This window comes from Dromiciops gliroides, chromosome 3 (assembly GCF_019393635.1).
Source record: "Dromiciops gliroides isolate mDroGli1 chromosome 3, mDroGli1.pri, whole genome shotgun sequence".
NCBI lineage: Eukaryota > Metazoa > Chordata > Mammalia > Microbiotheria > Microbiotheriidae > Dromiciops > Dromiciops gliroides.
The window spans coordinates 72377084-72521262 of record NC_057863.1 but is presented as its reverse complement, the minus strand read 5'-3'; the positions used below and the strand labels follow the sequence as shown (position 1 = coordinate 72521262).

General features: G+C 40.4%; 1 protein-coding gene and 1 pseudogene across 1 annotated transcript; one reads left to right on the top strand and one right to left on the bottom strand.

Annotated features, from left to right (window-relative positions):
• Positions 1–56508: 56508 nt before the first annotated feature.
• On the bottom strand, positions 56509–137975 carry MREG (melanoregulin). Its single transcript, XM_043995276.1, has 5 exons — positions 137261–137975; positions 109065–109224; positions 63373–63463; positions 60670–60833; positions 56509–58286 (listed from the first exon to the last, which is right to left on the bottom strand). The coding sequence occupies exons 1-5, from the start codon at positions 137353–137355 to the stop codon at positions 58152–58154; spliced, it is 645 nt and encodes a 214-aa protein (XP_043851211.1). The 5' UTR covers positions 137356–137975; the 3' UTR covers positions 56509–58151.
• Positions 72832–74186, top strand: LOC122749098 (annotated as a pseudogene).
• Positions 137976–144179: the final 6204 nt, after the last annotated feature.

Genomic DNA, 144179 nt, shown 5'->3' with positions numbered 1-144179 from the left:
TTGCCTCTCTCTATCCTCCAACATGGAAACGAAAGTATCTATTAAAATGGCAAAATGCAAAGAAAGAGGCCAACTTTTACTCCCACCTCCTCCACAGATTCATGACATGACAATGAACAAGTCCCAAGAGCTCTCTCCCTATGACTCTCTCTGCTTTTAAAGTGGAGTGAAGAAAAGCTCCTACCTAGCAGCCTAAATGCCCTTGGTGCCAAAAAAGACTCATCATGTTCTTTACCAGGAAGGTATTGTCTGGGACTTAGACATGCCTTTCCTCCTGGTCCTTTATAGTTAGACATAATCTTTTTACTGAAACAAGAGTCTGATCTTTTTATCATCATCCCCATCCTGAAGTATCACTTATTCAGGGCCCAGGAAAGTCAGCAATGTAACTAAATACTGTGCTTCTAAAAGAGGGGATAAAACTATGCTTGGTGAGTAGAAAACAAATTCTTCTTAATGGAGTCATTTTGTAGACTCAGAGCCCTCAGAAGCTTTGAGCATTAAAGTTAATTAGCAGCTATAGACATTTAACAATGAGCAATCAGAATACCCCCCCAAAAAGTACTGGCCTTTAAAAATATTTATTGTAATTGTACCCATTATGCAAAGTTACCCAAGAAAGAGCCTGGCAACATCTGGAATTCAAATACATCTGCCCCAGGTGAACAAACAAGACTGCCAGAAAGCCATTGGAGAAGACAGAAATGTTTCTTATTGGGCTGTGTGGTATTTTTATGAATGGCCTATTAGGGGAAGAGTCTTTGCTTAGACATTCCCTCTCACTATCTACAGTTCTCTTTAACAGAAAAGAGGATGGGACTAGACTGAGCCATCCTCTCCCAAGTGGCCACATCTGTTTTTGGTGAACCATTCCCTATGAACTCAGACAGACGGCAAATATTTGACAAGGCAGGAGATGAAGCAGGTGCAGTATTTGGAGAATCAGGTAGCTCTCTTCTGAGTCATGGGCAGGATAGTCAGGTCAGTGATTTCCCAGCTCAATAAATGCTTTTGATCCTTATACAAGTAGGAAGCTTGTTTTGTTTTGTTTTGTTTTACACTCTTCTATCTCCTCTGATACCCCTCAACACACACACACACACACACACACACACACACACACACACACACACAAACTATTTATACATCAGAGGTCCATAACCTCCACAGACCACACCATTGTAAATAGAGAAAAAGCCAACCAGGTGGGGTTCACAGAAACCAGACTACAGCTTGAGAAGGCTGACAGAGTTGGATAATTCTGGGGTTGTGGTTGGTGGCTTTGCTTCCAGTAGTTTGAGGGCTATAGTGCCTAGCGTCTGACCAGCAGCTTCTTTATATAATCTCAGATTTACAAAATGCTCAGAGCTGGAAGTGAAAACTTGACTTGGTCTGCTTTATAAATCTTAGCTTATAAGTAAGTTCATTGGGTTAAGTTTTTAAGTCACAAGTATGGCTATCCTCCAAAAAAAAAATGGTGGCAATGCTTATGGAGTTCCCAGTTGATAAGGGACATGAAACTCATAGACAAATAATTATAATACAAGACAGAATAGGATCATTGTCATAGTGGAGGCATAAGCAAAGGACCACAGGAATACAGAAAAAAAAGATCACATTTGGGGGAAAGGGGCAGTTAAGAAAGGCTTCATCTAATAGATGGCATTTGAATGGGTCCTTTGAAACATGAGTAAGATCATGCCAGGTAGGTGGGGATCATGGGGGAGGGCATTCTGGCTGGGGGAACAGAAGAGTCAAAGATGTAAATGTGAGAAAGTGATACTTATCTTCTCCTGGGTGTCTAGCATTTGTTTTTCTGCTCAGTAGGTATTTGTTTTATGTCAGTCTTATGTGAGCACCTTCAGGACAGACACTGTTTCTGCCTCTCTTTTTATCTCCAGTGTTTAGCACAGTGTCTTGTATATAGTAAGTATGACACCACTAAGTGGATAAAGCATTGGACTTGGAGTCAAGAAAACCTGAGTTCAAATACTGGCTCGAAGCACTAGATAGATGGATCTTTAGTTTTGAGGACAATTAATTACTGCCCATGAGCATAAGCTTGGTTTTTCTTCCTGAAAAGGAAACAGATCATTGCCACATCTTTAGCTGAAATGGAAAGAAAGCACCATAAGTCAGCAGGGAAGAGTGTCAAAATATCAAAAGAACTGGATCTGAATTCCATCTCTGACACATGCTAGCCAGGTGACAACAGACAAGTCACTTGATCTCTCTAAGCCTCAGTTTGTTCATATATTCAATGGGAATAATATCTGTAGCAGGAGCTAGGTGATATAGTAGATAGAGCCCAGGACTTGGAGTTAGGGAGTCCAGAATGTGAATCCAGCCTCAGTCACTTACTAGCTGTGTGACCCTGGGTAAATCACATAATGTCCCTTATTCTCAGTTTTTTCATCTATAAAATGGGGATAATCATAAATAATCACAGGGTTCTTACAAAAATCGGTTGAGTTAACATATGTAAAGTGCTTTGCAAACTTTAAGCACTATATATATGCTAGCTAGTATTAATACCTCCCAGTGTTGTTGGGAGGATCAAATGCCGTAAAGTAGGTAGTATTGTTCAGTCATTTCAGGCTTGTCTGACTCTTTGTGACCCCATTTGGGCTTTTCTTGGCAAAGAAACTGAAGTGCTTTGCCATTCCTTCTCCAGCTCATTTTATAGATGAGGAAATTGAGATAAATAGGGTTAAGTGACTTTTCCAGGGTCCACAGCCAGAAAGTAAGTGTCTGAGGCCACATTCGAACTCAGAAAGATGAGTCTTCCCAACTCCAGACCTAGCACTCTGTTAAGAGCTAAAATTCTAGCTAGTTTGTCTAAAATATCTAATGAGTGGTCACCAATAAATTATAAGCTTTAGCAAGAGTTAGACTTTTAAGCATTTATTAAGGAGAATAAGAATTTGGTAAAGAGAGAAAGAAAGGCCTACATTCATCTATCTATTAAAGGGAGAGCGCATTTCTAGTTACACTCTCCGCCAGAGTCCACAGGAAAGACCTCAGTCAGAGCGCCAGGCTCCCTCTTCTTCCTCCTACCAGCAAACATCACTTCCTGACGCCAAAGAAAAGACGCATGGTCTTGCCCTCAAAGACCTTCACCTCATGGGCGGAGCTCTTCTACAGTAAGTCTCCAGCAGGTGGTGTCATTCCAATCGTTACAACTCTATCCAATGTGCACTTAGCTTCCCCCAAAAAAGATGCAAAGTGATTTATAAAATCTCAAAGTGTACATATATACATATATGTGGGTATCAGCTGTTACATGGACATATGCATTTTAATTTATATTCTGTAGGATAGAAATATAGACTACAACTGGGATTTCACTGATATAGGGAAGCCCCAGAGGAGAAAGTCCCTCTGCCAATGTAGGCTGATACTTCTCTTAGCCTTAGAAAGTTGCATAGAGCCCTGGGAGGCTAAGATAATCAGAGAAACTAATGCAATCAAGGTCAAATAGTCTATATGTATCAGAGGCAAGACTTGAATTCAGGTCTTTCTGTCTCCAAGACCATCTCTCCATCCACTACTCCTCACTGCTTCTTCTATACAATAACATACATAGCTCACACACCATGGATGGACCCATCATGTCTGACCCAGAATGTAATACACAATTATGACCATTGTGGGGCATACATAGACAAACAGAACTGAGTAAGCTCTAGCATTCCATACCTAGTTGGGGGAAAGAAATAAGAAGGAGTCTTCCATCTTGAGTGAGTGGGTCAAGTAGAGAAAGGCAATGAGCATTGCCTTGAATGTCCTTGAATCTTTTTCATCTTTTCCATCAGGATGGGATGCTAAAAATCAAAAATGACTAGGAGGGGTCCAGTCCCAACACATGCATCCTACGAGAAGACTGTTGGGCAGTCAGTCAAGAAAGTATTTGTTAAACCCCTATTGTATATCCCAGACCTTGTACCAAGTTCTGGGAATACAAAGAAAGACAAAAACAGTCCTAGCTCTCAAGGAGCTGACAGTCTATTAGTAGAGACAACACATAAACAATCACATATAGACAAGATGTGGACAGGATTAATTGGATGATGAATGCATTCAAGCATTTGTTTATTCATTTATTCATTGAGAGAGAGAGACAGAGAGAGAAAGAGGGAAAGAGAGACAGAAACAGAGCAAGTCAGAGAGTTAGTCCCTCTATTATCTCATGTGTACAAGAGCAAAATAAATAAGACAGAGTCCTTGTTTTCAAAGAGCTCATAGTCAAAAACAGGAGATGGAACATGATTACAAATATCTCTAAAAATAAGACAGAAAAAGGCAAACACTAAAAGAGAGATACCAACGATGTACTGGGGAAACACACAACTTGTTTCTAATTGAGGGGCCTAGGGAAGGGTTCATTAAGGAGGAAACATTTGAATGGCCTTAAAGGATGACTAGGATTTTGATAGAGACAGTAGAGAAGAACATTTTGGGGGAGTAAAAGAAGGAACCATTTGCATGAGAGTGTCAGGGAGGGAAAGTGTCAGGAATGGTCAGGAACTAGCGTGATATCTAATTTGACTGGAGTATAGAGTGAGAGCAGGCCAACAGTGGGAGACATGGATGAAAAGGCAATAGGGGGAAAGCTTATAAATATTGAGCCCAGGAGTTCTGGCACAATGGATAGAGCACTGGGCTTGGAATCAAGACTCAAATCCATCCTCATACACTTATGAGCTGTGTGACCCTGGGCAAGTCACTTAACCCTGTTTGCCTCAGTTTCCTTATCTGTAAAATGAACAGGAGGGGCAGCTAGATGTCGCAGTAGATAGAGCACTGGCCTTGGAATCAGGAGTACCTGAGTTCAAATCTGGCCTCAGACACTTAACACTTACTACCTGTGTGACCCTGGGCAAGTCACTTAACCCCAATTGCCTCACTAAAAAAAAAAAAAAAATGAACAGGAGAAGGAAATAGCAAACCACTCCAGCATCTCTTCCAAGAAGATCCCAAATGAGGTCATGAAGAGTTGAATATGACTGAACAACAACAACAAAAAAAAAACATAGATAAAGAAGGAACAACTTTGCGTTTGTGACTTGAGGGACTGTCCCCACCAAATACAGTCTGGGGGTCCAAGCAAATGAATAGAATACGAGGGATCAACAGCACCCAATTTGATTTACTAGTTCCTATGCAGTCTATTTTCACTTCATTTGCTTTCTAGGGACAGATAATTTTTGACTCAATTTTTATGCTGATTGAATTGTGTTTGCCTATTTGTTGGGATTCATTTGCAAGCAAAATGCCTTTCATCTTGTTTATTTTCAATAAATTTATATTGGGCAACCGGGTCTGGCCCTGGATGAAATGCAAAGCAATCAAAGTTTGTTTTGGGGTCCCGCCTCTTTCTTTTCCGTGCCCTCCCCCTCTCCTTCTAGCACCTGTCTTTCTTCACTGCTTCTCACTCCAGAAGCCTTTTATCCTTGCCCTAAATACTTCTCTCATGAAAATAAAAACATTTAGATAATTGCTTTATCTATTATTTCCTTTTGGAATATTTGCATTTTAAAATTAAAAAAAAAACCAAAGGGGAGAATAGTGGAATTTCAGGCATTGTGACAGTCTGGTGGGGAATTCTTTTCACTCTGTATGGCCACGTAAAGGTGGTGTGATATAATGGAGAGAGCACCAGACAGGTAGTCAGAAGCAAGAATCCTGGCTTATCAGCTGTGTAACTATCGACAAGCTACTAGAGCTCTCCATGGCTCAATTTTCTCATCAGTAAAGTGGGTGTCATAATATTCATAATATCAGCTTCACAGGGTTATTGGAAAGAAAGCCTGAGGCTTGGTAGCACTGTATTAATATGAGTCATTCTTATTCCAGAGCCTCTTAAATCAGTTGGTGTAGGTGGCTATCTCCTCTGCCTACACATAGGGACAAATCTATCCTTAGTCTCACTCGGTGTCTATCTCAAACATGGGTGCTTAGCACTAAGTCATCCCATGAGCAATGGGCAGACTGCATTCATTCATCCCACAGTTATTTACAGAATGCCTCCCACTGACTCAATGAGCTAATGGAGAGGCTTTCTCTGTTTCTTTAATCTCTCTGCTGTAGGTGCCCAGCAGTTGTCAAACAATTGCTATTACAATAGTCAGTGGTAGCACCAATCTGAACTAACCAGTCTGAAAAGATTTTGAAGGTATAGATCTGGGATTCTTAACCTGGGGTCCCCTATATCCAAAGGATATAAGGGTAGATTTCTGGGGTTCCTTGAATTTGGATAGGGAAAAAATGTATCTTTATTTTCACTAACATCTAGTTTATATTGGATAATTCCTTTAATTATTAATCAAAACACATTATTCTGACAAGGGGTCCATAGGCTTCACCAGACCGCCAGAGAGATTCATAACAACAACAAAAAGGTTAAGAATCCCTGATGTAGGGGGAAGCTAGGTGGTGCAGTGGATAAAGCACTGGGCCTTGATTCAGGAGGACCTGAGATCAAATTGCCCCACAAAAAAATGAAATAAAATAAATAATCCCTGACATAGACATTGTTGAATTAAAACCTCACCATTCATTGTTCATTTGTCACAGAAGTTCCAGAGCACAGATTGGGGTGGGGGTATGGGGGAGGGGTGATTAAAGTCTTATCTTGATCACTACCTGCCCATACCTAATAGCTCAAGTTGATTCTTGGTGGGGAGAAGAACCCACGGAGCAACCAGTTCTGCTTATCGAGTTACATGTTCAATGCCCTGACCCACGACTGTGGCCGATCCTAAGACTTCATGGAAATCACCTCATCTTAGAGAGAGGTTGATGACCCCCTCCCATGCCGAGAGCTGGGAGAAGAGTGTTAACATAAGTCATGAGCCTATTACCACCTCTGCTCCATGGAGATAAATCAAACGTGGTTCTGGTTAATTAAAATTGAATGGCTTGGAACCAGGAGCAAATCTAGCCCACGGGGCAGGTGCAGCTCATTGCTGGGGAAAAAATAATTGGTTCAGAGCATAGGACAAGACCTGACCTCTCCTCCCTTCAGCCCCCATCAGATCATGCCTTCGTCCACCACCAACTGTGAAGAATCCTAAATGATTGACAAAGTGAAGCATTCAAAGCATCAGCATTTTTATTTTCATACGTTCTGAGAAGAAAGTAGGTTTCTCAGGAGGAAAACATATACAGCCTGGCAATTTGAGCTTCCTTCCAATCTGAAACATGGAAAGACATACATCCTATTCACCATGGATGGACACCAATGACACGTAAGCCCTGGAGCCAGTGTTTTCTCTTGACCAGTGCCCAGCACCTGGGGTTATCTTCTGTACATTGAGTATCTATGGAGCCAAGTGAAGTGTACATATCATCAACAAACTGTCCTTTGAAAGGCTGTCTGCACTGTCCTCTGGAAGGCTGCTTGCTCAAGACTGGGGCAACTCCCAGTTTATTTCAAATGACTCCTTGTTTGCACGAAGCCCAGAGGCCCCCTGAACAAATTTGTTTAAACCCTCAAGCTCTGTTCCAAAGTTGCAAGGCAAAGGGATTTATGAGAAGTGGTGTCTGGAGACAAGAGGAAAATATTGAGTAATTAGAGCAGCAGCTTTAAGAAGCTGGCTATGTTCTCTGGCTAGACATCCGCCTTCACACAGGGCAGACAGCTGGATCATGTCACACAACCACAGCATGCCCTCAAGTCACAGAAACATCACCCCAGACCCTGGGAGCCCCGAGAGACAACGTGCTGACTGCATCTCTTCCAGCAAAGACCCATTGTTTCCCTGTCAGTGATGTCAGCCTGATGTGGAACCCAAGGTGAGGCAGGGCCTGTTTTATGGAGAGAAGTTGAAAATTGAACATCCCACCTAGGGCAAGAATCCCCACTACAGTGTCCCTGACAAGTGGACAACCAGCCTCTCCTTGAGTACTCTCAGGGATCATATCCACAATCGTCAGGCATACTTGATTTGTTTTTATTGACCCCTTTGGTTTTCTCATTTTTTACCATTGTAATCATTTCCCAGTTCCCTATGCCAATGAAATCTCAGGCCTGGGCCCTATGCCTGCCAGGGAACAAGCACTGTACCTGGGGCCAAGGATTCCAAGACAAAACAATCTCTTAATTTCTAAGAGAGTATAAATTTGATCTAGGGTCACACAGCTAACTGTGTCTGTGCCAGGATTCAAACTCAGCTCTTCCTGACTCCAGGTCCAGCACCCTCATCCACCTTGCTGGCCAAATAAGCAAGGTAATTTCTGGTTGTGAGAAAGCACTAGCAATTTTAAAAGGGCCCATGCAGAAGATAGCATTAAGTTGAGCTACAAAGGAAGCTAGGGGTTTTAGGAAGATCTTTTCTTTTCTTTTCTTTTTTGATGAGGCAATTGGGGTTAAGTGACTTGCCTAGGGTCACACAGCTAGTAAGTGTTAAGTGTCTGAGGTCGGAATTGAACTCAGGTCCTCCTGACTCTATCCACTGCACCACCTAGCTGCCCTGAGAATCTTTTCTTCTAGGAGAAAGCAAATCTCTTTGAAGGGAGGAAGCAGGAGATGAAATGATATGAACTAGAGACAAGGGAACCAGGCTGGCTGGAGAACAGAGCATGTGAAGGATATAAGCCTAGGAAAGTAAGAAGAAACCCAGATTGTGATGGACTTGAATCACCAGCAGAGCTTGCATTTTTTCTTAAAGACAAGAGGGAGCCACTGCAACTTTTTTTTTAATATGAGACTAACATAATCGACCTATGTTTTAGCAATGTTGAGTTGGCTGCTGTGTGAAGGAGAGACTGAAATAGGGAGAAAATTGGGACAGGGGGACAAATTAGGATGCCATTGCCATAGTCAGTGGTACCACCACCTTTCTCCCCTCTACCCCTTGACTTAGAAAACCACAAATTAACATTATCTATGTTGTATTGTGTTTGTATTTTGTTAAACATTTCCCACTTGCATTTTGACCTGGTTTGGGCAGTACTTGGGAATTTGGCCCCTATTTTGATACCTTTAGGTTGTAAGAAAATAATTATTAATAATGAATTTGGGGGGGACCCAGAGATCAGTTTCAGCCCTTTCTCCTCCTCCCCCCTCCTCCACTCCAGAAAGTCCAGTTCTTGTGGAACTTCAGCAAATCTTGTCTGGGACAAACCCAAGGGAACAAAAGAAAGAAATGGAGACTGGTTATTTTTCCTAGCTCAGTCAACTGATGGGATCAAACCACACCTGGATACCGGAATTTGCCTTTGCCCTTCTTTTGCATACTCTTGCCTTATGTCATGGGTAGAGTTCATTTTCATTTAAACCACCTCAAGTCATTTCAACCAATGGAACTGAATGATGCTAAGCAATTAGCTTTGATCAGTGTATCCTCTAACAAAAGAGGATAAAACCCTTGACCATTGGAGGATCCCTCTCTCTTGGATCAGAATGCTTTTTCTTGGTGCTTGCTCTTCCTTTTAGGGTTATGTAGGTATGAAGGCCTGAGACTATGAAAAGTTTGGGAGACGTACAGTCAATACTTTCCTGATATCCAATATTAATTAATAATAAATGCTTACCACCCAAACTGGTGTAATGGTAATTAATATATAAATAGCAATCAATTAACTTATAAAATACAGTAATAGCAATCATTTTTAAAAACACAAGGTCTAGATGAGAAGCGATTTTGTGCACTATGGTAATTGCAATAGTAGAGACAAGGGGATAGATGTGAAAGATTGTGGAGGCAGAACCAACAAAAATGATCAACTAATTGAATTTGAGGATCCGGTGAGAATGTAGAATAGAGGGAATTTCCAAGGTTTCACACTTTGGTGAATAGATGGATGATAGCACCCTTGACAGAATTAGGAAAATAAGGAAGGGGAGAGGAGAGATAATAAAGTACATTTTAACCTTGTTGAGTTTGGACATCCAGTTAGAGCTTTACAATAGGGAGTTGTTGATAGAGGACCACTGTTCAGAAGAGACTTGGGTTGATGTATAGATCTGAATGACATCTGCATAGATGGCAACTGAGTCTTCGAGAGCTAATGAGATCACCAAGAGACAGAGAGAATAGGAGAAGACTCAAGACAAAACCCGGAGGCACAATCTTGCCCCTGTGCTGAATGGGGGAATGAACACTAAGATTGGAAAGGGAAAAGATGACGTTAGGCAGGCTATTACCCAGCTACAAATCTTAAAGATCTGGGTGGTTTTTTCCTTAGGTATTTTATATTTGCATACCTTTGGTGCATCTAGATTTATGTAAAGAGCAGCTTTAGGGGAGCAAAATTAGTAAACCATCTCATTATCAGTAAACAAGAGATCTAGGCATCAGTGGGTGAAATCTCAGGTAAGGAAATTAAATGCAGCCTTTCTCGCCTGACTGCTTTGTTAGAATCAAAGCCTTTCAGAGACCAGGGAGGTCAAGATTGCAGTAAGTCTATTAAAAAAAAAAAAGTGTGTGTGTGTGTGTGTGTGTGTGTGTGTGTGTGTGTGTGTGTGTTGTGGGGCGTGGGGGTGGGAGTGGGGGCTGGAATATTACAACAGATGAGCTATTCATTTGTTCTATTTTCATTTGGGTAACAAGAGTTGGGGAATGAACAAATAGACCAATCTTGGCCTCTATCTCACACAAGGCACCTGTCTGGTTTCTAAGCAGGATTACCTAGTTTAAGGCATTCCTCCTTCTGTCTGCTTTTTATAGCCGTGGTGTCTGGTTCTTTGATTCCATACTTCCCCTCATTTCAGCTTCCCCCCAGCACAAGCTCTTTACTTCTATTTCGCCTTCCTAACCACACACACCAGTCCTTGAGCTTCCTGGCAAATCTGGCCCCCACCCTTCTACATCTGAAATTCTACTGATAAAAATCAGAAAAGATTCCCCCACCATGATAATATTGGGGTACAGATTGATGTAGTTACTCTACTACTACTTCGAAGAGGCTCCCATGCTCCTTTCTTGTGACTGAGGAGCACAACTAAATCAGTAAAAGACATCTCTGATGAAGGTTAGAGGATTAATGAATAGAAAAACTAAAGAAAATAGTTCTCTGGACCTGAAATGTGTCATTGTATAGTTAGATGAAAGGACACCTCAGCCTGAAAGGGGTTAAATGACTTACCAAGGGTAATACAGTTAATAAGTCAGTGTGGGGGGATTTGAACTCATCTTCCTGACTCTAGTTCCCTTGTTCTATCCATTGTGCCACCTTACTTTAAACATGTTCTAATCAGAAGAAGGGCACTAGAGTAGTGAGTGAACCACCTTCTCCATCACTACTGAGATCAACCCTTCTTCTTGATCCATCTTTGTCCCTTTAATCTTCCTGATATATTTAGTTCCTCTAATAGTGAATGTATGTTTAAAGCAAGGAAACAAAGCCAAGGTTTTCACATGACAGCTAGGTCCTGGATTGGTACAAATGATGAATCCCATGAAGTGTTTGCATGTATCTGAATTCTTATTATTTGAACTTATATTTACATAAAATGTGGTCACTGGTTTCAGACCAATGGAAACATGCGATGTGAATTTGAATACAACCATTATTTTTTATTTCCTTTAATTGGGACCTGACTATACATTAGATTAGGCTGCCTTAATCTTCCCAAGTTCATTAACTTCTCAGATCAAGCATATACATATCCTCATTTTCCTTTGTCAGTACCTGCTTACCAGTGACAAAATTGGTTCCCTCTCCTAGAGAAATCTGCTTAGTTCATTTGTTCTGCCACCAGACAACTTCCTTTGTATAATATTCAGAATTGAAAGTCCCAGCCAAAAGCCCATAAAACATTCCCCACCCCCACCCCAAATACTTTACACGTTGCTGCAGGGAACATCTGCTTTTCTCAGCCACCTGAGTTGACGACTTTCCCTTGGAGCTGGGCTAAGGTGCAGGTGTCAAGTGAGGACCCAGACAGTTCCTTCCCACCACACCTCGGGAGAAGTCTGGCTTTATAGCCCATTTCCCCTGCAAGAGGTTACAGTGATATGAGGTCAAACAAGAGCAAGGAAACTATTGCAGCTGTGACTCATTATAACCAATCAAAGGCCATTATTTTAAAAAAAAAAAGGAAAGATTGCATTTTTGCTTTTGTTAATTGAGTCTGTGGCCAAAACCATATGGAAAGAAGAAAGTTAGTCTTAACCTGGATAAGCAAGGAGCTCCCCATTACATTTGCTTCAAAATAATTCAATTCTTCCAAATGCTAAGTGCTTGCACTTAGTCAGGAGCCCTGGGTTGGTGAATTTGGACAAGTCCCTGGGCTGCTCTGGGTCATAGTCTTTTTCTCTTTTAAGTTCCAGACATAGAATAGATGTCAGTGAATTTGTCCTATTTATGAAGTATTTGGAGAGTCTTGTAAGCAAGGGGATAGAATCATCCCATAGAGGAAGCTTAGTGATCCTTTTATTTTACAGATGAAGAATTGGAGGGCCAGGGAAAGAGAAAGAGAGTTACTTGCCTAAGACTATTGGTGGTGGTGGTGGTGGTGGTAATGGTAATAGTTGAGGTGGTAGTAATTACAGCAGCAATAACAGATAATAATTCATGTTGGTATAGCACTTTAAAACTTGCGAAAGGGTTTACATATTTGATGCTCACACAACCCTGTGGGGTAAGTGCTATTTTATAAGTCAGGAAACTGAGACTCAAATAGGTTAAGTTACTTCCCCAGGGCTCCTTAACCGGTAATGTCTGAGGCTGGATTTGTTCCTGCGTCTTTAAGTCCAGGACTTAGAGCTGGGATTCAAATCCAGTCCCCAAACCCAGTTCTCTTTTCTACTGTACAATGCTGCTTTTTATCTGTATTTATAAATAATCTGTAAGTATGAAGTCTACCCATTATATCAGAGATGATGCTACATGGTTTAGAAACAGTGCCTTGCACACAGTAGGCATTCAATAAATGTTCATTGAAATACTTATAGAAATTAAAGGGTCCATCTAACCTTTGCAAGCTGTTAAGCATCTAAGGGTACAGTTAGCAAATGGATTTTCTTGGCCACGAATCTGTCTTCACTTTTCACTTCTCATCCTTCCCAGTAACTAAAAGCCTCCATCTGATAGCTGATCTTTTCTAAATAGCAACAAAACCAATAAAGGATACATACACACCCAGACATGGCTGGTGGGAGGTGGGGGGAGGGGACTTGTGCACTTTCTCAATGGCGCCTAACCTCCCAAGGCTTCTGTCTGTCCTTTTTGTCAACAGTAAGACCGAAAGATTTAGCAAAGGAAGGACCTTAGAGGTCACCTGAATTGAAACCTGGAAAGAGGAAACCCTTTTATCTCTGAGATATAAAGGAACCTTTGGGGGCCCAAGTCTGCTCCCAGAAATGACCCAAGATGAGTTACAGCTGCTCTCCAACAAGGCTGCATAGAGGCATTCAATGAACGAAATAGTGCTTTTCCCCAGTTGCTTTGTCTAACTATAATACAGGGGGTTTGCAAGGCTCCCTAATGCCTCGGGGAACAGCCGTGCAAATGGAAAATGGATCAAGGAAACAAGCTTGACTTTCTTTCCTGAAATGGCGTTTGCACACAGGGTGCTGTCTGGCCCTCTGACTCACTTTTTTATTCCTGGTCAACCTGTCATTTTCCAGGGCTACCTTGACTGTGTGTCCAACAAGCAGAGGGGCAACTTCAAGACCCAAACAGACCTGGGAGATCCTAAATACCTGTATTCATCTGACTCCCTGGGCTTTTCCTTTCAAACATTCCCTTCTCGCACAGTTTGTACCAGACTGGCCAACAGATTAAAGAAAAAACCACAAGGCTCAATTTTATATAGCCCCACCCACGTGTACCAGTGCCACCCTCTTTCCTTCCCAATTACCCTTTGGTCCGATTTTTCACCCCAGTATTACTGTGCTTAGAGAACCCCCTCTAGCCTTCTGTTATCAATCAAGTGTCCCAAATTTTAAAAGGAGGAGGAGGAGGAAGAGGAGGAGGAGCATGAGCAGCAGGAGCAGGAGCAGGGTTAGGAAGAGAAATGAAGTGCAGGTTTTCTTCAATTTATGTCAGGTAGCATTTGTGTTTGGTCCACCCAGTTTTTTGTTTTTGTTTTTTTAGCCTTGAGCCCACAGGTGCACACTGACTTTCACTGCAGTTAGATATGCCCCCCCAAAAAAAAATTTCATTCAATAAATATTTATCAAGTCCCTACTTCCTGTATGCAGAGGACTGTGCTTGGCTCTTGAGGAGATGAAACACTGTCCCCTACCTACTGTACAACCTAGTGAGGATAATAGATATGTTTATACACATTTTATTTAAGAAGAAACTGAGGCAGAGAAGTAAAGTTCCCACAGCAAGGGAAAGAGGCAAGATTCTTCTCATTTAAGATTCACTGTTGTTTTTACTCCACCACATTGCTTCTCTACATTCAGACATAGTTTATTTTTTGTTTGTTTTCCTCCAAGTCTTTGGAATAATATCTTATGAAATATTTTTCCAAGTTTCTCTCTTGAATTTTGATTTTTTTTAAAGTTAATGCATGAACTATGTGATGATGTATTCTATCCGAGGTCATAGATTTAAACCTGGAAGGGACTGTATGAGTCCAACCTCCTCATTTTACTGAAGAGGAAACTAAGGTATAGAGAAATTGAGTCCTTGTGAAAGTCATTAAAAGAAAGAAAGGAAAATACATTCAAGTAGAGTTCCATAAAATCACTTCAGTTGTAATGAATGTAATAATAATAAATACTCACTTTGTATAGCCTTCTCTAAACCCTCTTAATTCCAGTGCTTTCCCCCTTTTAATTATTTCCTACTTACCCTATATATAGCTTGCTTTGTATATATTTGTTTGCTTGCTTTCTCCCCCATTAGATTATAAATTCCTTGAGGTCAGGGATTGTCTTTTGCCTCTTTTTGTATCCTTAGCACTTAGCACAGAGCCTGGAACATACTAGATGCTGAATAAATGTTTATTAATTTAAATTGAAATGAATATAGCAACAGCCACCTTATTTGCATGTCATACAGAGCTGAGAACCATGTAGGTTTAATCCCCCAGGCTCAGAAAAGCTAAAGGAAGAAGGAAATTGAGAATTGGGAACTCTGAGTAAAAGAATAGGAGTGAACTCAAAAGATTTTCTCAGATAAACCATAAATTTCAGGCCAGTTTTGTTAGAACTAAGTGTTTAAGGGGATTAGTTGACGATAAATCCAAAAAGTTGGAGCCTGGATGAGAAGGGGAAGTAATTGAAGTAGCAAATGGTAGTGGGAATTGGGTGAACCACACTGACTCCATCTTCTGACTCAATTCTGGATCTAATTCAGTTCTCTTTCTATTGAAATATGTGAATTTTGAGGGGGGAATCTTTATTGTGTTGTTCGATCCTAGCCCTGAGTGGCTGGGAAGTTGGACAGAGTCTACTTGTTGCTTAGAGACCCTTAACTAAGGATGTAGTTTATGCTGACCTTGTCATTTGGTCAGATCCAAAGATCAATGCAAGGAGTTTTCTCACAAGTATGTTCAGGAAACCCATAAGTCTTATCTGAAAAGGGCACCCTAGTAGTCAATCAGTTACTGTTTCCATGTTCCTTTGATTGAATACAGACACTTGTGGGAAGGGGGACACCTTTTTCTGATTTCAGGGAATTGCATCTGTTCAATCTCCCACTCTCACCTTGGAAAGTGCCTAATCTTCCTCTAATTAGAAATCAGATTACCTAATTTTGTATCCTGGTTAATTGTTTTCTTCTAATTAATTGGTCTTATTTGATTAATTGTTTTTAATGTATAAAAATCGGTCTCCCCTGTTTTCAGGATCCAGTGCCAAAGCTAAAGAGCCCTGGTCCTGATTTATTATGCAACTGGCATGCATTGCTTAATAAATCGATATACCCAGATGCACAAACCTTTGTTTCCTCAGTCATTTCATATTTCACCCACCACAAAGGACTATGTGAAGGATCTTATATTTTAATCTAGAGGCAAGGGGGCTTCTCAAAAAGCTTCTCAAACAGAGGATTGACAAGATTAGACCAATTCTTTGGGAATATCAGCTTGACACTCTTTGGAGGATGAAATGGAAATGGGAAAACCTGGAAGCAAAGATCAATTGCAAAGTTATTGCAATCCTCTAGACAAGCTGAGATAATGACCTGAACTAGGGTAGGAGCTATGTGAGAGGAGAAAAGGGAACAGAGATGAGAGAGGTAAAACCAACAATATTTGGCAACTGATTGTACATGATGGGGAAGGGAGAATGAAGAATGGAGAATGATCCCTAGGTTGTCAACCTATTTGAATGAAAGGATGGTGTTTTTCACCACAGAAACAGGGAATCTAGAAAGAAGGTTGGGTTTAAGAGGAAAGACAATGGGTTCCATTTCAGATATATTGAGTTTGAAATATGTTCATCAGATACTTTGGTGATACAAGACTAGAGTTTAGGCTGTAGATTTGAGAGTCATGTCCATATAGATGATAACTGAACTAATGGTGATTGATAAACCAAAAGAAAGAGGAAAGAAAAAGAGTTCTACATTGTACACAGTATCAACAATATTGTGTGATGATTAACTGTGAAAGACTTAATTCTTCTCAGTAATACAATGATCCAAGATAATTCCAAAGGATTCATGAGGGAAGATGCTCTCCACATCCAGAAAAAAAGAACTGTGGAATCTAGATTCAGATGGAACCATGCTATTTCTACTTGTTTTTGTTTTTGTTTTTTCTTTTTTGAGGTTTTTCCCTTTTGTTCTGATTCTTCTTTCACAGCATGACTAATGCAGAAATTGTTTAATGTGATTGTACATATATAACCTATATCAAATTGCTTGCTCTCTTGGGGAGGGGGGAGGGAAAAGAAGGAGGGAGAAAAATTTGGAACTAGAAATCTTATAAAAACAAATGTTATGGGGCAGCTAGGTGGTGCAGTGGATAAAGTACCAGCCCTGGATTCAGGAGGACCTGAGTTCAAATTCAGCCTCAGACACTTGACTCTTACCAGCTGTGTGATCCTGGGCAAGTCACTTAACCCCAATTGCCTCACCAAAAAAACAAACAAAAAACAAACCAAAAGAATGAAAAAATAAATGTTGAAAACTATCTCTACATGTAACTAGAAAATTATAAAATACTTTTATGATTAAAAAAAGAAAGAAAAAGGGTTCTAATTCAGAGTCCCATGGTATATACTAATGTATATTGAGACATTGATGATGCACTCACAAAGGGTGCTAAGAAGAAGCAATCAGGTAAGCCTCAGAAGAGCCATGAAAAGGCATGGAAAAGAGAAGTAGCTAGGAGCACAAAGTGTTCAACAGGGTCAGACACCGGAGAGAGGTCAAAAAAGTAGAACTAAGAAAGGGCCATTGGATTTGGCTCACAAATGAATGAGTCTCCTTCTCTGCCATTGAACATGAGAACTCCTTCCCAGAACAAACCACACCCAGGAAAACACCAGACAAGGTGATGAAGCCCTCTGTCATCTAAAACTAAAATTAATTTTTGCAAAGTTTCCAAAATTGGTTAATGCTGCATAAAGTCCCAGTGTGGGATTTTTTTTTTATTGGGTAGGGTCATATTCATAAAGGAGCACTTTCTCAAGTTGGTAGCCAACCTTGCCAAAAACCTGTTTAAATATATATCTAGCTAAAAGTAAAAAATAAACTGTGATTCAGCATGCGTGACAGTATGCCAAATTATCTTTTTATCTGTGTGCCATTTGCCCATTTCTGCTTGAAGTCCAGAGTTCATACATGGGATCATTATCTCATTTTCACTGAGAACCTTTACATGATTTTTGACTACCAAGTAAGGAGATTGTTTCCACCATCCACATAGGGAGCCTCATTGCTTTATAGTTACACTGCTTACATGATGAGCCTTAAGATATTTGCTCTAGGGCTGGAAAGGACTTCAGAAACCATTTAGTCCAATCCCCATATTTTACATCTGAGGAAACCGAGGCCCAGGGAGGTCAAGTGACTTGGGAATTGGAGCTGAAAGAGATGTAAAAGGTCATTTGGTCCAGGGGTTGTTAATCTGAGACATGTGGACTTAAAAAATATTTTGATAAATACATATAAATATAATTTTTTTCCTTTGTAATTCTATGTTTTTTATTTTATATATTTAAAAATATTATTTTCGGAAGAGGTCCTTAGATTTCAACAGACTAAACAAAAAAAATCCCAAATGGGGACCTTATGTAGCATTAACGAATATTGGAAATTTGCAAAAAATAATTTTAGTTTCAAGGATGACAGGGCTTCATTGCTCTATCTGCAGTTTTCCTGGGATGGAGGGGGTCCTTCTGGGATAGAGTTAGGAAAGGGGATGAAGGGGCAGCTTGTTAGGTCCATGGCACAGATGATATAAAGAACCCCTGATCTAATGTTTTACATAATCTTACATGTATAACCCATATCTGATTGCTTACCACCTCAGAGAGGGGGAGGGAGGGAAGGAGGGTTAAAAAATGGAACCTAAAATTATAAATAAAAATGTTCATTACTAAAAATAAAATAATTTTTTAAGAAAAGAACCCCTGATCTAGTCCAATGGTTCCATCTTACAAAAGAGAAAACCAAGGGACATCCACAGGTTTAATGATTTGCCCCAGGATCATGCAGACCCAAAAGGAAAAAAGTTGCTACTACACAAGACTCAGTTTCCCACTGCTATGGTTTCTTTGTTACAAAGCCTTGGTTTTACAATAAAGATTGAGAGTTTCTCTAGCCAGCCCCTTGTGTTCTGTAGGCCTCAGATGTCATGGATCAATTGCCAGCAGCTATGGGTCAAGTGAACTTAGCAAACATTCTTCCCAATTTTCAGGGGCTCCCAAAACCTCTTGATGGAATTTTCAGTGCTGCATAACATCAGATCCTTTCTCTTCCAGCTCATCCCAGCCTTTCTCCACAGAACCTCCCCGGGGAGCCCACTGAGTTGGCACGTTCCCAGTAGCCAACCCCACACCTCAGAAAAGAAGGTAAAATTCCAGGAAAGGAGATTCCCATGGCTGTCTAAAAAGCACCAGAAACCCAGCTGTGCACAGACATTCGGAGACTTCCAGCAGCTCTGGTCCTCTTTACAACTGTCAGCAGGAAGATGATTTTGCAATGGCCTCCACTGTTGAAGAGAAATAAATTTTTAATACTAACAGCAGCAGAAAGATACTCTAGCCTTTTCCAACCTATGATCCTGGGAGGTTCCAGCCCTCGTGCTCTATCAGTTCAAGCAAAAAGGAGCCAGTTCCAATACCTAAGGGAGCTAGGTGGTCTTTAATCTCTTTTTTTTTTTTGTGAGGCAATTGGGGTTAAGTGACTTGCCCAGGGTCACACAGCTAGTAAGTGTTAAGTGTCTGAGGCCAAATTTGAACTCAGGTACTCCTGACTCCAGGGCCGGTGCTCTATCCACTGTGCCACCTAGCTGCCCCCTGTCCTTAATCTCTTTTACAAAGCTGCAAAAGATCCCAGTACCAAACAGTGAAGGGCAGGACTATTGCCAGGTAAACCAGAAACAAATAGCCCAGACGACCTGAGTTCCCCTGTCAGTTTCTCTCTCCTACTTACTATTCCTTCCTTCACACCTTTCTCATTGGCATACTCATTCTGAATAATTTCCAAAAACTATAACTTGTTCTTTCAACAAGAAACATTTCTTACACTCCTACTATGTGCTAGATGCTGAGGGAGCCATGAATTTTTAAAAAATCACAGAATCAAAGATTCTCAGGGTTAGAAAAGACCTTAGACACTTTCTAATTCAATTTATACCTGTATAGGAATCCTTCCCCTCAAAGTCTTAATTCTCCTGAAGAATAAAAAGCTAGGAGAGGGGCAGCTAGGTGGCACAGTGGATAAAGTAGCAGCCCTGGATTCAGGAGGACATGAGTTCAAATCTGGCCTCAGAAACTTGACACTTACCAGCTGCGTGACCCTGGGAAAGTCACTTAACCCTCACTGCCCCTCAAAACAAAACAAAAGCTAGGAGAGATAAGCAAGGCATGGACACAAATGACCATAATAGGAATTTAAATACGATTAAATTATACCGTGGACTACATACATGCTGGAATACTTACAGCAGCAAATTTTTGTTATAGGAAAGAACTAGGGGGTATTCCTAGCATTCCTGCTTTGTGATACTCTGAGCTATATAACTCCTTTATCCCAATTAAAGACCTTATTTTCTCCAAAAAAAAAAAGGAAAGAACTAGAAACAAAGTCTATGTCTATCAATTGGGGAACAGCTAAAGAAATGGTGATATGTGAATGAAATACTGCTGCTGTGCTATAAGAATTGATGAATATGATGAACACAGAACCATGGGAAGATTAAAGTGAATAAATGATTCAGAGTGATATAAACAGAACCAGGAAAGCAATTTACATGACTATAGCAATGAAAATTGAAAGAGCAAAAACATTTGAATGCTATCAAATGACTAAGCTTGGTCCAGAAAAAAGGAAGCAAGAAGACATTTCATCTTATATGCACAGGTTTGGGGTCTTGTGTGTATGAAATATTATATCAGACTCTTTCTAAGGTTGGTCACTTTAGCGCATTTATTTTTCCTTTCTTCCCTGTTCTTTGTTATAAAGGACAACTTTCTGGGAAAAGGGGAAAGGGAAGGATACATTGAAAAATATAGGTTATAAAAAAAAAAGATGGCTGCCTGAATGGGAAGCAGAATTCATAACTGCCACAGACTTACTCCTGGAGTTCACACCAGACTAAATAATGATAAAAAAAAAATTCAATGAGAAGCTATAGTAGTGACTTCTTCCACCCCAGAACTTCATAAGAAGTCCCCCAGGAGGCCTGTCAGTTCCAGCACAAGGTTCTTTCAATGCAACCAGAGACTTGGGGGTAATTTAAGACAGCAAGACAGGAGGCCTCCTCTCAAGAAACCCTAGGGTAGGAACATTGAAAGCCCTGGGGAGTAGAAGTAGGCAACAGCAGTGATCAGACTAGGATTCTTTGGTCCCTACCTCTCTGTTCTGAAATGTGATCAAGAAAGTGGGTCCTGAAAATCCAACACTTTGAATAGCAAAAACCTAAGGGAGAGTTTGAGATCAGCACAGGAACCCAGAGGATCCAAGATAAGATCAAACAGGACCATCTACCTACCCCCAAAGTGTATAAGAAGACAGAGCCTCAATCTAGCAAAAAGTCCCAGTTAAGGAACTAAAGCTAGAAAGATGAGTAAATTAAAAAAAAAATACCAACCTATATGAAAAATCATTGGAAATCTAAAGATCCCCCAAAGCAGAGAGATTCCAAGGGGGGAAATGGTTTTTCCACAAAGACTACATGAATACCTAGACTAAGTGGGGGGGGGGGAATGAAATAAAAGCACTGGAAGAAAGAATTAGAAGAAAAAGAAATTGCATTAATAGAGAAAATGATAAAATGTATACAAGTAAGACTCTGAAAACTACAATAGATCAAACAGAAATCAATAACTCCATGAGGTAGCAAGAAGTATTAGAACAAAATCAAAAGACTGGGAAAAAAAAGAGAAGAAAATATAAGATGTCTGATTTTAAAAATAAATGAAACCTGGGGCAGCTAAGTGGTACAGTGGATAGAGCACGGGCCCTGGAGTCAGGAGTACCTGAGTTCAAATCCAGCCTCAGACACTTAACACTTACTAGCTGTGTGACCCTGGGCAAGTCACTTAACCCCAATTGCCTCACTAAAAAAACAAAATAAATAAATAAAACCTAACACTAAGGTAGCACCAGTAAGAAAGAAAGAAAAATAGATAGTTTTGAAAAATATTGGGAAGGTGGAATAAACAGATCTTGACAATGGAATGAATGTAGGAAACAAGTGAAAAGGAAGTGACAAAAATAACTTGTTTGATCCTAGCTAATTAGGGAAATGGTGCTGCCATTGATAGGAATAAGCAAGCTATTCAGAGGTATATGTTGGGATAAGAGAAGGATGCTAAATTGCTTTGGACAAAATTAGTTTAACAGCATGGTGATGTATCCCATCCATGTGGAGATGTCCAGCACACAATTACAGGTGTGGGTTTAGAGAAAGCAATCAGACTTCTGGGGGCAGAGCCAAGATGGCGGAGAGAAGCTAGGAACTCTCCTGAGCTTTCCCATATTTCCCTCAAAAACAACATTAAATCAAGCCTCTAAACAGATTCTGAAACTACCAGAACCTACAAAAAGAGAGGCAACATCCTGCTATGTGAAATAATTTAGAAGACTTCAGAAAAGGTCTATCTCACCTGGGGTAAAAGGGGAGGGCGACTCAGTGTCCCAGCTGGCAGATCACCTCAGCAAAGCTCAGCTCAGTGTGGCTCAGGACCACTCATCTCAGCTGGCAGCTCTCTTCAGCAAAGCTCGGCTCAGTGGGCAGCTCAACATTCTTGCAACTCGACACAGCTGAGAGTGGGGCAGCTGAGAGTGGGGCAGCTGAGAGCAGTAAGAAGCTTGCAACCCTGAACCCTGTGCCCCAGGAGCAGACTTCAACTTGATAAGTTTAAAAATAGCCTACAACATGAGCAAGAAACAAAAAAGGACCCTTACCATTGACAACTTCTATGGTGAAAGGGAAGACCAAAATTCAAACACAGATGAGTTAGTCAAAACACCCACAAGTGAAGACTCAAGAGGGAAGATGATCTTGTCTCAGGACCAAAAAGCCCTCTTTGAAGAGTTCAAAAAGGTTTTTAAAAAACAAATAAGAGTGGTAGAAGAAAAAATGAGTTACACTTCAAAAAGAAGCACAAAAAATGACTGAGGAAAACAATTCCTTAGAAAATACCATTGGCCAAATGAGAGAAAAAATTAGCCAAACAGAAAAAGAAGTGCAAAAGAGAAAGCAGTCGAGGCTAGAGGTACAGAATCAGAAGTCATCCACCAAACAACAACTGAATCTGTGGGAGTAGAAGAGATTGCCAAGGACCAAAGTCTAGCAAAAGAAGAGAAGAGGGAAGGCAAAAATCTTGGATAAAACTTGCATTTGGAAGCTGAAAGAAGGTTCTTTAAAAAACAGCAAAAGGATACTAAGAACTCATCAGAGAAATATGATGGGAAATATAATGGATGCAGAAGGAGGAATTGAGATATTAATGATCAATGATGCCAAACGATACACAGAGGACAAGGAAAATGTAGACATTGGAAAAGCCATTGGATTTGGCAGTTAAGACACCATTGATGGGGCAGCTAGGTGGCGCAGTGGCTAGAGCACCAGCCCTGGAGTCAGGAGGACCTGAGTTCAAATCTGGTCTCAGACACTTAACAATTACTAGCTGTGTGACCCTGGGCAAGTCACTTAACCCCAATTGCCTCACTAAAAAAAAAAAAAAAGAAAAGAAATCATTGATGACCTTGGAGAGAGTAGTTTCAGGAGGGTGGGTTAAGCACTTTAAAGTACTTATGTAGAATTGGGTCATATGTTATATAAGTATGCTTTACCTTGATATTAGACTTTAAGCTACCTTGGGGCATGGAGTATTGTTTCATCTAAATTTTGCATGTCTCCTAGCACCTTGCATTGTTGCTGAATTGAAGTTTGGTGTTGAAATGGCACAGAAATACTATAGGAATCAAATGATCATAAGATTTAGGGTTGAAAGCGTCACTGGTGATCATCTGGCCCAATGTCATTTTTATGAATGATCTGGATGGTATAACCTTGGAGGATCCATCAAGGAAAGTTATTGGGTTTTGTTTTTTTTATTTCCAAGACAGGGGAGATCTGAAAATATTTGAAAGTGGAAGAGGAGTTAGTTAAGAGTGGGAGATAAAAGATGTGGGAGAGAAGATAATAGATGGAGGGAGATTCTGGTGACCAGAAAAGGGGACAAGACCAAAGACACAAGTCAGAGGGATGTAACGATTGGAGTGATGCCACCTGCTGGAGAGTTACTTTAGGAAATCTCCGCCATGAGGAGAAGGCATCAGAGGGCAAGCCATGCGGCTTTTCTTTGGAAGTGACGTTTGCTCATGGGTACTATCTATCAAAGCTACCAGCCCATTCGCTTGGAGCTGTGTGTGCATGTGGATGGGATGTTCCCAGTTTCATAGGAGGCTTGTGGGAGGAAGAAGGGGCAAGGCTAGCTCTCTTGCTCTCTTTTGTCAGGACTCTCGTGGAGAGTAGAGCAGAAATGCGGGCTTCCTGAGAGAGATAGCTGAATCTAGGCCTCTTTCTCTCTCTCTTCACCAAATTCTTATTCTCCTTAAAAAATGCTTAAAAGTCTAACTCTTGCTAAAGCTTATAATTTATTGGTGACCACTCATTAGATATTTTAGACAGACTAGCTAGAATTTTTGCAACCTTACAGGAAGAAGGTTAATCTTGTCCAGAAGGAAAGTCAACATGTCCTCTGATATATAGAAGGTAGAAAGGGGAGGTTAGGTGAAGACATGGGTTTTAAAGTATAAAAGAAAGAAATGGAAGGAATTCATACAGAAAATGACTTCATTCCTCTTAGTTAAGTAGAAACCAAGAACTTTTTTTAAGAAGTCTCCTGAATCAAAAAATTTAAAAAAGAAGTCTCTGAATCTACAAATTCTTCAACTATAGTAGTCACTCATTGTATTTCATTCAGCTTGCTACAACGAAGCCATATTTACCTTCTACAACCTTGTTCCCTCAATGTGAGGAAAACTACTTGAGTTCACTGGGATTACTGGCTTCACATACTCATTCATTCAGAAATAATCCTTTTTGTTTTGTTTTGTGCATAACATACACAGAAAAGGCTTGGACTGATTCTGGTTTGCTTTTCCATGGAATAATACCTTATGAATCATTCCATTTTTCAAAACAATGTTCTTTATCCTTGATTAGATGAATACTGTCTCAGTATCATTGATGGGCAAAGTGAGATAATTTGTGTCCAACATGGAAAATAGCTAGGTTATTTATTTTGTTGAGTCGAGAATAAACCTTTGGGAGTTGGCTTCCATTAGTTCAGCAACAAACTGTTGTTTGTTAATGACATTTCAACTGATTTCTCCTGAGATGTTGTTCTTGTTAGCTTTACAATAAAATGCAGCTGAAAAATAATTCTCCAATTTTAGTTGACTTAAAAAAAAAAACTTTTAGCAAAAAGAAAAGAAAAAAAAGAAGAAAGAAATCCCTCAAATGACTTCTCAGTATACCACAGAAATATTTTCTCTTGATGTTTACTCAGAGGGGAAATTATGTCTGTAGTTCATTTTCATACTTTCAAACTGCCCATAAGAGTAAAGATCTAAGGGAATCCCAAAATGTCACATACCCTGAAAATCATTACACTTAGTTATAACCACAAATTCTGTTTGGCTTTCAGAATTCTTGTTGTAATTTCACTTCTTTAATAGTCATAAAAAATGGGGCAAGTGTTTGACTCATAGAATGTTAGAGCTAAGAGGTATCCTGGGTTCATTTCATCCAAGTCCCCCATTTTAGAAATGAGGAAACTGAGATCCAGAGAGGAGAGGTGACCTTCCTGAGGTCACGCATTGAACTACTGACAAAGATTGGGTCAGAACTGGCATCATTCAATGATTCTCCTTTCCACCTCTGTTCTAGACAAAAATATGTTTCGCTTTCCTTTCTCCCCCTACTCAATCATATAGCTCCAGTTTTTCAACAGAGGCAACATGGTACAGTGAGAAGAATATTGGGTTTGAAGCTAGAGAACTGGGATTCAAATCCTGGCTCTGCCACTTATTTATCTGTATGACCTTAGGCAAATCACAACCCCTCTCAGACTGAATTTCCTCATCTGTAAAATGAGGGTGTTAAACTAGATGAGCTTTAAGATCCCTTTCAGCTTTAAATATGCCAACAAAACTATCAACTTACATCAAATGGATGAATACAAAAATATAAAATACCCAGTCTGACAGGAGAAGATATAGATAACTTAAATAAACCCACTTTCAGAAAAGGAAATCGAACAAGCCATTAATGAATTCCCAAAGAAAAAACTCCTGGATCAGATGTATTTATCACTAAATAACATCAAGCAGTCAAATTATAAATTATTCCAATAGTATGCAAGCTGCTTGCAAAAATAGGAAAATAAGAGATCCTATCAAACTCTTATTGTTGTATAAATATGGTCTTGATACCAACAGTAGGGAGAAACAAAGCAGAGGACCAAAAAAATCAGACCAATATCCCCAATAAATATCATCATAAAAATATTAAATGAAATATTAGAAAAGAGGCTGCTATAACATATTAAAAAGATTATACACTAAGACCAGGCTAGATTTAGGCTGGTTAGTTCAATGTCAGAAAAATTATAAACATAATATACTATATTAATAAAAATAATAAAAACCAAATTATTATTTTAGTAGATATAATAGAAAAAAAATTTTGACAAAGCTCAATATCGATCTGTTTAAAAATACTAGAAAACACAGGAATAAAATGTATCTTTTTTGATATGGTCAGTAGCCCCTACAACATACAGATACAACATTATATTTAGTGGAGAAAGGTAAGAGGAAATGCAAGGATGTCCAATACCATTGATATAGTACCAGAAATGACGTAGTACCAGAAGTGATAGCTATGTAGTAAAATGAGAAAAATAAATTTACAGAACAAATGGAACCAAAGAGGAAACAATACAATTGCTTTATATAGATGACATTATGGTCTTAGAAAACCCTAAAGAGTTAACTAAAAATTGATTGAAACAATAATCCAACAAAGTCTCAAGATCTAAAACAAACCCACATACATCATTAGTGTTTCTTCATATTACCAACAAAACCCTGAAAGAAGAGTTAGAGAGAGAAATTAAACTCAAAATATCTATACAAGGGAGAAAATATTTAGGAATCTACTTACAAAGACACTCATAAGAACCATATGAACATAACTACAAAAACTATTTACAGAAATAAAAACACACATGAATAGTTAGAGAACTAGGAATTGCTCATGAGCAAATAAATTCAATATATCAAAGATAGCAATGCTGGTGGTATTAATTTACTTATTCAATGCTATACCAATCAAACAACCAAAGGATTGCTTTATAGAGTTTGAAAAATAATCATGTTTCATCTGGAAAAACAAAAGGTTGATAATGCCAAGGGAAGTAATGAAAAAAATGTAAAGGAAAGGGTCCTGGCAGTACCAAATTTCAACCTACCCTTTAAAGCAGTAATCATCAAAATTATTTGGTACTGACTAACAAATAGAAAAGTTGATCAGTGGAACAGAATATATGAACATCTTAGAATAATGTTCAGTATACCCAAAGATTCCAAATACTGAGGCAAAGACTCGCTATTTGACAAAATATTCTGGAAAAATGGAGAGCAGTCTGACAAAAATTAGGTAGAGACCAACATCTAACACTCTAACCAAGATAAGCTCCAAGTAGGTACATAACTTACATATAAAAGGCAAATAGGGTTAAGTGACTCACCCAGAGTCATACAGCTAGTAAGTTCCTGAGGCCAGATTTGAATTCAGATCTTCCTGACTCCAGGCTCAGTGCTCTATCCATTCAGCCACCTGACTCTTAATTGGAATATTAGAATCACAAGAGATGGAAGGGATAGTTGTTGTTTTTTTTAAACACATAACATTTAAACACTTTTTGCATCCTCAGGAATATAATTTAAATTGTCTTCCCATAATGGAGATAGTATGTGATGCCCCACCAAAAAAAAAAAAAAAAGCAGCATTTTGGTGTAAGGGTAAAAACACTAGATTTGCTAGTAACTCTTCAGTCATTTCCTCCATTGTATGGCCAGTCACCTTCTTACCCTAGGGTCCCTCCACTTTCCTGAAGAATCATTAACTCTCCTGGACCACTACATCAGGGAAAACCCAAGCCATGCTTCATTTGAGGCTCTCCAACCACTTCCTCCAGAGTCTTGATATCTGTCTTAACAGTCCCCTCCTTCTACTCTTCTGGAGCCTTGAATCAATCAACTCTGCCATTGTTGCTGAATGGAGAGGATCAATCTCCTATAGCCTCACTCCCGATCTCTATAACTTTCCCCTATTCACCATACTTGTAACTTTCTGAACCAGTGCTTTTCTCTGGACACCATCGCCCTGTGTATGTTGGCACTCTCATTAAAATGAAAGCTCAAGGGGGCGGCTAGGATAAAGGGGGCGCAGTGGATAAAGCACCGGCCCTGGATTCAGGAGTACCTGAGTTCAAATCTGGCCTCAGACACTTGACACTTACCAGCTGTGTGACCCTGGGCAAGTCACTTAATCCCCATTGCCCCACAAAAAAAAAAACAAAAAAACCAAAATGAAAGCTCAAAAAAGAAAAAATGAAAGCTCTGTGAGCCCAGGAACCGGCTTTGCTTTTGCTTGTATATACACATATAGATGTATATGTATATATATGCATATGTAGATTTACTGTTGAATATTAAAATATAGTTTTTGTATCTGCCTGTCTCCTATGAACAGATCAGAGAAATAATGTTTAATCACTCCTGCAAAATTAATAAACAGATCAGAGAAATTATAATACCTTATAATATCTCCTACTAACTAGATCAGAGAACATGATACCTGTCCTCGTATGAAACAGATCAGAGACAGACAGAAAAAACATAATATCAATTTAATATTTTGTCCCAAGAAGAAAGATAACACAACATGATCATGGGGAGACTTCCCTTTTAAGAGAGAAGCTCATGGGACTCCCCATTTCTGAGGGTATATATGGTTTTAGTCCACTGATTACAGGGCATTGTCAGTTTCAATAGTATGATACAGAAATCAACCCAGAAGCAAAAAGCAGTTTAACAATTTCAGTTATAAAAAGTATGGAGGGAATAAAGAAGCATCATGATAAGACTACAGGATTCCAAAAAAGGGTTTGGCAAGGATGAGGATGACCAGATGTTACCATAAGATAGGGACTTACTATCCTGAGGGAAAAGAAGTCACTAGGTAGGGTCTTTACCTGCTAGCTATCTGGGTTCTGGTTTGGAATTCAGTTGAAGGACATTTTGCTCCTATTAATCCAGGGTTTCATAAAAACATACTTTTATATAATAAGGTATCTCCATCAAATCCAGGTGATCTATAAATTCATTTAACAATACACATACATACATATATACTGGGGGAGGGGTTCAGGAAGGACTAGCACCTCTGGTATGGAGGCTTGCTGAGCCCTTTTTAGGGCTGCTCACCCCCTTGTGGTGTCCACCTATTACCCAACTCTCACTTGTGGCTCCAAGAAGCTGTAGCATGTACAGTGGCCCAGTAAAACCATCTCAGCAGACTGTCTAAACCAGGTTGAGGATATTCAACAGGCCTCAAACTGGTTGGTGAATTCGGGTTATATCTACATGAAGCATGTGAAAACTTCCCCCAACAGAATGGACAAATGAGAACAATTTGTTCCAACGACCATTAAGGAAGCTGAAGCAGGTGTTGGGGAGCACTTGGAACTTGGTCAGATATGGAAGATGCCAAGATCATCCACTGTATCCCAGGCTATCACCAGTTTTGTCTTGCTACTGGACTTTTATAACTGGAAAAAAGAGTGAGGCATATGACTTTGTGCAACTCTGCATCACTTAAATCCAATTCATGTGCAAATCAAGACATCAAGTCAAGATATCACCCATATCCTGACATTTAGATGTCATTGGTCTTCTTCGAAAATGAAGGAACAACAACTAGAGAAAGAGAGAGAGAAAGAGAGAGAGAGATAGATAGAGATATATGTGGACATGGATGTGTATGTGTACATGCATATCCATATGCATATACATGTCCATGTACATGTGAATGTGCATGTACATGTACATATATGTATACACTGCATATGTGTGCCTGTGTGTGCATATATATGGTCCATGTATACCATATATATATGTACATACACCATATATATATAATACAACTATATGTGTGTATTAGCTTTGGAGTTCTAAGTCATATAAATGGTCATTTCATTCATTTGTAACCTAAAGCTAATAATAACAACCATAGTACCTGCCTCAGAGAAAAGGCCAGATGAATAATATCTGAATAGTGTAGGGGATTGGGGAAGGGGGTATTCTGAGGACACGCTGCTCTGAATTAAGATCCTGTTGTGTTGAGCAATCCTCAGAAGAGGTTATGGGGAAGAGAAGCCCAGAAGAAGAAGAGAAGGAGCCAAGCAGGCAGGTAGCACAAGAGGTAGTAAAATGGAGATGGCAGAGAATAACTTCATTACGGGGAGAAAGTGTAGCCCCTGGATTCTGGCACTTTGAGACAAAGCCCCATTCATCCCACTCTAGTTTTGTCAGTCAACAGTCAGGGGGAAAAAGCATTAATCAAATGCTTATATGTGCCTAGGCACTAGGCTAAGTTCTGAGAATACCAAAAAAAAAAAAAAAAAAAAAGACAGTCCCTGCCCTTAGGAAGCTTACATTCTAATAAGGAAGACAACACATAGATGAAAGAGGGATGGGGGCAGGGAGAGGGCAGAGAGGGAGAGGTTCAGATAAGGGTAATGATGGAGAAATCCTGGATACAGCCTGCTGAGAAATGAAGAAATGGCAGTAAAGTACAGTGAAAAGGACATTGACTCTGGGAGATAGAAGACCTGAGTTCAAATCCTTTCTCCATAGTGGAGGAGCTGTCCAATCAGAGAGAGGGATTCCAGGGATGCACGGGCTTCTAAGGTATAAACTCCAAGACTAAAGTGTTCTTCCACTATGGAGAAATTTCTGGTGCATGGTAGAAAAGCCCAGAGAGCACTAATGTGCTCTCAGATAATAGCAAATGTTTATAAGGTGGCTCCCTAGAAAAAGCTTTCTAGCCTGTAGCCATGTCACAAAGCTAACAGCTTCACAGAGTGAAGATGATGAACATGATGGTGATGGTGGTGGTGGTGATGATAATACAATGATAATAACTAGATAAATATTCTTTACATATCACTTTAAGTTTGCATAACACCTTATAAATCTTGTCTCATTTGATCCTCACAACAACCCTTTGAAATAGGTGCTATTATTATCCCCATTTGGCAGATAAGAAAATTAAGGCTGAGAGGAGGTGGTTTATTTGCCCAAGGTTACACAGCTGGTAAGTGTATGAGGCAGGATTCCAGCTTGGGTCTTCCTGACTCCCAGTCCACTGTGCCACCTTATTCAAACCTGCAGACGCTGGCCTCACCAGCACCAAACAACCTCCCAGGCAGCCTACAACAGAACTATCTATTTCTGGGCATAAAGAGGCTAGCATAAAGGGGACAGGTCAGAGATATAGAGATGGAAGAGACCCCAAAGCCATCTAATCTAACCCCTCATTTTACAGATGAGCACACTAAAACTAAGATGAAGTGATTTGTCCAGGGTCCTCATGTAGGCAGTAAACAAAACAGAGAGGATTTGAACTCAGGTCTTCTATCTCCCAGAATCAATGTCCTTTTCACTGTACTTTACTGCAAGGACATACAGTTTTCAAGGGAATGAACTTAACACAGAATTATAAAAAATAAAAAAATCGAAATTAGGAGATAAAACAGAGCTAGATATTTGATTTAGGGGATTGTCTTTTGAGACAGTATAGCTTGGAGGAGTTCAGAATAAGTCACATGAAAAATCCACTCTTCCTCCCCCTGCCACCAAGAGATTTTGAGGCCCTGATTCTTCAAAGACAATTTTTCAAGTGCATTTCCCTGTTTGTTCTTTCTTTCCAATTGCTCCCACTTCCCTCAGCCTTTCAACTTTATATTTCATTACAGTACAAACAACACTACATGTTTCCTGCTCCTTCCCTCAGGCTAAGTGGACTTATTCATGCTCGAGGTTTAAAGAGGAAGATCAGCAGGAAGGGCTAAAAAGGAGAGGAAGAAGTAAACACAAATTAGCAGGCCAAAGAGCCAGAGCCAGCCTCCCCACTGCCAGCCCCTTCCCTCCCAAGAAGACTTTGAGATCTCCTCCCAAAGGCCAGAGCTCTTGTGGGGCCCCTCTCCAAAGCTGCCTTCTCTTCAGGACTCAGGTCAGAGCTACATCCACTCACACTGAGACAGTCTTCATATATAGAAAACTGTGGCTTAAGGTCTCCCTTGCATCATCCCTTCTGGACCGATGTCCAGCTCCAAACATTTGTCCTGTGTCTTCTTTCCACTCTGGGCTGCACTCCTGCCTCTCCAGAATCTTCTCCACCATGCCACAAGCTTCTTACCTAGAAATTCATTCCATCCCTTTGGTCCCTTCCTCTAATGAGTTGCTTGCTTCCTTCCAAAACCTCCCTTTCAAGGAAGGGTCTAATAAATGTTTCCTGCCTTAACTAGATTCCCATATTCCCATAGGCCAAAAAGAAGGGACCAAATATCAAGCCTTATCCCCAGCTATGGTTGGACCTTACACTAGTAGAAATTTCTATGAGGTGCAAGAAGAGTCTAGAGCTGCTGCTTGAAATCTTGGGAGGGAACTTTATCTAATCTAACTCCCCCATTTTACAGATGAAGAAATAGAGGTCAAGGGAGATTACATGATTTGCCCAAGAACATACAAGTGTCAGAAGCAGGCTTTGAACCGTTGTCCACTAACTCTTCAGCCAGGGCTTGTACTATGTATGATGTCTCAATTCTCTGCTGCTGCCTTCTGGACACAAAGGAGATAGCAAAGCTATAGAGATGGAAGAGACCTCCAAGACCATCGAATCGAAGCCCTCATTTTACAGATGAGGATGTTGAAACTGAAATGATTCCTCTGCTTCCTCTCACATTTCTATAGCACGTTACATTTTACAAAGGATTTCCCCGCCCCAATAATCCCATGACGTGGAATTCTGAATAAGAGGTAGCATGGAATAAATGAATAGAGGGTTGGCCTTGGAGTCAGGAAGACCTGGTGAGCTTGGATCCTACCTCAGACTTACACTGGTTATGTGGACACCCCACCACCACCACCACCAAGTCATTTAGCCCCAGTCAAATCTCTAAGACCATAAATTACAGACAAGTTGTCCATCTGTCTTCATGGAGGGACAAGAGGGAGGTAGGAGTGGAGTTCCCCACACTGATGAAGTCAACAAGCATTGATAAAGTCACCAGTGAGATAAAAAAAAAAAAAGAAAAGAACAAACAACACTTCCAGCCATTCTGTCCTTCCCATTTTGTATCTATCTTGTGAAAAGAGAAGAGACTTAAACTGACCAGAGGGACTCCTTTTGTGGTTTCCACAGAGATGGACAAGTCCTCATCTTTCCTCTCTTTACCCATACTTTCCATGATCCCCATAGGACTGACTGTATAGGCCAGCTGTTCTTGAACAGACCTTTAGGAAACACTGGAGTATGCCTGGAGAGGAAGTGAAAAGCATGTTCATGTCTGGCCTCAATTGCCTCATCTGGAAAATGAGGGGGCTGGACTAGATCATCCCTGGGTTTCCTTTCACTGCTGCGGTCTGTGTCTATTTCTACAGCATATGTTCTCCAAGGTGTCTCTGACTCCATAAGTTTCCTTCTCCCTTCCTCAATCATTGCCCAAAAGAAAAATCTATATGAATTCGCTGCTGACCCAGTTGTCCTAGAGGCAAGGACAGGACTTGGGTGGCAGCTGGGGTACATTCTGAAGTAGCATGGGGCTGTCCCCTAAAAACAGAGACTGGAAAGAGATTTCTCTATCTTCCGTGGATATTATTATTGCCCTTCAAGAGGGGGAAAAAAATAGTGAAGTCCATAACACTGACAGTAATAATCCAGCCTCCCTTGTCATATGATCTTCCTTATAATTGACAGATCCTTGGAAATGCCTTTCATTTTCAGCCAGTGAGCTAGCTGGGCAAGGTCCCCTTATTTTTCTTCCTCATCACTCTGCTTTACCTGAATATCTCTGCAAGGGGCAAAGATGATAAATGCTTTGTAATGACTGTTCCTCTGGTTTCTTTCCCCTCTAACCTGAGTATGAGTTGCAGAAGTCTGTCATATTTAATGAGTGTTTTCAGCACCTACTAGGTTCCCTGGTACTGTGATAAGTGCCACATAGAATACAATAGACACTATTTAAGACACTATTCCCTGCCCACAAGAAGGTGACAATCTGGGGAGAGAGAGAGAGAGAGAGAGAGAGAGAGAGAGAGAGAGAGAGAGAGAGAGAGAGAGATACAGAGAGATTTTTAAAAGGGGGGGGCAGCTAGATGGCACAGTGGATAGAGCACTGGCCCTGGATTCAGGAGGACCTGAGTTCAAATCCAGCCTCAGATACTTGACACATACTAGCTGTGTGACCCTGGGCAAGTCACTTAACCCTCATTGCCCCAGCCAAAAAAAAAAGAGAGAGAGAGAGAGAGAGATAAAAGAAGGTGATAATCTGGTTGGCTTTTTCAAGGGAATTCCTTCAGCCTTTCACTATGTGAAAGTTTGTAAGACCCCCTTGTTGTATCAATACTAAAACAGAAGATGCCAGTTATGAACATGTAAGGAGGTTCTCATTTTATCTCTGTGGGGAAGTCCCAGTTTGGTAACTCCCTCCACTAATGTAGATTGTAAACCATTTATGACTTAGTAGGTGAAGTCTAGAAGAAGGATCCTAAACCTTTTATGTTATCATGAACCCCTTTGGCAATCTTAAGAAGTATATGGACACCCTTCTCAGAATATTTTTTTGGTTTTTGGGTTTTGGGTTTTTTGGTGAGGCAATTGGGGTTAAGTGACTTGCCCAGGGTCACACAGCTAGTAAGTGTTAAGTGTCTGAGGCCAGATTTGAACTCAGGTACTCCTGACTCCAGGGCCGGTGCTCTATCCACTGTGCCATCTAGCTGCCCCTAGAATAATGTTTTTAAGTGCATAACACGAAGTCTTTAGAATTATAAAGGAAGCCAATTATATTGAAATACAGCTATCAGAAGATTAAAAAAAAAAACTCAAGGACTCCAGGTTAAGAACTGTGATCTGAGACCTAGACAGGGTAAATCATTTAGGATCATTCATTCAATAAGCACTAATGAAGTACCTACTATGTGCTCGAGAATACAAAGGCAAAAGTGGAACAGTCTCTACCCTCAAGGTATTTACATACTCTCCAGGGAAAACAACCTGTACACAGATAAATAAGGACAATTTATATGGAAAATAAATTGAGGGGAGGTGCTAACAATTGGAGGCCAGACAAGAATAAGCCAAGCCCAGAATTTGAACCAGGTCAAAATCCTGTTTCTAAACCCAGCATACTTCCCATTACACCTAAGCCACCTTTAAGGTCAATTACAGTGACACAATTAAGGAAACAAGGTCACAAGTATTCAGCTACAGTGAACAATAGGAAAATGACATTCCTTTATTCAGGGGAATATATGAATGTGTCTCTACTGCCATCTTCTGGATCTGGGTCTGAGTCTCAGGGCCACTCACGTCTGTCACATACATAGATAGAGCCAACATAAGCAATTTGAGAATTGTGCTTACAAGGAAATGAACTTTGAAAAATATTAAAGCACAAATCACTATAGCTGCCACATTAGCAAACAGTTGAGAGCACAGATAATAATTCCCGAATCTGTAGACCTTCTAAATGAATGCAGCCATAAAGGGGAAAATTCCAAAGCCCATTCAGCCAGTGAGTCAGCAGCATCTAGTGAGCATGCTGTACCATCCGAAGTGCTGAGAGATGAGACGGAGGATGCAGAAAAGCCAAGCCCTGATCTCCAGGGGATGATTAACATTTATAAGTGTCGGGCAGCTAGATGGCGCAGTGGATAGAGCACTGGCCCTGGAGTCAGGAGGACCTGAGTTCAAATCAGGCCTCAGACACTTAACACTTACTAGCTGTGTGACCCTGGGCAAGTCACTTAACCCCAATTGCCTCACTAAAAAAAACAAAAACATTTATAAGTGTCTCCTACTTAAGAGAGTTAGCAGAGGATAAAAATTGTGGGAGCAGAAATCTAGGACTGGAAGGAACCTCAGAGGCTGCCCCAATCTAGTCTCCTCAGTTTTTCAGATAAGAAAACTGAGATTTAAGTAGGACAAGTAGTTTGCCCCAGGTCCTATAGATCAGAGGTGGGAATTGCATACAATCTCCTGATGTCAGTCAGTGCTCTTTCTATGTACTTGTCATTTAAAAGGATAATAATAATCTGGACATTTCAATGAATCCTGGACCTCCTCATTGTGGGGAGTCCCTCCAATATGCAGATGGTAGCCTCTCCATGCCTTTGCACTCTGAGTCTTATCCATGTCTTTCTATAAGTCATCCAGAGAGGATCTACCTTCCCATTAAATGGCCTCATTTTCTTTTTTTTTTTAGTTTTGGTTTTCTTTTCCTATTTTTTTTAAAGCACAGTAATTAGGTTGTCTATCCATTATCCCTTGCTTTTGTTTACATGCTTTGAATTCTCCTGCTTGAAAGAAAAAGCGTGAAGTACCTTAGAGATATATTGGGCTTTATTCCCCTTCATGCATGGGCAGAAGCTCCAGCAAGGCTGTCTCCTTAGTAGGGAGGGGTGACTGAAGCTGATTGTAGGAATAGACCAGCATGCCCAAACCAAGGTCCAACAGATAAGGCAATAGGCATGGGGATAGCCTTCCCTCAGGAAGGCCATGGATGGGGCCACATAACTACCAGCTGTCAAATAAATCAGTTATGATATCAACCACCATTTACTCAATACTTGCTAAAGACAAGGTATTATTCGAAGTGTTTTAGAAGATGCAGGGAAAGGTTGTTTGTCCTTCTTTCTCTTTTTGATTTGTTTTGTTTTGTGGGGCAATTAAGATTAAGTGACTTTTCCAGGGTCATACAACTAGTAAGTGTCAAGTGCCTGAGATCGGATTTGAACTCAGGTCCTCCTGAATCCAGGGCTGGTGCTTTATCCACTTTGCCACCTGGCTGCCCCCAACTGTAAACTTCTTAGGAGCATGACTTCATCTTTTATTTCTTTATATCTTCCATAACTAGCCCTCCCTCACTTAAATCCAATTCAGTGCAAGTCATGCCATCTGTCATGGTTCTCTTCGAGAATGAAGGACAAATGGGGCAGCTAGGTGGCGCAGTGGATAAAGCACTGGCCCTGGATTCAGGAGGACCTGAGTTCAAATCTGACCTCAGACACTTGACACTTACTAGCTGTGTGACCCTGGACAAGTCACTTAACCCTCATTGCCCCACAAAAAACACAAAAAACAACAACAACGACAACAACAAAGAAGTTTATGGATTGACTCAGTTAATCCTAACTTAGTTAAGAAGAAAGCTTATGGGGCAGCTAGGTAGCACAGTGGATAGAGCACTGGCCCTGGAGTCAGGAAGGCCTGCGTTCAAATCTAGCCTCAGACACTTGACACGTACTAGCTGTGTGACCCTGGGCAAGTCACTTAACCCCAATTGCCTTACCCCCCAGAAAAACAAAACAACAACAACAAAAAAGAAGATAGCTAATAAGAGAATGATCACATGAAAATCTGTTCCAAATGACTAATAATCACAGAAATGTACATTAAAAGACCTCTGAAGTTTTGTCTCCCAACCTCAACACTGGCAAAGATGAGCAAAATAAAGCAATGTAGGAGGGGCTGTGGAACAATACTTTTTTGCTGGTCAAGCTATAGATTCATCCAGCCAGTCTAGAAAACAATTTAGAAATATGGAAGAAAGTTGAAGAAGATTTCTCTGTGAATAGTGACATGCTTCAGATTCTCCTCTTACTACTTACTGGATGGATGGATGGATGGATGGATGGATGGATGGATGGATGGATGGATGGATGGATGGATGGATGGATGGATGGATGGATGGATGGATAGGGGCAAACTGAATATGTAATGAATGAGGTATTTCAAAGATGAACTGGAGCAAAAGATGTCATGAAGGAATGATATGATGGGAAGAGAAGATGGGCAAGTCATGGGACAAAGATGAGGGATCCCAGGTAGACCGCCAAAGTACCCTCCCAATGTCAGGATAAAGTCAAAAAGACCTCGCAGACATTGAGTGGACTCCCCATGGCAAACTTTTGCAAGCACTGGACCAGAGTCACAGAATGGGTTGCAATCTGCATTGTTGGAGGGAATGCCCAGAGTAGCAAGATCCCAGATGCATTGGAGTATTTCAAATGATGATTTCAGGAGGTCAGAACCCTTGGTTGTAAAAGTTGAGAGACTGGTGAAAATTTGACACAAATGAGAGTCTGGAAAACATTGATATCCCTTCTCATCTTACAGATGAGGAAGCTGAGATCCAGGGAAATGATATTGTGATGAAATAATGGGATTTCGCAGATACTCAAAGACCCACCTGGAGATTAATCTAGACTGATTGAATCAAGTGAGAGGGATTGACTACTGATTAGCCTACTTCAAGTTAATTGGATGTAATCACACCTGACTATCCCTTAAGAAGGTATTGTTCTCAGAAGCTAGACTATGAACTCAACTTGAGAACACCTTCAAAACCAATGGATTTGGATGACGCCAACCAATCAGCTTGAAGCAGTGTATAAGGACCCCTCTGTTCCAGACCTATAAAATGCTTCCACAATGAGCATGCTGGGGAGTTCCTGATTAAAGCAGGCTTGTGGAGGAGGACTTGAGGAAGAACCCAACCAGGCTGGAACTCTAGGCTAGATAGGCTTTTTCTTAACTTTCTGAACTCCTTGTGAATACCTGTATGCTTTAATAAATGTTTAATGCCCAAAGACTGGTGCTGAAGCTTCTAATTTAAGGCGATCACACAATATAGATTTTAACATCACATTATGATCCTTTCCAGGTCACACAGCAAGTTAGGGGCCAAGCCTGAATTAGAGTTCAGCCTTCCTGACTCCTAGTACATGCATCTTGCTACTCAATTACCTGTGCTTTAAATGAACATTCCATAAAATATGCTTAACACTAAAACTGCGTGGAGCCCAATCTCTGCTCAGTGATTCACGAGGTACTTCAGAAGCCTGCCATGCCTCAGAATCCTATTAGGAATATCAATTATCATTTGCTGTGGATGTATAGAAGTAGCTGGCAATAGCTCATTCTGGCTAACAGAATGAATGATATCAGTAGCTTCCTAGTACTATACTTAACTGATGCCCAGACTATAGAGATGACTGAATTTATGGCCATGAAATGAGAATCTCCTGTATTATCATCTGTCATTCAGGGAGTGTTAAAGCTGTGCATAATGCAGAGAAAACAGTTATTCCAGCAAGAGCTTTCACTGCTAAAGAAAACAAGCAGCATTGTAGCCAGCAATTCTACTGCCCAACACAAAATGCACCCTTCAGTTCCCCCACCCCTAGCAAGCAGCCCCCCCAAAAGGCCCTTTAAAGACAAATCCACTGGGAGGAGAGGGGAGGGGACAGGACCCATAGTAGAAGAGAAGCCAGTAAGAAAGGGTCCCAGAGTAGGCCTGGAGTCACTGGAGCATAGCTTCCAGAGGAAGCTGGGATTGGGCCAAGTCATAATGCCTTCTCCTTGCCCAGTTTAACTAATTACTCTTGCTAAATAAGATCTCTTATGTTGATTCTTCCTATGGAAGGAGTACAAATGCTATAAGTACCCTTTAAATTTCAGGACTGTAAGCCAAAACCCTGGCTGTCCCCCCACCCCAGTTACAGTTCTGAAAACAAGATGTAGATAGAATGGGAAAAGAACATATTCAAATGAATGCTGTGTTAGCCCTGCTTTTGGACTGTACTCCAAGGTAGAATGACAGTCTCATCTTCATTCTAAACCAACTGAGTAAACTGATCCTGAGTCATTATCTCATAAATCTAAAAGAATACATCCTTTGAGCACATTCAAGGGAACGGGATGGAGAAGGACACACGTTCATTCCTGTCCAATGCACGTACCTGCCGAATATAAAAAGAAGCAAAAACACCCCAAATTGGAATTTTTCCATTATAAATACAAATTGTCCCCAACTTGGAAATGGACTCTGTTTTCAAATTTCATTTGAAAGTCAAATGTCTAAAACCTAGAATATAATTTCCTCCAGAAACCATGAGATAAATATTGGCTACAGCACTTTTTATGGTATCTTGCTCTTAGTAGGCACTCATTTCAACTGATTTTAGGGCCCCTGCACTGTGAAGTCGGACAACTGACCTCCCTCCTATGGACCTTAATTTCCTCAGCTGTAAAATGGTGGGGTTAGGGGCAGCTAGGTGGTGCAGTGGATAGAGCACTGGCCCTGGAGTCAGGAGGACCTGGGTTCAAATCCGGCCTCAGACACTTAACACTTACTAGCTGTGTGACCCCAATTGCCTCACTAAAAAAAAAAAAAAAAGAAAAAAGAAAAAAAATAGTGGGGTTAGAAAAGATGATCCTTGAGATCCCTTGTCACCCTAAATCTGTGATGATAAATCTACAGAAACATGAAGAAAGATGTTGGCAACTTTGTAATACAGTAATTATGAGTATTATGTATTCTAAAGTAATGATGAGAGTATGAAGTAAATCCTAGGTTATATTCCCAATACTTAGATAATACCCACAATGAACGAGTGATCTCACTGATGTAAGTGTTACCCTCCAATGATGCAGAGGACAACCTACCCAAGTCTATTCATTCCGTTCAGTTTTTGTCCTTATCCTCCCATAGGTTAGCCTTTATTATTATTATTATTATTATTATTATTATTATTATTATTATTATTATTATTTCATTTATTTATTTATTTTTGCTGGGCAATGACGGTTAAGTGACTTGCCCAGGGTCACATAGCTAGTAAGTATCAAGTGCCTGAGGCCAGAATTGAACTCAGGTCCTCCTGAATCCAGGGTCAGTGCTTTATCCACTGCACCACCTAGCTGCCCCCTCTCCCATAGGTTTGTAAGAGAGGGTTCATTGTGCCAGGAGTCTTACGTTCTCTTGACATCACATAGATTTTTAAAAGGGCCACATAAGCTATCAATTGGGTATCTCCAGTTCTTGCTATAGGACCAGCCCCATCTTGTTTCCCTGTCATACATTTCTTGGACAACATTCTTTGTACCAGTTTTCTTGCCAAATACCTTATTTGTTGTCAGTTGTGACCTGCTCACATCTGCCATGCATCTCTCCATTGACTTTTGGGCCTATCCTAACTTCAGTTCTTTGGAGATTATAGTCTTCTATTGTTGTTGTTGTTTGTCCTTCATTCTCTAAGAGGGTCATGACATCAGAAGGTAATGTCATGACTTGCAAGTGAATTGGATTTAAGTGAGGGAGGGCTGTGCAGTCACCAGCCTCACTCTCTCCTCTAGAGCCATCTGGGTCCAGTGGTAAGATAGACATCACAATGACTGTATAGTCTTCTATGACCTGCAGTCAAATAACATCCCTAGAATATTAGTGCCCAAAAAATGGCCCTTTATTTCAGGGAGAATTGGGGGACAATTAAAATAACTTTGTGGTTGTCCAAAGACAATTCATTCTGTTTTCCTCTTACTCTAATTATGGACCCAAATGCTCATTTCAAGGTCAGAATTAATTTTGAGTTGGGAAAGACCTTAAAGTTCCTATCCTCTTATTTAACAGATGAGAAAACTGAAACCCGAAGGAGTGAAGGAATTTTTCCAGGGTCACACAGGTAGTAAATAACAAAGCAGAGATTTAAATCCTGGGTCTCTGACTCCACTGTTCTTTCTATTCAACCTATTGATGAAAATGAAACTATTGAAGAAAAATGAAATCATTTAAATTGTTAATTATACTTTGTTATTAAGGAAACCTGCAACCATAATACCATTGTAAAATATGCCCACAGAATAGAAAAGATGAGAAATAGATTAAATATGTAACTGATTTCAGCATTGATTGTAAAAAAAAAAAATTTTTATTTAAATCAGTTTTGCCAAATAACTAAGAAAAAAAATAGACCCAGGAATAACTAGAATTTTTCCCCCAAGATAAAATCACATCTGTTGTTAATGAAACTTTCAGGGACAGAAAAATGAAAGGAAGTATTTTTTATGTTTTGGGGGTATTTTTGTTTTGTTTTGTTTTAGTTTTAAAGAAAGAATAAATGGGGACTTCCGGGTTTCCCCCCTTCCTCTCCCCCCTCTCCCACCTCTGGGAATCATTCAAGACCCTCCATCCCTCCTCCTTCTGCCAACCAGCAAATGTTCTTTGGAAGAAGAAAAGTGTTTATCAAAACAGACTCTCAAAATCAATCACTAATGGGGGAAAATCAATAGAATATTGTGTACTGACTCAGACCTTTGGAATCATCCCTGCTTGCAAATGGGAGAAAAAAAAATGAAGTCTCACGCTGGTCCGAATACAGCATGAGGCAATAGTGACCTCTAGTGTATACTGACATTTATAACAGCAGATAAACCTTGTGGCTGATTTTGTAGGCCCTCATAAGAGACACATAGGACTGGCCTAGAGGTTACAACAGTGGTGGTTAACTGGAGTCACTATGGTGTGCACACTTCTGATGCTGGGCTAAAGGAAAATATCAAGGAATGTCTTGTTTATGAGGATATGTGAAATCGGGGAATAAGAATGGGACCTCAACCAGTCATCATTAGAAGTTCCACACTCAAAAAAAAAAAAAAAATCCTCACTCTATGTCCAGATAGGATGTGGCCAACCAGCCCAGGTCCTAATGTCTTCCAGATTCCTATGGAGGGGGATTCATGACTTTGTGTTACTTAATAGACCCCTAATGTATAAACTTTGTGTTTATTTATGGAATTAATTTTGATTTGTAAGTATTCTCTGATTAAACCTATAGCTCTCCAACTTAAAGAGGGAACTCTGAAAAGACTCATGTATGGAACCACTCGACCTGCTATGCCTGGATGAATGAGGGCCTATTGTGGCTCAGCAAGACATTTTTAATACAGATATGTTTATTTAGGAATTGTGAATTTATTATTCTAACAGTGGATTTTGAATTAGAAAAATCAATCAAAAATTAACAAGCATTTCTCATGCTTGTTAATTATGTGTTATGCTTGTTAACAGGATAGATAGAAGAAAGTTGAACTCAGAGCCAAAAAGATTCGGAGTCCTGCTTCCAACACAAACAGGTTGTGTGACTAACAAATCACTTGACCTCTCAATGCTTTAATGAACCTTTAAGTCTTTAAATTACAGAGATGGTGCCAACCTGAATTGGTAGAGGGAGCTCACTTATCTGAGAGATTCCTATATTAATGAAATCACATTCTTTATACCAATGAAATCACAATGAAGTTCCTGCTCCTGGACATTAAAAATCTACTGATGCAAAGCACAAAGTACTTTGCCTTCATTAAGCTTATAATTGTTGGGGGTCGGGGTGGAGAGAGAGAATATGTATTTATAAAGAAACATACAAAATAGATGGAAGGCATTTGGGGTGAAATAGTAGCTAGGGGGATGATGAAAGAGTTCATATAAAAGATGACTTAATTTTAGCCTTGAAGGAAACTTAGAGATTCTAAGGATGTGAAGGAGTACATTAGAAAGATCGAGGACAGTCAGTACAAAGAGAAGAAATAAAACATGGAATGATGTTTGAGAAAATCAGTTTGCCTTGACTATTGTGTACATGGGCAGTTGGGTGGCAGCAGATTGATGGACCTGAAGACCAGAAGACTCATCTTCCTGGGTTCAAATCTTGCCTTGGATACTTACTAGCTGTGTGACCCTGAGCAAGTCACTTAACCCCTATTGCCTCAGTTTCCTCATCTGTAAAATGAATTGGAAAAGGAAATGACAAACCACTCTAGTATCTTTGCCAAGAAAAGCTCAAATGGGGTAATGAAGAGTCAAATATGACTGAAATGACTGAACAACAACATAGAGTACGTACATGAAGGAAAATGATGTTCAATTAGGCTGAAAAGGTATGATGGGGCTAGGTTGTGAAGGGAGTTAAATACAAGAATAAGGTAATCTATTTTTTTTTATCCTAGGAAAAAAAAAACAGGAAGTCCCTGGAGTTAATTAAGGAGAGGAGTACCCTGTGCATTAGCAACATCACTTCAATAGTTGCAGAGGATGGAGCTGAGTAGGAAGAGACTAGAGGTACAGAGACCAACTCAGAGGTAATATTTTACAATACATCATGTAAGAAATCAATGGAGAGGATCCAAATGTAAGAGATTTGGCAATTAACTGGATTGTGAGGTGAAGGAGTATGAAGGGCTGTGGGTAACGTGGTTGTAAACCTTGGTGACTAGAAGCAGAGTAGTTACATTGATTTTTTCAATCTCTACCTCTCTACTGGCTCATTTTCTACTGCCAACAAGCCCATGTCTCCCCTAACCTGAAAAAAATTATAATTTGATACTTCCTTCCCCTTCCTATCATCCTATCTATATCTCTTCTTTTCTTTGTAGCTCCTCACACTCCTTAGAAAAGGCTGTCTACAACAGGTGCTTCTACTTTCTTTCATCACTCCCTTCTTAACCTCTTACAATCTGGCTTCCAACCTTATCACTCCACAGAAGCTGTTCTTTCCAAAGTTACCCATAATCTCTTAGTTGCCAAATCCTATGGCCTTTTCTCAGTCCTCATTCTCCTTGTCTGCTCTGCAGCCTTTGACTTTGTTGATCACTATTTCCTCCTTGAAACTTTCTTCTCTCTAGGTTTTTGGGACACTGCTGTCTCTTGGTTTCCCTCATACCTATCTGACTGCTCCTTTTCTGTCTTCTTGGATGGATCCTTCTCCAGACCAACCCTACATATCCCTCAGAATTCTGTCCTGGACTCTCTCCTTCTTGTGTACTACTTCACTTGACAATCTCATCAATTTCCATGGATTTAATTACAATCTCTATGCTCACAATTCTCAGATCTACTTTTTCTGTCCCAATCTTTCTGCTGACCTCTAATCTCACATCCCTAACTGCCTTTTAGACATTTAGGATTGAAGAGCCAGTAGACATCTTAAACTCAATATGTCCAAAACAGAACTCATAATCTTTTCCCTAAAACCTCCCCTACCTCCCACCTTCCCTATTACTGTAGAGGGCAACACCACCCCACCAGTCTCTTAGGCTCACAACCCAGGAGTGATCCTGGATTTCTCACTCTTATCCCCATATCCAAGCTGTTGTCAATGCCTACCAATTTCACCTTGGCAAGATCTCTCAAATTTCACTTCTCTCACACTGCCATCAGTCCCTCTTGAGACCACAACACCATAGGACCCATCCACTTTGTTTTCCAGTCATATATGTCTTGATATCTTTCTTATCATTTCTTTTATTTAATTTTTTAGGCAAAAATTTGTCTGTTCCCCCTCCCAACTCCCACCTTTCATCCCACCCCAACCCCCATTGATAAATGAAGAAAAACAAAACCCATTACAGATAGGTGTAGTCAAACACACACACACACACACACACACACACACACACACACAGAAGGACAAGCCCCGGGGGACTCTGCGAACTTCACTGAGGTGGTTTGATGAATCTTGCTTAATGCATGCTGCAAATAGGAGCCTTGGAAAAACCTCACTTTACTGTATAGACCTTGTGAAAGCCACCCTCAATAACCCTTGTGCACCTTAAGTGTCTATATCTTTGTTTCATACTTAATGTTAATACTTTTTTTCTTCAAATCTGTCATTGCACAAACTTTTATATAATTTGAACATGGGCACAGGTGTAGTCAGTAAAATTCTTAATGGCCAACCCCTAGTGTGTGTTTGCCTTTGACATCAGGGATAGTCATGTGACTTTGAAGATGTGATGTGTTCTAGAAAATCATCTTAAGTCTACTTGATTCACTTTTCATGTTCTCAACATGCTTAGCCCACCTGACTGCAAAGACTCCTGTGATAGAGATTTTATGAAGATCAGAAAGCAGATAAAGAGGTCTTGTCTCTCTGATTTCTTGAATGCTATGATTGTCCAAAATGACTCTTTGGATTTTTTTTTTTTTTTGCCAAATATTTTATATCATGTTGCCTCTCTTCTGGACCTGACTCTTCTTCTTACCTGATAATATTACCCTCTCCAACCTCCATTCTTCTCTGAAAACTTCCATGTCCCACATTAATCAGCCTTACTGGCTAGTGTATCTCTGCCTTTGACATTTGAGATGAGAAATCATTCAGACATGCTTAAGCAAAAACTTCCTCCTTCCCTATAAGACCCATGACTTTTATGATCAAGCTCCCCTGGTGTGGGGGTGACAAAAGAACTTGACTAGGAAAAGTGATGAAAATTTGGAAGAATCTGAGTGGGCTAAATCCAAAGGAGAGTCTCTCATAGCCTTTATACTTGAGCCCTTTTCTCTTCCTGATGCTGCTGCTTTTCCCTGAAGTCTCCTGCACTCCCAGGTTGAGGTGATTTACCTGGTTGTGTTCTTGACTACCCCTGCCCTAATTCTCTATGTTTCAGGTTAAGCTTTGAGACTTATGTGAACTGATGCAAAGTGAAGCGAGCAGAACCAGGAGAACATTGTAAACAGTAATAGCAATATTGTATAATGATCAACTGTGAATGACTTAGCTCTTCTCAGCAATACAATGATCCAATACAGTTCCAAAGGACCTAATGATGAAAAATGCCGTCCACCTTCAGAGAAAGAACTAATGAAGTCTGAGTGCAGATCTAAGCATGCTATTTTTCATTTCATTTTTTAAATTTTTTTTTTATTCCTTTGGGTCTGTCTTCTTTCACAAAATTATTAAAATGGTGATATGTTTTGCATGATTGAAATATGCAAAATCTATGTAAAATTGTTTACTGTTCCAGGGAGGGAGGATATAAGGAAGGAAGAAAAGGAAACACACTCAAAAAAATTTTAATGAATGTTTAAAATTGTCTTTAAATTGGAAATCAAAGGGATGCTCATCAATTGGAGAATGGATAAACAAATTGTGGTATATGATGGTGATGGAATATTATTGTGCTATAAGAAATGACAAACAGGATTATTTCAGAAAGGCCTGGAAAGACTTGTGTGAACTGAAGTATAGTGAAGTGAGCAGAACCAAGAGAACATTGTGCACAGTGACAGCAATATTGTTTGATAAAGAACTGTGAATGACAAGTATTCTCAGCAATACAAAGACCCAAGACAATCCCAAAGAACTAATGATGAAGCATACTGTCCACCTCCAAAGAAAGAACTGTTATTGATTGAACACAGACTGAAGTATGCTATTTTTCACTTTCTTTTTTTTCTTTTATTCAATTTTTCTTATACAAAATTACTAATATGGAAATGTTTTACATAATTGCACATATGTAACCTATATCTGATTGCTTACTGCCTCAGGGAGGAAGGGAAGAGAGGGAAGCAGGGATAAAATTTGGAACTCAAAACTTTAAATAAAGGAGTATTTACTGAGAAAAAAATTTAAATTGTCTTTATTTGGTAACTGGAAGAAAACAAAATATTATTTTAAAGAATAAAAAAGAGATTTAAAAAGTTAAGCTTTGAGATTTTCCCATGTATGAATTAATATACTCTGTAGGCAAGACTGGTTACCTAACCTGCCCGATTCTTTTTTAACACCAACCCTGGCAAGTCCCCAAACTACTATTATGGGCTAGAAAAAAAGAACCTTTAAAATCATATCATCTCCAAGACAGATTCCTTCTGTTTATATTTGATTAGATCCAGGTACTGTTCCTGAATTCATCTTGTTAGCTATCATTACCATCTCCTCAAATAGTGTATTGAGTACAGGACTGGGATAACAGAATAGAAATGTGATAGTTTCATTATTAGCATTAATGAGAATGCAAACATCAGAAGATCCATTCTATTTCATGTCTATTTGTTGTTCAGCTTCATTTTTTTTTTAAAAGGATTATTGGGATGATCTATCTTAGTTGGGTTTACATTAAGGTCTCTTCCAGGCTCATTATCAAGTTGTTTTTGTAATGCAGAGCTACTCATAGTTTTCTGTTATCCTCCTCTGTCATTTTGTTCAAATGAGCAATGCTGTCCTTAGCTGCCTTATTTCTTTACTTGGCAAAGGGAGTAGGAGTGGTTTCTATGTTCTTTTAGGCTCTCCATTATAATGACTGGCTTTATCCTTTAGACTTCTCAAATCAATTGTGAGTTGATGTCTTTGCTTTTGTCCATTTTCCACATTTTGAAGCTGATGGATCTTAGGAATCAAATAAACAAAACCCCTCATTTACAGTTGAGGAGGTAAATTAAGGTTACAAAGATAGTGAGTACCAAAGCTGGGATTCCAACCCAAGTTTTCTCATTCCAAATCCAGTGCTCTCACCAATATCATGCTGCTCCAATATATATTGATTGAAAAAATAATTAGAGCAAAGTATCATGATAATGAATTATGTAGTGCTTAGGAACTTATTAAGTACTTCCCTCATAACAACCTTGTAAGCATTGCATTCCCCACTTTATAGTTGAAGAAATTGAGCCTCAGCTAAGTTGTGACTTGCCCAAGATGACTCAGCTAGTGTCTGAATCAAGAGATATGTTGGTTTTATTCCAGCTTTCATTATGAAGGCAGTATCCATGCTATCACAGTTTTATTTTTTTTATTTATTTTAATTATTTTTCCAATTACATGTAAAGATATATTTTTGAGTTCCAGATTTTTCTCCCACCCTCCCTTCCCTCCCCTCTCCCAAGCACAGCAAGCAATTTGATATAAGTTATACATTACAATCATGTTAAACATATTTCCACATTAGTCATATTGTAAGAAAAGAATCAGAACAAAAGGAAAAAAATTCAAGAAAGAATAAACAAGAATAATAACAAAAAAGTAACAACAAAAGTGAAAATAGTATGCTTCGATCTGCATTCAGACCTCTTAGTTCTTTTTCTGAATGTGGAAAGCATTTTCCACCATGTCTTTTAGCATTGTCTTGGATCATTGCATTGCCAAGAGTTAAGTCTATCACAGCTGATCATCACACAATGTTGTTGATACTGTGTACAATGTTCTCCTGGTTCTGCTCATTTCACTCAACATCAATTCATGTAAGTCTTTCCAGGTTTTTCTGAAATCCATCTGCTTATCATTTCTTACAACACAGTTTTAAAGCCCATTTGGCAAACTCTTCATAATGGTTGGATCAGTTCACAACCCCACCAACAGTGCATTAGTGTCCCAATTTTACCACATTCCCTCCAACATTTCTCATTTTCCTTTTCCATCATATCAGCCAATCTGATAGGTGTGAAATGGTACCTCATAATTGTTTAAATGTGCATTTCTCTAATCACTAGTGATTTAGAACATTTTTTTCACAATTGTAAATAGCTTTGATTTCTTCTAAAAACTGCCTGTTCATATCCTTTGACCATTTATCAATCTGAAATGTACTTTTGATGCTTCAATAATTTGTAATTGTAGGTTCCAACAATAGGTCCCAGCCTAAGTCTCATTTGGTCATTGTTTGACTTCTTGATGATTCAGAATGGGTGTAAATAGCAATTGTTTCTATTTTGGCCAGAAACTCTGAGGTTCTTCCCCCACCCTCCACCATCCAGATTTATTTGTTCCTTTATTTATTTTTCTTTTTGAGTAGGTAAAAGAGGCCATTCTTTGCCTCATTTCTTACCTAGCCTTAATCACTGAATGGGCATTGCCTCATGCAAGCTAAGACTTAGGAAATACCTTAGTTTCAAAAAGCCAAGGTCTCCCACTGCATCCCCGACCATCTCTAGTCATCCTGATCCATATCTTACCACTGGATCCAGATGGCCCCAATGGACAGAGTAAGGCTGGTGACTTTGCACAGCCCTGCCTCACTTAAATCCAATTCTTGACAAATCCTGACATCATCTCCTGATGTCATGATCTTCTTTGAGAAGGAAGGACAAACAACATCCATGCCATATAGTTGTGATGCTTTTGAATAGTCTAGAATTCTTTTATTTCTTTCAATTTTTAAAATCATATATTTTCTAACATAATTTTTTTCTTTGTATGACAACCTTTGTATTGAAATCACCATGTAGTAAAGTATAGGTTGGGGGGGGTGGCAGCTAGGTGGCGCAGTGGATAAAGCACCAGCCCTGGATTCAGGAGGACCTGAGTTCAAATCTGGCCTCAGATACTTGATACTTACTAGCTGTATGACCCTGGGCAAGTCACTTAACCCTCATTGCCCCGCAAAAAATAAACCAATAAATAAATAGAGTATAATCTGACTTCACTTGGGAGTATTTTTATCAAATTCTTCACATAATTCTTCATCTTCTAGATATTGGCATATAGCAACTTGCCCAAGGTCACTGTTAATAAGTAGCACAGACAGGATTTGAATCCAGGTCCTCTAATATTTAAGCTAGTGTTCTTTTCCTTGAATCAGGCTACCTCAGAAGTCCACAATGAAACCAATTGCATAAATTTCTTTATTTTCCTGCAGAAAACCCAGTAGTAATGCTTCCATTGAGCTAAAATGTCTGTCTTCTAATTTCATTTATAGAAAGAATGTCAGTCTGGATGTGGTTCAATCCCTGCAGTGATATGTCAAGTCATGGAGTCATGGAACAACAAAGAAAAAATACCAGATAACCAAAAATTAAATTTGTGTTTGTAGAAAGGGTAAGAATTGTATGATTTCTAGAATTTCTGCCTCCTTTTCCACCATTCAATCACTATCAAAAGAGAACTAGAAGAGGGTCATCCAGGACTGAGAGTTGGTTTGTATTTTTGCCCATTTCATGGGTCTCTATGACCAAAAAGGGTGTGTCACTCAGCAGCCAATCTTCTGGACCTTTCCAGGCTTAACTAGGCTCATCCCTGGAGGGCAAAGTCTATTCCTGAGCTATTTTCAAAGACTGCCCAACTTTGCACTCCTCAGAACTACCTTTTAAAGACCCTGAATCTTCTCTCTTCCATCACCTGAGTCACTAAAAAAAATTTTTTGTGAAAGTTCTCCTAATTAAGTTTTATTAAATACTATATTGGTCCTGATATAGGCCCCATTTTATCCCCTCAGATTGGGCTTGTTCAAAATCTGAGTAGTCCATAGACATGTGCTTAGTATATATTACAGAATTAGAAAGAAAATTACAAAGACAAAATGAACAGTGATGTTAAAATGAATAAAAATCTTTATTTGAATTCAAAGAAGTAAACGCCTTTTATAATAGATGCCTTTCAGATATAATTTTATGCTACTTTTCTCAGTATATAACCATATATTTTTTTCTTTTCAAGGAGATGACCTATCTCACCCTCAGTTTCCTCATCTAGAAGATAAATGGGTTGGATTAAATGACCTTCCACCTCCAAGTCTATGATACCTAAGGTCCTTTACACCAGACATGTTCAGCTCAACCCAGTATTCTATAAACTAAAGAACGTACTAGAGATTGGAATAATAGGTATCTGGAAATAAATATCCAATTATAATGTCTTGGAGCAGAATACAGAATGCAATTGGATGTTCATAAGATCTATTAAATGATATTTAACAGATATAAATAATTTCTATTTATGAAGGATTCAAAAAGACCATTTTACATTTTGTATAGTAAAAATAATACATAGTATGTATTATGTAGCAGCAATGAATGGGTGGGTCTGGTAGTTGGTCATCCAGGCTCTATTTGGGGAATTCCACAAATGGAGAACCCACTCCCAAGAGTTGCCCCTCACTGGAGATTTCAAGAGGTAACTAGAATGACCACCTGGATATTGTTCAAGAATGAGTTGACCAAAAAAAAAAAGAGTCACGCTCTAAGATCCCTTCCAACTTTGAGATTTTGTGATTCAGTGAAAGCCCCTCTTCCAAAACACTAATAGTAAAAGAAGTGAACATTGAAACAACTCTGAGAATTTAGCTCATCACGTACAAATTAGCAAAGATGAAAAAAATAAGAAAACAGTGTTGGAGAAGCTGTGGAAAGTAAGAGCATTCAAGTTTTGTTGGCAGTTATTTTCATTAAGATGAAAATCCCAACATCCTGTAGAAGTGGGGTAACCTTAAAATGTCATCAGCCATTTTATTATTTGTAAATGAAGGATGTACCATTGAGAGAAGGCTCCTATAGGAAATAAAATGCAGAAGGAAAGAGAGGGTACCTAGCTCTCTAGGAACAACTAGTTGAATAGTCAGACCCTGAAAGCATTCATTAGTGATTTGCTGTCAACTTAGAAAGTCTCTTGTGAAGTGGACCTATGGATCTGGGACCTGTAATATTAATATTTGTATCAATGATTTGGATTAAAGAATGTTTCTTAAATCTCCAAATGACATAGATGTGGGAAGGACAACCCACATACTGGGTAGCTGTCCTGATCCACCAAGATCCCAGCAGGCTGGAACTTCGGTCTGTATTTACTAAAATGAAATTTAAGCCTAACGTCAGGTATTAGAAACTCCCAAGTAAAGAAACTTCTTCCACCAGTATAGATCAGAATCTTCTCAGCAACTTATATTCTCAAAAAGTTGCCTAGAGCACTATCAGTTTGAGAGACTTGCCCATGGTCAGAAAGCTAGATGTAATTGAATAGGAATACAGATCACAAATACAAGATGGGGGAGGAATGGCTAGAGAACTCTCTGAAAGGTTTTGTGGATTGTATAGGATCAACATGAGTCAATCGTGATAGTCTTTAAGTATCTGAAGCTGTCATGTGGAAGAATTGAACTCATTCATTTTGGCTCCAGAAAAGAGTGTTGCAATAAGTCAGGAAGAACTGTGTTCAAATACCATCTCAGGCACTTATTAACTGTGAGACCCTGGGCAATTCATTTAACTGCTGTCTCAGTTTCCTCATCTGTAAAATGGAGGTGTTAGACTTGAGAGCTTCTAAGATCCTTTGAAACTCCCAATCTATGCATCAAGGAGTAATGTTTAGTAGTTGTAAAATGACAAACTTGGGTTTCATGTAAGTGGAAACTTCCTAACATTTTAGAGCTATCCCCAAAGAGTGGGCTTTCTCAGTTGGTCTTAGGTTCACACCTCACTAGAGATATTCTTCAAGAAAAAGTTTATTATTCACTTGTCAGGTATGTGGTAGAGAGGATTCTTGTTTATGTATAAATTGAACTCCATCCCCTCCAATGTCCCTTCCAACTCATATTCTGGATTTACTCATTCCAGCCATGGTGTCAATGACTGTTAACTCTTCAATGTGTTATCTCAGGGATATTTTGCATGTTTACCACAGGCTACTGAAGCAAATATGTTTATCCAAGAATTAAAAGTTTACTTGTAGAATCTCAGGTGCCAAAGCAATCTGATGAAGTTAATATTTGGAGTAGAAGGAAGGGTCATAGTTCTAGTAAACCCAAATCACATGCTGCTCACTTCACTCCCATCACAGCTCAATCTCCAGACTGCTCCACCTCCCCCCAAAACTGCATTGCCCACCTCCCACCTCAGAATGACTCTATCCCGAGGCCTTCTTTCCAAATTGATGAGTCCCTGGCTGAGATCACCATTACTTGGATGTTCACCAGCCATGCCACTAACTTCTCTCCCAGTTAACTCATTCCAGCTTCTTGGACCAGCCCACCAACTGCCTTCCCCCTGCCCCCATATTATCCCCTAATCCTTTCAAGTTCCTTTTCATGTTGTCTCTTCCCCATCAGAATGTAAGTTCCTTAAGAGTAGGGACTATCGGGCAGCTAGGTAGTGCAGTGGGTAAAGCACCGGCCCTGGATTCAGAAGTACCTGAGTTCAAATCCGGCCTCAGACACTTGACACTTACTAGCTGTGTGACCCTGGGCAAGTCACTTAACCCCCATTGCCCCGCAAAAAAACCCAAAAAGAGTAGGGACTATCTTGGGGTTTGTTTGTTTTGGGGGGGGGGTTCATATCTCCATTAAGCTACATAGTGCCTGACATTAAGTGTTTAATACCTCTACCTCTCCATCCATTCATCATCCATCTATCTATCCATCTAGTCAACTACCTCTCTTACCATTGCTTATGTGATTATGTTTGTCAGTTTAGTTGAAAATACCAGCAGACCTCCTTTCTATGAAGTCTGTCTCAGACTAGCGGTCATAAATACAAGAGGCAGAGTCTTTTTTGTAAAAATGATACCCCAAAAATGAAAGGGGAAAAAAAGCATCCGTGAATCTTTTTTTTTTTTCAAATACAAGGAAGAGAACAGAGGGAAGTTAGGAAGGAGACATACACAAGCAGGGCAGTGTTGGTATTACTGTGTTAGAGTTAAGATGTATCTTTTTTTAAAAAACAAGATATAGATATAGAGATAGAGATGATAGGCTAGAGAGAGAGAGAGATATGTAGGTAAGTAGATATGTAGATATATACATAGATATAGATGTATGTATGTATATTGTTAACATATTCATGCACAGGTCTTTTTCTGTTCTTTTACGTACAGTAGAATTTTAAAGTCTGTTGATGTTTCTCAAATTCAGAATCTTAAAAAAGGAAATTTTAAAATAAATAATAATAGTTTTCATTTCCCTAGCACCATAGAGTTTATAAAGCCCTTTTCTTTGATATAGGTAGCAGAAAAATAATTATCCCTATTTTCCAGTTGAGCAAAATCAGTCAGTTGACTGGTGCCCTCACTCATAAAAGAGCAGCTCATTCCCTTAGTCACGTGTCCTGCTGGCCTCTTGCTGTCACTGTTCCCCAGCCATCCAGTTAGGCCATTGTGCTTCTCCCTGCTAAAGATGGGGTCACTGTCCAACATCTGCATAGTCATACTGATCCTCTCTGCTTTAAATACAGCCAGGGTATTGGCTCTAATTGGCTTACAACTTGCAAAAGATGATTGTTAAATTTTCTGTGTGTGTTTACATTCGGAAATCTGTAACAATCCTTTTTTTAATTGGAAAGGCTGAGAAAGCATTAATAATGTAAATTAAACATTTAGGAGAGTGTGTGTATACAATTTCTCCCCAGAGATCCTGGTCGTTAAACCTTTACCTTACGCTCTTCTATTGTGCTATAAACATTGCTTGAGCTCAGCAAGAGTGCAGGAGAATGCTCAAGTGATGAAGTCATAATCAACTAGAGGCCTGAGGACTGGAGTCTAATAATGCTAATGGATCACCGGGATGATGATGATGAACAGCAGTGACAACAACCACTGGTGTTTACATCTCGATTTCAGGTTTAAAAGGTGCTTTAGATCCATTATTTCATTTGAGCTTCTGGTCCAGCAGCCTTTGTCATTACTGGAATCTTTACAGCATTTTTCCCTTGTGTGAATTAGAATGTTCCATAATTCTGGCTCTGGCTACATTCTAGTACTTCCAAGCATCCGGCAGGACAGGTCTTGGTGTCGGTGAATCATTAAGCTACAGATGAAGCTGAAAAAACACAAAGTGAGAATATTCTCTCCTTTTCTGGACAGGGACTATATTTAGGCCTTATTGAGATATATGGGGACATCTGGCTTATGGAGCCCCTACTGAATTCCAAGTGAAGCCTACCTCATAAAACTACTCTATATCTAGAGCCATAACTAAGGTGCAATGACTGGTGACTTAGGGCACTGATATTTAGAAGGCACTTACCCTTGACATCTGTCAGCAGGTAGAAATAACTGAGCTTAGCCAGTAGGTAGCAAGAATGATCAGTTAAAACATAAAGTTGTCACATGACACATTTCCTCTCTGCTCTCTCTTGCCCAGGTGAGCTTCTCTTGACCCTCCTTCCTAAACTACACAGATACCCTAATACCTAATACCCTAACCCTAACCCCTCCACCCCATGGCAGCCATGCAGTGTCCTGGACTCAATGACCTGCCTCCCTCCCCCACCCTCCTGCCTCTACCTCAAAAATGAATTTGACTTAAGAAGTTGATTTGAGGGGGCCACTAGGTGGACACTTACTAGCTGTGTGACCCTGGGCAAGTCACTTAACCCCCATAGCTCTGCAAAAAAAAGAAGAAGAAGTTGATTTGATGTATTTTGCACCATTGGCCTTGGGCACATTTTGTATTTCTTGCTTCAGGTGCAAAAATTATGGGGAATTAGGAGACTCTCCATCCCTCAGATTATCCATTTACAAAGTACAATGGAAAGGGAAAGGAGACTGATGTAGATATACATCTACTCTTACATATTCTGTTTTTGTGTATTCCACAGAAATATCATAAAAAATAAATGAGAAGTGTATATAAAAACTCATTAGCATCTTGGAGAAAAAAAAAAACTCTATAATTCAGTGTGTTTTTATAATCAGAGTTGCATTTCATTACCATAAGTAAAGGAATAGTTATTTAAGCCTTATGTTTTCCATAAATGCTACCAATCTCATCTAGTCAGGAAAACAAGAAGGCAGAAAGCAGAAAAAGAGAAAAATCAGAGGATTGAGATTAAAAACAATTTGCTTTTCAAAGTCTTTTTTTTCCCTCCAAATTGAGCCTATGTTGGAACAACATAGAGACATGATGGGAAAGTTGCCCTTAGAAATATATCTAAGTTGAGTTCTTCAAAAATACTCTATATAAAGAAGAAAGCCTATTTTGCTGCTTATTGAACTAGGAATGGTATTTAAGCAGTATATAGTCTCTTAATTTCTCCTATAAAATGCACCGAATTTACAAAAGAGAAAACTAGGGAAAAAAAATATATGTATATATGCATATATATATATATATATGTGTGTGTATATATATATATGTATGTATATATATATATATATACACACACACTATCTCTTAGAGAAATTAAACAGGTAGCACCTTTTCACCTTTTCATCTTGGGTCAACTATATGAGGTTGAATTTAAAATAAAAAATTATGAGTATCACAATTTTTCAAGGTAATCAATCCCAGAGTCCATTAAAACCTTTAAAATAAAATGCTAATATTTAAAATGAATCAATGTGAGGAGCTCACATATCTAGGCAAACCTGCCAGTCAGATTTCAAAGCTCATTTCTGAGTTATTCAAGGAACGTTTCAAGTGTTGATAGCTGAAAGAGATTTCCCTGACTGTGTTATGTCATTGATTATCCCTTCAAAATTGAAGACAGAACAAGGTCTCAGACACAGGCATGGAAATTAGGCTGCAGGCCTTGGGTGTAGCTTGCAGGTCAAAAGCACTGTGCCCCTTCCTCAGGTGACAAATATTGTCTATGAACTGTTGCTGTTAAAGAAGAAATAAGAGTGTGGGCAGCACAGAAAAAAAAAAAATAGCAGTAACCTATTTCAGTTGATAGAGGGCAGCAGTTCAATAAGATTTATTAGGCACCTATGATAAGACTTCTGCTAGGTGCTAGGCACAAAGACAAGTCTGCCTTGGTGAACCTTATATTCTACTGGAAATGAAACAAAACTAATAAATCTGGTAAAATAAAACAACAGCTGTTCATCAGATTTCCTTTTGACTCCAATAAATAATAGGGAGAATGAGGTAACCTGCTATCATTAGATTCAAGATAACTGCTATCTCTGTACTCTGTACTCTGTTGGTAAAGCCCACATTTTCTATCTCACTAACAGTAAATCCAAGCAATCTCATAATTGGAAGGCTAGAACATCAAAGATGGAAGAAAATTCAGAGGTCATGCATCCAAGAGGCAATCCCCTTTACACACTCCCTAATATGTAGCTCACCAGCCTCTACTTGAATACCTCCAGTGATGGGGGACCCACTACTCATTAAAGCAGCCTGTACCAGTTTGGGACAGCACCCTCCCCCCAATTTTAGAAACCTGCTTCCAAACCAAGATTTGTGTGCATCTCTATTAATTGGTCCAACATCCTTTCTGTATAAAAAGTACTGTCTACTAGTGATGCTTCTAAGGCACCATGAGGAGCTGAAGTGTTTTCTGAATGACCAAGGAAAGATTACACCACATTCAGTTTAGCCTTAGTGTTGGGTTCAGCAGACTTTATTGTACACTATTTGAAAGTAGTTCATCCTGACATGGGATAACCAGCAACTTCCTATCAACTAAGACTCTTTTAACCTGGTCTTAGCCTTCCCGCCCTGCCACCCCTCTACTGCCCCATCCCCCACTTAGATAGTAAGCTATCTGAGGGCAGGACCCATGTCTCAATGGGCACCTAAGGCTGTGCTTTGCACATAGGAGGCACTGAGTAAATCTGTTTTGAGTCTGTTGAATTATTGACTTTTCCTCTCATGAGAATTTAAGTTTAAAGTTCTCCAAAGGAAGAGCTGAGCCCATGGAGTCTCCCTGATGGTTTTAACCCACACAGTGAGTGCTAAGGACTATGGTTTTAATGCTAATCGCCTCCTAGAACAAGGCCCACAGTAGAACTAGTTTACTCCTTCCTTGGAGCTGGACAGGGTTCCACATCCTGCACATGTGCATGTGGTTCCTAATCACAACACAGACGTTTTTTCTTATTCTCTCCCCTTGTCTCCTTCCTACTTGTAATTCTCCAAAGGAAATCCGAGGTACTTTGGCCGGTTGCCCTGAGGCCCCAGGGAAAAATTCAAGTTCTGTCCCAGGTCCATCTCTTTAGGGGCTTGGAAATGGAAGACAGGGCAGTTCTTTTTGACCATCAGCCAAGTAGGTCAGTCCAGGCTTTTTGGGGTAAATGAGGCTGGCCATTTTAAAAAATTCTTCTGCAGCATCAAGAGCAATGAGACGATCCTGTCAAATAAAATGCAGAGGCATGAGGCAGGGCTGTTCTCTATTAGGGTAGTAACAAAAGTGACCCTCAGAGTTACAGCTGAAATTCATAGATGGTGATACCACTGTTAATAGTTACCTTTATTTTATATGAACTGATGCAAAGTGAAATGAGCAGAATCAGGAAAACGTTGTACATAGTAACAGCAATATTGTACAATGATCACCTGGGAATGACTTAGCTATTCTCAGCAATACAATGATCCAAGCCAAGTTTTCAAAGAACTCATGCTGAAAATTGCTTTCTGCCTCCATAGAAAGAACTGATAAGAGTCTGAATGTAGATCAAAGCAAACTGGTTTGGGTTTGGGGTTTTTTTTTAACTTTGTGCTTTCTTTTACAATGTGACTAATGTGACTAATATTTTGCATGAGTGCTCATGTATAACCTGTATTAAAATTCATGCCTTCTCATGGAGAGGGGTAGAACAAGGAGGGAAACCAGGAACATAGAACTCAAAATTTTTTTTAAATGAATCTTTAAAATTGTTTTTACACGTAACTGAGAAATAAAATATTATTTACCTTTAATCAATCAACATATATTTAGCACTTTGTATTAAGCATTTTCCCTTTGTTGATTATCTCCAATTTATCCTGTATATAGCTTATTCATACATAGTTGTTCAGATGTTATCTCCCCCATTAGACACTGAGTTCCTTCAGGAGCACATGCACATGAACACACACACACACACACACACACACACACACACAATGTCTATATCTATATGACTTTATTTTTTTGTTTGGTTTTTTGCAGGGCCATGGGGGTTAAGTGACTTGCCCAGGGTCACACAGCTAGTAAGTGTCAAGTGTCTGAGGCCGGATTTGAACTCAGGTACTCCTGAATCCAGGGCCGGTGCTTTATCCACTGTACCACCTAGCTGCCCCATCTATATCACTTTATATCTATCTATATCTACATCTATCTGTCATCTATCTATCTATCATCTATCTATCTATCTATCATCTACCTATCTATCATCTATCTATCTATCTCCCTCAGGTAAGTTCCTAATTGACAGGATATCAAAGCTGGATATGACCTTGGAAATCATTTAGTCCAAATTCCTCATTTTACAAAGAAGGAAACAAAGGCCTACTTTCTTACTTTCCTAAAGTTACTTTCGCATTTCAGAGCTGAGATTCAAAATCCAGACATCTAGGCCTTACAGGTTTGTCCTCGGAGGATCCTCCCAACTCTGAGCTTCTACGACTCCAAATACACTGGTCTGAGCCCATGCTGCCTGATTCCTGGATGCCCTGACTAATTCATACTGTTCTTCTGAACATCAAAGGAGATGAATAATATAGGAGAAAATTCTCTGCGACCCTAAAGTCTACAGCAATGTTAGCTATCATTTTCATTATCTTTCACCAACAGGATATCTCACTTGTTACTATTGTAAAGACACTGATTAGGAGGCAATGGAAGCAGTATTGAATTTGGAGTCAGAAGACCTGGGTTCAAATCCCAGTTCTACCACTTAAAACCTGTGTAATCTTCTTAGAGGTCACTAAGACCTTTCATCTGAAAATGGGGGGTTGGGCTGATCTAGTTTATAAGCACATCCCTGACATGTAGTTCATTAGCCTCTACTTGAACACTTCCAGAGATGGACAACTCACTACTTATCAAAGCAGGATCTCTGGGGTCCCTTCCAGCTCTAACTCTATGGCCACCCTATGACCAGATGACCTGGACCTGCTAATCATTCCCTGTATAACCTTGACCTTTCTGAACTTTGGCTTCCTCATCTATAAAAACAGGAGGGGTAGGGGCAGCTAGGTGGCGCAGTGGATAGAGCACCGGCCCTGGATTCAGGAGGACCTGAGTTCAAATCTGACCTCAGACACTTAACACTTACTAGCTGCGTGACCCTGGGGAAGTATCTTAACCCCAATTGCCTCACCAAAAACAAACAAACAAACAGGAGGGGTAGATGAGGTTAGATGATCATTAAACTCATTTAAATTCTAGGATACTATGGTATCCTATGGTGGGGGAGATGATGGAGAGGGCTGGAATCTCTCAACAAGCCTTGCCCTAATATAAATATTAAGGGATATAGGCAAGTACAAGCAGCCAGAGCCACAAATAAGGGAGGTGTTGAGGTCAACAAGCCTTCAAGCCTTGTTCTCAACACAAAAATTTAACCCTAGTCAGTCTCTATTATGTGGACCACCTTCCCTCCATCCAATGAGGGATTCCCCTGTCACGTACCACCTTAACCTGGAGGGTCTAGGAAGTATCAAAATCCCTTCTTTCACAAGCTAAGCAGAAAAGGCAGAAGAATCTGAGGTAACTCAGGGCAAAGAAAGAGAAAAGGTCATCGACTTACCACCACAAAGAGGTACCTCTCTGAAAGCTCCCAATTTGTTGGAAAAATATTTGTCTCTTCAGCAAGTTTTAACAATATCTCCCGTGCTTTCCTTGTGTTCTGAGAGTCACTGATGGTGCTGAGTTTAGTTACTGAGAGCAAGGAGTCAGCCTCCTTCTGAAAGCCTAGAACAGAAAAGTTCACCCCAATTTCAAAGCAGTGGTTTGACTAGGAAATGATTTCCCTGGAGGGGAATGAGATTTGCACTGAGATGGGCTGCCTCTCCCCACTCTTCCGGATTCCTCTCATATCTCTTTGCAGCCTCCCCTCCATAACCCATGGGATTCATCCTCCTTGTGCTTCTTTCTGGGTGCCTGAAGCCCCAGATGGGAAGATCCATTTATCTCAGCCTGCCCTCCTCCTTACAGTGTCCACAGCTATGAACTCCATTCTTCTTTCTAGCTTCCTCCAAATACAAGCCTCCATGTGGTGCAGGGGAAAGGAGTACTAAACCTGGAGTTGGGAAACCCCAGTTCAGACCTCCGTTCTACTACTTAATAGCTGTGTGTGACTCTGGTAAATGTGGTAAAGCGATGATTCTCAGTTCCTTTTTTTGGCAAAATGGAGATATCAGAGCTGTGTAAGTGCGAATTGTTGTTATTCCACTGGTGACCTATTTCAAATAATTCATGCTAAAGTGTGAACTGGATGGTTCTCCAAAAGTGTTCACATTTTAGAACAGGAGATCTAATACATATCTCTAATTGGTAAGTCAGGTAGAATCAACCCCCAGGTCAAAAGAATAGAGTAGAATCATTCGACTCCCTGTTATTAAAAGGTGGCAACCCATTGTCTAGCACATTTCTGCTTCCACGAAGAAAGACATGCCCCCTTTGAAGGTCATAAGTCATAGACTGAGAGTGGAAAGGAAACTTGGAGGCCACCAGATCCAACCCCCTAATTTTACATACGAGGAAACTGAGACAGAAAGAGGTTAAGTGTCGTGCCCAGGGTCACAAAGCCAATAAGTGTCTGAGGCTGGATTTGAACTCCTGACTCCAAGCCCAATGCTAGAGCATTGTGAATAGATTCACAGCTGATGGGGTAATAATAACACTTACCTTCCAGGTGTGGTAAAATATGAAAGTTTTTAACAGTCGGTTAGGATAACTGAAAGACGCCAGTTTTTCAAGGACCACCCTTTTGGGGAGGAGATGAACAGTCCGCCTGCTGCGCATGTCAGACTGCCTGCCGGGTACAGTCCGCCTGCTGCGCATGTCAGACTGCCTGCCAGGTACAGTGCGCCTGCTGCGCATGTCAGACTGCCTGCCGGGTTTTTTTTGACTTCCGGGGTGGAGAAAAGGAGAGAGGCCTTTTTGCCTGCTTGGCGGGACTCCTGACGGCGCGGCACGGACTCTCTCTCTCCAAAGGTGGCCTTGTCGGTTGGTGGCCTTGTCGGTTGGTGGCCTTGTCGGTTTGGTGAGTTGTTATAAGGAATATAGACTAAGCTTAGACTTAAGACGATTTGTATTGTGTTTCTACTTTCCTATCCTTCTAACCAACATCACCTTGTGACTATCATAACTATAAATAAAAAGGTCTATCTAGAAAACCAAAACCTGCTTCCATTTACTAGTTTGGGAGATAAATTAAGGGAAAGGTTAAGTAGGGGAGATTTATGATCTAATATCCAATTTTAAATCTCACACAGGATTGTTGTGAAGTTAAAATAAATACTATTAGTAATATTGTATAATAATGTAATAAAAATTTTAAAGTGCTTTGCAAAGCTAAAAGTATATGAACACTATTATTATCAAATAAATTATTTTAATAATGTAATAAATTATTCAAAATAAACAATTTAATTTTTAATTTTAATTTAAAAATAAAAATCATTTTAAAAACCAACATAAATAAATAAAATGGGGGGGGAGTACAGAAACATTTTATTCTCCTTGGTAGCTTATATGAACAGGGTAATAAGAATAATAAAGCTAGCATTTTTATATGGCAAGGTTTACAAAGCACCTGACATGGTATCTCATTTGATTCTCACAATAACCTTATTATTATTATTATTATTATCATCTTCATCTTACTAATGAAGAAACTAATGAAGGCTCAGAGAGGTTAGGCTCCTTGTCCAGAGTCATGCAGTTAATAAATGTCAGGATTTGAACTCAGGTCTTCCCAACTGTAAGTCCAGCACTCTACCCACTACATATGACCTAACACCATATAACTTAAGTAGAATAAAAATACTATACGTAAAAACCAAGGTGAGTATACATCATTGAGACATAGTGAATGATGGGATAATGGGAACATTAAGCAGCTTCTCCTTGCATAGTTTTAAGAGACAAAGAAATGAGCAAATAATCCACAGGCAATTACTGGGGCACTTTTAGTCAAACCAAAAAATCTAATGAAGATAATTTTGGAGGAAAATGTTTTTCTATATCAGAACATTTTTATAAGAATGTGGGCACAGTTTAAAAAAAATGGATAAAGCACTGGCTCTGGATTGAGAAGGACCTAAGTTCAAATCTGGCTTCAGACACTTGACACTTACTAGCTGTGTGACCTTGGGCAAGTCACTTAACCCTCATTGCCCTGCAAAAAAAAACCAAAAACAACAACAACAACAACAACAAAATTAAAAGCCACATTAAATAATTACAGTTTTTCTGGTAAGCTAGGTACTCGTGTCAGAATTCATACCTAAATCTTCCAAAATGCGTTTCCACCTGTTTCTTACTTCCCTTCGAGTTCTCCGTAAGGTGTAGATATCGTAGTTGAGTTTTTGCCATTCCTGTAGAATAATCAGAAAATAAAACATCACCTTTCCTTGTGCCTCCCACAGTGTCCCTTCGCCTTGCTCTCCACTTCTAGGCCTTTTAAAGAAATGGGGTCAACAAATTTGAAAACCATCTCTCTCTTCCTCAAGTCTATAAAAAGCAGCTGCCCTAGGTTCAAACACACTAACTACCTAGATCCTACTAGGGCAGAGCCACGGTTGGCATTGAGGAGGAAGCATCAAACAACTGCATTTCCCCGCAGGCTTCCCTATCTTCCCACCGTGGAAGAAATGGAAAGCTTACAGAGATCTGGAGTTAGAAGAGGCCTCAGAGTCTACCCAGCCCACTCCTCCTCATTAGGCTACTTCCTGCCTGAGGAATTAAATGAGGCCTTGCATTGGGGAACCTTTTACTGCTGAATTGGAAGCAAAGGAATCAACTCCAGTAGGAATTCCCTATCAGACTAGCTTAGAATGTCCTGCCCAGTAAGTAGAAGGGTAGGCTCAGTGTCTGGGAGCCTTCGTGCCAACTTCAGGCTAATAAAACATTAATCAAACCTATGATCCTCTAAAATCTGGTCTGTAATCAATGCCCTCCCCGACTTTATGGGGATCTTACAGAGCATGTGCTCCCCTGGTGTCACAACCCCCCCCCCACACACACACACACACACTTCATTTCCATGCAGAGGCAACAGGGTAGAACTTTAGTTGAAGGTACTTCAGGGACAGGAGCAGGCCTAAGAATGAAACCCAAGCTCCCATCTTCAGAGCTAAGCTGTCTTCCTTGAAAAGGGCACCTCTCAGGCACTCGACAATTATCCAAGTTGCCCAATTCTGCAGACTTCCTGCTCAGTGCTGTGTGTAGGAAGTCTCCTTGTAGGTCATAATTTTTGAAATCTAAATCTCTCCACCCTCTTCAAAGGGAAGTTGAGAGCTAAGTACTTTTTAAAGGACAGTTACTGGAAAGGCCCATAAGGGGGATCCCATTATAAATGATCATTTTTATACCTCCCCACTGGTTTCCTGGAGCTTAACAGAACAAGGAGGTTGGCCCTGTGTATTCACCATAAAACCCCATTCCAGATGCTCTGGCTTAATAGATGTGCTTCTCTGGACAGGTTTCTAAATGCTCTATTTAAGGGGTAAATCTCATGATACCTTGCCTACTCTAATTTCATGGAAAACTCCTCTCTCTTCAATGAAGACCTTGTTCTCGCAGCTAGTTTACTATTTCAAAGTTAACCTTGCTCCTTGCTCAGAGACTTTGGTGACCAGTTAATTCTCACAGGCTGATGCTGTGTGGGATCACACATAAAGAGAGGGCTCCCTGAATGCTCTGTGTCACAACCACACGTGCTGACCCAGTTTTTGCATTGGGTTTTCCAGGAGAGAAGTAATGATGAATTTGTACCCATATTGTGTCCTGGAAAAAGGATTGGCCTCGGCCCCAAGAAATCATAGACAGGAGAAAGGGTAAGAGAAGGGGGCAAGCACATATTAAGGGTCTACTCTGTGCCAGGCACTGTGCTAATCACTCTACCTTATTTGATAATAGTTCGTTTGATATGACAAATTTGATAATATTCATCAGAGGATTGTAGATTTGGAACCAGAAGAGGCCTTAGAAGTTGTCTAGTTTAACTCTCTCATTTTTTTATACAGATAAAGAAAACTGATACCCACAAAGGTAAAGTGACTCTCTTTCCCCACTCAATAAACCCTAGTGGCTCCCAATTTACCTCCAGGATCAAGGATAAAGATCAAGGATCAAGGGCAGCTAGGTGGTACAGTAGATAGAAACCTGGGCCTGGAGTCAGGAAGACTCATCTTCCCAAATTAAAATCTAGCTTCCAACAGTAGCTGTGTGACCTTGGGCAAGTCACTTTGGGGTCTTCTTATACTTTACTCCCCTCTACATACCTTACAGTAGGGTAATGCTGGCCTTCCTGCTCCACCCCACAGAGGACAATCCATCTCCCAAGTGCACACCTTTCCACTGGCTGAACCCCAAGTCTGGATTGCTCTCCTCCTTCACCTGTGCCTCCTAGATTCTCTGTTCTCCTGTAGAACTCAGCTCAAATTGCCCTTCCAAAGGGGGAGGCCTGTTCCACCCTCCCCCTTCAATGTCTTCCCTCAGATATTTTCATTTGCACTGCTTGTGTAATGCATATTGTTTGCAGGCTATCTCCCCCATTAGAAGGTCAGCTTCTTGTTGGCAAGGTCTGCATTTTTGCTTGTGTGTATATCCCTAGTTCTTAGCACCATGCCTTACACACAGGAGGTGTTTAATAAATGCATGTTGACTAACTTTGGCCAAAATCATGTCGATAGTGAGTAGCAGGGCTAAGATCTGAAACCGGGTCCTCTGACTTAAAATCCAGTGATTTTTTCCACTGCACCACACAGTCCTTCTGATTTGAAATCCTGATTAAGTTGAATTGTGTCTGCTGGCTATGTCAGCCTTAATTCCCTCATCTTTAAAATGGGAAGTATGATACTTTCTCTACCCTGCAGGCTTGCAAAGCGCCGCTCATTTGATCCTCATAACAACCCTATGAGGTGGCTGCTATTATCATCCCCAATGTACAGATGTGTTAAGGGCTGAAATTCTAGCTAAACTGTCTAAAATCTAATGAGTGGTCGCCAATAAATTATAAGCTTTAGCAAGAGTTAGACTTTTAAGCATTTATTAAGGAGAATAAGAATTTGGTAAAGAGAGAGAGAAAGGCCTAGATTCCTATCTATTAAAGGGAGAGCACATTTCTAGCTCCCTTCTCCACCAGAATCCCTAGGAAAGAGCCCGAGACCGAACGCCAGTCTCTTCCTTCTTCCTCCCACTAGCCAGCATCACTTCCTGATGCCAAAGAAAAGACTCCTGGTCTTGCCCTCAAAGACCTTCGCTTCATGGGCAGAACTCTTCTACAGTAAATCTCCAGCAGGTGGCGGCATTCCAATCGTTACAGTTGAGAAAACTGAAGCTGAGAGAAGTTAGTTGCATGACTTGTACAGGGTCATACAGAAAATAAATGTCTGAAGTTAAATTAGAATTCAGGTCTTCCTGACTTGAAGACCAAAATTCTCTCCACTGGGTCACCTGGCTACCTCTCATACTAAAACCAGAGCGTCATCACAGATAACTCTGGTCTAACAGAAATAACATTCATCTATAAAAATGTAAGAACATATTTTAATAGACTTTGTCCTACCAAATATCCATAATCTCTAAATTACATGGAATTAAAAGCTTTGAAAATATAGAGACCTAGCAGGAAAAATCAAAACCAAATCATAGGTGACCAGCATAAAGCACACATCATCCCCATCATCATACCTGCTACTAGAGCTGGAACAAAAACATTTTCAGAAAGTTATAAGATAAGCAGTATACCTATATATTATTTATTCAACTACAAAAAAGAAGCCATTTTTAGCCCCCACGAAATAGTACGAATTACATTAACCATCAAAGAACAATGAGATAGTTGACCTGTCCGAGACCTATTCCTATTAAAATTCCAACAAACTAAGATGAACGAGATAGAAATAATCATTATTACTATTGGCTTTATGTAAGACTTAAAGCTTTCAAAATGTATGGGTATATAGACATATATATATATATATATATACTTATGTATGTGTGTATATATATGAATTTGTATGTGTGTATATATATATATGAACTTGATCCTCACAATTATGTGAGGCAGCTATTATAGGTTTTATTATTTCTACTTTAAAGATGAAGAAACTGAGGCTTAAACAGAGTCTTCAGAAAGTCAAAAAGTGTTTAAAATTTAAAAAGAAAAAGAAATATTTCAGACAACTTATGAGCCTCAACAATTTCCAGGTCACATGACCAACAAATGAAGGACTAGACATTTTCTCTCACCTTGAAAATAACCTTTCTTCAAAATGGGAATGAAGTGGAAGAGACAAAGCAATTTCAGTTGTCTTTATTATGGTCTAGGACACTGAGAACCCAAATGAGGTACCAATTCAATAAACTAACAACAGAGAAGGCTAATCTCTAATCCCTAATGTAATTACTCAACAGACCCTCCCACAATGGCCACCATGCTCTGGAAGAGCAATATAATCCACAGCATTTACCATAGAAATGAAATCTTCATCCCCCAATCTCATGCTTCAGAAAAACAAAAGGTATAGATGTTTGTTTTGGCTCTGACTACAGTTGGCAGCAGTGTGTTATATTAGAGCTCAGCCAGAGAACTGAGAAACCTGGGGCAGAAGGCCAGCAGTGTTGGCACCCCACTACGTCTGAGGGAAAGGACCTGGCATCCCCCCAGTGCCACTTCTGTCTCTCTATAAGCCACATCGGGGCTCAGACTGAGGCCTGCAAGACATGAATTCCCCATTGTAGTAAAGATTTATTTAGTTTTGAGGTCCAGCTCTCAGGGAAATCATGATGAAAGGGGAAAGAGTCAAAAACTGAGCAAGGAGGAAAAAAACCTGAAGTTACCAAATATTCTAGGAAGAAGAAAACTCAGTTAAAGATGTTGGACAGGATGGGGCAGCTAGGTGGCACAGTACATAGAGCACCGGCCCTGGATTCAGGAGTACCTGAGTTCAAATCCGGTCTCAGACACTTAACACTTACTAGCTGTGTGACCCTGGGCAAGTCACTTAACCCCAATTGCCTCACAAAAGAAAAAAAAAAAGATGTTGGACATGAGCTCAAGTTTTTGTTACGATATTAACAACAGAAAGTAATTAAGCCTCTAGACCAACTAAATAAATAAATACTATAAACATATGATAAGACAAGCAAAAATGAAAGCAACAACTGATGAGATAGGGCAAACTATAGATTCCCAAGAGAGCATGGATGTTCCTGAATAAGAGAAAAGAAAAATAAGAATTGTGAAAACAGAAAGCACAGTGCCTGACATGTAGTAGGTGCTTAATAAATATTTGAGTGATTGAATTTACAGCCTAGGGAAAGCTAGGTGGTGCAGTGGATAAAGCACCAGCCATGGATTCAGGAGGACCTGAGTTCAAATGTGGCCTCAGACACTTGACACTTACTAGCTGTGTGACCCTGGGCAAGTCACTTAACCCTCATTGCCCTTCCAAAAAAAAAAAAGAAAGAAAGAAAGAAAAAATAAAAGAAAAAGAATTTTTAACCTATATGACAGAAATAATTGGCAGAATACAAAAACTTGAATTCATAGTGGCCAATCTCAAAGAGACAAAAGAGAATAATTCGTTGGTAATACAAATATAGAGAAGTAAAAGACAACCTGGAAGAAAAGAAGAAGAAAGCAATAATGCCAGGGCAGCTAGGTGGCACAGTGGATAAGGCACCCACCCTGGATTCAGGAGGACCTGAGTTCAAATCTGACCTCTTGACATTTGCTAACTATGTGACCCTGGGAAAGTCACTTGACCCTCATTGCCCTGCCCCCCCCAAAAAAAAATGCCAAGTAAAATAATCCACAGATTGTCTACAGGGGAAAAACAACAACTTCTACTGTAAAACTCCAAGGGGCAGCTAGGTGGTGCAGTTGGTAAAACACCAGCCCGGGATTCAGGAGGACCTGAGTTCAAATCCAGATACAGACACTTAACACTTACTAGCTGTGTGACCCTGGGCAAGTCACTTAACCCTCACTGCCCGAAACAAAACAAAACAAAACAAACTCCAAGACACAGTTATTCAATTTAACAATTACATTAAATGTATATAATCCAAATACTTTAGCAAGTAAATTTATAAAAGAAAAAAATAACTCAATTGTAAAAACACATAGACGTGGACCTCTCCATCTTGTCCTCTTTCCCCAGGAAACATCATCATGGAAAACAAAAACAGAAACTAAAGAAACTAAGACTGGGAAGTTAAGCAGGCTTGGATGGCAGGTTCTCCAAAGCCAATTCACTTTCGTGGCACAATAATCCTTACACATGGTCTTTTCAACAAGAGGAAACCCAAGTTTTATATTTTAAAGGAACAAAATGTGAAAGCATGAATTTGTGCCATTTAATGAAAGACATTAATGAAAGAGTCATGGGATCATATAAGATTATAGGGTTTAAAGTCATCAAGTTCAAGTTCAGCCCCCCACCCCTCATTTTACGATGAAGAAAGTTGGACACAGAGACTTGCCCAAGGTCACATAGTCCCAGAAATGGGATTCAAATATAAGCCCTCTAATTCCAAATTCAGTGCTCTTCTTCCTGAAGGATAAAACACAAGAAAGCATTAACTCCATCCTGAATTCCCACCTCTGCCTAACTAGCCAATGAACCAAAAATCTGCAGTAAACCCAGAGCCTGAACTAGAAAAATACTCTAGGGTACACGAGTAAATGTTTAACAACCAGTTTTCCAAAAAGCAAAATGTACATGATTCCCTTTCAAGCTTAACCTGAAACAAACATTTTCTACGGAGGCAGCTAGGTGGCGCAGTGGATAAAACACCAGCTGTGGATTCAGGAGGACCTGAGTTCAAATCCAGCCTCAGACACTTGCCACTTACTAGTTGTGTGACCCTGGACAAGTCACATAGCCCTCATTGCCCTGCCCCAAAAAACAAAACAAAACAAAATGTCTCTATTTCTGTCTCAAGTCTAGCCAATCAACAAACCAAAAATCCCAGGTCGTATTGTTTGCTGATTTCCTAGGTGTAAATGTTCACACTGAAAATTTAACAATAAGCTCTCAAGAGCCAATAAGAGCTAACTTTAGCTTACCTCAGGAGATACTTTCAGATCCAAAGAAAGTGAGCATAAAATGAATAGGTCTCTAAACTATTTAGTGTCCTTAGCATGTGTGGCCGCTAAGCACAAGGACTCCCGGATTCTGCATGGCTGTTGGCTGTAACCACTCGTTTTCCCAAACCGCTGACTTAGCTCTCATCTATTATTAATGAGCCTAAGAGCCAAAGATAGCACCTTACAATTGCTTCAAATGAAAAGATAATTGGTTAAACATCAGTCTCCCTTCACATAAGGTCTAACCTATTAAAAACTGTCATAAAGGTCCTGTTTTGTCATGCACCACAAAATCCGGTCCCTAACTGAAGACAAACTCAAGTGACTTTTACAATTTGTTAAAATAGCACTATGCCAATTCAAACTTGTACTGAAATAAGCAGTTAAAACATTTTAAATTCTTTACATTTTTAGAAGTAACTTCACAAATTTATTCATATCAAATATGGGCTCAACCTGGGGGCCATAATATTTTTTAAATATTGTATAACTATTCAATTGTAATTAATTTCCTTTGGTATCCTATGTATTTTATTTTTATTCATTTATGAACATTCTTTTAAGGAATTCATATAAGGGGCAGCTAAGTGGTGCAGTGGACAAAGCACCAGCCCTGGATTCAGGAGGACCTGAGTTCAAATCCAGCCTCAGACATTTGACACTTATTAGCTGTGTGACCCTGGGCAAGTCACTTAACCCTCATAGGTCCAAAAAAAAGGGGGGGGGGGTAGGATTCACAGGCTTAATCAGACTGCCAAACGGGTTCATTATGCAAACAAAGTTAAGAACCTCTGATTTAGAAAACTGTTCCCCTTAACATGTCGACTTATTCTTTTAAGATGTCAAGAAATGGGGACAGCTAGGTGGTGCAGTGGATGGAGCACCTGAGTTCAAATCTGACCTCAGACACTTAACACTTACTAGCTGTGTGACCCTGGGCAAGTCACTTAACCCCCATTGCCTCACCAAAAAAAAAAAAAGATGTCAAGAAATACCAGGAGACTCTAGTATGAAGGTCACTCACTGGTTGATAGGATTACTAGAATTTTATAGAAGAAGAACTGAAGTGCATAAAGGTCAAGTGATTGTCCAGGGTCTCGTAGCTAGTAAGTGTCAGGGGCAGAACCTGAAGTCAGCCCTTTGCTAATGCTTTTTTCACAATGCCACACTAGTTTAAACATAGTTCTCAAAGTGGGAAGGACAAGGTGCTGCTGAGAAAAAAGAATGACTTCGGTATGATTTGCTGATGGATTAAAAGGGTATATTGAGATTTAGTATCCTTTTCAGGTTTTGCCTATAAGAAGGTAAAAAGCTTAATTTTTCTCAAATTGTTCTTGTAGGACTTTAAGAAGACCAGGTAATTTGCCAGTCAAGTGTCTGGAGTCTGGAGATATGCTAGCTCAAATAGATGTCCACACCTGGCATCATTTCCCATCACCCTGATCAAGAGAAGCTGCCAAAGAGAGATCTCACAGCATGGATGCTGCTTTTGAAACTACTGGTGCACAACCTTTAATGCTAATCAGCCAAACCCAGATTGGAGGAGGTGAGAGGGAAAGAAAAAGAAGAAGGAAGAGGAGGAGGCGGAAGAGGAGGAGGAAAGGAAGGAAGGAAGGAAAGGAAAGGAAGAAGGAATGGAGAAAGGAAGAGAGAAGGAAAAAGAGAAAGAATGAGAAAGAGAAAGACAGACAGAAAGAAAGAAAGAGAGAAAGAAAGAAAGGAAGGAAGGAAGGAAGGAAGGAAGGAAGGAAGGAAGGAAGGAAGGAGGAAGAAAGGAAGAAAGGAGGCAAAGAGGATTTGAGTGTTTGAGTGACTGGTGCTATCCCTTCCCCCAGCCAGCACTGCTTGCTGCTCTTAATTTGTATAGCTTTGTCCACCCCTGGTAGCATGGACAGACGCTACACATAATGGGTGCATTGTACTTCATGCAAATAAGTATTTCCCTCATGGAAGAAACTCAACTATAGAAAAAATGCATTTAATGCAAGTGTCCTAAATGAATATCTGCTCCAAGCAACCCTGAAACTGCTAGATTTCTCATTGTGCTTTCTACCACTACCACCAAAACGTATGCCCATGCTCTGGCATTAGGACAATCTATGTACTGGATCCTCCTAAAGAGACACTTGCCCCAACCCTCAGAGAACTTACATTTCCAAACATAATACCAATTCTGAGACATGTATTTTAAAGGTACTAAAGCAGACCTATAAAATCAGGTAAATACTGCATAGCTAAATACATACATTTAAAAATCTGCATTGGGGCAGCTAGGTGGCACAGTGGATAAAGCACCAGCCCTGGATTCAGGAGGATCTAAGTTCAAATCCAGCCTCAGACACTTGACACTTACTAGCTGTGTGACCCTGGGCAAGTCACCTAACCCTCATTACCCCGGGAGGGGGAGACAAAAAAATAAATAAAAAACAAAAAAGTCTGCATTGGGGAGATGAATATTTATCTACACCTGCAGATTGACCAAATGTTCCTGAATGGAGAGGAGGAAGTGCTGGCACCAAGGGAGCTACAGCCTTCCTGGTTATCCCTAGGCGAGAGCAGACCCAGGCCTCCATTCCTTGAGCCTCCTCTCCTTCACCCCCAGGGTCATGTACCCTGCACCCCAGAAGAGTCACTCCCTGAAGCATGTTTTTCACCTGTAGTCCAAATGAGGCTATGGTGGCCTGGGGTTTCTGCAGAAGCCCCCCTGTCATGGTAACAGGAGGTCGGGTCTTTGTTGTGCCCTGTATCCAGCACATCAGGAGAATCTCCCTCTACACACTGACCCTCAGTGAGAAGGTCTATACTCGTCATGGGGTTCCCATATCAGTTATTGGCATTGCCCAGGTGAAGATCCAAGGCCAAAACAAAGAGATGTTGGCTGCTGCCTGTCAGGGAAGACTGAGGGTGAAATTGCCCACATTGCACTGGAGACATTGGAGGGCCAGCAGAGGGCAATCATGGCCCACATGACAGTAGAGGAGATCTATAAGGATTGCCCAAAATTTTCAGAGCAAGTGTTCAAAGTAGCTTCATCTGACCTCATCAACATGGGCATCGGTATTGTTAGCTACACTCTCAAGGATATTCATGATGACCAAGATTATCTGCACTCCCTGGGGAAGGCTCGAACAGCTCAGGTCCAGAAAGGTGGGCGAATTGGGGAAGCCGAGACCAAAAGAGATGCTGGGATCCAGGAGGCAAAAGCAAAACAACAGAAGGTGCGTGAGTGAGATTGAGATGCCAAGGCACAAACAGACTATGAGCTGAAGAAGGCTGTTTATGACATTGAGGTCAACACCCGACATGCACAGGCTGACCTGGCCTACCAGCTCCAGGTGGCAAAGACAAAGCAGCACAAAGAGGAGCAGAGGGTACACATGGTGGAGCAAGTCCAGCAGGTGGCATTGCAAGAGAGGAGCTGGAAGCTCTGTGAAGAAGCCTTCAGAGGCTGACAGATACCGATTAGAAAAACTAGCTGAGGGGGCAGCTAGGTGGCACAGTGGATAAAGCACTGGCCTTGGATTCAGAAGGACCTGAGTTCAAATCCAGCCTCAAATACTTGACACTTACTAGCTGTGTGACTCTGGACAAGTCACTTAACCCTCATTGCCCTGCCAAAAAGAAAAAGAAAAACTAGCTGAGGAGGAGAGGTCCCAGCTGTTTATGCAAGCAGAGGCTGAAACTGAGTCAATTTGGATAAGAGGGGGAGCAGAAGCCTATGTTATAGGGGTCCTGGCCCGGGCAGAGGCTGAGCAGATGGCAAAGAAGACAGAGGCCTTTCAGTCATATCAGGAGGCTGCCCAACTGGACATGTTGCTAGAGAAACTGCCCCAGGAAGCGAAAGAGTTGAGTGATCCTCTAAGTTCATGTGATATCTAGTGGGGGAGGTACACTGAGGGTTGCCAAGGTGACTGGGGAAGTATTGGGCATCCTAAGCCAATGGCCAACGTCCAACTGTGGAGAAGCTCACAGGTGTCAGCATTTCCCAGGTAAATTAGAACAAGGCAGTTTGGGGAGCAACAACTACCAAAAAGAGAGTATGGATTAAATTCGTATGCCCTTGTACACGTCAGCCTGTGAAATTTCCCCAACCAAGTCCTGGCTTCTTTGTTCTACCCCAGTCTGACTGGCCCCACTTCCTTCCACATTGGGGACCTTCAGACTTTCCTGCTCATTTGCCTGTGCTTTGTGAGGGGCTGCTCCCCATTCCCAGCCCCACACTTCCAGGAGCTCTCCTATCCTAAGCTTATGACCACCTACCCACAACTGCACACTTATTTAACCATCTAATTGAATGATTGTCTGCCTGGGAAAAAAAAGTTCCTGGATGAAGGTAACAGTTTCTGCATAGGTTATGGGACAGATATACACTGGAACTATTTGATCTTTTCCCTATGGTTATACCATTCAATAAAGAAACCTAAGAACCTCTTTGCATCTCCTAAGTGCTCTTGGATCTGTTCCTAAAACAGTTTTTTGTTTGTTTGGGTTTTTTTAAGAGGAGAAAATTTTTTTACACATTCTGTTTTTTTGGCATTTTGTTTATTTTCATTTCTTTTTTTTTCACTTTTTTTATTTTCTTTTTACCCCTTAGCTTCAGGGAACCAGACACTCCAAATAGGTGTTTTTCAGAGTCTTTGAGGGCATCCAGTGCAGCGTCCAAACAGAAAAGGGAGATTCCCCATAGATAGGGGGGTTGTCTACATGCTCCTGTTTGTAGATGGATTTTGTGCTGATGGCAAAAAGGTTTGGAAAACTTCAGAGGCTCCTTAATGAGATCTACAACCACTTAAGAAGGGTTTAACCTAATAACACCACACACACACACACACACACACACACACACACACACACACACACACACACACACACACACCCCTCCCACTCAAAAATGCTACCTTGGATCTAAGAAGAGAACCTACCACAGGGCTATCCCACAGCAATGCTAGACACTGTCCAGGCTGACAGGCCACACACACAGGAATTTACCTATTTTCTTTCTGTCCCACTTCTCATTCGATCTAAGGAAAACATGTCATTCAATTAGCCTCCCCTTCCCTGAAATGTCAGGACAAGGCTCTCACCACTCTCTTCTCACCCTGAGGATACAGCCTGGTGTGATAGGAACAGCCTCTTCAAACCCCTAGAGAAACTTTTTAAAGAACAGGCTTGTTTGCACAGTTTCATTCATGACTTGCTGACTTGCTTCCTCCCCCAAAACTGATGAGCTCCACACACTGGAAACAAACTTGAGCTCCTAGTTTGGTTTCAAGTAGAAACGTGGATGGTAAAGGCTTTTCTAGGGGATTCATCGTCTTTTCCTACTAAGGTACCTAGTTTTGGTAATCATGCCATAACTGAACACCTGCCTTAATCTGCTATCACAAGTCTCCTTATTATGCATTGTGATGTAAAGAGAGCTGAGTGACCTGTGATGGGCAATGTCTTGTGTATTCAGAAAGGGGTACCTAGTGTGTCTACCCATGTGCATTATGTGGAGGTGCCTCCTTTGTCTACCTGAGGCTGCCCCCTTGCAGCTACACTCCTGACAACCCAAACAACTAGTGAAAGAGCGGTCATCATGAATATCCTTGAGAGTGTAGACCCTGATGCAGAGAAAAAAATGGGAGAAAGTAGAAAGAGGGGAGGGCAAGGTAACAGCCCTTAGGCATTCATGGTAACTAAGGCAGAAAGGAAAGAGGAGTAAATGGGAATAAACCATTGCCCAAGCACATAGAAAGGGATACAGAGCCAGGCTCATTCATTGGAACCCAGTAGATTGGCAACCCCTTGTTAAGTTTTAAGAGATGATTTATTGAAGGGAGGCATGACAGTTGTCTGTGGATAACTCTCCCTTCATCTCTCATGTCCTAAGAAACTATCAAAGACGCTACTATTTGCAGAGAAGGGGTTGACCTGCACTCCTAGCAGGAGTCCCCCTCACTGTGAACTTCCCATGCTGATGACATCACAAGAAAAGTCCCTCTCCTGATCCATACAGTGACACTACATGATATCTGAGCTCTTTCCAATCATGACATTCTATAAGGGTGGTACTGGGGAGCAGAACACTACTGAGGGCAGTGGTTGGAGCCCATTCATAGCGGCTCTCCACAGCTAAATGCTAAATTTTCAGTGTGAGCATTTATGCCTGGGAAATCGGCAAACACTACAAACTAGAGCTTGATTTACTGTTCTGTTGACTGTCTAGAGTTAGGAAAGTAATGGATAAAACGTAACTAATGCACATTGAACTTAAAAGCTGTCCTGCATATATGTGTGTATATGTGTATATGTGTGTATGTATGTTTATGTATATGTATATATATATATATATAAATATATATACACACACACATACATACACTTCACTCATTTGTTTATTCATTAATTTTTTGGGTTTGCAGTTGTGAAACATTTACTAGCACATGCCTTGTGTTAAGGCTCACTCCTCTTCACATGCCACAGGTAGGGTGAACAGTGGATGCGATGGAGTAACCTCATGCAACGCTTTGCCCACAGGGGGGCAGACCTCTTAAGGTCTACTTGCTTCCCCTATCACCTGCATGTTGGGGACTTCAGGGTCCCCAAGGAATAGCTCACTGGTTTAATCCATTATGCTAATCTATACATTGCCTCTCAAAAAAGGGAATTTTTGAATAAAGAATGAAGCAACACAGAGAGGGCCACATGGAGCATTTAGACCCACTGTGTAAACAAGCTATTCAAACCAGATAGTACTTGGGGAGGAAATTAAATTCTTTTTATCCTGCTGGTCCACCCAACTTGTAGGACTGAGAAAGCCATGTCAACTCTCTGTTTCCAAGTCTATAAAATTAGAAGCATGGACCCAATGTTATCTGAGGTCTATACCTTCCAGCTCTAAATATTCTTCTACTATGTATTACCCATATAACCAATCTCTAAGTTTCCTCCAAACTCTAAGATTCTAGGAAATCTGGCCCCAAACCCTACAGTTGGTCCTTGCACTTCAGTTGTGTTAATTGATGCAAGATTTTTTTTTGGGGGGGGGGAAGGGGCAGGGCAATGAGGGTTAAGTGACTTGCCCAGGGTCACACAGCTAGTGTGTCAAGTGTCTGAGACTGAATTTGAACTCAGGTCCTCCCAAATCCAGGGTCAGTGCTTTATCCACTCTGCCACCTAGCTGCCCCAAGATATTTTTTGAATGACATTAAAAAAATTTTAATTTATAATTTATTATAATTTCTCATGAGTGAAAATGTATTTTAAATACAAAAAATTGAGGGGCTGCTAAGTGGCACAGTGGATAAAGCACTGGCCCTGGATTCAGGAAGACCTGAGTTTCAAATACGGCCTCAGATACTTGATACTTAGTAACTGTGTGACCTTGGGCAAGTCGCTTAACCCTCATTGCCCCACAAAACAAAAATAAATAAATAAATAAATACAAATAATTACAAGATGATGGTATAATTTTACTTTGAAATAAACATTTTCACCCTCCTTTCTCTGATATGTGAAAATATTCTATGATCATCCATGCAGTTTGATCCTTAAAAAATATTTTTAAATTCCAGTGCTTCTGTTAAGCCACAATTACATTTAAATAACAAATGGCATAACCATTTAATTTATCTAGTTGTGCAATGGATAGAGCTCCAGACCTGGACTTAGAAACACCAGAGTTCAAGTCTAGCCTTACTAGCTGTGTGACCCTGGACAAGTCACTTAGCCCTGTTTGTCTCAATTTTCTCATCTGTAAAATAAGCTGAACAAGAAAATGACAAAACACTCCAGTCTCTCTGCCAAGAACACCCCAAATGGGATCAGGAAGAGTCAGACATGACTGAAACAACTGAACAACAACAACACAACCCACCCCCTATTTGCTGAAGAGGTCCTATATGTCACCTTTGCCTGTTTCACCTTTCTGTCTATGGCATCGAAAGGTTTAACGTGGAGGCCATAAAAAGGTTAAGCCCAGAGCCATAGTTTTTCATCTCCCTGTATGTTTTGTTTGTTTTGGTTTGGTTTGGTTTGGTTTGGTTTTTTGTGGGGCAATGGGAGTTAAGTGACTTGCCCAGGGTCACACAGCTAGTGTCAAGTGTCTGAGGCCGGATTTGAACTCAGGTACTCCTGAATCCAGGGCCGGTGCTTTATCCACTGCACCCACCACCTAGCTGCCCTCATCCCTGTATGTTTTGATATACAGGGATCAAATGAGTTAACATACATAAAAGACTTTACAAACTTTATGGCAATATAAATGCTGCTGCTGCTGCTGCCACACAGCCAGGGGTCAGCAGGAGCTCAGAAAAACAAAAGCTTTACCACCTGAAGTCCTTGACCTAATTCTTTGTCTGGGTTTTTCATTAGCTCTAATCAGGAGGCAGTTTATAGCTGCCAATGCTGCCTGTTGGCCAGCAGAACGGGGAGGGAAACAAAACTGGGAAGCAGGTTTCATTTTTTTCTCCCTGATTCAAGGGTTCCAGCCCACTTCCGACAGGCCAGATGGATTAAGTCTGATCTGGCTGATGCTGCTGGATGGCAGGATATACCATGATTACCTTGAACCCTAATTTACCCTTAGGTAGTTACTTTCTATGGAACCCTGGTCAAGTATTTGAAGATCTCTCATGTGAAACAAGGGATTAGATTTTGATCTGCCCAGGCCCTGTGGACAGAATTAGGAGTACACAGTGGAAGTTGTAGGAAGACAGATTTAAGGGGATTGGAGGCAGCCCAGGATGGTAGAAAAAGAGGCCAAGTCTAGAGGCAGAGCACCCAGATCAAGTTCTGTCTCTGCCTCTTCCTGGTGACCTTAGACGAGTTACTTAACCTCCTGAGTCTCAGTTTCCTATAAATGAGGCTATAAAATTCATATAAAATAAGGTAACATGCATGAACCTAATTTTTAAAAAAGCATTTTATAACCAATGGGCTGCCAATAGAGGTAGTGAGTGAATTCCTCATCACTAAGTCTTACAACAGAGAGCAGATGGGCACTTGTTAAGAATACCTGGGAGGAGATACTTGACCAGATCCAGGCTGGATTAAAGGTCTCTGAGTTCACCTCAAACTATAGTACTGGCATCCAGAGATGCCAACTGCATAGCCAACTGCTAAATTTTCAGTTCGAGCATCTATACCAGGGAAATCAGCAAATACTACAAACTAGGGCTTGATTTATCATTCTGTTGATTGTCAAGACTTAAGAAAATAATGGATAGGGGCAACTAGGGGGCACAGTGGATAAAACACCAGCCCTGCATTCAGGAGGACCTGAGTTCAAATCCGGCCTCGGGCATGACACTTACTAGCTGTGTGACCCTGGGCAAGTCACTTAACCCTCAATGCCCTGCAAAAAACAAAAGTAATTGATAAAATGTAAATACTGCAGATGGAGCTTAAAAGTTGTGCCCTGCATATACATACATACATATACACACATGCACACATACACAAACATATCCTGTATGGCTAAAGGAGAAAAGGACAGGTTTATTGACCAGCCAGAAATGGACTATTAATGCAAGCACTATTACAAGTTGCCCTCTCCAAGGAGGACAGTCTTGTTCAAAATAATAACTTGACATTTATAGATACCTTTTTCAAGCTTGCAAAGGGCATTATGGATATATCATCTTGCCTAAGCAAGCCTCATGATAATCATGTGAACTAGGTAGGTATCGTTAGAAGTACCATTGTCATAGAGTAGAAAACCTAGGCTCTCAGATGCTATTTGCTGGTACTCAAAGAGGTAGGAAATGTCAGACAGAATTTGAACCAAGGCCTTCCTAATTCCAAGTCTGATGTTTCTCTTCTATTCAGGGGTTCTTAACCTGGGATCTGGAAAGTTTAAAAAAATGTTTGATAACCATTTTCAATAGAATTGGTTTCCTTTGTAATCCTAATGTAGTTTATTTTATGCATTTAAAAACATGATTCTTTTTTTTTTTTTAGTGAGGCAATTGGGGTTAAGTGACTTGCCCAGGGTCACACAGCTAGTGTTAAGTGTCTGAGGCCGAATTTGAACTCAGGTACTCCTGAATCCAGGGCTGGTGCTCTATCCACTGCACCACCTAGCTGCCCCAAAACATGATTCTTTTTTAAAATTTATTTTAGTTTATGGAATGAAACAAGAACAAGTACACATGAAACTGCAAATCTATGCACAACTTGCTATTCCTTTCAAATATACAACAAAATTATCATGTAATTTTTTTTTCCATTTTTTTTCTCCCCCCTCAAAAAAACCACAACAAAAAAAACCAACCATGCTTCTGAGAAGGGCTCCTTGGGCTTCAACAGATTGCCAAAGCGGTCTGTGATACACACAAGAGGGTTGAAAACTAGATCGCTACCATCATGCTTCTGTTAATGAAGTGTCATGGTGTCCTCTCTGTTCTCTGGTACATCTCACCTTTCTTTAGATTGGCTCAAAAAGCTTGACTTAAGAGCTAGTAACCTGTGAGCACAAAGCATGTGTGTATATGTATGTATGTGTATTTGCATGTATATGCAGGGCACACTTTTAAGTTCAATCTGCATTATTTACATTTATCCATAACTTTCTTAAGTCTAGACAATCAACAGGAAGAAAGCCAGGAATGGGTACGTGTTCCTTGTTATGCCCACTCAGCCCAGTTGTTATTATGCAGATAAGCTTCCCAAAGCTGTCTATTCTATATCTGACTTTCCTATGTTACTCAGATTCATTGAACTAGAAGGATTTACCAAGACTTAGTGACTAGTCTCGTTAAATCTTTACATGTATAGAATCACTTGAAGTGGGATTTAAACTTACGTCTTCTGACTCAATACACTTCCTACTCTCTTCCATGGTTGTGTCCATCATCGATGGGAGCTGGATTGGAATCAGGATATTCAGCATAATTAAGTAGGGAGAGGGGGTAACAAAGGATGATGAGGAAGAAAAGAAGGGAGAGAGCTGAAGGTTTACAGTTTGCTGCTTTATAACTACCAAAATCGGGTAAAGAACACCCTTTCTGTACAATGTAGGAAGAATTTTTCAGCTCATCATGATTTGTATCTAATGAAGCAATTTTTATGTCCCAGGATTTTCCTTTAAATTTGAAAGGGTGCTTTTTTTTTTCCTTCCCCTTTTGTGGCCTAAATATCTCATAGTATAGAGTTAGCCCTTTTCTTCTGCTTGGTTTTCTAAAGAAGAGCAATTGAGAATAGTTTATCACCAACAATCCTACTTATAATTATATCTTCTCTATTTTTAAAGTCTATTATTAAAGATCCTTTTCTTCTCCAAGCTAACTAATCCCAACTCTTTTCACCTTTCTTCCTGCATTTTGTTTTCCAACTTATCTTTTCTGAGCTTTTTCCAAATTACCCTCATCTATTTTTTTTAAAATAAGAAGCTCCAAACTGACTCAATTCCTAAATAAACTCAATTATGGTTTCTACATACTATTAGCAAGAGTTCAAAATCACAAGTGGCTTTCAAGCAAAGATAACTGAGAATAGAAGAAGGCCTGAAAAAGTTTTTACAATCTTTATAAGGCTGATTGACATAGTGGAAAGTGTGCTAAACTCAAGAGTCAGGAAAACCTAGATTTGAATCCTGCCTCAGAAGGTTAAGTTGCGTGGCTGTGAGGAACTCATTTCCCTGAGCCCCCATTTTCTCATCTGTAATATGGGAACAAAAATTGTACTTATCTCACAGCATTAGATCAAACACTTTGCAAGCTTTATAAATATCAAGCCATTATTATTCATAACTTTCCATGAAAATATGATTCCTACAACATCTAGGTCTTGTCGTGGCTTTAAAAAAAAAAAAGGCAAAAAAAAGGGCAAATATTCTAAAAGAATTCCATTGTACTTTTTAATATTCCACAAAGAGTCTCATTTCATTCCCAGTAATCAAGCAAGTCTCAAAGTGCTGCCAATTCAAGCCAACAAATATTTATTCAGCGTCTAGGATAGGCAAGGTACTTTGCTAGGTTCTGGGAATATAAAGACAAATATGAAACAATCCTGGCCTCAAGGAATCATGATGATGATAACAGCAAGTAGTGAGTGCAAAGTGTTTTACAAATATGATCTTATTTGATATTCACAACAATCCTGAAGGTAGATGCTATTATTATCCCCATTTTTTCTACAGATAAAGAAACTGAGGCAAACAGAGGTTGACTTGCCCAAGGGCACACAGCTAGTAATGCCAAATCTGAATTCAGGTCTTCCTGACTCCAGGTTAGGTGCTCTAGGTATTATTCTTATTTCCAGGCCCCAGCATGTAACTTTCCACAATATGCACACAAAGAAAATAAATACAGTCAAATTTCAGATTTAAGAGAGTGCTAAAAACTAGGAAGAAGTGCAAAGGCTTCCTAGAAGAGGCAAGACCCAAGCTGAGCCTTAAAGGAAGCTAAGGATTCCAAGAGAAGGTGAGGAGAGAAGACAGCCCAGGCATAGAGATCAGCCTTTTTGTTTTTTTGGGTTTTTTTTGTGGGGCAATAGGGGTTAAGTGACTTGCCATTTGCCATCATTCTGTAGCAGTGGGGGATAGAAGAGTAAAGGATTTCATAGGAGGTGGGGAAAGGCAGGGAGGGAGGTCAGTCAAGGGAGAAAAGGGGAATTTGGGGAATGCAAGCGTAAAGATTTATATATTAACCTGAATACGAAAACATTCCCAGTTCAAGGGCGGGAGACAAGGCAAAGAGACCAAATACTTTAACAATTGTGAAAGCAATCCTCTTAGACAAAACTGCAGTCTCTTATCCAAGGTCAGCAAGTATTTGCTGGAACAGTGCATGAGACCTACCACTTTACTGTGTGAGACCTACCACTGCATGAGACCTACCACTTTACAGTGATCAGGGACTTTCTAATATTAGACCACAAAATGGTTAAGGGATTTCTACATTTTCAGTCCATCAAGATGTATCAGAAATGATTGTACTTCCTTCCCCCTTCCCCCCTCCAACAAATGCTTGAAGAGTAGTTATGTGAAATACATTTGAAAAGGTAGGTCTAAGTCAAAGCTTTAAATACTGGGCTGAAGAATTTGTATTTTATCCTAAATGCAATAGGGAACCAATGATTGTTTTTGAATAGGAGAGTCACGTGGTCTAATCTATAAACGGTAAACCTTACATTTGGGTGCTCTGGGGAAAAGCAGGGGATACCAAAAAGATTTGGAAGTTAGTGTAATAATCTAGCCTCAAACAAAACATCGGAGGCAGCTAGGTGGCGCAGTGGATAAAGTACTGGCCCTGGATTCAGGAGTACCTGAGTTCAAATCTTACCTCAGACACGTGACACTAGCTGTGTGACGCACGGCAAGTCACTTAACCCTCATTGCCCCGAAAAAAAGAAAAAAGTAAAGATTACCAAAATTACCAAAAGTAATACCACTTAAAAAGTAGCCTTTCAGGCAGCTAGGTGGTGCAGTGGATAAAGCACCAGCCTTGGATTCAGAAGGACCTGAGTTCAAATCTGTTCTCAGACATTTGACACTTACTACCCATGTGACCCTGAGCAAGTCACTTAACCCTCATTGCCCTACCAAAAAAAAAAAGAAAAAGAAAAAAAAATTAGCCTTTCAGTAATTACCTAGAAACACAGGTTACCCCACTTGTTGATAATTAAACACCAGATTTTATTACGTGTTAGTTATAGGCACAAGCTGCAACTCATGGCCATGTCATCACCTCTACCTTGTGAGTCTGAATTCAACAGTCATTTCCATTTTTGACGGCCAATTATTTTATTATTTCCTTGTTGGATATACTGCTCATTAGTGTAGGAGGCTTTAATTCATCCAAATAAATCCCTCAAAACATTTCTAATGGCTGTCTAATAACATGACAAGATAGCCAATAAAGTGGCTTCTTGTTGTCCAGTTGTTTTTCAATTGTGTCCCTTTTGGAGGGGAAGGGTTTCTTGGCAAGATACTGGAGAGGTTTGCCATTTCCTTCTCCAGCTTATTTTACAGATGAGGAAACTGAGGTAAAGAAGGTTGTGACTTGCTCACGGTCACATGGCTAGGAAGTATCTGAGGCTGGATTTGAACTCAAGAAGAGTCTTCCTGACTCCAGGCCTAATTCTTATGGCCCTAATCAAAATAGAGGACGGGGAAGCCTGAGGTGCTCCTTTGTGTTATGGTACTATAAGAGGGCAGGTTACATCAAAAAAATCCAAAAATACCAATTTCCTTCTGGAAATCTCTAAAAGAGATAAACCACAAGCAGGTATGAAAGGGACTGGAGACGTTGAGCGCTTTCTTATTCATCAGTCAGCATTCTATCAACAAAATTGAAAATAGATTCCAATAGTGTAGGCTTCCTGTGACTTTGTCAATAGGAATCTCAGCCCTCATGACCAGAGCAGGAAAATCATCACAAAAAACCTTTATCCCTACGTCTAGATTAGACAAAAGAAGAGATGAAATTGAGGAGCTACTAAAGTCTGAAGAGGGAGATGTTGAAGACCTCAAAATCATTGTCTATCTACTTAATACAAACTCCAGAAATTATAACTAATAACACGAACGTTCAAAACAACACTGGCATCGCCAATGATTTTGAATAGGAGTCTTTTTTGAGTTTAATGGTAAGAGAAAAGGGGAAGCTTTTCCAGGAGCATCCCTGAAGTCAGATGTCAACCACCACCATGCCAGAAATAAATAGAGTCCTATTAAAGATCTCTTTGGAGCAGTTATGTGGTACAGGGAAAATAGAAAGCTGAGTTAAAATTTGGCCTCAGATACTTACTAGCTGTGTGACCCTGGGCACTTAACCCTTCTTGCCTTAGTTTTCTCATCTGTAAAATAAGCTGGAGAATGGTATTTTTGCCAAGAAAACCGCATATGGGGTCACAAAGAGTCAGACATGGTTGAACAACAACAGTGTTTTTATAGGCTTGGTTATTTCCAGCAGCTTGGAATACATCATACTTAACATTCCTGGGCCTTTTTAATCCCATCCTTTTTTGTTCTTCAGACAATGCATTGTTTTCTTGTATTTAGAGATAGATTTTTAATGATGCCATTAATAGATTTTTTCTTAATTGCCAGGTGGTATTATCAAGTGATATTTTAGTACCATTAATATGTTTAATGTTTAATGATTCGATGTTTCATTTTTTATGTTTGTTTAACACTACCATTAAAAATACATCTACAAACAACCATAATTTATAAATATTGCCTTTGTGTATATTATTATAAAGCCTTTGACTCACTTCTGCACTCATGGCTTTACTACCTCTATTGATTACCTTTACTGCTTATGTAAATCAGTTCTGCACTCATAGCTTATTCACATCCTGCAAACATATAAAATAGACCCAAGTATAGTGAAAATTCTACAGTATTTCATGTCCATGTGGACAACTCTATTTAAAACATGCCATCAACATAATAACATCAAGAACAATCCATAGAAAATGTGGTGACCTGCATAACACTGAATGTAAAAGAATATAACAGGATAGCAACTTGTCCCAGGATTGTTTCCATCTGAGTTCATTGAAAAAGTAAAGCATGTAGTAGTAGTAGTAGTAGTAATAGTAGTAGTAGTAGTAGTAGTAGTGGTGGTAGTGGTGGTGGTGGTGGTGGTGGTAGTAGTGGTAGCAGTAGTAGTAGTGGTGGTGGCGGTGGAGGTAGCAGCAGCAGCAGTGATGTGGGCTGAATTTAGGGTGATCAAATTGATCATGAGTCATCCCAAAAGAATTACAAGACTCAGTGACTCAGTTTCTGAAGTTTTATTGGAAGACTTTTGACCATAGGGAGAGAACCAAAAGAAATGTAGAAAGGTATCTCTCAAATAAGGAAAGATAGAAAGTTATATTTATAGTATGGATAAATTGATTATCAATCTCATTATAATAATCTCCACCTTAGAGAGGTACAGGGGAGGGCCTGTCCTATTCATTATAATAATCATCACCTTAATGTTGTCAGGAAATTTGGGGTCCAATTGATCGTGAGTCATCCCAAAAGAATTACAAGACTCAGTGCCTCAGTTTACCAAGTTTTATTGCAATACTGTGGGTGACCACAGAGAAAGAACCAGAATATTGGAAAGGTATCTCTCAAATAAGGAAAGAAAAGACAGTTATATTTATAGTATAGATAAATTGATTATCAGTCTCATTATAATAATCTCCACCTTGGGGAGGTACAGCAGAGGGCCTGTCCTTCATATTATAATATTCTCCACCTAGGGGTGTTCCAAGGGAGGGCTTATCCTAATTTGGAGTTCCTGGGGTCCAAAGCCAACCCCCTAGGCGGGTACCTTTTTCAGTGGAGGTGTGTTTTGGGGGTTTACACCAAATTTGGCCTTTTCTACGCATGTCTCTTTCTGATTCCCATGGCTAGTTTCAAAATATAATCATTTTTCATTAGAAATTCTATAGGTTGTCTTTTTCCTTTATTGTTATTTTGACCTGATCTGTTCTGGTCCATTATGGATGTTGATCACTATGGGTATAAGAACCTAACATAAGTTATCCATTAACTGGGATCTGACTCCCTTTTAGAGCTAATATCTGTATTAGAGCTTGGGTCTTAGGTTTTTCTATTAACCCCTTTTTGCCTCCTACATCAACCTTAGGGAGGTACAGGGGAGGGCTTATCCAAATTTGGAGTTCCTGGGGTACTAAACCAACCCCTGAGGCGGGTACCTTTTTCAGTGGAGGTATGTTTTGGGGGTTTACATGTCATAAGGTGAATCTGGGGACAAATTTGGCCTTTTCTGCCCATGTCTCTTTCTGATTCCCATGCTTAGTTTCAAAACATCTTCATTTATCATTTATTCTTAGTTTGAGTTTCTATAGCCTGTCAACGTATCATTGTTATAGTTTAAGGTCTTCATGGCCTGCCTCCCTATGTTCCCGTTATGGGTACTGATTTATGTGGGTAAGAGAACCTAGCAACCTGACTTGTAAGTTATCCATTAACTGGGGTCTGAATCCCTCTTAAAGCTACTATCTGAATTAGAGCTTGGATCTTTTTCTGTTAACCCCTTTTTGCCTCCTACATCAGCAGCAGCAATCATCATCATAATAATATACTAGAACTAGAGCATTATCAAAGATAAAATTATCCCCCATTATTACCCACACAAAACACTGACATACAAAAATTCAATAATAATATTTTTAATAGGTATCATACTAAACACTCATAACCTCTAAACCACAGTTCAATGAAAAAACTGAGGCAACACAAGAAATCAAAACCATACGAAAACGTATTATGCCCATACTATGTTAATGTCAAATTTCCTCTTCTGTTAGATCAGCTTCTCCTTTTGACATCTGCAACTAGACCTTGGTAAAACTGAAACTGACCGACCTTCCCCCCACCCCCATCATCTATTCACAGCTTCCCTCTTATTTGTAGGTACCACTAAATGTGCTCAGAAGTTACAGCAGTAACTCTCCACCTATCCTGGGCCCTTCCTCCAATCAAAACTAGTTCGTCCAGATTCCCATTCCCAAAGGGCTCTGTTCTCAGGCAGCTAGCCAGATAAACAAATTTGTCCATTATTAACAGCTGACAGGCTAATTGAACTAAGGTGAGGCCAGGATGGATTGTAGCAGAAAATAGTTTTTAAATTGTTACTCCTCCTTCCCAGATAATGATTTAGCACTTTGATCAGGCTTCCAAGGGCATAAACCAAAGCAGTGACAAGAGGTGTGTAAGCCAGCCTAGCAGGACCAGCCAGAGAGATATTTTGAGCATGCAAGAACTAGCCCAGACTACGAATCCCAGGATATGTCAGCTTGCTAAACTGCGGAGCAGTGAAAGTCAGAGGGCAAGGAAGAAATAAAGCAGAAAGAGGACAGATATTCATCCCCATGCCATACAATCGTGAGACTCATATACAATTCATACATTACTCATCTTATGTGAGAAATAATCATTGATATCTTGGTGTACCATGTTCTCTCCTTCTTTCTTAGTCCTTTCTCCCCCCACCCCCCACCCCCCCAAAAAATCATGCTGGCCTTGTAAGTAAGATTTCATCTAGGTCAAGCCAAAACCAAGCTTACAAAGAATTTTGGGTGGAGACAGGTCTCTTTATCTAGATAAGTGAAGGACACTTTGCTGATGAGATTAAACCACACCTAGGTGGAATCTATTTTGGGTGAGGGGTCCACATTGCTTCTCTGATGTCATCTGGACCAAGATTTGAGTGACCTAAGTTATCTATCCATGGACTTCATTTTAATATAATTCACCTCCAATCATGTCAACCAATTAGATTTGATTGCTTTATGATAGACCTCCTACAGTTGGAAGGTTATATGAACTGGGACCCCATCATCATTAAGGGTCTTTGAGAGAGACAGCTAATAGACCATCCTTTTATTAACCTGCCAGCCTATTAATAAAAATTAAATTACTATGTCTCATATTTTTAATCACAGTTCAAAAGTGTCACACTTCACATAATCTATTGATATCTCCAGTAACATTATTATTAATAATAGTTGACAATTGCTGTTAGAAAGTGACCCACGATCAAAAAGACAACTTACTATGTTCAGTTTAGCCTTTTTCAGTCAAATAATGGTAAGAACTGTAAATCAGTGAAATAATAACTATTACAACGTACTAGAGTCCACAAAAAATCAATGATAGATAAAAATGAAAAATCAATAATGATAATGAAAAATCAGTAATAATGATATTTGCATACTGCTTAACGATGTATAAAACATTGTATAAATGTAATCTCTTTTGATCCTCACAACCTTGAAAGGTGAGAACCTGAGGTTGAAAAAGATTAAGTACAATTGAGACAATTTTGTTAAACTGTTTGAATGAGTACTTGGGGGGAGCATCACATAGCTGGTAAGTGTCACAAACCAGAGTTGAACTCAGGTCCACCTGACTCCAGGCTCAGAACTCTATCCACTGCACCACCTAGCTGCCTTAGTCCTCATAAAATAGTGCTTAAAAGAAAGAAAATGACCTCTCCCATTTCCAAATACCCACCTTCATGCTCTGCTTTTAAAATGTTATTGTTATTTTTATTCCTATTATTATTATTTATTCCTGCTGATTTCTATTACAAAACTTTGTCATTCATATAGGCCATGAACAAACATATAGGCCCATCTTGACAATCTGGAGTGGTTTACCATTTCCTTCTCCAGCTCATTTTACAGATGAGAAAACTGAGGCAAACAGGCTAAGTGACTTGCCCAGGGTCACACAGCTAGTAAGTGTCTGAGGCTGGATTTGAACTTGGGTCTTCCTGACTGCCAGAACCGGCACTCTATAGACCTGGCTAATCCCCTCCCCCCCAAAAAAACAATGCAATATACATTGCAAGCTGCAAAGCACCAAAGATAAAGGTGAGCTGGGACTAATAATAATAAAAATATTTAGAATGTATGGTCTCTGCCTACTAGATTACAAATTAACATATGACATAAAAGGATAAGTGGAAGAGTTTTATTTAAAGATTAAAAAGGGAGCAATTTAAAAAGATTCTGGGCGGGGGCTAGGTGGCGCAGTGGATAAAGCACTGCGCCCTGGATTTAGGAGGACCTGAGTTCAAATCCGACCTCAAACACTTGACACTTACTAGCTATGTGGACCCATTGCCCTGCAAAAAAAAAAAAAAAAAAAAGATTCTCTCCTGTTACTTTATTCAAGGCTTTATATCAGCACTTCTCCAAGTATGGTCCATGAATCCCTGGAGTCTGAGGACCCTTTCAGAGGACCCCCAAAGTCAAAACTATTTTCATAATAATGCTGAGATTATTTGCCTATTGAAATACTCCTCCGGGGCAGCTAAGTGGCGCAATGGATAGATAATTGGCCCTGGATTCAGGAGGACCTGAGTTCAAATTTTACCTCAGACACTTGACACTTACTAGCTGTGTGACCCTGGGCAAGTCACTTAACCCTCATTGCTCCGCAGGAAAAAAATGGTGTGAACTCACACACACCACCCCCCCACAACCAATGAAGAGGAAATTAATATAATTATTAGGAACTATTTGGGGCAGCTAGGTGGCACAGTGGATAGAGCACCTTCCCTGGATTCAGGAAGACCTGAGTTCAAATCCGACCTCAAACACTTAACACTTATTAGCTGTGTGACCTTAGGCAAGTCACTTAACTCCAATTGCCTCACCAAAAAAAAAAAACCGCTAAGATAAACATTTTTATTTATAGTTTTGAATTCCAAATTTTATCCCTCCTTCCTTCCCTCCCTCACCTCTTCGAGGTGGCAAGCAATCAGATGTGGGTTATACATTTGCAATTATGTCAATCAATTTTTATTTCTAATATGGTAAATATTGCTAGATATATCCACATTAAAAAAAAATCTTTTGTGTCCTCAGTAATTTTGAAGAGTATAAAGAGGTCCTGAAACTAAAAAGTTTGAGAACTCCATCTAGTTCAAATTGTATCTAGTGAATTTCTATAGTTAGAAGACATGTAGCTGGGAAGGTAATTGGCAACAGGCCACAACAGGGTAGGGATAAGATCTCCTAGAACTAGGGCAGAGAAACAGGTGTGAATGATAGTCTTTATTTCTACATCCCAGTGAGGCTCTACCTTTCACTGTTGTGGCCTAAAAGACCATTTTTTATTATTTTTTTCATCACAAACCAGTTTATTTTTAAGTTGTGTCTTCATTTCTCATTGTGGTAGTCGCTCACTTCTCTCTGATCTTTTGTTCTGGAAATGACTTTAACGAGGACGAGGATGATGATGGCTTGTGGCTAAAAGACCATTTTTAAAAGCATCCCTCCCTGACTCCTCTCTGCCCAGCCTTCCATCCCAGCACACGACTCAAAAGTTCTGTGACCTTGGAGGACTGTGCTATCTGACCCTCTGTTCTCAGGGTTGGAGCACAGGCTGCCCAGCAGAAGAGACTGAGGCAGAAGCAAGAAAGGGAAGGATGATGGGAAAGAGGAGGTGACCTGATAGGCCACCCTGAATTACACGGCACTTTTTAAAATGATGAACTCCCTGAAGACAACACCAAATAAACCAAATAAAACTAGAGTTGATTAAGCGTGGCCAAGCCCTGCAATCCAATGTGTGAAATAGTCCTGGATTATCTACAATACTGGGTCAATGACTTCATCTACAGTATCATGTGCCCTACACTGGCTATGTGCCCATGATATCATCAGCACCTGGCATCCTGAGCCTAGATCCTGGCCTAGAAAACCTCCTCCCTACTCACCAGGTAAGCAGGATGAGGTGAGACAGGACCAGCCTCTCCTTTCTCCAGGTGTCCTGTCATCCTCCTGGCTTGTGCCCAGCTTACCTGTTCTACCTCAGCTCCCATGAGCCACTGACACCTGGTTGCAGTAGCTTTTGTTCTTCTCTAAAGCAAAGAGGTACCTGCAAGTCAGTCAGTCAGCAAGCATTTAATAAGCACTTACTACATTCCAGGCATTATGCTAAGCACTGAAATATAAAGAAAGGCAAAACCCATCCCCATCTTCAAGGATCTGTTCACTGTGCCACCTCTGGGGGCACTGGAGCCAACAAGAGGTTAAGTATCCCTGTCCAAGATCAAATCTACTAAGTGTCTGAGGCAAGACCTTGCCGTGTCCAACACTCTATCCACTGTATTGCCTCACTGAATAAAACATAGCAATGGGGCCTGGACCTGTGATTTTACTGGTTCTGAACTCTAGAGGGGTTGAAATTAAGTATTCCAGGGGCAGCTAGGTGGTGCAGTGGATAAAGCACTGTCCTTGGATTCAGGAGGACCTGAGTTCAAATCCAGCCTCAGATACTTGACACTTACTAGCTGTATGACCCTGGGCAAGTCACCTAACCCTCATTGCCCTGCAAAAAACAAACAAACCCCCAAAAAATTAAGTATTCCAACTGAATCTCTAATGGATCTAACCAGTTTCTAGAGAGTTGATAGAAAAGCAGTCAGTCAATAAGCATTTATTACTCATTTAGTGTGCTAAGCCCTGAAGATACAAAAAAGGAAAAAAATATATAATCCCTAGCCTCAAAGACCGCTAATGAAATAGACAACATGTAAATAAACTAGGTGGTGGTGGTCAGTCTTTCAGTCACGTCTGACTCGTCATGACACTATTTTGGGTTTTCTTGGCAAAGATACTAGAGTGTTTTTTCTTTCATTTCTCCAGCTCATTTTACAGGTAAGGAAACTGAGGTAAACAGGGTTAAGTGACTTGCCAAAGGTCTGAGGGCAGATTTGAACTCGTCTTCCCAACTCCAAGCCCAGTACTCTAGCTGCCCCCAAATAACTAGATACTTTTAAGTTATAGAAAGAATCAGTATCTGATACCCATAATGCTTAGTTTTTGCAACCTAAATATGGAAAGCATTATCCTGGAAATCCCCAAACAGCTCACCAAGCTCAGTCCACCAGGTGTTCAAATTCCAGATTTGGGAAGTCCCCCACAAATGTAAACTCAGTGGGCAAATTACAGAAGATGCCCTTCCAAGTAACCCACTCAACCTGGAGGGTAGTCTGATGGATGGGAAAGCCATCTGAGCTTTCTTTACCCTAACCCCCCCCCCCCACCATGCTACCAACAGGTACAACATCACCTATCTCCAGGAGAAACTATTTCATCTTGATTAGGATATGGAAATGTTCCTGCTTCCAGGAGACTCAGCACTGTGCGTTCCCAGTGGGTAGGAGGCTATGACAGTTTCCAATTTCCAACATATTAAAAGTCCACAAGAGTAAGTCAAACTATCCTCGAGGGAAATCCAAGCTGCAAGTGACACCTCACTGGATTGAGAGGCAGCCCAACTAATCAATCAGCACCATGCTAAACACTGCAAGCATCCTCCAGAACCGTGAAGAAGGTTCTCCACATAAATATATATACATCCCTACCAACTAGAGAATCCTTTAGGCTAACAAAATTGTCTTTTAAAATGAAAATCGAAATCGAATGTTGCATGCAACTAGAAAATAATAAAATACTTTTATGATTTAAAAAATAGTAATAAAACAAAAATCTCCACCTCCGCCACCCTGAAACCAATCAGCCATTTACACCTTAGTGTGAAAGTGCTTTCATATGATTTCCTCCTAACTCCCATCTGTCCCCAGAAGCATCCATGATGCCTTATAAGGATATCATATATCTAGAGCTAGAAGGGACTGCACTCTCTCATTTTATAGATGTGGAAACCAAGGCCCCAGAGAGGTTGACTTCTCCAAATAAGGCAGAATTGGAACCCAGATCCATTATTTTTCCCACTGTTTTGACACTATACTCCTCTGCCCTTCCTTTCACTGGTACCTCAGTGGCATTCTACTCCCTACAGCCTTCGCTGACAATTTTTAATAGTTTCCCACAGCTGAACCAAAGTTGCAAAAACGAAAATCCTCTTTAGGCTTAAGTGACAAGAATATCAAGCATTTCTGTGATGGCTGTGCAAAGGTAAATGCAGATACACCCCTTGATGACTCAGCAGAAACCTGTCAGCACAGCGGGAGCCCAGATTTTATAATCATACAAAATTCAACCCACCAAACCAGGGACAACCAAACTATGCCCTACATGTAATTTCACCAAAGCACATACAATCTCCTGCCTCAAAAACCTATTATTTGCACGTGGGGGGGGGGGGAGTCACAAGAATTAAGTGTTTCATTACTAATAGAAAACAATCACAACAAAAGGGAGAAGCACTCCTTTATTTCTCCAGAAACTATTTTATAATTAGATGTGGTAATTGCTGGGTGTAACCGACTTTTGACATAAGTGGCCTGGCCTGCTTTATATTGCAGAACACAAAAATGAACCATCACCCCCAGGTCCCAAAATGCTGACAGGCTTCTAAAACACAGCCAACACTCCTGGTGTTCTTAAGGATTCTACATATGTAATAATATATCCTACGTGTGTAATAACTTGGCCAATATTTAGGACCACGGAACCAGGATAAGAAAGTTGGTTAATGGTAAGAAAAAATGCAGTTTTGTTCCAAAGCACTTTGGGGAATTGAGTCTGGACGAGATGCTCAGTAGAAAAGCAGGGCTCAATCTCTTAAAGTAATCATAATTAGTACTATTATAAATGATGGTGGGAATAGGTATTTATAAAGCACTTTTAAGGTTTGCAAGGAGCTTCGCGAGTGTGATTTCACTTGATTGTACAGGGTGGACCCTTTCAACGACACATCATCAGGATGCCAGGCTACCCTCATGGACAGCTTTACCTTCACTGACTAGTTCTTTCCCATCTGGTCCATGGAGCATTTAACCTTGGGCTCCATTTTTCCATTTTTGTAGCAAAGCAAAGACAATTAACTCAATCAACAAGGATTTATTAAGCACTTAAATATTTGCCAGTGGGGGTAGCTAGGTGGTGCAGTGGATAAAGCACCGGCCCTGTATTCAGGAGTTCAAATCTGGCCTCGGACACTTGACACTTACTAGCTGTGTGACCCTGGGCAAGACACTTAACCCCCATTGTCCTGAAAAAAAATAATAAAATTAAAAAAAAATATTTGCCAGGCACTGGGCTAAATACTAGAGATACAAAGCGAGGCAAAAAGAGATAGATAGGGTCTTATAAGTTATATGACATGCAGATGGAAGATAACCTCATTTAAAAGAAAAAAACAAAAGACACTTAGAAGGTGTATGGGAAGAAATTGGGAAAAGGTCTCATATAGGAAGCAGGATCTGAGCTGAGTCTTGAAGGAAGACGGGGAAGTTAACAGGTGGAGACTGGGAGCAGAGCATTCCAAGCATGGGGGTCAGCCAAGGCATCAAAGCCCCCCTTGGGGTCCATGTAGCAAGAGTAGAGCATTTCAGCTTATTCAGAGTAGAGTTAGACCCACTAAACGAAGGGGAAAAGGTGGCTGCACTGGCCAAATAATGTTTGGTTAATTATAATCAACATTATCAGGTCCTCTTGAGGAAAGAACCAATCTCCATCTGTTGCATTAAGTTTAGAGATAAATCCTTGGAGCACAAGACAAATTCTTCCTCAATTCGATATGTCATGGGTTACTTGGACTCATTCCAGAATCCTCATGACCCGCAAAAGAATTTGTTAAGGACAAAGACGTTTACAAAGGCCTTTGGTAAGAACCAAAAAAAGTGTGTGAGTGCATGAAAAGAGGGAAATAAGTCAAGACAATACATTTTCCACTTTTTTTTTTAAGGGAAAAGATTTTCTTTAATATATCAAATATATCATTTTAATAGTTCAGTCAACCACAGTGACTGGTTCATCCTGGGAAATTTTGCCAGGTGCAATATGCTATTCTCAAAGAATGTTGGCACACTGTTGCTGATGGCTTATTTTCCTCAACCTCTCCAAACACCTACCTTCTCACATTGAGCAAAGAGTGAATACTCTGATTTTGGTTATGTCAACTTGTTAAATCAGGCCAGATCCAAGATAAGCTTAAGTTTACCTTCTATTTTGTGTGTGTGTGTGTGTGTGTGTGTGTGTTTGTTTATTGTGTCATTGTTGTGTGTAGGATTGGGTTCTTTTCCACCTATTTAAATTCAAGAACTGTGAAACTGGGCCTCCCAGTGAATTTTAAACCAATGAATCAAGGCCTGACTGACTACCTGGGAGAGAGGCCTGCTTCAGGTTTGGACATTTCAAATCTATGTGATGGAATTCTATTGCATCCATTTCCTATGTACTCAGCCCATCCCAAGTTAAGTCAGGGGCTGACCTTTAGCAAAAGGTCATCTTCTCTGTCGTCAGTACAGAAGTCCATGTGGAATGATAAAACAGAGAAAATGAAAAGCTATTCAAATAGAAAAGTATATTTTTCAGGCAATAAACATGTAAATATGATTAGGCTGGATAGAGTGAGAAGAAGAGAGAGTTAATTTAAGGCACCACTAAAAGCCTCCAAATTATAATCCTTTTCTCTATCCTCTAGCAACTGGATTAGTGCAGTGTAGTTGAAAAACCACTGAGTTTGGCATCAGAAAAATTCTTTGTGGGATCTTAATGATGAGTTACTTAAACTCTCTGGTCACAATTTTCCCTTCTATAAAATGAGAGTTATCCTAAATGAATGGTTCTCAATTGGGGGGGGGGGGTGTCAATGAGGGTTAAGTGATTTGCCCAGGGTCACACAGTCAGTAAATATCAAGTGTCTGAGGCTGGATTTGAACTCAGGTCCTCCTGAATCCAGGGCCTGTGTTTTATCCACTGTACCACCTAACTGCCCTGTGCCACCTAGCTGCCCCTCTTAAATTTTTTAAATCTCTGGACGCCATTATACTCTTTAAAAAGTAGAACTGGGGGCAGCTAGGTAGCACATTTGATAGAGCACCAGCCCTGGAGTCAGGAGGACCTGAGTTCAAATCCGACCTCAGACTTGTGTTAAGTTCCTAGCTGTGTGACCTAGGCAACTCATTTAACCCTCATTGCATCACCAAAAAAAAAAAAATTACTGAAGATCAAAGAGCTTTTGTTTATGTGGGTTATGTCTATGAACATTTACCATATTAAAAATAAAAATGGGTAGTTTTTAATAATAAATCCATTACATGTTAATATAAATAAAACATTTTTAATGAAAAATAACTATTTTCCAAATCAAAAACAAAAAATTAGTGAGAAAAATGGCATTATTATATATATATTTTTGCAGATCTCTTTAATAGCTGGCTTAATAGAAGACAGCTGGATTCTCATATCTACTTTTGCAATCAATCCATTGCAATATATTGTTTTGTTTAAAGTATCATCAGGAAAATCTGTCCTTACACAGATAAGTAGTCAGAAAATGGAGGAGTATTATAATATTATAATAGGTTAGTTTTATTACAAAAATGGTTTTAATCTTGAAGACTCCATGCAAAGGTCTCCCCAGGGGTCCTTAGGCCACACTTTTTGGGGGGGCGGGTAAGACAATTGGGGTTAAGTGACTTGCCCAGGGTCACACAGCTAGTAAGTGTCAAGTGTCTGAGGCTGGCTTTGAACTCAGGTCCTCCTGAATCCAGAGCTAGTGCTTTATCCACTGCACCAGTGGATACCTGACCCAGACTGATACCTTTTTAATACCAAACCCTCCTTATTGTTTCATTCCATTAACATTAGGGAGACCTCTGTAGTTAATATTAAGATCAACCCAGCTCCCAGCCTGGGCTCAAGAAGACCTAAGTTCAAAGCCTCAGACACGTAAGCTGTGTGGACCTTTGACAAGGTTTGTCTCAGTTTCCTCATTTGTAATATGGAGATAATAATAGCACCTACTTCACAGGATAATTGTGAGGATCAATAATAAACATTAAATAAATAACTGTTATTATTATTATTATTGTATATTTAAGTAAAAAAATGTTCTACAAATAAGATCTAGGTTTACAGAAAATGTTGAAAAGTTAAATATTGCTTGTGTTGATATGGTTGCATTATGTTAACTAACTTACTTTTCCTATGGAGTCGTCATCATAATATTCCAAATAAAGATGGAATTTATGTCACACACATCATCTTGTTATGGCCAACAAAAACCCTATACCTCTGCTCAGTGTCTTCCCCAGAGCTCTTTATTTAGTCTAGATCCAAGAACAACAAAGACTCAGGACACTGGGGTTTGTAATATTATCACGTGTGTTAGATTTGACTCCCCAACTAAACAAAAAATTCCTCAAGCTCAGGGACCCACTGTGTCCTCCACAAGTACTTGATTCAATGGCTTACACCTAGTAAGTGCTTTTTGTTCATTCTGTTGAATTAATTTTGATAAATGCAAGGTTCACTTTAATGAGGAAAACTCATAGAGTCCTAAAGTCAGAAAAGACTTGAGAGGTCATCTCCTCTGACCCCTGCTACTTATACATAAGGAAAGTGGGCCCCAGTTTCCAAGGTCACATGTCTAATAAATGTCAAAACTGCTACTCTTGGGCAGCTAGGTGGCACAGTGGATAAAGCACCAGCCTTGGGTTCAGGAGGACCTGAGTTCAAATCCAGCCTCAGACACTTGACACTTACTAGCTGTGTGACCCTGGACAAGTCACTTAACCCTCATTGCCCCACAAAAAACAAAAGGAAAAAAAAAAAAGCTGATACTCTATTACACCACATTGACAAGGTTCAAGTAAACTGGACTCTTTACTGTCTCTTTTTGTTTCTTCCCATTCCACGACATACTCGATCATTTTTGCCCTTTCTCCCTCCTGGTTTTACTTCTAAATCTAATATTCTTCCTGCTGAGTTTTTGGAGGATTTTTTGGTTTGAGCTTAGGTTTTTTGAAATTAGGTATCCCTATCTTTCCCATGATGGAGACACAGCAGCCACCTGACATTTACTAGCTGTGTGACCCTGAGCAAGTCACCTAACCCCAATTGCTTCAAACATCCAGGGCCATCTCCAGTCATCCTGATGTATATCTTGTCACTGGACCCAGATGGCTCTGGAAGAGAGAGTGAGGCTGGTGACTTTGCACAGCCCTCCTCCCTCACTTAAATCCAATTCACTGCAAGTCATGTCATCACCCGATGTAGAGGTAGGTGTTCTTTGAAAAGGAAGGACAAACAACAGGCCCAAGCCTACTGTTGATCAGGTATGGAGCTTTGGATCAGCTTCATTCATGACACGGACAGTTTACCCCCCTCAGGTAGCCTTCGTGGTTTGCCAGCCACCCCTCTGTCCATAGTGGGAGTCACCAAATTGGTTTGGACACCCAATGGGTTTGGCCCCACTCCAGCTCAGAACTCCCAAATTGAAGGGCTCCACCATCCTTAGCCTCCTGGTAGCAAGAATTACAGCCACGCCATTTTTTTTCTGGAATAGTCTTTAATTTCCCATGTGCCTAACCCATTTCAATTTACCCAACACTTAACTTCCTCCAGCCTGATGGGTAAAATGGAACCAAATGATACTATCTAGTCAACATAACATTAATTTGGAACAGCATTTTTCTAACCTTAAAATCAAACTTCAGGAAATCTAAGAATGAAAAGGGTGGGGAGAGAATGTCCAAAACAAACTTTTGTCTTCCTTTTTCTAATGGGATTTAGCACCTAACACTAGTGCTCTATGAATAAGAAATTATGACAATATTATCTTATATCATTGAATGTAAATTCCCAAAAGAACAAGAACATTGGAAAAATATGTGTGGGGCCCAGCATATGTTGGTACCAAGAAACAAACCTTTAAGTTAGTGTATGACTCATTTGGGATAGAAAGAGCAGGAATCAGAATCTCAAAGCTGTATTATCTGTTGTGGAATCTAGACAGGAGTAAAAAGACTAGAAAGAATGAGCAATAGTGAAAGGAGGGGGCAGCTAGGTGGCAAAGTGGATAGAGCACTGGCCCTGGAGTCAGGAGGACCTGAGTTCAAATCCGGCCTCAGACACTTGACAACTTACTAGCTGTGTGACCCTGGACAAGTCACTTAACCCCACTTGCCTCATCAAAAAAAAAATAGTGAAAGGAGATAGAATTAGGCAGACTACAAGATGCTCTAGAAAGAAAAAACGTATGTCCTTGGCCAGGTCACTTCCCCACCCTAAGGCTCAGTTTTCTCAGCTGAAAAATTACTGGATTAGATGCTGACCACAGGATTCCAGCTTTGAATCAGTGATCTTATAATACTCAAGTGGAGACATCTCAGAGCTGAATTTCAAAGAAATCATGACCATGAAAAAGGTTTTGAGTTCCAGATGATTCCTACAAGTGGAAACTCTAGTCAATAAGGTCAATATGAAACAAATAGCCACAAAATCAGAGCTAGCCAAGGGGTGGTCATTCAACAATTGTGCCTCCAAAGGCAAAGTGGAGCTTTAAAAGGAAAAGAATGAAGTACCAGAGAAAAGAGAGAGAGACAGAGACACAGAGAGAGAGGCAGAGACAGAGAGACAAAGACAGAGACAGAGACAGAGACAGAGACAGAGAGAGAGACAGAGAGACTGAGAGAGACAAAGACAGAGACAGAGGGAGTTAAGAGGGAGAGAGAAAAAGGCACAGAGAGTGAGACAGAAAAAGAGAAGGGAGCAAAGGGGGAATGGGGAAAGAGGGAAAAGAGAAAGAAAGGAAAGAGATTCTCCAAATCATTTTCATGTCTAATGGGGGAAAAACACGATTGGGAACAAAGGACCTAGAATGTTGCAGATCAGTGCATCCCTGTACAAAGCAGGTGTCAGACTGTTGTGTACTGAGTCAATCCAAAAAAAAAAAAAGTTTAATTCATGCAGAACCCAAATAAACACAGGTAGAAATACAACCCACACATATGCATCTGCTCTTCAGTAAAACAAAATTGACTAGGTCAAAAAGAATGTCTATTACTATTGAAAATTGCCCCTGGCACTGAGATGAGCATGTCTTACAAAGCAGACCTGATCCCTCTGATATGCTTTGAACACTGACTTGAGACAGAAAATGACTATTTTGAATGGTGAACAGAATGTTAAAATGCTTTGTTCTCAGGCAAAAGGACTTTCTGTCCTCCCTGTCAAATCCTAATGAGGCCAAATATGCCCTAGCAAAGGAAAATGGAGAACTGGGTCAATTATGGTCCAATGGAAAAAGATTTTAACTTGAAATGCTCAATTTTAATTGTCCTGAGATCTGGATTTGATTGTTTCCTCTGTCATTTCTTATTTATGAACCCTTGGGCAAATCATTTCAAATTGCCCAGTTTCCTCATATGTAAAATGATAGATTAGATGACAAAAGTCATCTAAGGGACCCTTCCAATTCTGGAACTGGTATCCATTATCTTGAAGTTGGGGGGGGAGGAGGGAGGAATGAAGTGAGGAGAGAAGGAAGAGAGGGACAGAAAGCTCTGAATTATCTGTGAAACACCTGTAATTGGAATTGACCAATTAAAAAGTACTTAATCAGGGGATAGAGCACCGGCCCTGGAGTCAGGAGTACCTGAGTTTAAATCCAGCCTCAGACACTTAACACTTTCTAGCTGTGTGACCCTGGGCAAGTCACTTAACCCCAATTGCCTCACCAAAAAGAAAAAAGAAATGCCTGTAATTGTTCTTCTTCTAAGTTTATGTCATCGCCCTTTGTAAAAGCTAGTTTATTAGCTTTTAATTTATTTTATTATTTAATTTAACTGGTTAAATAGAACTTAAGGCAGCTTCGTGTCATTGCAGATAGAACCTGGAGTCAGAAATACTTGAGCTCCCAACATCGATTAGTTTTGTGTGACCCTGGGTAAGACACTTAACCTCTGTCTGCCTCAGTTTCCTCATCTGTGAAATAGGGATAATAAGGGCACCTATATCCTAGAGTTGTTTTGTTAGGATAAAATGGGATAATATTTGTAAACATCTTTTAACCTTTAGACCACTACATAAATGCTAGCTAATATTATTAGTCTAAATTCTCTATTTTATTTAACTTATTTGCATTTTGTCTAAATAAAGGCACACATGTGAACTGCTCTATTAGTCTCTGTTTATGCAATTGTGGGGAAATTAGATGTTATTAAAGACTATTGCATCATGATCCAAGACAATTTCAAAGAACTCATGATGGGAAAATGTTCCTCACATCCAGAAAAAAGAATTGAGGATTCTACTTTTGTTTTTTCTTTGAGGTTTTTCCCTTTTGTGCTGATTCTTCTTTCACAATATGACTAATGCAGAAATATGTTTATTGTGATTATACATATATAACCTATATCAGATTGCTTTCTATTTTGGGGAGGGGGGAGGGAAGAGAGGTAGAAAAATTTGGAACTAAAAATCTTATAAAAACAAATTCTGAAAACTATCTTTACATGTAACTGAAAAATAATAAAATACTTTTATGATAAAAAAAAGACTATTGCATCTACACATGTGATTTATCAAGATAGACTTGCTTAAGACTAGTCTGGCACCTTGAGTCACCCCAGCTTGTCAAGCTACGAAACCCACCATGGAAAATTACACAACTTAAATCGTTTGCTAAACTGTGACTCTGATGTTAGACCATCAGCATGAAGGCCAACACGGTAAAGCAGAAAAATCCCTTGATTTGGCATGAGAAGATCTGAGTTTAAGCTCTACCCTAATTTTTCATGGTATCATGGATTTATGGCCAAAGGGGACCTAATGATGCAGTGGATAAAGCACTGGCCTCGGATTCAGGAGTACCTGAGTTCAAATCCAGCCTCAGACACTTGACACTTACTAGCTGTGTGACTCTGGGCAAGTCATTTAACCCCATTGCCCCACCAAAAAAAAAAAAAAAGAAAGAAAGAAAAAAAAAAGGGGGGGACCTAAGAGGCAATTTTACAGATGAGAAAACTGAGACCCAGAGAGGTTAAAGTCACACAGGTCATCCCCCTTACATGCGATCTCCTACCTCTGTGTCTTTGCCTAGGTGGTCCTCCCTGTATGGCATGGCCTTCCTCTTCACCCTTGCCTCCCTGAAACTGTATATTTTTTTTTCAAAACTCAGCTCAAATGCTTTCCCTTCCATGAAACTTTTCCTGATCCTTCTATTATTTTTTCTGATCCTCCTATTTAATTAGTGTAGTATAGTTCATTTTACCTTGAAATTAATTATCGGTTTATATGTTGTCTTCCCTCATAAAATAAACTCAAGGGCAGGGATTGTTTTGGGTTTTGTCATTCTGTTCCCAGGAACTAGCACATAGTAGGTACTTAATAAATATTTCTTACATGTGAATTGAATTGAATTGGTTTCCTCAAAGAGTAGTTTTTTGGACTCACTCCAAACTTTTTGGCTTGTGAAAATGTGTACCAAATATTTCACCTGTGGAAGAGGGAACACACAACACCCACATAATAGAAACTATTTTTTTTTTAATTTAGCTTCTACCATTTTTCAGGAGCATGGATGAATAATCTAACAGAGGAAATTAACTCTAAATAAGGAACTTGATGTCCTAATAGTACTAAATTCCACAGCTGTGAGGATACCAGGTTTAAAAATGGGGGAAGGGAAGCAACGAAGAAAGTACCAGCAAATGCCCAACACGGATTCAACCTTGTGGTTTAATGGGGAAAGCATAAGACCGGAGAGGGCGTGGGTTCTGGTCAGGCTTATTATGCCTCAACAAAGAGAAGAATCCACAAACAGACCTAGAAGCCAGGCCTCACCTGAGTTTTCAGGGCACACCAAGCCTCCCACGCTATCTTTTTAAAACCAAAAAAGTCATCCTAAAGGAAGCATGACAAAATGTGGCTACAGACCTCCAGGGACTCTGTCTTGTCTGCCCTGCTCACCACATAAGCCGCTCTAGGAGAGGGATCCGCCTTCTTGATGTAGGTACAAGGAAACATAGGGAACTGAGAGCCGCTACAGAAGGACTTTCTTACTGCTGCTTTGGTTGGGAAGACGTGAAAGACTAAAGAGAGAATTGAGTCTACTCTCACCAACAGAAACACAAATTGATCTTCTCTAAAACAGGCTTATGATAATTTGTTCCCCTCTGCGTGAGGGAAAGAATCATAGGATTTGGCACAAGTACATGTATAACTAATTATTTCTCTGGCATAGAGGAGAACATAATAAGCATCAAAGTCATTTAGTTCAACGCCCTTCATTTTCCAGATGGGGAAACTGAGGCTCACCCAAATCAAGATATGGTAATCCCACATGCCTTCAGGCAAAAACCCTGGGCAGCTCCCTACTGCCTAATTCCTTCCTCTACTCAGCATTAAGACCTTCCACAAGTTCACATCACCCTTCCTTTCCAGCCATAAAACACAGGCTCAGCTTCTGGCCCTTTATTCAGACTATTCTTTATGCCTGTAATATAAATAGATATGTTTCTAGATACAGATATAGGGTCAGGAACATGAGTTCAAATCCAGTGTCCATTGCTTTCTAGTTGTATGATCCTTGGTAAAAAAAAAAAAAAAAAACTGTCTACCTCACTTTCCTCATCTGTAAAATGAAGAAAGTGTCTACTTCCCAAGATTATTGTGAGGAAAAAATGAAAAATTATTTGTAAAGCACTTTGTAAACCTTAAATTGATACATAAATGCACAGTAGTAGTATCCACATCATAGAGTCTGGTACACAACACCCTAACCACTTAATAAATTTATTGATTGACTGGATGATTGTAAAGTCCAAAGACATCTTTTTTCTACTAAAGTCATGCACTTCTTTTTGTTTTTTTTTTTTGTTTTGAGGTGGGGGGGGGGAAGGGAATGGGCTTTTGGTTGGGCAATGAGGGTTAAGTGGTTTGCCCAAGGTCACACAGCTAGTAAGTGTCAAGTGTCTGAGGTCAAATTTGAACTCAGATCCTCCTGACTCCAGAGTTGGTGCTCTATCCACTGCACCACCTAGCTGCCCCCAAGTCATGCACTTCTAATGAAAACAAATTTAACCATCTGCCCATTTAGTCATTCACCCACATCATTGTCCTCAGGTACATCAAGAGGCAGCCAAACTAAAGTCTAGGATTGAATCTGAGATTGGGGTAGGGTGTTCCCCAACCAGAGAACAATAACAGAGATAGTGCAGGTCCTAAGAGCAAATAGGGAAAAGATATTTTCTACCCAAGAGGCCCCATACACATCAGGTACACATGCTTTTTCTATTGCCAAAGCCCAAGAAATAACAATTTTCTACTCTTCTTAAGAAAATGGAATGTCTATGTGTATAACCTATGTCAAATTGCTTACTTTCTCAAGGGTGGGGGAGAGATGAGAACAAGGGATTCAAAACTTTTTTGAAAAATATTAAACATTTTTATGTGTAATTGGAAAATATAAATTTTTTTAATAAAAAAAAGAAAATAGGAAATCTGCATACTCTATAGGGATATATACTCAGATATTTTACATAAAACAAAGGTCAGAAAACCCTGGTTATGAAGTATCAGCAAATGCCACCTACAAGGAAGCCTTTTCTATCAAATGATGAGGGGAAATAACCAAACCTCATCATGCTCAGCTGCTTCTACTCTCAAAACACTAATTTCTCACCTTCTGACCTATTTCTTAATTTGCCCAATAACTTTAAGAGCTTAAGAGCCTCCTGAAGTTGCTTTGTGAGATCTCATTAAACTCATTCCTCATAAGGGCGGGAACTGCTTTGATGTGTGTGAAAAGCTGCTCTTAGAAATTAGAGACTTTGGGTTATGTCCAAAATCAGTGACTCTTAAGTGAAAACTTTCAAAACCTGCCCGATAAAACCTAATTTCGGACTCCAGACATTCAGAAATGTTAATGATTCAATCCAGCATAACTGTGTATTATCTATGAAGAAAGGGTATGCCAGATAAATTGGGTAATATTTCTAGTGGAATGGTGGCAGTATGGTACTTAAGAGAATAACCTCTTTTAAGCACTTTGATGGTATCCATTTGCAGTGATGTAGTAAGTCATAAACTTGTTTTAATGCACAACAAATGAATCCTAGCTATTTGTTGAAGTGGGTTAATAATTAAGGTCTTTCCTTGGAAATCCCTGAATAATTCCTCTTCCTCCTCTTCTTTTTCATATATTTCTCCTTGTTCTTTCTTTTTTTCTGCTCCTCTTTCTTCCTTCCTTTTCCTGACCCATAATATTCCATTTTCTGTCTCTGGGTATCTGTCTCCCCATGCCTGGAATACACTCCCTCCTCATCTCTGTCCTTATTTACTTTCTTTCTTTCTTTCTCTCTTTTTTTTTTTTTGTTTGTTTTGTTTTTGGTGAGGCAATTGGAGTTAAGTTACTTGCCCAGGGTCACACAGCTAGTAAGTGTTAAGTGTCTGAGGCTGGATTTGAACTCAGGTCCTCCTGAATCCAGGGCCGGTGCTCTATCCACTGCGCCATCTAGCTTCCCCTGTCCTTATTTACTTTCAAAGTTCAGCTCAAATGCCATCTTCTTCATGACTCTACACTCCCCACCCCTACCCCCGGCCCAGTTACCCGGTATTTATTTTATATGTACATGTTGCTACCCTGAATATATGCTACAATAAATTTCTTGAGAATAGGGATCATTTCATTTTTTTCTTTATTCCCAGGACCTAGCAAAATGTTTGGCACTTTAAGAAGGAATTTACTGCAATGTAACATAGCATGTTTATTTTATAAAAGAGGAAATGCAGGTCTAAAGAAGCTATCACTTGCCCCAAGTCACACAGCACTTAGTTTGTGCTGGTGCATGTTTAAATACTCAAGAAGACCTGTGATCTCATCGATTCAGGAGTTCCCACCAACACTGCAGATCGAAATCCAGCCATACCTGCCTATACAGCTATATAACTCTTGTCCATGTTCTCCCATAAGCTTGCCATGAGGTCCACTCAGTGTTAGAGATTTTCCTCACTTTTTCCTGACACTGTAGAGGTAAGAATGGACAATTCTAGGGGTCCACCTTTCATCCCTCATTCTTGCTAGCTAGTTTCTCTTCTTGTCTTATACTTCCCTGATGACACCATCCTTTACTCTTGTTCTTCAGAATTTTTCATTGGTTATATGTTACAGTCTGCTCTTGCCCACCATGGGCTTCTTCACTGTCCTGTGTCACACTCACTTTTAATTCTTCATAGGCAAGATGTCCCATTTTTCGTTCCATATAGCAACACAGGTAAAATGTCAGTATTAAAAAGACAGGTCTTTGCTTTCATGTGAAACTTGGAATTAGTAAAAGAGTTTTACAATTCCCCTACAGAAATCCAGACTACTCTCTCCTGTTCCATTCTGGACCCAAGACATAGTCCATCTGTCCTATCTATTCTAAATATCAAACTGTTGGACAAGCTCTATAAAATGTTCATCTAAATGCATGCTGAAATCTCCGCCCAGTAGGCAGGCAGGCTTCAAACATTTGGTCTTTCCTTTGTGGATAGGCAGACCAAACACCTCAGAATGCACATAGATATCTTTGAGGAGGCTCCAAAAAGCAAAATATATGCAAAAAGGAGCATTTGGAGTACCCTTACCACCCACAGGGTATCCCTCATTGTCTTCCTTACATCTTCATCCTTGAGTGCCCTTAAGATGACTTTGATTAGGGGCAGCTAGATGGCGCGGTGGATAGAGCACCAGCCCTGGAGTCAGGAGGACCTGAGTTGAAATCCAGCCTCAGACACTTGACACTTACTAGCTGTGTGACCCTGGGCAAGTCACTTAACCCCAGTAACCTCACCAAAAAAAAAAAAAAAAAAGATGACTTTGATTAGTTGGATATCTTGAAAAGATTTCTTCAAACAGGTTTTACCCTCCACTGCTTTTCTCTGCTTTATGGGACAATACTGCTCATAATCATTCATTATCCTTATAAAATTTTACAAACAAGTGTATATTCTAACTCACAGTGTTGTCTTTGGCATCCATCTCTCTCCATTTGGCAAGTATGTTTGCTGTGGTGTTTGCTTCCTCTGGGCTCTTTTGGTCTCCTTGATGCGGCAAAATTTACATTGGATCAACTTCTGGATAAAATTACTACGTTCAGTGGGGATATCACTTCTCTATTCCATTTTCCACTTTTGATTTCCAATTACTCAATCATTCATAGTTAAATCATTCCATTTGTCTGCCATGTCTTTTTTCTTCCTTGCTTTATAATAGTTCTGATCTTAGCTCTGTTGAGAGGATGGTCTGAATGTACAAAGGCTGCTGACCACCAGGTAATTACCTTATCATTAATAAGTCTTTTCCTTTCTTTTGTTAAATAAACTAGTTTGTTCTTTATGGTACTATTTGGTGCTTCCCATGTCCACAACCTTCCAAAACTTAATGTGTTCATAATATACAGGATGGGCCAAAAGTCACAAAGGGGATCAATATTTTATAACTAATTTATTTTTTTATTTGTAATACCATAGCATCATATACATCATACATAGTAAGTGAATTTACATGTGTGAAAGATCAAATCTCATAAATGGTGAAAAATAAAGAAAAGATAATTTTCAAAAAGCTATTATCGGGGCAGCTAGGTGGCGCAGTGGATAGAGCACTGACTCTGGAGTCAGGAGTACCTGAGTTCAAATCCGGCCTCAGACGCTTAACACTTACTAGCTGTGTGACCCTGGGCAAGTCACTTAACCCCAATTGCCTCACTTAAAAAAAAAAATCATTAGTTAAAAAAAAAAAAGCTATTATCAAAAACTATCAAAAAACATCATGACTTTCAACCCACCCTGTAGAATCATGAACCTTCTTTGTAATCTACAAGCTCTTGCATTTCAATTTCCTTCTTCCTGAACTATATTTTTCCATAGACTTCTCCTCAGACTCAACTTTTCCCACTTTTGTACTATGTGAAATAATATGCTGCTTTTTTTGGGGGGGGGGGAGGGGAGTGGGTGGAACTGGGCAATGAAGGTTAAGTGACTTGCCCAGGGTCACACAGCTAGTAAATATGTTGCTTTAACTTGTAGCATTTTATCAAGTTCTTCTTAGAGAAATTCTACCTCTTCATTCTCAGCAAACAGTATTGCTGGATAGATCTTTTTGTCAAGCCTCATTAATACTGCAATATGGGATGACCAAACACCCCATATGAAATAACATTTCTTGTTGCCTTTGGACAAAGAATAAAAACTATTCTGCCAATTCCTTTGTTCACCTCGCCAAGGAATACCAGTGAACTATGCTTCCATTTAGCAGTAACTTCCTCCTCCCTTCTGGTTTTGTTTATAGTGACTATAGTATATAGCAAAAATGTTAAGTTAATATGATTCAGCTCCTCCAGCAATACAGAGATAGAAAATCCACTGCTCATTGGATAGGGGACTTTAGGAGTACCAGTAATCACACTAAAAGTTTCTTGGTGCTCTAAAAACCCATGTGATTTTTAGCATCCTCTGCCCCCTTTCCCACTTCTCTGCCACCACAAGAACAGAAGGAGACCACTATCCTATTATATATCTAAATAAGAACTAAAGTCCATTTCTCTTCAAACAGTTGATAACTTATACTTTCTGCCATCCAGGCAAATCCAAATTACTAAGAGTTTACCGTGCCTGAATATGTGAGGAGTAGGTTCTCCAAAATTACCTTCGAGATGACTTACCTCTGAATCTTTGGGCTGCTGATTTCGAATGACAATCAAATTATACAGTATCCTATCATCATCCGCTTCTGTATGGGATACATCATGAGGTATGCTCCATAAATTCTTCTCATCATCTCTCACTAGAGTTGCTCCAAAAGTGGAGTAAGGATTGCTGCCACTGGAATTGAGGGTGGGGGGGGAGAAAGAGGGAGGGAGAAGAAGAAGAAAGCACAGTAAGTTTATTTGGTTGTTTTGGGTTTGTTTGGGTTTTTTTGGATGGGGCAATAAGGGTTAGGTGACTTGCTCAGGGTCATACAGCTAGTAAGTGTCAAGTGTCTGAGGCCAGATTTGAACTTAGGTCCTCTTGAATCCAAGGCTGGTGCCCCCATCTAGTAAGTTTAGAGAATGATCCAAAAAAAAAAAAAAAGAAAAAAGAAAGAGAGAGTAATCCTATGTAGTACTTTTCATTGTTTGACTTACACAATTAGCCCTTCAGGAATACTTAGATAATAACAAAAGAAAATTATATGCTAGACCAATACCAAAATTGGAACAATACAAAGAAGACAACCACGGCTCCTAAGCAAGAAAGATATGCAAGTTCAGTATTTTTTCAGTAATGACCCTTCCTGGTAAACCTCACACAGAACTTTATACTTCTCTAGGGCAATAATGCTCTACTTTAATATTATAATTATCTGAGTTTGTATCGTCTCCCCAACCCTAAGGCCCCATATGAAAACCCAGACTGTATCTTATCTAAATTTTTTCCTGGAAGACCTGAGTTCAAATACAGCCCCAGATACTAGCTATGTGAAGTTGGGCAAGTCATTCAACCTGTTTGCCTCAGTTTCCTGATCTGTAAATGCACATAATAAATAGTGCCTACATCCTAGGGTTGTTGTGAGTCTCAAGTGAGATAATATTTGAATAGCACTTAGCAGAGGTACTGGTACATACTAAGTGCTACATAAATGTTAGCTCTTCTATTGTCTCTCCCGATGCCCAGAAGAGCACTATGTGCATAGTTGACACTTCAACCTGTCTCCTTCTAGACTAGGAACATAGAAGATAAACAATAAATACTTGTGTGATGATGATAACAGCTAACATTTATATAGTGCTTTAAGGTTGACAAAGCTCTTTACAGGGATATCTCATTCATCCTCACCCAGTGAAATAGGTGCCATAATTATATCCCTTTTGGAGATGAGAAAACTGAAGCTGAATACAGTTAAGTGGCATGTTCAGGGCCACAAAACCATTACATGTATGAGAGGTAGGATTTGAACTCAGGTCTTCCTGACTCAAGATTCTGTACTCTATTGAATATGCTACTTACACCTGCCTCACTATGCCACACCTCACTATCTCAAGAATGGAGAAAGAACTGAAGGAGACAGATATTCAAAATCACTAAAGAAGATCCAAGGGGCAGCTAGGTGGCATAAAAGCACCGACCCTGGAGTCAGGAGGACCCGAGTTCAAATCCGGCTTAAGACACTGGACACTTACTAGCTATGTGAACCTGGGCAAGTCACTTAACCCTCATTGTCCCTGGGGGGTGTGGGGGGTGGAGAAGAAGATCCAAGAGGTATTTGTCAGTACCACCTTTTAAAAACTTCCTCAAAGCAGAAAAGTTAAAAATCAGCCAGGACCTAAGTTGGCTCACCAATGATAGCAGCCTCCTGACAACAGACCTAACCCACTCTTTCTTTGCCAGACCACAATTTCCTTTTCTCTTCTGGGTACAAGACCATAACCCACAGTATCCTCCTCCATGCAAGGAGACAGAAACCTTTATATTTAATGTTCCCAAGAAGTCTGGTTGAGGCCCTCTCATTATTGTCAGCACTCCTAGCCCTGCCCCGCTAATCACAGGAAGGGTCTACCCATCAATCTTTTTAACTGATAATCAACACCCACAAGTACAAGGCTACTCATACCTGGGACAAAAGATAAAAACAAGGCATAAATCACATTTTAATGTTTTGTTGTTGTTACATTTAAAAAAATTTTTTTTGGTGAGGCAATTAGGGTTAAGTGACTTGCCCAGGGTCACACAGCTAGTTGTGTCAAGTGTCTGAGACCAGATTTGAACTCAGGTCCTCCTGAATCCAGGGCCGGTGCTTTATCCTGTAACGATTGGAATGATGCCACCTGCTGGAGACTTGCTGTAGAAGAGTTCTGCCCATGAAGTGAAGGTCTTTGAGGGCAAGACCAGGAGTCTTTTCTTTGGTGTCAGGAAGTGACGCGGGCTAGTGGGAGGAGGAAGGAAGAGACTGGCGCTCGGTCTCGCTCTCTTTTCCTGAGGACGCTGGTGGAGAGCGGAGCTAGAAATGTGCTCTCCCTTTAATAGATAGGAATCTAGGCCTTTCTTCTCTCATTATCAAATTCTTATTCTCCTTAATAAATGCTTAAAAGTCTAACTCTTGCTAAAGCTTATAATTTATTGGCGACCACTCATTAAATATTTTAGACAGACTAGCTAGAATTTTAGCCCTTAACAATCCACTGTAGCACCTAGCTGCCCCTTGTTGTTACATTTGATGTCCAAGCTCTTTCCCTCCTTCTTCCCAACCCCAAACTAGAGATGACCAACATTTGAAACAAATATATATGTATATGTGAAACTATACAATCTGTAGTTCCCTATATCAGTTATTTCTCTGGAGGTAAATAGCATCTTCCTTCATAGGTCCTTTGTAGCTGATGGGAATATTCATGTAGCCTGCCTAGATTTCTGGTGCTCATCATAAATAACCAGTTTGCTAGATCACCACCAGTTTGGGTCTGCTTCCCACTCACTGGGTTCCGCTGTTCTCTGCGTGCTATGAGATGTACACTCTTTACCTCTCTCCTCCCTCACATCACGGACAGCATTAACCTACAAGATAAACTAAAAGTGAGAGAACGATATTGTGTAACTTTGGACCGTTTGGAAGGCAAGAGTAAAGGAGTGAAAAACCAGCATCCAAAGAATGGAGAAGGGAGAGAATCGTCCTGAGATTCCTGAACAGGCTTTGTGAGGCCTCTTCTTAAAAAGCAAGCACACAGTGTGGTTTAGTAGCCACTGGTGTTTAGGGTTTAAAACAAACCTCCAGGAGGTGGCTAGATGGCTAGGTGGCCCAGTGGAAAAAGCACCGGCCCTGGATTCAGGAGTACCTGAGTTCAAATCCGGCCTCAGACACTTGACACTTACTAGCTGTGTGACCTTGGGCAAGTCACTTAACCCCCATTGCCTCGCTAAAAAAAAAAAAACCCAAAACCAAAAAACCCAAACAAAACAAAAACAAACCTCCAGAAAGATTAGGAGAAAGGGAATTAAAATCATGCCAGACAAAAAGGCCAATTCTAGTTTCTGCCTGTGCCCTTCTCCCCACCCCCACCCCCAACTTTAGTGCCTTCTCTTCTCAGCCTTTCAGAATCCGTCTGGCATATGCTCTTACAAGAAGCCTTGCGTTAGCCTGCCCCTTCCCCAATATTCCAGCTAAAAATGTTTTCTCTCCCTCCTTCAATCTTCCTAGGAGATTCTGCCTAGTTTCTCCTTTTCCACCATCACTCCTTACTGTGTATTTCCTCAGTAGACCATAAAGTCCCTGAGGGCAGGGACTGTTTCCTGATTTTGTTGTTATTGTTGTTTTTCTTTCTAATCCCAAACACCTAGCCCCGGTCATTGAATAGATAGGGGACCAAACAAATGGGTGGGATTAGGGATTAAGAATTTAATAATTTCTGAAAGATCCCAAATAAAAGGAGAGCTTCTACTACTCTTACCACTCCCCCTCACACACATTTCTCTGCTCTCCTCCCTGTCCCTTTCCCTACAACCATCTGCTGATAATAAATATTTTATTAACATCAGGCATTCAAAGGCCCACTGAGAGGCCCCCATGACATTATATACTGAAGAGATGCTTTTCACTCCTGTAGAGAGGATGAGAAAGTCTCAGAGACTCCACTCCCCTAAGGGTCAATTACCAAATTGATCTTCCCTATTATACTTTAATAGTGTCTCAGCTAATAAGATGCAGAACGGTTTAGAAAGGCTCCTCATCCCTGCTGGGGCCTCTGGGAGAAACATTATATTGTCCAAAACCTGATCAATAGAGGGAAAAAACCCAACAGTTCTTTAAGGAGAGTTTCAAAGTGAATTCTCACCACTGACCTTGAGCTCAGGGACTAGATCCCTGAAGATCTCACACTCATGAGGTTGTCTGATGACATAAACTCCAGGGACCTTACTGTCCACCTCCAAGGGTGGACTATTTGCTTAAGACTAAGGCTCAAAAGAGCATGAAGAGACTTCAAAAATCAGCCAAGAAAATCTTCTGTTCCCAACCTAATTCATGTCTGCCTTCTCATCCAAACACTTCTGAAGTTTATCTGAAGATAAACCTAATTTTGAATAGCTTTCACAGCATGACTTTGCAGCTTGGTCTGTTAATATGAAAACAACTTGCTGGTCTGGACATGGTCTCAGAGATACATCCCTGACCTTGGACTCAGGGAAGAGAAAAGGGGATAAGCATTTATTAAGTGTCTACTATGTACTAGGCATTGTGCTAATCGCCTTACAAATATTCTCTGGTTTGATCCTCCTGACAACCCTGGGAGATAGGTGCTATTATTATCCCCATTTTACAGACAAGGAAACTGAGGCTGAGAGGGGATAAGTTCTTTATCCAATGAGCCATGTACCCAAAGGAAGCATCATGGTAGGACTAATGGAGGTGATACTTAGGAATGAGAGCCTCAAGTCACATTAACAGAGGCTATGATGTATGAAAATTATGACTGGGTATGACATTATTAACAGTGTGTCAGTTCAGAGAATTTCCTTCATGCTCTTTTGCCTCCAATTAATATAAACTCTTAACAGATGGTGTTTATACTCATTCGTGGTCCATGATCTCCATGTCAGGTCATGTGCCTTACTCTGAGCTCCAGAAAAAGTCTTTGAACTTTTCATTCACTTTCTCTTCTTAAATTATAAACGTAACCCTTTATTTCAACAGCTATGATAAAGAAGAGTTGTAATTTATATAGCACTTTGAGGTTTGAAAAGTGATTTCCATATATAGGGTATCCCAAAAGTCTTAGTGAAATTTTAAGCCTTAATAAACTTTGGGACATCCTATATTATTTCACTTTGAAGTAGGGGGTGGATTTAATTGATCAAATTGATATTTATAGTAAGAAAAGCAGGTTATTTCCTCATTATCTTAATCTCCTCCTTGTGGGAGGTTCATGGGAGGTTCACATCCTAATTTGGACTTCCTGGGGTCCTCCAAGGTGGGTACCTTTTTACCTAGGGGTGTGTTTTTTGGGTTTACATGTCATAAGATGAACCCAAGGACACATTTGGTGTTCTCTGCACATGATCATAAAGACATACTTAAACTTGTCAGACCCAGAGGGTCTCTGCGTTTATGGTGTCTCTTTACTTAAGATCTGGTTTCTAGGTGTCCTGTCACCTAGGAATATTAATGGCTATTAATGGTTAATGGTCCCTAGTTACTGTCTCTGTTGATAGAAAGGGTTGATGTTATTTGCCCACAGTCCTGTAAAAGATTCCATGGCAGGGGACTTCTGGGGCAGAGCCAAGATGGAAGAGGAAAGACAGTGAGCTCTTGAACTCATGACACAATCGCTACAAAAAACATCCAAATAATGCCATAGGAAAATGCCCGGAGCAGCAAAACTCACAGAAGAATGTGCTGAAATCATCTTCTAACCAAGAATGGCCTGGAAGGTCAGAAGGAGGGAGCTGCTGTGCTGATACAGGAGTTGAGCCCAACCCCACAGTCACCCTGACACAGATCCAGTCCCAGGAAGTCCTCACCAGAGAAGCAGACCCCCAGAGCCTCTGAATCAGCTGAAGCGACAGTGTTGTCTGGAACTAAGCTCACAGTCTGGTGAGAGGGTTGAGCCCTGGGTAGGGGGGAGACTACAGGGGTCTATGCTGGTGTTGAGGCAGAACTTGGATTTTACACCCCTGCTGGGAACCAGAAGGTAGGCTTGAGTAGCAGCAGCCCAGCGGGGAGAGGGGCACAGGCTCATCACAGCTGACAACTACAACACACAAAGCTGGTTGATTAGCAAGTTGGTCTGGGGTCATCTAAGGACCAGGGAACAGGCCAGACAAGTGAAGAACCTGATCCTCCTTAATTCATACCACCTGGGACTTCTGAAGCTTGGGATACTGCAGCCTGGAAACAGTGCCCCACTTTAAGGAGCTAAAAGTCTAGTAAAAGAAAGGCAAGATGAGACAGAGAAAGGTGAGGACCATAGAAAGTTTCTTCAGTAACAAGGAAGACCAAGGGACACCCTCAGAGGAAGATGTCAACATCAGGGCCCCTGTATCTAAAGCTTCCAAGAAAAATATGAATTGGTCTCAGGCCATAGAGGTGCTTAAAAAGGACTTTGAAGATAAAGTTAGAAAGGTAGAGGAAAAAATGGAAAGAGAAATGAGGGTGATGCAGGAAAGACATGAGAAAAAAGTCAACAGCTTGAAAAGCCAAATTGGCCAAATGGAAAAGGAAGCACGAAAGCTCTCTGATGAAAATAATTGCCTAAGAATGAGAATTGAACAAATGGAAGCCAGTGACTTTATGAGAAATCAAGACACAATAAAGCAAATCCAAATGAATAAAAAAATAGAGGGCAATGTGAAATATCTTCTGGGAAAAACTGCTGACCTGGAAAATAGGTCCAGAAGAGATAATTTGAAAATTATTGGTCTACCTGAAAACCATGATCAAGGAAAGAGCTTAGACATCATCTTCCAAGATATTCTCAGGGAAAATTGCCATGAAATTCTAGAAGCAGAAGCTAAAATAGAAATTGAAAGAATTCACCGATCACCTCCAGAAAGAGATCCCAAAAGGAAAACTCCTAGGAATATTATAGCCAAGTTCCAGAGCTCTCAGGTCAAGCAGGAAATATTGCAAGCTGCCAAAAAGAAAGAATTCAAGAACTGTGGAGCCCCTGTCAGGATAGCACAAGATCTATCAGCTTCTACATTAAAGGACCTGAGGGTATGGAATATGATATTTCAAAGGGCAAAGGAAATGGGATTACAACCAAGAATCACCTACTCAGCAAAACTGATCATAATCTTTCTGAGGAAAAATGGAACTTTAATGAAAAAGAAGACTTTCAAATATTTGTAATGAAAAGACCTGAACTGAATGGCAAATTTGACTTTCAAATACAAGACCCTAGAGAACTATAAAACAATTGGAGTCTTGTGTCTGAGGCCGGGTTTTGGCTCTGATCCCCCTGGTTCCAAGGGTGGTGCTTTGTCCACTGTGTCACCTAGCTGCCCCATGATGACATCCTTAGGGTTAAATTGAGGAGTGAGGGGAATTCACTGGGGGAGGGGGAAGGACAGAGGTGAAATCCTACATGAAAGAAACAGGAAAAGGCTTATGGAGTGGGGGAAGAGATGGAAGAGGAGCAGGGAAGTAAATGAATTTTACACTCATCAGAAAAGTATCAAAGACCTTAAACTCATCAGAGTTGCCACAAAGAGGGACTCACACACACACCCAACTGGATGGAGTAATCTATTTAACCTGGGCAGTAAATGAGCCTAACACTCATCAGAATTAGCTCAAAGACCTCAAGGAAGGAATAATGTACACACTCAATTGGGTGGAGTAATCTCTCTAACCCTGCAGGAAAATAGGAGGGGAAGGGGATAAGGAGAGAGGGGCAAAAGAAGGAAGGGCAGAGTGGGGGAGGACACAGACAGAAGCAAATCCTTTTGAAGAGTGATAGGATGAAAGAAGATGGACAATAGAATAAATATCATGGGGAAGGGAATAGGATGAAAGGGAAACAGTTAACAATAATAATCATGAAAAAGAGAAAAGGGGAAAATTGTACAAAAAATATTTATAGCAACTCTTTGTGGAGGCTAAGAATTGAGAATCAAGGGAATGTCCATCAATTGAGGAATGATGGAAGAAGCTGTGCTATATGATTGTAGTGGAATGGTCTTGTGCTACAGGAAATGACAAACAGGATGATCCCAGAAAAACCTGGAAAGACTAATGAACATGGATGTATAGTGAAGTGAGCAGAGTTGGGAGGACATTGTGCATAGTGACAGCAGTATTGTTCAATGAGCAAATGTGAATGACAACTACTCTCAGCAATGCAATGATCCAAGACAATCCCAAGGAGCTAATGAGGAAGCTTACTATGCACCCCCATAGAAAGAACTGATAAAAAGAACACTTGTGGATTGTACAAATATAACCTGGTTGCAATCTTGTGGAGGGGGGAGGAAAGGGAGGGAAGGAGGAAGAAAAATGTGGAACTCTAAATCTTATGAAAATGAATGTTGAAAACTACCCTAACATGTAACTGGAAAAAATAAAATAAATGTATGTTGCTTAAAAAAAAAAAAAAGATTCCATGGCTTCTTTTGTCATGATACATAATGCCACAGAAGTGTGGATAGAGCTCTAGGCCAAGGGTCTGAATTCAAATTTAGCCTTAGACACTTACTTTTTGCCTCAGTTTCCACAACTATACAATGAGGATAATAATACCACCAACCTCCCAGAGTTGTTGTGAGGATTAAATGAGATTTTTTTTTTCTTAGTGAGGCAATTGGGGTTAAGTGACTTGCCCAGGGTCACACAGCTAGTGTTAAGTGTCTGAGGCTGGAGTTGAACTTGGGTACTCCTGACTCCAGGGCCAGTGCTCTATCCACTGCACCACCTAGCTGCCTTCTCAAATGAGATTATTTTTTTAATTACCAAACACTGCTTGGCACATAGTAGGTACAAAATAATAAATGCTATCTATCAGCTATGTAGCCCTGATTCCATTCATCCAAAACTAACTTACTTCACACTTGACTATGACATATCTCAGAGCCTCTCACTTAGCAGAAATATTATCCCCATATTTATAGGTGAGGAAAACTGGAATTCAGAAAGGTTAAGTAATTTGCACCCAGCTAGTCAATGATGGAATGGCACCAGAACCCAGGTCTTCTGATTACTTGTCTATATCTCCTACCACTAAACCACACTGCCTCCCAGGAGGGAAAGAAAAGGGTTAGTCATGTGAAAACTTACCCATTTCTACATAAACTCCCATTCTTTTTCCAATATAAAGAGAAGAAACTTCCAAGCAAATAAGAGCATAAATGCCCCCCTTTCAGTAGGAATCTGGACTGTGTACTTACTGGTGATCTAAAGATAATGGATTTCCATTCTGGAGAGCAATTGGAAGCTATGCCCAAAGGGCTATGGGACTGTGCATATCCTTTGACCCAGCAATACTACTACTAGGTCTGCATCCCAAAGAGATCATAGTAAAGGGAAAAGGACCCACATGTACAAAAATATTTATAGCAGTTCTCTTTGTGGTGGCAAAGAATTGGAAATCGAGAGAATGCCCATCAAATGGGGAATGGCTGAATATAATGGATTGCTATTGTGCTGTAAGAAATGATGAGCAGGGGCAGCTAGATGGCGCAGTGGATAGAGCACTGGCCCTGGAGTCAGGAGGACCTGAATCCAAATCCAGCCTCAGACACTTAACACTTACTGGCTGTGTGACCCTGGGCAAGTCACTTAACCCCAATTGCCTCACCAAAAAAAAAGAAAGAAAGAAGTGAAGAAAGAAGAAAGCTGAGTGAAGTGAGAAGAACTAGAACATTGTACACAGTAACAGTAACATTGTGTTATGATCCACTGTGATAAACTTGGCCCTTCTCAGCAGTGCAAGGATCCAAAACAGTTTCAAGGAACTCATGATAGAAAATGTTCTCCACATCCAGAAAAAATAAACGTGGATTCTGAATGCAGATTGAACCATACTGTTTCTACTTTTTGGCTGTTTTTTTATTCCCTTTTTTGAGGTTTTTCCCTTGTATTCTGATTCTTCAGTATGACTAATGCAGAAATGTGTTTAATGTGATTATACATATATAACCTATATCAGATTGTTTTCTGTCTTGGGGAGGAGGGAGAGAAGGGAGGGAGGAAGAAAAATTTGGAACTAAAAATCTTATGAAAACAAATGTTGAAAACTATTTTTACATGTAACTGGAAAATAATAAAATACTTTTATGGTAAAAAAAAAGATAATGGCTTTCTTTTTAATTTAGATCTCATTATTAGATTTGCTTACCAAAAAGCTATGGATAATCAACCTAATTCAACACATTTTTAGCAGGCATGTTATGGTCACTGCCAAGGATACAGGATGAAGAAGATGCATTCTCTGAGTCTTATTGAGACATAGTTTCCTCCTGGAGTTTATAATATAGGTTGGGGTGAGGGGATGGGAGGGAAAGAAGAGAAAGTTGATGAGAGAAGTATGTAAGTAACAAGAGAAGGAGGCAGAATATGATAAGTCTCTAGGGAGAGGCAGGGGGAAAATCTACTATTCAAGTTTCAGAGAGATCACATCTGGCTTTGGGGAAAAGGAGGAAAATAAACAAAGGCTGTATGGGGAGCTGGCATTTGTCAGACCCTGAAGGATGAGCGGGATTTCAATAGGTAGAGAGGCAGAAAAAGAGCCCTTGTGAAGGCAAAAGAAACAGCGTAGGCAAGGGCAAGGAGGTGAGAAAGTTCAGGGGCTACTTGTGCATGAACAGTGATGGGCAAGCAACACTTTAAGCTAGGCATCACCGATTGCCTCTTCCCACACCCCAGGGCTTGCTTAGGCCGGTTCATCTGGAACTGTTCTTTGCTTTGCTCCCCCATACCCCCAAAGTAACCACGAAAAAGTCCAAGAATCCACTTCCAGCTTCCTTCTTTCTGTGTTCTTTTCCTCCATTAGAATGTAAGCTTGGATAGCTGTATGACCCTGGGCAAGTCACTTAATCCTCATTGCCCCACAAAAAAAAAAAAAAAAGAATGTAAGCTTGGAGACAGTCTTGCTTTCTTATATTTGTATCTCCCAGAGCTTTACACAGTGACCTTCATAGGACCGTCTATTAAGAGTCAGAAGAGGTCAGATCCAACCCTTTCATTTTACAAATGAGTCCCAGAGAGGTTAAGTGCCTTGCCTTGGATCATTCTACCTAACTAATGTCTGAGGCAGGATTCAAACCCCCAACTGATCAAGTTTCACTGGCTTTTGTTCTGTCTTCTCATCTCTAGCATTTGGCTGAACCCAGATTACCACCATGCTAGGAAATCCTTCCTCTTATGTAGCATCTTTCTGGCTTCCCTCTCCTTGTTTGTCTGCACTGTTTGATTCCTTCCCCCTATCTCTGACTCCATCATCCACATTTGTTGCATTGGCCGCTCATCTGCTGGCTGCTGGCGTACACCAAATTCCCCCGTGCTCAGACCAGCAAAGTTCACGCTTTTGGAATATGGGCAGAGGCAGCAGGCTGTGGATACAGGGAGACAGACTGACAAAGAAGATAGGATAAGCAGTAATCCTAGGAATGAAAGGGTTAAATCCAGTCTTGCTGTTCCCTGTCTCATCCAGAAATAGTGCAGTACAATAGAAAGAGGATGGGTCTGGATTCACAGACCTATCTATGTGACCTGGGGTAAGCCCCTTAAACTCCCTCAGCCTCAGTTTCCTCACCTGTAAAGTGCCAACCTGACAGAACCAGCCTCTAACCTGTAGATGGAAGGAGCTGAACAGAGCAGGCTAGAGACAGGAGAGTCAGGAATCAAAGAGAAACTTCATTTCCAAGTGAGGAAAACAGCTTGCAGGCAAGGAAGGAAGTTAAACACATGTGCCAGGGCCCCCACCTTAGTGTGGCCAAACCTTGATTTATATACTTGTGGCTAGACAAAGAATGGAACAGTGAGGTGTAGCAACAGTGGTGAGGTACAACAGCAACAGTGAAGCAAGGCGGTCGAGTGACTAAAAGTCTGTTCGTAGCAGGGCGTCGTGTCTGGACTGTTGGTGTTTGCCCAAGCCCAGGGACCATCAGTTCTGTGATTTAGCTGCAGCAGAGTTCATCCAGAGGCTGAGAGCAAAGGATGGTTGTTATGCCAACCTCAGGGAACAGCTTGCTTGCTGGGCCTTACCTCTGGAAAACAGGGTGTCTCCTAATAGTATCTTTTTCTTTTTTCTCCTTTCTTTTTGGCGGGACAATGAGGATTAAGTGACTTGCCCAGAGTCACACAGCTAGTAAGTGTTAAGTGTCTGAGGCCGGATTTGAACTCAGGTCCTCCTGACTCCAGGGCCAGTGCTCTATCCACTGCACCACCTAGCTGCCCCCCTAATAGTATCTTGACAAAAGTGAGAGGGAATAGACAAAATGACCCCTGTGGGCTCTCCCAGCTCCGTTATCTATAAACCTATGAGCCTATGCTTATCTCTGACCTCTTCCTAATCTCTCTCTCACCTGTCTGGATTTATTTCCACATCTGTGAAATGAGAGGGTTGAACTGGATGGCCCGGAAAGCCCCTGGACCAGCTCTCTGAGTCACACACACTCAGACACCCGGACACCCACACACATCCTCATGCTCATACACACACACTCTCTTGGTCAGGTATGGACCACACTAGATGGTCTCAGAAGCACCTCCTAACTCGGAGATCCCAGTGGTTCTCAGAATGACTTGGGGATGCTCAGAATGGCCGAAGTCTGCCAGGGGAGCAGCAGGCTCAGAAAGCCAAGAGGAGATCCAAGATCAGGGGGGACAACTCAATTTGCCTATGCGACTTCTACTGACCCCTCCTGTCTCCTCCTTGCCCCTGATAACTTTACAAGACCCTGGTTTACTGCCTGAACCTTCAGCAGTCCCATGCTCAGTTCCCTTACTTGCCTGGCCTTAAGGTTTCTACCAGACCCTTGCAGACTCCTCTGGGCTGGCCTTCCCTGTGCCTTACATGTTATGGTGCTACACAGCCCAACACCAAACAGAATGAGAAAAGGTTCTGCAAATATTAGCAGAGTAACTTTGGGCATGACATTTTTACTATGCCTCAGTTTCCTTATCTTTAAAAATTATCGGACTGTGGGGATGCTAGGTGGGGCAGTGGATAAAGAACCAGCCCTGGATTCAGGAGGACCTGAGTTCAAGTCCAGCATTAGACACTTGACACTTACTAGTTGTGTGACCCTGGGCAAGTCACTTAACCCTCACTGGCCTACAAAAATCAAACAAACAAACAAAAATTAGGGGACTGGACTACACCACCTCTAATATAACTTTTTACTCAAAATCCTATGGTCACTAAAGAAATTTTGGAAAGCCAAATGAATCTGGGATGTAGGAGGCCTGGGTTCTAGTCTCAGATCCCCCTTACTTATTAGCTCTGTTACTTTGGTCATCCTCCAAAGTCAGGAATGAATGAATGAAACATTAATGACTAACAGTCATTTCAGTTGTGTCCGACTCTTCATGACCCCATTTTGGAGTTTTCCTGGTAAAGATTCTAGAGTGGTTTGCCATTTCCTTCTTCAATTCATTTTACAGATGAGGAAACTGAGGCAAACAAGGTTAAGCGACTTGCCCAGGGTCACACAGCTAATAAGTGTCTGAGACCAGATTTGAACTCAAGATGAGTGTTCCTGACTCCCAGCCTGGCGCTCCATCTAACTGTACCACCTAGCCGCCGTTATCAATCTAATACAAAATGCCAAAAATGAGGACATGGGAAAAATATAAAATGCAGAAAATAACATTGGAAAAAATTGACCTGCTTGCTTCCCTAGCTATGAACAAGCATCTGGTGCTAATAAATATTTCAGAAACACTATCTAATCAATCCCAATCTGTGACTACCACATAACACAATCTTGATCATTTCATGGGAAGAGCTCCAGCTGGTAACTTAATCAATTTCTACCATGTTACTTAGAAAGGGGTTTTAAGAGAATCCATCATCAAGCACTTATTAAGCTGTTATGGTATACCAGGCAACATGCTATAAATACAACAAATCTCAAGGTTTCATTCTAATGGGAAAGATTACAATCATTTAACAATTTGAACTCAAAGCAAAACTAGGGGATGGGGAGGGTGAGTTTTAATAATTCCACAAGGTATAAACAAATCGACAGCTCAAAAAATAAAATAGGCCTCCATGTGATTTGTCACTGTCAGACACCACATTTTAATAGGGTTAGAAACAAATATACCCGTACCCCCAAACCACCAAATAGCACAAATTACTAGATTCCTCATATTTTAAAAGGTATCTGAAGATGCAGCATGATACAGAGGAAAGAGTATTGGGACAAAAGTCAGAAGACCTAGGTTCACATCACATCTGGGCCACTCACATCAGCCTGGCCATGTGTTAAATGTGACTGCTTAACTTCCCTGGGCCTCAGTAAAAAGACAAGATGACCTCTAAGGGCCTTCTCAACTCTGCCATCTAGTCTGCTGTGATCAAGGACAATCTTATAATATTCCCCATGGGTTTTGCACATGACATGCTAAACAAACATCTGTTGAACTGAATTGAATTCAATGTTGTTGTTCATTCTTTTCAGTTGTATCTGATGGTTCATGACCCCGTTTGAGGTTTTCTTGGCAAAAATACAGGATTAGTTTGCCATTTACTTCTCTAGCTCCTTTTTCAGATGAGGAAACTGAAGCAAACAGGGATCAGTGACTTCTCCAGGGTCATACAGCTAGTGTCTGAGGCTAGATTTGAACTCAAGTCTTCCTGCTGTCAGGCCCAATACTCTATCCACTATGCCACCTAGCTGGGATTAATCAAAACTTGCCAGCCTGCATTATTCAATTATAAAGAATTTAGGAGGGGCAGCTAGATGGTACAGTGGATAGAGCACTGGCCCTGGATTCAGGAGTACCTGAGTTCAAATCCGGCCTCAGACACTTAACATTTACTAGCTGTGTGACCCTGGGCAAGTCACTTAACCCCACTTGCCCAGCAAAAAAAAAAAAAAATTTAGGAGCTGAAAAGAAGGAAACAGGCATTTATTAAATGCACAAAGTTCCCCCCACCCCATCCCCAATACAGAGTATGCTCCCTAAGGGCAAGAGTTAGTTATTCTACATCTACTACTATAAATCCCACATCACCCAAGAGATTTCTAGATGTATAGTAGACACCAGATATTCTTGCTAATCGTGTAAAGAATTAATCTTTGGGGAGAAAAAAATGCTACAATCAAGCATGTGTCAAACTCTGAAATTCTCAACTATGGAATGTTTTAAAAATGGAAATGTAAGGAATGCATTGTCTAGGCTGAAGGCTACATAGTCACAAGGTTCACTTTTTGCTGGTGCTGAGATTTGTTTTTTCTAATTATTAGAACCCTCCATATTTGGACTTATTTTCTCACATAGACCAAGCTAAACTATATAATCTGCTATTTGTCTGAAGGTATAAGGTATGCTTTTACTGTCTTCTAGACTCGTGGTGAAGTGGAGACTCTGAGGGGGAGGCAGTTCATTTACCATGAATGTACTTGCTTGGTTGGGTGTGTGGAGAGCACATGCCTGAGTGACTCAGTGGGCCACGTGAGGTCCTTCAGCCAGAGGCCCAGGCCACAGCATGCTGGGAGGGAGCAATGGTCTTCACATAAAAAAGAAGGCCGTTCCAGGTTGGGTGGAGGAGGACTGAAGATCGGTGAGGCAGGAGATGAGAGGGTTATGAGTTGGGTGTTGGCTTCTCCCCAGGAACTGAACCCTAAAAGACCTAAGGATGCGTTTTACAGATGTGGAATGTGAGTCTCAGACACACTAACTGTAAATGGCTTACTCAGTGTTGGAGGGCTTAAGCTTTTTTGTGTCATAGATCCCAGTGAAGCTTACGGACCTTTTCCAAGAATAATATTTTTAAATGTACAAAATACATAGAATTACAAGGGAAATTAATTATATTGAGATATGACTAGCAATTAAAAGAAAGTTTATGGATCCCAGGTTAAGAACCTCTGCCCTGGGGGCAAGAGTTAGTTAGGTGGCACAGTGGATAAAGCACCGGCCCTGGATTCAGGAGTACCTGAGTTCAAATCAGGCCTCAGACACTTGACACTTACTAGCTGCGTGACCTTGGGCAAGTCACTTAACCCCCACAGCCCCGCCAAAAAAAAAAAAAAAAAAGAACCTCTGCCCTAGAGAAAAAATAACAAATGTTGGTAATGTTTTCCTCAGTGTCCTTGGTATGGACTACTGAAGAGAGAACTGCTTTTGAAATAAGGAGGCTTGGGCTCAAACCTAGCTGGGCCACTTACGACCCGTGTGACCCTAGGGCAAGTCACTTAACCCCAATCTGAACCACAGATTTCTCAGGTGTAGAATGGGGTTCACAATACTTGCACAGGATTGTTGTGAAGATCAAATGAGATCATGTGTACCTAAAGTGCTGGATGAGTGTAAGCTGCTATTATCTATGTTATATAAATGTCAGCTATTATTATCCTGGCCTTGAATCACCAAACAAGTCTGCTACAAACAGGGTGATTTCCTTGAGGCATGGTGACAGGGCAAGCCAGTTGGGCTGCCTACACACTCCCCAGCCATAATCTGTTCTTCCCTCTAACAGCTGTTGTACAGACATGAAGCCAAGTCATCCATAGAAAGCAAGCTGAGGCTATGTTGTTTTCCTGATGAGTTACCACCAAAGTTTCCAGGCTACATATGGAAAATGAAGCATGCCACTTTCTGTAGTAGCCAAAAATCAGAAACAAAGTCAATTCCCATCGATTGATTATTGGCTAAGCAAATTGTGGTGCACAAACATTTATATTAATGTTAAGGGACAGCAATATGTTATAAGAAACTATGACATAGGTACATGGGAAGACTTCAATGAACTGATGCATAAGTGAAGTAAACAGAACCAGGAAAATGAGATACACAATGACTACAGCAACATAATCGGAAAACAACAACAAACTGAATGCTACAAAGTGGTGATGACCAAGCCAAGCCCTAAGGAAAAAATAGGAGACTTCATCTACCTCCCTTCTTCACAGAGAGTGGCAGGACCATGGGCATATGTATGTGTGTCCATATACATATATACATGCATACATTATATATGTGTGTGTGTGTATACATATATGGTATATACACATTTATTTATTTATTTGTTTGTTTGGGATGGTAGATGTGTTGCCTATTTTTGTTAACCTGTTTTTGCCTCTCTTTTATTCTTTGTTACATGGGATGGCTCCCTTGATATAAGGAGAAGGGGGTAAGAAGGGACATGTTGGGAAATGAAAGTGATGTAAAAACAAGTAAAAATGAAAACAAAGGTAATAAAACAAAAGATAAAAATAATTTAAGTGAAAAAAATTTTAGATAGAGTAAATCATGCCTATTCATTCATCCATTCTTTCATTCATTCATTCACTCAATAAACATGTATTTTGCATTCAGAACCACAGCCATGTATACTAAACTATATGAAGATTTCAGACAGACCTTGGGACAAGAAAAAAGCAAGCCATATAAGATGAAAACATGGAAAATTTGAAAGGGAACATAGTCTATTTAGGGAGTTTATTGAAGAATTGTGAATGAGATGTTCATTCTAGAGTATTATGGGGCTTGGAGTGAGGAAAACATGGGTTCAAATTCTGATTCTGATGCTAGCTGTACAACCTTAAGGAAGTCACTTCTCCGGAGCTCAAGTTTCCTCACCTATAAAAGTGGCTCATTTATGCCTTCAATGCCTGCCTCCTGGGATTGCTGTGAGCCTCAAATGAGATAATATGTTTTGCAAACCTTAAAGTAATATATAAATGTCAATGGTTACTGTAGTTGTTTTTATTATACCCCCACCTAACTTTCCATGCTTAAAAGCTGTGGAAAGATAGATACAGCAAAGCATTTGCTAAAACAGTAAAGTGATACCTACAGATGAACCCTCCTTATAACTTCCCCTAGCATTCAGCAGCATGTGCCTGTCCATCTGGTAGCAGTGTTAGTAATTAGACAGGGATGATATTCCTCTAAACACATTTACAATAGCACTGTGAACCCTGCTTTCCTTCAGTGCAAGGGAAGCTGTGGCCCTTATGACTCTTTCAACAACACCCCAAGGCTCTTTTTCCAAGGTCTCCAATTTCACTGCCAGAATATTGTGTTCTACTTGACTCTTCAGAGCATTGGGGAGGAGGGGGGTGCACATAGCTCTCTTGGTCACAGGTCACAGACCGGACTCCAGGGGTCAGGGGGCCTCTTAGCTGTGCACTGAACTGTTGTGTTGGCATGGTATATATATAGAAGAGAGCCCTGAATGTGGCATAAGGAGCCTTCAAGGGTCCTAGATCCAAATGTCCCCTCTGAAACTTACAGGCCAGGGATCAGAGTCCAAGTTCAAATTCTGGCTCTGCTCTATGTATCACCTGTGTAATTTGGGGCAAGTCACTTAATCTGTCTCTCTTATTCACCTTATCTGTAAAATGAGGGGCCTAAGCTTCCGAGGTCCCTTCCAGCTCTGTATCTGTGATGCCCTGATTCCAATGTGGTCAGATAATTACTAAGTAGCAGGATCAGTAACTAATGAGCATTAGTCTTGTCTTTATACATCACCATTTAGTCAGACACCAGGCTTGGAGCCAAGAGAAAACCAGATTCAAACCCTTTCTCTGACATTTATTATCTGCTTGATCATGAGTCATCATTCAATCTTTCTAAGCCTCAGTTTCTTTATCTGTGAGGTGAGGATAATAACATCTGCTTCACAGGGTATTTATGGAGATGAAATGGGTTGATGTGCTTTGTGAACCTTATAAGCACTATATAAATGTCAGATACTACTACTACAACAACTACTACTACCACCACCAACATCACCACCACCACTCCTCCTCTTCCTACTACTCCTACTACTCCTACTCCTACTACTGCTACGACGACGACTGCTACTACTACTACTACTACTACTACTGCTGCTGCTGCTGCTACTACTACTACTACTGCTACTACTACCACTGCTACTACTGCTACTACTACTGCTACTACTGCTGCTACTACTACTACTACTGCTACTACTGCTACTACTACTACTACTGCTACTACTACTGCTACTACTGCTACTACTACTGCTACTACTACTACTACTACTGCTACTACTACTACTACTACTGCTGCTGCTGCTACTACTACTACTACTACTGCTGCTGCTGCTGCTACTACTACTACTACTACTACTGCTGCTGCTGCTACTACTACTACTACTACTACTACTGCTGCTGCTACTACTACTGCTACTACTACTGCTGCTGCTACTACTACTACTACTGCTACTACTACTACTACTGCTGCTGCTACTACTACTACTACTACTACTACTACTGCTGCTACTACTACTACTGCTACTACTACTACTACTGCTACTACTACTACTACTGCTGCTGCTGCTGCTGCTACTACTACTACTACTACTGCTGCTGCTACTACTACTACTGCTACTATACTGCTGCTGCTACTACTACTACTACTGCTACTACTGCTACTACTACTACTACTACTGCTGCTACTACTACTACTACTACTACTGTTGCTGCTGCTGCTGCTGCTGCTGCTGCTGCTGCTACTGCTGCTGCTACTACTACTACTGCTACTACTACTACTGCTGCTACTACTACTACTGCTGCTGCTACTACTACTACTACTGCTACTACTACTACTACTGCTACTACTACTACTACTGCTACTACTACTGCTACTACTGCTACTACTACTGCTACTACTGCTACTACTACTACTAGTATTACTACTACTACTACTACTACACATTTGAGGTATTCATCTTAGGTAACATTTTATGTGAAACATAAAAATTAATTAAATGAAAAGACAAGCATCCCCCCCACCAAAAAAAGACAAATGTTTCCTTGAAGAAGGGAGAGACCTTTCCTTTTCATTTATCCATGTAGTGTGATATGAAATGGGATATTTACATATTTCTAATCTCATTTATCCATGTAGCCCAAGGACCCACTTCAGTGCTTTGCATGAATTAGGTACTCAGTTACATTTGTAGAACTGAAGACTTTTTTCATTGACAACTTATACTCAGCCTTTCTTCCACATAAGTGAAAGGATAAACAAATAAGGGGCTTAAAGCAGTCTCCCACAGTAACTCAAATATTAATTTAATCAGAAATGCAAAATTTTATCAGATTTTCATTTGAATCAGAAGGTCCTCCTTCACTTGTCTATAAAATAATGTATAGTGATCTGGTCAAACTATCCAGTCATTTTAAACTACTGTTCCTTTCCCAGATCCAAGTGTTGTTTTGAGTAAATTTACTATGGGTCAAAAATCTACTGTTTTAGAGCCAAAATGCAATATATGGAACCCCAAAACTTTAACTGATCTAACAAAATCTTAAGAGAGCCAAGCTTAAAATGGAGGCAAGGTCAAAAAGCAATGAGCATAATAATTCCAAAATGGAACAAAGCCTCTGGCTATCCTTGGACCTAGGGACTAGAGTTGAAACCCACGTAAGTCTCCTTTGCCAGCTGAGCACCCAGCTGCTCACAAGTCCCCAGAATTAAAAATTTATCTGCCACCAATTGGCAAGAGTTATTGAAGGTCTCAAGAAGAGAGTCAAATAGGCAGGGTTTATAGATATTGGGCGTTCTTGACTCTCCCAAGGCTAGGTAGATTTGCCTGACCATCAGGATGATGTGGGATGGAATTTGGGGTCAATTCTTTTATTGTTATAGTTTTCAGGTCTCCTCAGCCTAGTTTTCAGGTCTCCTCTGTTCCAGTTATGGGAACTGATTTCTGTGGGTAAGAAAACCTAGCATCCTGACTTGTAAGTTATCCATTAACTGGGGTCTGACTCCCTTTTAGAGCTAATATCTGAATTAAAGCTTGGGTCTTAGTTTTGTTCTGTTAACGCTTTTTTGCCTCCTACATCAAGGACACTGATCCATAAGCACCTAGGACAGTAAAAGCCCAGCTGAAATGAACAACAGGAAGCCATGGAGATGGGGAGTAGAGGGCAGCAACCAGAGAAAGGGAATATAAGAAGGATGATCAAGCTTACACCAATCCAAAACAATCAGCATTTATTAAGCACCTACTGTATGCAAATAATTATGAGAGCTGCTAGGGATGCAAAGAGAAAACAGCTCTAACTAGTAATATCTGCCCCTGGGAAAGCAGCACAGAGCCCGATCTCACCTCAGTTGAATTGAAACAGCAATCTTATTTTAACTCTTGCAAAATGGTTGCTAAACACATTTGTTTCTATGTTTCTGTTGTCCAATTGTTTCAGACTTGCGTGACTCTTCTTCATGACCCCATTTGGAGTTTTCCTTGGCAGAGATGCTAGAGTAGTTTGCCATTTCCTTCTCCAGCTCATTTTACAAATGAGAAAACTGAGGCAAACAGGGTTAAGTGTCTTGCCCAGGGTGGTCACAGAGCTAGTGTCTGAGGCCGGATTTGAACTCAGGAAGATGAGTCTTCCTCACTCCAGGTACCATCTAGCTGTACCATCTATCTATTCTTCTAAAGTACCTCTCAGGGTTTCAGAACCCAGGAGAGCAAAGTCAAGCCTAGGTGTCCCAATTAGGGATGAGATAGGGAACATTAAAGTCAGAGCTAGTGACAGCTACAGATAGTGATAGGGTTTCTCAATCCTCTGCTTTGCAGCTATTTCAGGGTCAGGGTTTTTACCACTGGAGGAAGCTCTGCAACCCCTCTGAGCTGCTTTATATCCTACAAACCACTAGTATAGTACTGGATCAGCCCCCAGAGATGATGATGCAGTCTACAGGAACAATACGATTTCATATGATAGAGCACTTGATCGTTTACAAAGCACTTTCCGTATAACAACCTGTGAGAAAGGGTCACAGATTCAAGAGATCTGAGGCCATCTAGTTCAACCTCCTCATTTTTCAGATAAAAGGGATCAATCCTGAGGCCCTTGGAGGTTGAAAGACTTGCCCAGGATTATGCATAGTAAGGAACTTTCCACCATATCTAACTCCCATTTTGTTATTGCTGTTTGTAATCTGGGAGGCGATGCCATGACTTGCAGTGAATCGGATTTAAATGAGGGAGGGCTGTGCAAGGTCACCAACCTCACTCTATCCTCCAGTGCCATCTGGGTCCAGTGGTAAGATATATATCAGGGGGGCAGCTAGGTGGCACAGTGGATAAAGTGCCGGCCCTGGATTCAGGAGTACCTGAGTTCAAATCCGACCTCAGACACTTGACACTTACTAGCTGTGTGACCCTGGGCAAGTCACTTAATCCCCATTGCCCCACAAAAAAAAAAAAAAAGATATATATCAGGACAACTAGAGATGCACCAGGATGCAGTGGGAGAACTTTAGAAGCTAAGGTCTTTCCCAGGTCTTAGTTTGCCTGAGGCAAAGCCCATTCAGTGGTTAAGGCTAGGTGAGAAATGAGGCAAAAAGAGCCTTTAACTAGTCAAAAATAAACTTACAGGTTCCAGCCCAAGCCTGCCATTTTGTAGATAAGGAAAGTAAGGCTCAGATTAAGCTTAAGTGGTTTGCCTGCTGTCACACAGCTAGCAATCTTCTGTTATTAACCCCTGCATTTTCCGATTTTCCACCACATATTGTCCCTCTGTGGACAACACACTCTCACAAGGAACTCCTAGAGGAATCACACATAACCCTGGAAGTGAGGGGAACTCAAGTCTATAAACCATTGGATAAAAGACAAAGTTGTTCATGCGTTCATGAAAATTAGAGAAAACAATAGCATAGCTTAAGCTAACTGTGCAGCAGGGGAGAAGGTGAGGTTCTCCTCCAAATAACAACCCATGGCTCCTGGCAGATAAGTCCAGAGCACTGGTATTCCAAAAGGAATTTCATTCCAACAGTTTAGGTTGGTAAAGAGTATGTAACCCCCTTCCAAAGACACCCTACAGCATTATCAACCATGGCCAGGAATCTGAGTCTGTCCTGCCCCAGCACCAGGATGTCAGACCCAATCGACACCAGCCAATACACCATCACGTTAGTAAGTCATAGGCTCAGAAGGTTGCTAAGGGTTCTTCATTGAATCGATTGGGTCAGAACCTTAGATCTGGAGGGCTTTTCCTAGACAGGACAGTCCTGGATTTAAAATAAAGAAAAACAACAGAGGGCAGTGAGGTGGCAAAGTGGATAAAGCACCAGTCCTGGATTCAGGAGGACCTGAGTTCAAATCCAGCCTCAAACACTTGACACTTATTAGCTGTGTGACCCTGGGCAAGTCATTTAACCCTCATTGCCCCGCAAAAAAAAAAAAAAGAAAGAAAAGAAAAGAAAGAAAAAAGAAAAACAACAGAGGCAAACCAAGACTGTTCCTAGATGCAGTGTTTAAAATATCGATAGTTTACAGGTGGTTTTTATACTGTATCAAGTCCATGAAAACTTAGATTTTTTTTTCTTTGCAGGGCAATGAGGGTTAAGTGACTTGCCCAGGGTCACACAGCTAATACATGTCAAGTGTCTAAGGCTAGATTTGAACTCAGGTCCTCCTGAATCTAGAACGGGTGCTTTATTCACTGTGCCACCTAGCTGCCCTCAAAACCTAGATTTTACCAGATTAACCACCCACTGATTTTTAGGGAAGAAGGAAACTATCATTTATTGAGTGCCTACTATGGGCCAGGCACAATATTATGTGCTTTACAAATACTATCTCATTTGATCTTCTCAACAACCGTGGATGCTATTATTTTACGGTTGAGGAAACCAAGGCAGAGTTTAAGTGACTTGCCCAGGGTCACAGTGTGTGAGACTGGATTTGAACTCAGGCATTCCTGATTCTAAACTGAGGACTCTATCCACTGTGCCACTTCATAGCTAAATCTTTCCATTTTCCCCTGTCCTCCAAAGGAATTTACAATCTCCTTATGGAGACAAGTCTAAAATAGTGAATCAAGAGCAACTTTAGCAGCTATCATGCCAGTCACTGCTACCATGTGACTTTAGACAAGTCAAAAAACCCTTCGGGGATTCAGTTCCTTCTCTCTAAAATGACGGGATTGGCTTAGATGGCTTACAGGGTACCTTCTCAATTTAAATCTAGATTCATATGCTCCTAAGTCACAATCTCTCTGCACCTCATGTGTAAAATGGAGATGACAATGTTTATATAGCATATATCATGGAGTTGGTTTGAGGAAAGCCATTTGTAAACCTAATTTAAATGTGACATTATCTCTACAGCATGTATGTCTGTACAGAACTGTAGAAGAGAAAGTATACATATTACACGGGAATTCAGAGAAGGAGCTATGTAAGAATCAGAGCAGTGGGGAAAGGCTTTAAGAAGGAAGTAGGACTAAGGAGCTTTGCTTTGAAGGATGGGTAGGATTTAGATAAATAAGGGGGTAAAAGGAGGGGATTCCCAGTAAAGAAAACATGAGGAAAGAAAGGTGCAAGGAAGGAAGGAGCACAGTGTGTCACTGAGAACAAAGAGTAGCAGGAAGAATTGCGACCCAAGAGTATTGGATGGGCTAGGTAGGCTGGAATGAGATTACATAAGGCCTTGAAAACCAGGCAGAAGTGTTTAGACTTGATGTGACAGGAAATACTGAAGCTTGGAAGGGGAGCTAACTCACAAATACAATTCATATTTTTGGAAGGGAATGGTGGGGTTTGGGCTTCTTTGTTTTGATGACACTCCTTTTCATGGGGTTTACAGGGTCTTTTCTCAATTTAAATCTAGATTCATATGCTCCTAAGTCACAACCTCTCTGCACCTCAGTTTCCTCATATGTAAAATGGGAATGACAATGTTTTTATTGCCTATATTATGGAGTTGGTTTGAGAAAAACAATTTGCAAACCTAATTTATTTTTGTTTTCATTTGTTTGTTTTGGTGGGTAATGAGGGTTAAGTGACTTGCCTAGGGTCACACAGCTAGTAAGTGTCAAGTGCTTGAGGCCTGTGCAAACCTAATTTAAATGTGGCATTGTCTATATGGCATGTTATATGTGTGCAGAACTGTAGAATTATACATATCAGACAGGGATTCAGAGAAGGGGCTGTATAAGGTTGGCTGGTTTTAAACTAGAGCGTGCCACCAAAACTCTATCTTACTTTTGTTGTAAATGTATTGTTTCTGAGGGGCATCTAGTAGTTCAGTGGGTAGAGAAATGGCCCTGAAATTGGGAAGACCTGAGTTCAAACCTCACCTAAGATAATTATTAGCTGTGTGACCCTGGGCAAATCACTTAAACCCAATTGCCTCAAACATCTGGGGCCATCTGCAGTCGTCCTGATGTATATTTTGACACTGGACCCAAATGGCTCTGGAGGAGAGAGTGACTTTGCACAGCCCTGCCTCAATTAAATCCAATTTTCTGCAACTCATAACATCACCCCTATGTCATGGGTCCTTTTGCAGAACAAAGGAAAACTATTTCTGAAATTTCTACTGAAAGAGGAATAGCTTTGTGAAATACTAGAGCATGTTTGCGGTGTGAAATAACTTATACTTCTGGATCTTCAGCTCATGGACAGTTCAAACAAGAAAAACTGAGGGACAGAAGGGATCTTATACATCATATAATGCAATTTCCCCATTTTACTTATGAAGAAACTGAGGCCAGGTTTCACACAATGTAGCAACATAACCAAACCATCTAGTGAGATCCAACCTTTCTTGGATGGCACCACACAGCCTATTGAAGAGAACCAGTCCACCCACTTTATGAGATTTGGGTTCAGAGAGATGAAGTGACTGCACATGGACCATAAGAGGCAGAGGCAGGATTTGAATCCAGATCGACTAACTCCAAAAGTACTGTATCTTCTCACACTAAAAAAGAGTGCCACTAAAAAATGCTGCACTAAAATCCAAAGGTTGGGGTAAAGTGAGATCCAACCTGGCATAGTAGGTAGAGAGCAGGTGAGATTAAGGATGTCCAGTAGACATTGTAAACTCAACATGTCCAAAACAACTCATTATCTTTTCCTTGTCCCCTCTCTTCCACCTTCCCTAGTACTGTAGAGTGCATCCTTCCAGGGCAGATGCTGGTGAGTCGGCCTGCCTCAAGTCCCTCCCCACTCCAAGCCATCCTCCATTCAGCCACTAAAGTGATTTTTTTTTTTGTGGGGCAATGAGGGTAAAGTGACTTGCCCAGGGTCACACAGCTAGTGTCAAGTGTCCGAGGTTGCATTTGAACTCAGGTCCTCCTGAATCCAGGGCTGGTGCTTTATCCACTGCGCCACCTAGCTGCCCCTAAAGTGATTTTCTTAAAAGTGTAGATCTGATCCATCAGTCCTGTAACTCAATAAACTCTAGTGGCTTCCTATTGTCTCTGGGATCAAATACAAAATCCTCTGTTGGATCCAAAGCCCTTCATAACCTAATCCCCTCCTACCTTTCCTTTCTTCTTCTGCCTTACTTCCCAGCACATACTCTTCCATCCAAGCCAATGACACTAACATCCTGGCTATTCTACCAAGAAGACATTCCATCCCTTGACTCGGGGCATTTTCTCTGGCTATACCCCATATATCTATGCCCCCTTTCTGCCCAGACCCCTGACCCCACCTTCTACAGGAAGCCTTCCCCAAATCCTCTTAGCTCTAGTGACTTCCCTCTGCTAATTATTTCCTATTTATCCTGCGTATAACTTCTTTTGTTTATATTTCTTTGCACGTAGTCTTCCCCAAGACTGGGAGCTCCAAGAGGGCAGGGACTGCCTTTTGCCTCCTTTTGTTCCTCCAGAACTTAATCAGCAGCTAATAAAATTGATTGATTGGATAGGATTTTAGTCCTGCTTAGATAGTTATTGATTGGATTTAAATCCTGCTTAGATGATATTTGTTGATTGACTGGATTTAAGTCCTAATTGTATCTTTGTTTTTGTTTTTTGTTTTTAGTGAGGCAATTGGGGTTAAGTGACTTGTCCAGGGTCACACAGCTAGTAAGTGTTAAGTGTCTGAGGCCAGATTTGAACTCAGGTACTCCTGACTCCAGGGCCGGTGCTCTATCCATTGCGCCATCTAGCTGCCCCCTAATTGTATCTTAAACTGTTGAATGACCCTGGGCAAGTCATATAACTTCTCAAGGGCCCAGGCAGCAAGCTAAGACTAGAGATTGTCAAAATATCTGCAGGAGTAGAGGGAGTCTCCTACACCAAAGAAATTATAAGATCATAGGAATCATAGGAAGGCTAAATAATTTGTGCAAGGTCACACAGCTAGTAATTGTCTGAGGAAGGATTGAACCCAAGCATCTTATTTGCCCCCCTAAAAATGGGAACCCCCAAACTAGTGTATTCCTAGGAGCATACATTTAGACCTGGAAAGGACCTTAAAAACATCCAATCGGGGCAGCTAGATGGCGCAGTGGTTAAAGCGCCGGCCCTGGATTCAGGAGTACCTGAGTTCAAATCCGGTCTCAGACACTTGTCACTTACTAGCTGTGTGACCCTGGGCAAGTCACTTAACCCCAATTGCCTCACTTAAAATTAAAAAACAAGCAAAAAAACAAACAAAAACAAACCAAAAACAAACCAATCATAAGCGTGAGATATTAGCTATTATTAGCTGAGGCTCAGAGAGAATAGTCAGCCTAAGGTAACACAGTAATAAGTATCTATGGCCGAATTCAAACCCAGGTCCTCCCAAGTTTAAGTCGGCCTTCTATCCTGGATCTTTCCCATTCTGATCCCTTTATTCTTACGCTGACCCTAATCTGAACAATTAAGATGCTTCCCTCCCTCCGATTTTTTTGGGCCTCAAATCATCCAGAGCCAGAACTTCATATGAGTGAGGAAACTGTCCTTAACAAAGAAAGCATCCCTCCCCACCACCCCCCAAGCAAAAATCAGTGAATTGCTTTCCTGTACTAACTACAATGACCCTTCCTAGTTGTTAGGCAGACGATAGAAACACAATACCCACTTCTTTTCCAAGGGAGAAACAAATCCATCGTTTGCAGTTGCTCATTCCAGAATGGTCAAGATAACTTCCCAGCTGCCCCTCTTCCAAACTGGGGCCCTCTGCTCAAAGGTCTACAAACACACCCGCATCCTCCTCCCCTCTGTCGGCTGTCACTTGTGTGTTCACAAGCCCTCTCCTCTGTGCGCTCCAGCCACAACTGCACAGCCAAGAAAGTTCTGCGGATCCCAGGGAACCCAGTATAAAGCCAGAGCTGAGCTCAAGAGGATCCTATTTAGTATGACCAGAAAGACGGGCAGACACACACACACACACACACACACACACACACACACACACACACACACACACACACACGCAACTCTGGACCAGCGGTCTCCCAGGGGCTCCCTTCGCACCGACGCCGGCCTAGCTGCTCCCTGGCATCTCCCTTACCTGAGCAGAGGCTCCTTCTCGGGCAGGTCCGGATCTCCCAGGCATTTGCACGGGCAGCAGCAGCACAGCGTCCTCAGCCAGGCCCGCAGCCCCATGGAGAGCTGTCCAGGACCGCCTGGAGACTCAGCAGCACAAGGTAGAAAGGACCCTACTCGGTCCCGTCCCCGGCTCCCTGTGTCTGTCTGTCCCTGTCCGCGGTGAGCCGAGGTCCCGAAGCGGGGCTGGATGACTAGCTGGCAGAAGCCGGCGGGACTTGCCAGGAGAGTCAGCGCTAAGGCATCGCCGGGCCGAGCTCCGAGTCTATCAAGCTGCGGTCACAGTCTTGGCCGGGGCAGACCCCGACCTGGGTCAGTCAGCGCGAAGCCTAGAACGCCGAGCTCCAGGCATGGCCTGTGGTCTCCTTTTCCGTGTCTCTCCCTGCAGCTGTTTTTGCTACTCTGGAACCCCAAAGAGGAATGTTTGGAGGCTCGCTGAGGCGGTTTTCTTCTAGTTGTTGTTTTTCCTTTTCAATTCCCCCGTGCTGAGTGGAGCGCATGCCCCGTGCGGGCTAGGGAGCTTCTCTGGTCCCGGGGAAATCACCACTGCTGCCCTCTAAGGAGGAAGGCGGGGACTCCAGCCAGATGTGAGAGACCAGCGAGCCCTCGCGCTGCTAGCGCTTCCTGCAAGCTGCACAACTAGCCCTGAGGGCAAGAACCCAGGACCCAAGCAGGGCTGAGGCAGGAGCCCTGGAGCTATTCGAGGACGAGGAGGCGTGTACATCTATTTATACGTTTTTATTGGCTTCCTCCCCTGTCGCCTTCTCCCCCTGCCTCGTCTTGTTTTTCCTCCTAAAGGAGACTGAATGTCAGTTTCGTTTGCCCAATGTCTTAAAGAGTCCTAGAATTTGGGGGCAGCAAAGTCCGGTGAAGTTTACCCAGCCATGGATAAAGAACTAGAAGAGACCCTAGACATCATCTTGTCCAGCCCTCTCGTTCTGCAAAAAACAGCTAAGCACCAGAGGAGTGAGCCGATCTCCCTCGGAATTACTGAAGGAAACAGTAATTCAGTAATTCAGATCCTCGGGACGCCAACCACTCTGCTGCCCTTTCCCACTTCCCCACACTGCACGCAAATACTGTGCTGATATTAAAGTTTATGGGACAACGAGCTATTGTTTCCTGGAGAAGAAACTAAAGCCAGACTTTGAGTGATTTGCCCAAACTTGGAAAGCAGAAACTGGACTACAACACATTTTTTTTTTAAACAAGGCTTTATCATTTTATTTTTCGGGGGGCACCTAGGTGGTGCAGTGGATAAAGCACTGGCGCTGGATTCAGGAGGACCTGAGTTCAAATCTGGTCTCAGACACTTGACACTTACTAGCTGTGTGACCCTAGGCAAGTCACTTACCCCTCACTGCCCCGAAAAAAAAAAAGAAGCATAATTTTATTTCTCAAAGATCAAATATGTAAATTGCCTTACAAAACTTAAAACATTCTATAATTGTTAACGATTATAATTAGTTTCACAAAACACATTTATATAAATATAATCTTATTGTGACAACAATCTTATCAGGGAAGTAGTATAAACATTCTTTATTATTACTTTTTTGTAATGTTAGGGTTTGGGGGCTTTTTTTTGGTAAGGCGATTGGGGTTAAGTGACTTGCCTAGGGTCACACAGCTAGAGTTAAGTGTCTGAGGCCACATTTGAACTCAGGTCCTCCTGACTCCAGGGCCAGTGCTCTATCCACTGCTCCACATAGCTGCCCTCTATTATTACTTTTTAAAAATTTTATTTGTGATATATAATTAAATTTTATACATATATCAAACATAGATACAATATGCAAAGATACATATACAACATATATAATGTATATTTTCTATGTTATTACATTTAGAGATGCCTAAATATATTCTAGTACATATAACTTAGTATTTTAAATCCTTCCTCTTTTTTTTTTTTATAAACAGGCAGTTTTCTCTTTTTAAATACAGGTAAATAACTGTTTTATAAATCATGTGTACATATCAACTTATATAAATATATATGACAAATTTCTTTAAATATAATTACTATATAAATAAGACCTAAATAACTCATATATGCACAACATATATATTTATGTGTGTGTATATAGATATATATATATCCATATATCCATATCCTATACCCTTCCCAGCACACCCCTCTCCCACCTTTTTTTTTTCCAGGTTAAACGTTTTTATTTATATTTCTCTCTTCCAATCTCTATCCCTTCTTCCCTCCCTCCCCTCCCACATATGATCATGCAAAACATCACCATATTTGTCACTTAATGAAAGAATGTGAAAAATAGCATGCTTCAGTCTGTTCCATCAATATCAGTTCTTTCTTTAGAGGTGGATAGTATGTTTCATCAATATACTTTTGGGATTGTCTTGGATTATTGTATTGTTGAGAAAAGTCAAGTCATTCACAGTTCTTCATCAAACAATATTGCTGTCTCTGTGTACAATGTTCTCTTGGTTCTGCTCACTTCCCAATACATCATTTCATACATGTCTTTCCGAGCTTTTTTAAAAGTCATCCTGTTTGTCATGTCTTACTGCACAGTAATAATCTATTATCATCATATACCACAGTTTGTTTAGCCATTCAAATGAGCCAAATGGAAAAGATATAAGCATTCTTATTACATTTTCCAGTTTCAAAAACCTTTTATTTCAATTTATTTAAAATTTTCTTTTCTCCAATTATATGTAAAAACAATTTTAACATTCATTTTTAAAACTTTGTGGGGAAAATTCCCTTCTTTCCTCTCTCCCTCTCCCCATGCCCTGCCATGAAGGCATGCTTTTCAATATAAGTTATCCATGTTTTGGACTACAACCCACTAAAAGAGGTATGTTGATTAGGATAAGAACAAGCAACAATGAATTCAGCTCTACAGTTGCTAACTGTAATTGTCTGGTCTGCAAAAAAAGGACAGGGTCTTTGGGTAAGCATTCTGAACCTTCTTTTTTTTTTTCTTTTCAATTTTTCTTTTTTGTTGCTATTGATAAACATCAATAAATGTGAGAATTTTAATATACAAAGAACAGAAAACATCTCATTTGAAATTCTGAACTTTTATTTACATAGTTTTTTATTGCACCTATTAAACTTAGCACGTGAATAATAAAGGAGGGTATTTCCAGATATGACTAATAAAAAAACAAAGCAGCCATAAAACTTCTAAAAACAAATCTCTCCTATATACCAGTCATGTGGCCATAGGATTTTAAACCTGAAGAGACACTAGAGCTAACATATCCCTATCTCCTCACCCTGAGCCTTCTAAGCCACTGTGGATTTTCTGAGGATCACCTAGGTGCCAAGGACTGTGACAAATGTTGCATGGGGTATAAAGAAATAAGATGGCAGCCTAATGGTGGAAAGAGAATGGGATTTTGAGTTGGAAGATGGTTAAAATTCAGACTCTGCCACTTACTAAGCCCATGACCTCGGGCAAGTCTTTCTCATCTTTGGGCCTCCTTTATAAAATGAGGGGAGTTGGGCTAAATGATCTCTATGGTTTCTCCTATTTCTAAATCTATGATTTAGGATACTGTGATCCTTTAAGGCTTGGCTTCTGCCCTTAAGACATTTCCCATCTACATGAGATGTCACTCATGAAAGATATTTATCTTTTTTTTTTTTTTTGGTGAGGCAATTGGGGTTAAGTGACTTGCCCAGGGTCACACAGCTAGTAAGTGTTAAGTGTCTGAGGCCGGATTTGAACTCAGATCCTCCTGAATCCAGGGCTGGTGCTCTATGCACTGCGCCACCTAGCTGCCCCAAAAGATATTTATCTTTACTCATTATTTATTTATTTATTTGCTTGTTTACATATTTATCTTTACTCCTGAAAAACTAAAAAAGCATCTCAATAGCTATCATTCCTATACATCTTACTTATGTCATCAACAACAATCCTGGGAGGTAGGTGTTAGTATTATCCCTCATTTTACAGGTGAAGAAATCAAAATAGAAGTTAAATGACTTGCCCAGAAGTTGTGACTCACCTGGTTAGTGTCTGAAACAGAAGTTGTATTTCCCTCTTCCTGACCCAAGGCTCAGTGCTCTATCCACTGCACCACCTAGTTGACACAAGGAAATAGCCAGTATAGAATCATTTGAAAGAATACTAGGGGGCAGCTAGGTGGCACAGTGGATAAAGCACCGGCCCTGGATTCAAGAGGACCTGAGTTCAAATGCAGCCTCAGACACTTGACACTAGCTGTGTGACCCTGGGCAAGTGACTTAACCCTCATTGCCCTGCAAAAAAAAAAAGAAAGAAAGAAAGAAAGAAAGAAAGAAAGAAAGAAAGAAAGAAAGAAAGAAAGAAAGAAAGAAAGAAAGAAAGAAAGGAAGGAAGAAAAAACACTGGCCCAAGAGTCAGAATACCTGGGTTCTATAAGACCTAGCCATTCTACTTCTTAACTGAGACCTTGAAAAAGTCATGTAACTTCCTTAAGCCTCACTTTCCTTTGATGTTAAGATGAGTGATTTAGATGATCTGTCAGATATATCCCTAAATTCTATGCTGGTATGACAGTTATGTACAGTATCTAACTATAGTTCTAAGCAAAGCATAATAGCTTTCTGTGTGTGTGTGTTCTGTATTGTACCACAACAACTTGTACTTAGTAATTTACCAGTTCCAGCCCAAGCAACGAAAACTAACAGACCAAAACTTCCTTACAGTATTACTTGTGCTTACATAGAATGTCAATATTTCATTTAATATTTGTCCTTATATGAGATTGGGTTGTCCGATGATTATTTGCCTCAGTGGAAACTTCCTGAGAGCATAAGTTTCCTCATCTGGGAAGTGAAGGGATTAGAGAATTCCAGCCCTCAATCCCATCTTCCTATGCTCTTTAAATTTTTTTTCCCTCTAATTACATGTTAAAACAATTTTTACATTTTTTTAAAGTTTTGAGTTCCAAATTCTATTCTTCCCTCCCCTTCCCTCCTCCCTCCTTTCTTCCCTTTCTCTCCTTCCCCCCCCCCAACCCCCCAAGATGACAAGCAATGATCCTATGATCTCAAGACCCATTTCTACCCAGCTAGCTCAGTTTTGTTTCTCAGTATTTGACCACTCAGATGAATCTCACCACCGTGTATTTCTATGACTTTTTTTCCTTCCAAGAACTTAACATACTGACTATTTCTGTTTCTCCATATTCTACAATTCAGAACCCAGTTACTTAACAAGAGAGCTGTCAGACTGCTCACCTACATCATCTGGGTACTAGAGTTTGGAATTTACTAATGCCTTCTTCCCTATTCTGACGTCAGGTGCAGGAGGTTCCCCAAGGTTTCCCTTTGACTGAAAATAGTTAAACTCCTCTGCTGTTCTCATTCTGTGTTTCTGAAACCAGCCCCACCCACCACCAACAGTAGTCGGAAGCTAACGCGTAGGAAGGTCCAACTGAGCACCTGACAATGGAGTCACTGGTGACTCACGAGTGTAATTCCTTGGGGTTTTTTTTCCCCCAAAGTTCAGGCTAACATTTCCAGATTCTCCAAGAAAGGAAAAACCTCCAACTCTACTTCAGAAATGGGTAGTAGCTAAGTATGGTTTGTTATTTCCCCTCTCAATTTTTTTTTTTTAAAGATCACAGATATGAAGTCAGAGGTATTATGCTATCTGTCATTTATAAAGCATTCCAAGAACTTGTTCATTCTTTTGTTAACTGTCTAGACTTAACAAGGCTTGACAAAGTAATGTAGAAAATGTTAATAATGCAGTTTTATTTAACAGGGTGGTGTGTGCTTTTTTTTTTCCTTCCCAGAGAGCTGATTGTTAAAATTTTACCAGCACACCAGTGCCTAAGGCCATTAAAAGTGAGGTTGGGTCCTCTCAGACTTGGCAAATGCCTAAGACAACACAGTCACCATATGTTGCTCCCATGATCTGCTTACCAAGTGTTATTTCCATTTGGAGCAGAGGGAGGCCAAAAGGTGAACTTAAGTGCATGTTGAATATCCTTGCTATGTTAGGACAAATTAACCTCTTTTCTGTTAACTGTTCAATAACTTAGAACTATCTCATTTCATCCCAATGTTGAACCTCATCTAAGAGAATATTTACCTTAGGCCAGCTTCTATCTATCCATGGACCCCAGGTAAAAGACCATTATTGTAAAGTCATGCAGTCCATTGATCAGCTTAGGGCAATGTTCTAGAAGCCCAACTTTAAACCCCAATGAATTTAGGATCATAGATCAAGAACAAAAAAGGGTCTCAGAGGCCATCTTGGCTGCCCCCTCCCCCTCATTTCACAGATAAGAAAGCCAAATCTCAGACTTGCCCAAGTCTATGCAGGTAGTAAACATTATCAGTAGAATTTGAACTCAGATCCTGTGACACCTAAGTAAGGGATCTTTCCATTGTACCATGTAACCTCTGAAATCACCCAGTCCAACAGTCCTGTTTTAAGATGTAGGAACTAAGACCCCCAAAAGTGCTCAAAGTCAACACACTTAGGAAATGATCAATCAGTCAACCAAAAGCACTTATTTATTAAGCATTTATTATATGCCAGGCACTGTACTAAATTCTAGAGATATAATGAAAAACAAAAGGCCCTGCCTTCAAGGACCTCACATTTGAATAAGGAGACAATATGTAAATCACTATGTACATACAAGATATGTGGGTGACTAGGTGACTTAGTGGTTAGAGAGCTAGGTCTGGAATCAGGAAGACCTGAGTTCAAATTTGGCCTCAGGCAATTATTAACTGTGTGACCCTGTTTGCCTCAGTTTCCTTATCTATAAAATGGGCTAGAGAAGGAAATGGCAAACCAGTCCAGTATCTTTGCTAAGAAAACCCCAGATGGGGTCACGAAGAATCAGACACAACTGAAATGACTTAACAACAAAATATAGATGAATGGATGGAT

Bases quoted from the DNA above. Each gene is read 5' to 3' on its own strand.
- MREG (XM_043995276.1), bottom strand. From the start codon at position 137,355: ATGGGGCTGCGGGCCTGGCTGAGGACGCTGTGCTGCTGCTGCCCGTGC. The intron at 109,225-137,260 runs GTAAGGGAGATG...CCTCAATTCCAG, and splicing joins GAGAAGGAGCCTCTGCTCAG to TGGCAGCAATCCTTACTCCA. The intron at 58,287-60,669 runs GTAAGTCGATGA...TTTATTTGACAG, and splicing joins AGAGGTACCTCTTTGTGGTG to GATCGTCTCATTGCTCTTGA.